The sequence below is a fragment of the Streptopelia decaocto genome, assembly GCF_964273445.1.
Source record: "Streptopelia decaocto genome assembly, chromosome: 1".
Classification (NCBI taxonomy): Eukaryota; Metazoa; Chordata; class Aves; order Columbiformes; family Columbidae; genus Streptopelia; species Streptopelia decaocto.
Genome location: NC_138663.1, coordinates 63,330,103 through 63,432,958, shown reverse-complemented (window position 1 = coordinate 63,432,958; position 102,856 = coordinate 63,330,103). Strand labels below are relative to the sequence as shown.

Below are 102,856 nucleotides of genomic sequence, written 5' to 3'. Positions count from 1 at the left end.
AAAGCTTATAAACATATACACAAGTGGAAAGGGAAGAAAAAGAAAAAAATTAAAGTGATATTTGATAAATGAAAATTCTATCTTTAAGTTAATACAAAGAAGAACAGTAGATAGCAGGAACAAATAAGTTAGGAAAAAAACCCTTTATCTCCATAGATAAGTTTGCTTAATTAAAAATCCTGTTCATCATTCTTATAAAGCTAAGATTAAAAAGGGATAGGAAAGTCCACCATGGGGGTGCAGAGACACTATGGACTTAGACTGTAAAACAAGAATTGTTTTGGTGTGCTTGAGACTTGTACTTCCAATACTTCAGCAAAACAAAAAGTGTAATTATTTAAAAAAAAAATAGAGAAAGATTATAAATTCTAATAATCTGCTAACTACTTTGCACTTGAATCAAGAATAAGAAAACTAAAGTTCCTACTACATGACTTTATCCTTGCTGTGTTCCCTGGTAACATATGGCAGAGACACGATGAACTGACCTAATTTCAGTTACTATCAGAATGTGCAGGAATATAGCAACAGGACAGAGAAACGGAGTTCATCTATCTTCATTTTCAAATCAATGCGAAAAAAAGACTGGAGATGTGGTATCTCTAATCTTGAGTACTTAGGATACTACAATACCTTGACTTATTTCATAATTGTATATTTTATTATTTATTTTTATATCCTGAAATTTGCATAAAATAATTCTATTTGGGGGAAAGTGTTTTGCTATTCAATTTTTTTTGTTTTTATTGGTGGGTGTAAACATTTGCAAGACAGAGACTGAAAAGCTCTTGCACAGTTCTGCAGAATGGGATTCTAATATGCTTGAGCAGAATGAGACGCTTCCAAGTAAACACCTGAATCAGAGTAAAAATACTAACATTTAGCACTTGCTACTGCATGCGAGCTCCATGAAATTCCTTTTGCATGGTCTTTCTTTCTGAGGTCGCATTTCTTGTCCCTCACTGACCTTTCTCTGTTGAGAGTGCAGAGAAGTGAATAGTTAATAGTGCAGACTTCTGGCATTTAATAAAATTGGGGAATACTTACTCTGAGAAGGTATTACACAAATAATTCAGAGGACAGAAATTTTGAAGAAGGAAAGCTAGTTAGAAATGTGATAGTGTTACTGAAAAAATAAATTGGGGAAAGCCATATATAGCTTCTGTCAGAGGTTTTGCTGAAATTTTAATGCCCTTAAATAAATAACAATTTCAGAAATATTAACCAACAGTGACAAATTTGAAGGGCCAAGAACTAGAGGTGTTGAACTCATAATGTCTTTTAGTAACAAATGAGAGCCTAACTCCCCAGGGCTATTTGAATAACGCCAGCTCTTGGCATTTACTGGGCAATTTCATCTCTCTAAATTCAAGTGGCCTTAAATCATTGGCTGTAAGGGGATTCAGGGCTACAGCAACCAGGCTGCCCATTGGGAGCTAACTTGGACATTTGGAATGTAAAATAATGGAAATTGTACTCAAAAGTAACAATTTTCTTTTTACTGTAAAGGTAGTCAAACACCAGAACAAGTAGTCCAGAGAGGCTGTGAAGTCTCCACCCTTGGAGATATTCAAACCCAACTAGACATGCTCCTGAACAATGTGTTGTAGTTGATCCTGCTTTGAGCAAGGAGGTTGGTCCCTTCTCACCTCAACAATTCCATGAGTTCATAACAATAGAACAAAATTAATGAGGTTGGAGAAAATCATAGTAACTAATTAAAGTACATCCTTGAATTTATATTTACCAAAGGAAGTGCAATGGAATTACAGATACTTTAACAATATGTTGATAGGTGGAGAAATCCAAACAGCAGTTTGCTATGTTGCATTCCAAAAATCACCAGTCTCGTCCATTCTAAAAGAACTTTGAAAGTAATAATTAATTTGCATTTCAAGGAGTAACAAATAGAACACATATGTCATCTTATAGTGTCATCAAAGCAATTTAGCTGTATATTTGATTTTATCAGACTTCAGTTATTGTTAATAACATTTGCAATGGGTTGGCCTTAAGTAAATGAAGCATATGACAAAGGACTGAGATGATCTAGTATTCTTATGTCCCATAGTGTCTCTATCACTCTTTCTTACCTATTTAAAACATTTAAGTGTTGATCATTTTGGATCTTGTCTTCCCCAAGTTTATGCTTAATAAAAAAAAAAAAAAATGCTGATTAGCTAAGGCAGCAACTGCCTCTTCATGATATATTTCTTGATAGCTTTACCATAAAAATGGAATCCCACTTACATGTAAGAACAAATAAGTAAAGGACGTGGCAATAGCCTTCTAAATCAAAATGTCCAACTCTTTTTGCTTTCATTGCCAAACTTCACATAAGCATAGACTGGTGGCTATCAATTAAGTGCAATTTGTATATGTTTAATGTTACAGAAAGATTAGAGGTGGCTAGAATGCATCTAGATTTCTGTTTGAAGAAGGTTTGTGTTAGAGCTATGTAAATCCCATGAGTCATGTGTATTAAATGTAGATGTTTTATGTCAACATAAAGATTTAAAGGGTCCAATCGTATTTCTGGTATCCCTAGCAAAATGAAAGACAATTATAAAGAAGAAAATTAAAATTATTGAAATAACTGAGAATCATCAAAATTGTAAAAAGAAAATTCTATTGCTTCCAAGAAGATTTTTCATATTTGATCAACACACACATTCCCACAATGGATGAGCTTCCCCCAATATTATTTAACATCTTCCTTGACCTACATTTGAAACTGCTATTGTTATAATCATATTTCTGTGTTTGCAAATTAATAAATTCTCCTAGAAGTTTCTAGTCCAATGTCCTTGAAAGCACTTTGGTGATGAAGAAAGCAGTAACCAGCTGCTGCTTCACAGATGCTAAAAAGCGTAGAACAAATGATACTGATTGTAATGATATGTTGCAAAAGCAATAGCACTGGAGCACTTCTGTTGAAGGCAGCCTTCCTGTTAAACAGAAGACCAAGCACAGACTCTTCCTCTTGTTTTGCTACGGATTGCAAATCTCTTAAAATGCCAGTAGGGTTTATGACTAAAATTGAAAAGAAATTAGAAGAAACCCAGCAAAGGGACAAACAATATGAGCTAAGACTCCTGCGATAGTGGAAATTACATAAAGCCTTCAGTTAGCTAGTAGGACATAGGAATTGCAATCAGACAACATCCAAGTACAGATTTCTTGAATTTAAGTTAATTTACTGAAGTTATTTTATTTTCCTTAACTTCTGCTGCTTGAAATTAACTTCCACTGACAGCTACAGATCTTACTTTTAAATAAAGCTAACTTCCTCAGCTCAAAAAGACTATCAATTTTTCTTTAAACATGCAAGTATATTTGATTGAAAACTGGAGATTTCCTGCTTCATGGAAAATGTCAATACCAAAAAAAAAAAAAAAAAAAGGAAAAACAAATCCAGGCAAAAACAAACTAAATACCAGTCAAGAATTAATCAATATTTCATTTTTCCACTAGAGAAAAAGTATTCATATACAAGTGCTTGTTGATATAGATTAGAAACATAATTTGACATGGTGCAGAATGAACTCATACTAATCTAGGAGGAAATACAGGCTGTTGAGACATCTTAGGAGAAATAAGTAATTGAATGTCAGAACCAAATATTCTACATATGGAAATACTGACATTGATAGTAACACTTAATAAAAAAATTAATTATACTGAACTAAACTTTTGTGGAGTCTCTTGAAATGTATCACATTTGTACAATGAAGAGAAATGTGCAGACCACAGCTGATTTCTGTGACAGTTCTCTGAGTAAATCTATAACTTACAAACTGGGAACATAGATCTTACATTCTAAACATAGATCTTACATTCTGTACAAAGAAAAAAAGCTTTCAGAAGTGAGTCACTGGGTAGGTGCTGTGGATGAGTAACAGTAGGTAAACAGTTTTATAGAAAAGAAGTTCTCATTTGTTGGTGCGAGAGGACTACATAGTTTGGATCTCCTCTATTTGAATAGTCAAGGACTATTTACTAAACTAGAGAGAAATAGATTTCATAACAAAAAGGGAGGGTAAAATGTGGGAATAAATGAACACTTGCTTAAGACAAACTCAAATCACCAAGAACAAGTTCATGTCACCAAAAGACATGTAAAGAATTCATCTGCCTATCACCTGGGCTCTTAGAACTCTGATATAATCTACAGTCAGAATTTTTCACTTCTGAATATATATTTAGCCTAGTTGATATTACTCAAAACTGATAGGATGATCTGCATGACTGAGCAATATCATCACTGAGTCTAACCTTTCTAAGGTGAATCAAGCAGTTAAAAACCAGGAACACCCTCTGTTAAAAAAAAAATAATAATAATAATAATAATAATAATAATTAAAAGAAGGTAGTTTTGAAATTACTGACAAAAGTGAAAACAGATAGTCTTTAAAGCTTATTAAAGTCCAAGATGCAAGTCTTGTTAGTAGAGTTTCAGATGAAGAAAAGGAGCTTTCAGCTTTGTTGTCACTGAACGATCCCACTGCAGCAGCAATTTCAATCCCTTAACACTTAATTCACTGACTCTGACAACAGGTAAAGGTGTCAGAGACCCTCTGGGCTGAAATGAGATGCAACGACTGTACTGCTTAACTCTGAGACAAACATCACTTCTCTAGGTTCCCTGTGCCTGGTTTTGGATAGGTGATATTATATGAGCCTCCAAAATAATATAAGTTTTGTTGGGTCTGCAGGTATCTTTCTGTGATCACCAAGACCAAAGGTGCCGCCAGACTTTATACAAATCTTGATAGATGCGAGAAGCAGCTAAACCTTGATTTAAGGTCTTACAGCTTCCTTCCACTTCTTAATTGTAAGGACTGTACTTGGCCATCATATTGCACTCGATACTCTTTGATAGGGTTCACTTGACCTTATGTTCCTGTTTTCCTGACAATCTTTTTTTCCCATATGCTGATAGTATAAGAGATGCAATAAAACTTCAGTGACCTTAAGTAACTTTGTTTCACTCAGGAAAATTCCACCTTGGCATGTAAACGCACCACCAGCTGAAGGATTTCAAAGCACAAGTTCCATCTTGCTGACTTCTCTTTTCACAGGTGGGCTACATTCTGAAATCTAAAAGTAAAATAGCTGATTAAAAAAATGAACCCTGATTTTTTATACCCTTTACATGCTTTCTGTCATTTAATTAGCTTTACCATGGGATACTTTCTCAAACATAGTATGAGTGCAGAGCCTGCCTTCTACCTGGGGACCCAAGTCCTCATGCTGCCAGACAAAACCAGATCATGCAGCAGAAGTTAAATGAATCTCAGCTGCAATAAAGAAATGAACTACCTAGCATCCTGACAAAGTTCTACATGGTAATTCTAGAAGAAAAACTGTCAAAGAGAGCTTTTCCCCTATGATGGCCTATTTTAAAATATTTCTTCCTACCACAAGTTTCTTACTACATTTTCATAAAAGTCGAGATTTCAATCAAACAACGTTTTATCTTTTTATATATACACATAATTCATTCTTACCATGTCTGGAATTGTTTACTGCTTTAGTTGATTCTCACACTTTCAGTGATTAGGAAAGTTGCTTAGTAAAGCTTATTATGTGCAGACAAGAGAGAACAGACCTCTAATGTAAGTGTTCTAAGATTAAAGAAAAAATAGCATAAGTCAGAATGATTAAATAATGTAAGAAAATAAATCTAGTAGTTGGTTGCACATTCTAACAAAAGGGTTGTTTTTTTAATTCACAAAATATGACTAAATATATTATTTATTAATGAATTGCCCTAACTATGCATTCATCCAGATAAGAAATAGCAACATCTCTAGCACAAAACAATTCAAAAAATAAGACACTAATGGGATCAGACATTTATTACATTAAAGCAAAGACAAGCAAAAATAAAAGGCACTAAAGGGTATAACCATGACAGACTTAGAGATTGCTAGAGATGCTGTATCGATGACCTTCCCCTACAATCTTTTTCAGTATTTTTTGCATCACACTGGAATCCACATTATTCTGTTATTCTACTAATTACAAAATATCCAGACAGGGCAAATGCTCTTCTGACTAGCTCTTTGGTGTTAAACAGAAATTACCAAATAAAAAACATACCCCTCATTTTTGTTGCCATCAAAATGCTAACACCATAAAAAGTAAAAGAATACATTTCAGTAAGAAAATTAGTTTCGTCACCTAGATCAACTAGACCCACAGACGTAAGTCTTACATAGAACTTTCAAAAAAGAGCTGGTGTGGATTTTCCATTTTGGCAGCTGATATTACCCAGAAAAACTCAGCTGTAGTTTAAGTACTCCTTTTTCCTGCTCAGACTTGTAGTAGCTTTCTAGATTTCTGACAGTCATCCAGATTTGCTAGTAAATAGCAAGCAACAACAGAAAAGTTAATATGCTTTCTTGTAAAGGCAATGTGTTTAAAAATCATAGTAGTTTCAGTAGGAGTAAGTATTTCTGCTTCCAAGTTTCTAGAAGTTTTATGTAATAATAATTGGTAGAAAAATGTGATGCTCTTAATGCTCCCACAAAAAGAAAGGCTGTAGTCTCAACTATAAACAAAAATGGAAAAGTTTTCATAGAACAATGTTTCTCTTTTTTGCTGTGTAGTCTACAGTATTGAAGAGTCTTCATGATACTACTGTTAAAATACAAAGTAGGAACCAGTACCTCATTCTGTTCCAAACTGCTCAGTTAAAGTTTTACAAGTTCTGCCTTTTAAAGGATATGTACTTTCCCAGCATTACAGTATTTTTCATCAAAACAATATAAGATCAGGTTTTAAACTGGAGGTCCCACTACTATCCTGTATCTGAATGCTAGAAGTTTCTGTGTTCTCCAGCCACCTGCATTTTCCATTAAAAAAAATAAAGAAACAAAGCTATCCAATGAACACTCCCCCTCCATTAAATGCTTATGATAGTGAGTGTGTTTATGAAAAATTAATCATGAATCATTAGTAAAAAATTGTTGTAAAATATTATATCATTATAAGCAGTATCACTGTATATCATTATTATTGAATACAAAAGCATCAACAAATATGTAGATTCAATGCTGGTGACACTACTGAATCTGCAAAGTCAATGCTAGACTTGAACAATGTTCAGTTTAATATATGAGACCTCCTAGCAGCAGAGGTTTATAGCAGCAGCCTTTCCTATTACTTTGCAGTCTGGCAAGCCTATGCTAGAAAGGATACTATTCCTTCTTTTCATGCTCCATATGGCTATAAACACAAGAAATCTCCAGGAAAAGAGAACTAACCAGGACAGTGCTGTGAACACTGGGAAGGAAAAGAGTTCATGCAGTTTGAAGTAGAAACAACTGAAAGGTTAAAATTGACATGGAGAATCCCCCACCTTGTTTTCCACAAGAAGTGAATAATAAATAAATTCATATGCAATCACCCTCACTAAACAAAAATCTAGATGTCACTTTATCGAGATTAAAGGTCCCAAATCATCTGCTGCTAAAACTTGTTCACATCTATTTATTCTGAAAATTCCTCATGTAAATAAAAAACTACTGCTCAGAACTGTTGTATCAATTTTAGTGTAGGACAGTGAAAGCCTATTATTCTGTCAAAATAATTTGTTTTATTCATATTTGGCTAAAATATTGTAATTAAGTCAATTAAGAAATTCCATGGGATACATGCTAAACCAACTATTTGCTCCCCATAAATTAAACCACAGTCTCTTCCACTTCTTCAGTTCCAAATTACTGCTTGCTTTCTTCTTTTCAAACATTCTTCTATGGAAAGCTACATACACAGTTAATTCTGAAGGATCTGTGTATATCAGAAAGCACTGGAGCTTTCATTTCTTATATCCCTAGTTAAGGCTGCCTAAAAAGCAAACTCAAATTGACAAGTAAGTTGATAAGTCAGTCAGAACTTGAGATAAGCCCAGTCTCCCTAAAGTGTTACCTTGCCTCATAAAGGAACTAAGGGTTAAATGACAACTAACTTTTTTGATCACCTGCTAATATTGCCCATGAGAGCAACAGGCAAGGGAAAAGTGTGTTCTGCAGCAGCAGTAAAGGCACCAAACAGCAATTTTCTGCTCTGTTGACAATGGGAACACACAACAATTTCAACATGCAACCCAGAAGCTTGCCATCGCTGTTCCAAAGTCATATTGAAGGCACATAGTTGAATGGTGTAGGGAAGATCACAATTCTGCTGCATGTGTTACATCTGTTCACAGACACAAATTGCTGCTGCCTGTGCTGTATCTGTTCAAGGACACACAGGAATTGTTTCAAAACTCTGAGTTTAGTACTTTTACCAGTACTAAATTCATATTTTGAAGAATGAGATATAAAAAAGCAATTAAAATCTCTGATCATAATATATTAAATCAGATGCAGTACTCTGGGCAAATTATATTTTTTTTTCCTTCAGGCTGCAATTCTTTATGTCACTAAGCTTCTGGTGACTCACACCATATTGCACCAACAATGCTCTCAAAATGCAAATTGCCAATGACTTCTTTTAGCCCAATATAAATCTGGGAAATAAGTGTAATTCAATGCAGTATTTCCAAGAGTACCATAAACATCTTTCCACATAAGCCTAAAATAATGGCAAACAAAGTTCACTTTTATGCCCAAAGCTATTGTCATGTTGAATAGATATGATGTAATATTTGGAAAACAGAGGCATTCTTGCATATGGCACACTACTTCAGAAAGCTAACATACTTTTTATGTATTTGAATGGGTATCAACAGAACACAAAGAGTTGAAGTTTTTAATGTAGTTGGAACGCTCAACCATATTCATTCCCTAGAGCTGAAGAAAGCATGAACTGAGACAGAAGCTTGCCTTTCAGTTGGGAAACTTAATGGGTCTCTCCTCTAGTTTACTGACACTTATAGGAAGTTATCTGCAAGACCCCTACTTTTCTTCCACAGCCCAAACAAATTTGTTTGAAATTGGCAGAGATGCAGAAGCTGAGAACACACTCTTAGAAAATCCAGATACTCAGTGTGACTGCCTAAGTCTCATTTCCTTAAGGAGTCAGGGTAAAAAACATCAGGTATATGTCGGAAATTTCAAAATTCCTTTTTGGGGTAAAGAACATTTAATTTCTTCTGGAACATGCTTCTTGTTCTCAATCAAACCGAAGTTTTTTGGTGTTTTCTTTTGTTCATCTCACTATTATATACAATAATCTTAAGGGGAGCATAGGAAATGATGTTCAAAGGAGCTGTGGTCAGCTGTACTATTTTCACCCAGGGAAAACAAAAAGATGTTCCATTGAAAACAAATAGCATACAAATTGCCTGACTTTTGCATCATGGGGTAGAAGGAGAAAAGCATCACAACAATCTTGTGAATTTTGACCCCTATTTGCAGATCAGATAAGGTTAGGTAATAAATTCAGCTTCTATTTAGATACTATGTTAAGCCACAAGTATGTTTCTCAGTGAATAATCTACAGGTGAATAAATTACCTGGGTCTGGTGAGGCACATCTAAAATATGCAGTGCAAATGCTCTTACTTACTATCAGTTTCTGGAGCCAGCCAGATATAAAACTAAGAACTGAGTAAGATGTGTCTATCAGAGAGAAGTACTTGATCCCCAGTATTCTGTTAAAGAATAGGGTTTTTTTCCAAATCAACATAGAGTTGTAATACAGTTGAATTACACTAATGTAGTGTTCTCATTAGAGGGTAAAATTAAATGCCAGTGACAACAATTAATACTCCCCATCATCACACTAAATTTCCCTGATTACACATGAAATCACCAAACTAGAACTGGGAAAGAGATGTTGTATTACTGGCAATACTACTGTAGCACATTACCTGCCCCATTTATGCATCAGCAGTTGACCAACAGATACACAATGATGTTAAAAACATTTTAATGACCTTGATGGCAACAGAACAGTATAAATCATTGTAACACAGAGCCAGTGCTACAAAATGCAAGAGCTGCTTGAGTTAATAACTTCGTATACTGTTGTCAAGTTTAAGTTAGAAATGGGCTTAAGTGCTTTGTTGATATCAATCCACTTTTTATTCTCTAAACAGGATGAAGCAAATGTGATTATTTACCGAGTCTCAGTTGCTGCAGTTGTTTGTCACCCCTTCCATGAACAGTATTCCTGCTACCAGTAGTTTCTCACTTTTGGAAGCACTTAGCACAAATATAGGATAACAGTATAAATTCTTAACAAAAGCTATTTTTATGGCTGCATATATATGTATTTTACAGGACAGGTCACACTTCAACAAGTTTTCTAGTTAAAATGTGATAACTGTATACCTGTGAATGCTTCAGACAGGCCTTATTTTTACTTTCTTATTAAATGCTTAAATAACACATTTCACTTCTGGAAGTGACAAATGAACCCCATGAATAAGTTACACAAAATCTAGTTACAGTTACATTATTTACCACACCCCAGTCCCAAATCACCACACACATCAGGAAAGTGTCGATTAAAAGTATGAAGGTACAGGATTTAGCTCAAAGCTTGTCTTATTAGCTAACTATAGATCCAGCTCCTCTTTTAAACTTCCGTATTTACAGCTTAAACTCCTACAGTTGGATTACTACTCATTGCTTTATTATTTTAGAAAACCAAATTCTCCATACTGTTGCAAACTCAAAATATTTTCAAGAACTACAAACACATCATGTGGTAAACAAATGAAGTAACAAAGAATAAATGTGTTCTATAATTTCCTAATTTACCCTCCCAAATTCCTTTTATTTTCTTTTAATTTATGTTTCAAAAATTAATGTTTGCAACCTCTAGTCCTTATAACCTAAAACCAAATACAGCATACATAGGCAACTATAAAAAACCCCGTTTCTCTACCAGCCTATAGCTAAAACAATCTAATCCATATTTTGAGATTTTTGAAAGTGAATTTGAAATATGCTAGCTAAATGGTAAGCTACTAGAGCAGACACAGAAATCACTTAGAGAATTCTACAAGGTTTATTACACACAAAATACCTGACAGAAATTATCAGGAAACCTTCAAACTACAATGCTTCTCATGAAAAATGCAAGGATCTTATATTGGAGAGAGCATACCCATTTTGGATATAAATTAAACATGTTACACTAATGGAGAAATGATAACACATATAAAGGGAAATTAAGCTGTAAAAGCTAATGAATGGTTCAAAACATTTGAAAGAATACTTTTGCATGTTGCATACTGGTAAAATATATACAAAATCAAATATAAAACCTCTTGCATACCTACCTACAGCAGATGGATAACATTAAAAGTAGAATTCTAGTTGTTACTGTTACAATTAAAAAATATAGCTTCTATTCTCTTCACTACAAAGATGTTTTTGTTTATATCGAAGATCACATTCTGGGCCCCAGTCACACTCTCAGATACGGGTGCATGAATCTAATCAGCTATGCAGTTATTTCTTTTGTTACCAGGACACATTTCTTCAATGGCTGAATATATAGTCAGTTATGCTTAAACATGATTCTTAGGCAACTACTGTGCAGTTGCAGTTTCTTGCTCTTAGTATCGCCTTTTGAAGAGTTCACAGGAGATTGTAAAGACTGAAGAGGGATGATCTCTCATTAGTTTTACGACTATGAAGCACCATATGAAAAACTGCATATAACATGTTTCATGATGACCCAAGCTTTATAGAGCAAAACACAGAAAAAAAAAATCTATTCTGCATAGATTTCCTTTTTGTTTTTGGCATTACAGTTGATTCACTATCTACTGATTAAATCTCCTTCCTATTTCGAAAACTTAAAGGAACAGAAAGTCCATAATTTACCATAGGTGTCTATATGAACCTCTGATTAAACTGATACTTAAATACTAAAGAAAGAACTGATATCTCACTTATTCCCAAAAGCACAGAGCCACCTTCTGCGAACTACCAGAGTTATCTTCCATTTTCAACTCAATATAGATTCAAAAACTGCATTCCTTTCATAGGTTCTACAGACAGAATATCATTAAACAAGATACAGTTCTATTGATGCTGGAGCTAATAAACATGCTTGGGTTTAATTTACAGACTATGCATCTTAGGAAAGAACACACAATTAAAAAACAAGCTATGTTTTAAGAAACAATTACAGGAAAATGAATGAGGATGATAATTTTTGTGAAGGTGAAGAAAAGAGGAGCGATGATCCTCTTCTCAGTTGAAAAAGTGATGTTGGACATGCAGGTAAAATACACGATCGGTAAGTAGGGAGAGTTTCTGGCACAAATGAACACAAATATTTAGCAGTAATGAAGGGAACCACTCTTACTCAAACAAGCAAAACAAATGAGCACCCTTCTCCAAACACGACACAGCATATGATCAGACTGAAAGGGAAAAGGTACATTTAGTTCACAGCACTCTCTTTTGCTATCAACAGGACCTACAAACATCTTTAAATCAAGGACCAATCTTACAGTCTGTTGACTTGATGCTTTCCATCTTCACCAGCTGGCAGTACTGATCGTCTAGACTTTCCCTTTGGAAGCATTCAAGGACATATGTTCTTCTGCCCAGAGTAGTGACCAAATCCCTTTTCTCTTGGAAATGAGAGTGCTCATAGTTAGAATTAATATTGACGTACATAGCTGACTTTCTCACCCTTCTTTTATAAAGGCAGACAGCTGTCCCTGAGATCTGGTATTGTTAGACATTTAAAGGTGATGTAATATTGCAAAATTTATTATTATTGAACTTTGACTGCACTACCTACCTTTTGTCACCCTTTGCCAAGACTAAAATGCCTAGCATTTGTGGATTCCGGCAAGCTGGTAACTAATAGTAGTAACTGCTGTTACTAGTATTACAAATAAGTTGGCAGAGAAATATTTACACTTCTCCCTGTGAATTTTTCCTCATATACTCCAGCTCTATATGACTCCAGTCATATGTCAGCAACACTTTAATTTAAGCTTGTGACATTTTAACATGTAAGATCATATATTTCATGGTCTGGCTAAGCTGGAAATGTCAAGTCAATGCAAGGATCTCAATGAGACTCACTTCCCAGTCCCAGAATACTCAAAGGTAACGAACTTTACTATGTTTCTGTCTATGTATACATTCATACAGATATTTTTACTTTAATGAATAGCTATTGCTAGTCAATACCAGAAGTGTTTTGCACTTATATTCATTCTGTTCTACCTGTGAGCTCTTTTGGACTACTAGTAACTAAATATTCTGGCTGGTTTTGACCAAGGAATGCCACAAAATTCCATTCAGACTTTTTAATTCTAAAAACAATTGTTCTATAGCAGATTGTATATACAGAATGTATTCAATGACACTTTATAATATACATGTCATGGATTTCATATATATGAGAGCATAAGACCTCAACGTCCCACAAATGAAATTCCTGTGTGACAAAGACCCACTGTGTTTTGAAACTATTGTAATCATAGGCACATACACACAGGTAACAAAACACTACATTTTCATTTGCAGGCTTAGTTCAACATATATCATGCTTTTCAAAAAAACCCCTAATGGAATACATCATTAACATCAATTTCTTACCTTTATATTTAAAACTATCATCAACAATTATTTCTGATATAAAAACGACCTGCTTTGTATTTCACCATATGGTCTCTATTCAAGCTGATGACCAAATTCTGCTGTTTCCTACAACATGTATATGTCTAAAATTTAACTTCAGTGATCAACTTGGGTTGATAAAATGCTTACTGATTTAACAAGCTTCATCTCTAAATGATGTTACAAGAAGTAACAATTTCGTGTTTAAAGTGGGAAGAAAATGTTACATAAGCTTCACTTGATAATAAAGACCAATATTTCATTCAGCAACTCAGCTCTCACCAAAATATGTCAACTTAATGGCAATACCTAGCAAAATGTAGAGCTTGTCTATTTCTAATGAAAAAGCAGTTAAAGGACTGCAATTAAGTACGTCATCGGAAGCACGATTTTGCACAATCATCATGTGGGAAATATTGCAGTGACAATCTTATTCAATATAATCAATGTCATGTAACTGTTTAGCTTTTGCACCCATTTTAGTATGCTGATGATAAACAATTTCCTTACCATTCTAGAAATGTTTGCCTGTTTATGAAAGCAAATTCCACAACAGGAAAAAATACAGATGATTGCAATTGACACATTTTTTTAACATCAAAACACTGTTGGCTTTTAAGATTATCTATGACTTCATCTACAAAAATATTCAAGAGATTATTTAATCAGAAATGATGATGTAAGGAGAGTACTAAATAAGGACCCGTACATAAGTGCTCTTAAGTACCAGTTTACTATAAAAATATCATAATAATGGTAAGATACATTATTTTTTGTTTCAACTTACATATCTGAGGAGAAGGCAAATGAACCAGCTTGGCATCTACTCTGGACATCTTCATGTCTTACCACACAGTTCTTCATATATTACTCCATGACTTTGATAACATATACATACAGTTTAGGGCAAATATTATATATTATACATAAATCAGAAAGTCAGATTCTGAAGTCAAGTAGGTCATGTTCTTTGTACAGAACTGTCAAGAGGTGTGGAACTATACCATATGAGTTGACCTCTCTGTATTGTCTCCAACAGCTGTTTCTATTAATGCTTAAAAAACCTATGGAATGTAATAAATACATGCTTGTTGTCCATTTATTAAATATGAAGAGAAAAATGACTCTCCACTACTTTCCACTAATGACTATACAGCTCTCCATCATTTGCCACCAACAAATATAATGTCACCATATTTAAAAGTCTTGTATTACATTTTACAAATTCTTCCTTTATAGATAGAGCAGTAGAACTCATTTTTGTCCTTCACACCCCTCACCAGATTTAATTCCATCTGATCTTTGTTTTTTCTAAGGTAATCCCACACAATCAGCAAGTGTGTGTCTATAGTCTCGCAGGTTACCTGTCCCGGATTCCACATCCCTTGTGAATGTGTTTGAGTTTTGTCAGGAGCTTCTTGTTGATCAACACAGGCCTCCTGTCACCTTGCCTTGAGTTTCAGATGGACAAATCTTGAGTTTAGAGGAGGTGACCCTGCAATCCTGGACCCTTCATTCTCTCTGGGCCTTCATTCCATGGGTTTGGCCCAAGTAGAACTCTAAACAGAGCAAAGTTTGTTCTTCTGAAATTCAAAGCTGTGATGTTATTTGCTCTATTCTCTTCTCTCAGAATCCTGAACTCCACCATTTCACAGTCACTGCAGCCACAGCCTGGTCACTTTTCACATCCATTTACCAGTTATTGATATCAGGTCCAGAGTGCTTCTCTCCCCTCATCAGCTTTTAAGTCATCATCAGTGAATTCCAGATGTGTCCTGGACTGTTTGTGACCTGCTGTGTTGCCCTTCTAGCAGGCAGAAATGTATAGATTTTTTTTTAATGTTAAAATCCAATCTTAAAACCTGATCGTTCCTTGCCAGGAATTACCTAGCATGCTTACTTAAAATTAATTATTGTAATTATAGATGGCACCTCTGAATCAACAGGTAGGTAACAAATTACAGCTAACAGCCAATTTAATTTCATTTAACAGCAATTTTTAAGCATGAAATCTGTGAAATAATTAGTAGCTTAAGTTTCCAAAAAATTTGGAATTAGTCTTGGGTAAGCAATGGGTAAATGCGATCTCTGTCTTCCATTTTGCTCAAGAAAAACATATGTCAAAAACACAGAAGAGATTTAAAGATCCCTATATAATAATAAAGACAGTGCTGGAGATTTTTATAATTTTGTAAAGGTTTGTTTTTCTTCCAATAGACCATTATTTTGAATGGCAAGCTGGTGCGAACTGTGATACTGTAAACAAGAGTGAGGAACAAAAATCAATCTCTGAGTTCAGATCCTAAGTAGAACAACACTGGCAAATCACTGTATAGCCAAAAAGAATCACTACCCATGCAAAGTATCAATGACTCATCCAGCTGAAGCTGTAATCTATATTGGTTCTATTTGTGTATATGTACCACTTCCATTTAAAAAAAAAATAATAATAATAATAATAATCTCTTATATAAATATCATGTGTACTCAGCTGCCTCATACTCATGCGTATAGCATAAAGGGCAAGGAACCCTTGCTCCTTTAAAAGTCACATACAAATCTATGTCCATAGCAGCCAGGGTCAGCAGAAATGGAAACAGATTATGTTATGGGACGCATGCTGAAAACATCTCAGAGAATCAGACATAATGTCAGCAAGTAATTATTCTTTGAATGTGAAACAATTTGGATATAACTATGAATGGCAGAGAGCAGCCCCCAAAATGGTGAGACAGAGCAATTTCAGCTGCAAACAACACTTTCATTCAAAACTTGGTATCTAAATGAATGACAAAGTAGAAGTCCATGTTTGGCAAAAGTCATTGCAGCAGTACATTTCACAGAAAAGATAGCTGATGTTGCTTGCCTTTGGGCAAAATTACACTTAATATCAAAATATGAGAGATGTCAAGCAAGCGCTAAATGCAGGAATATGCTAAGCTATTTTAATTTTTTACTGGGAATTTAACTGTGTCTAACAAAATATAACTCTGGATAAGGCAAATCTTTCATGATTTGATATCAATGCAAATAATTCTTTATATTTCACTGACAACACCACTATCTTCCATGAAAGACGCCCCTGATTAAAACAGCATTAGCTCATAACCAGAATGAGATACTTTAAAAGCAGAAAGTTTTTTCCTTCTAAATAACTAAATTTTTGTGTAATTCTGTATCTTATGGCATTGATCTTTGTAGACCTTGGTGCTCATCTGTCTAGTGGACTGCTGCCACAGTTAGCAACCCTGGCGCCTGTGTTTATAGACTTGTTCAAAGCTTGCTGAAAGCACTGGATAACAACAATCCACCCATCTGGATTGTCAACACTAAAGAAGCAAAGATCTGCCAGAGTAATTTGGCTGACTCCAACAGGCGCTCATCTATGAGAACTATGAGGCATGCTGGCATGAAGGTACATAATCTATCCAGAACCTTATGTGATTTCTTCTGGACAGCTTCCATTGGGATCTCCAGTGTGACTGACATTCTGTACAGCAAGTCTTGAAAACTTTCATAAGTATCTGGCTGTACTTTTGAGTATCAGTGGTAGCACAGTCTCATCTGCAGACAAAGGTAATACAGTGTATAAACCTTATGATTAATGGCCTGCAACTCCCCTTCCTTAGAGCCTGTGAGACAGATGTCTCAAACATATAAAAGTTCACATGCTTGTGATGAAAAAGACCCAACTATAATTGATATAACAGGAGCAGGTACAATTTAGCTAGTTTCCTGGCTTACATAATAGTAAAGAAAAAGCATTGCAAGATTACAATACTCTCAAAATAATAATATCACTCCTAAATCTCGGATAACAATCACAAGCATTGCAATAATATTCTACTGCTGCAATTAAGAGGTCACAAATATTATAAGGTTCTGTAAACCACAGTGCTTATACCATAGGAATGGCAGGAGGAAAGAGTAGAATAGTCAGTATCAAGGACTGGTATGGCAAACAAAAGAGAGAATACGAGATGGGTCCTTTCTAGGTTTTAAATTTTACTTCACAATAACAGAATGAAAAGATACCCAATTCCTCTGGCTAGGGCCCGGAGGAGAAACCCAGACCCGCACCTCAGGTATATGGCTCAGCTTACCACATAAAAAGCATACTACGGCATTTCTATGTTCTTTTTAGGCGTCACAGCTTCTTGTAAGCACCTCTGACCTTCGTTTTCATTTCAAGAATTACTTACAAAATAGCATATCTCAAGAATGTACCTCACATCCAAAGCAGTGTAAAAATACTTTGTGGACTCATAATGCAATGTTACTTACTGTTTCACAAGAAACAAGATTCCTAAAAACTGAGGCTTATACTCTCTCACAAGAAAAAAACAATAGTATTCACTGCCCTGTAATAGTACTTGCTTCACTAAGGGTTAGTGGATTATTTCTGTGCTCTTTTAAGATTCACTAAATGATTTGTTAAGGTTGCTTAAATAGTTTCTTGCATTGTGAAGCTTTTCAATGTTGATAATATTGAAAAAAAACAAGTTTGACTTTTATGTAACATAGAGCTGGTTTATTTACTGTTCAGTCAATGCTAGGCATTAGGCTCAAACACTTGTATGTGACAATTACAGTAGTTACACCACCAAATAAAGTTATTATAGTTGTTTCATAACTCATGCCTAGAATTCAAAATAACTATGAGAAAAATTCCAGGCACATTATCACCTAGATTTTGTTTACTCACATATACCACATCAGATTTCAGATGTTAGGAGTTCATATTTCATTGTAACAAGACGCAACATAGAAGCAAAAAGTTTCTCAAAATAGTTTTTATTGCTCTGTAAGAAGCAGTAGGTTATTAATTACTATAAAAATAAAAAGCCAATTTGATAAACTATAAAATGTAGAAGCTAGTATATGAAAACATTTTACATTTTTACTAAAATTTAAAGTTTCAAGATGAAAAGGAAAAAATGTAAACATCAGAGTGGCAGGATTCTCAAAGGCATTATGAAGAGACTTACACAGTGCATTGCAAATCTGCAGGTCTACAACTGCTGTATACTGCTCTGAACAGGCAGAAAATTCACTGAATTTGTAGACATACGCTATTGATTTCTTAACAGTGTAATTAGGAGGTTCTTCTAATTATCAGATCTTTAACAATCCTTAAAAATCAACAGCCAGTTCGAGAAACACTAGAGGATACTGGGAGAGTACCATAAGTTTGCCCTGAACTTACTTTCTTCTGTAAACATCAGCTTGTAGACACAGTAGAAAACTAAAGAGACACTGTGGATGGAATTTCCAGTTGATCCAGGTCAGTTCTTATTTTAACTGTGCTTTGTATAAATGAAAGATAACATTTGAAAGCAAGCCATGTGTGATACAGGCTGCACACCTGTGGGTACTATAGCTCCAGATAAACAGAAACTCCTGCCACATACACAATTATTTGGTGGATAGCTTGTTCCCCAACTCTTAATGCATATACCAACATATAAAGAGAAAACTCCAAAACACTCCTCCTGTTCTGCCTAGGCTGAGCTAAATGAAGAGTACCATTACGGATCATACATGACCTTTGCTTTATTAATTGAACAAAACTGTTCAAATACTGAATGCAAGGGAAGAATACAAATTAGTAAATAGAGGTTGGATGAGAAGTGCAAAACCATATACAACTGACTTTCAAATTTGTCTTCTCTGTAGCCAGGCAACCAAAATCAAAGTAAACAAACCACTTCAATTGCCCAGAGGCAAGTACAATCTCCAAAGCAAGGAAATGTAAAGAATGAGAAGCGATAATTCAATTTGTCAGAGATGGTCTATGAGGAAAGCATTAAATGCACTTTCCTTATTTGGGGAAAAGTTGGTATATCCAAAATGTCTTTTAATCGAGATATGCTTAGTCCTGCAAGAGAGACTCTCCCATGAAACTTCTTATTAAGAAGTTACTTTGGCAAGGTGGTTTACTTTTCTATGAAGTTTAGCAGTGAGCAGCGATTAAAAAACCCACACTGCTGGTCAGCTCTTCTACATAACATCCTCAGTCCATGGATTAGTGTTGTATCACTGCCTGTTTCAGCAGGAATTGTTACTACTCTTCCCGTACTTCCCTAAGACTATGGGACATCTCTCAGCAGCACTCATATTCCTTCCTTTGACTTATTGTAACAGGTTTAAATGTATACAAATGTATACAAATGTATACAAAATGTATACTTGCCACCCATGACTACAATTGATGTATTGTAGACTTGTCTAGACTATTAAATAGGAAACTTACTTTCTCCTTTATAACACATCAGTAAAAGACAAAAAACAAAAACCAAAAAACACCACTGTACAAAAATCACCTTTGCTACTAAAAATCTACACTTTGTTCTTACTCTATAACACTACAGAGAAAAAGCAGAAAAAGCAAAACGGAGAGTGAGGGAGGAAAACAAGGGGGAAGCAGTTCTCTTTCTGCTTAGTCAGGTTCTTTGTCAACTCCCTAGTGGTTTGTCTTGACTAGGAGGATATTTGCCTCCCTGCGCAAGCCTAAACATTAAAAGAAACATAAAATTAAGAGATGGGAACTATCTAAGAGGTACGCAGCCACTGAATGAATGGCTTGAATCACTAACATTAAGAGATTAGCTGAATTTGAGCTGGCCCCATTTGCATTTCATGTAAGGTTAAAAAAAAATGTTATGCAGAAATTCTCACATTTCCTTTCACAGAGTAATAGGTAGACTTCAAAGACTTCAAAATAAATGACTGACTTTAAATTTTCTTTCTACATTCTTAGCACGCATATCCGACTATAATATACTTGTAGCTGGGAAAGGTCCATTTTCACAAAGAAAATGCAGACAATTACTTGGGTAATATAATAATAAAGATTTCTAGATATAAGTTCTGAATAATGTAACCTGCTACAATGGACATCAAAATACAAATGAATAATTTCAGCTGTAAAACAGTAGTAGTCTAAGCTATTGTTAAATTTTACACTTTTCATCTCTTTCGTGAATCAGTTTTGATCAAAACCAGTGATAGATCACGCCTTTACAGCAATCCTACTTGCTTAGATAGATTAGTTCCTTTTCTTTAAATTGCCTTAACGGGAGGTAAGGCTTTATAAACAACACAAATGGACATAACTTCTTCTGGGAACTTTGTTACACTGATCCATCAAAAGGAACTAATCTGTGCTGTTCTAAAAGCATACAAAGAAACAAATTATCCATGCTGAAGAAATGTTTAAGTAGTTCTAAACAACAGATGGGATTAGAAGGATTATACAAAAGATTACTCCTTAATATGAGTCATTTTAAAAGAGTGAACTCAGCCATTGAAGTGGTTTCCATTCAATCTGTAAAATATATAAAGTGGACACAGAAGGAGAACATACTCATTTACAACTGGAAAAGCTTTCTTAACATTTTAAAACTGTTTAACTTCTATGCAAGCATTAAGTAACCAAGAATGTGTATCTCATCATACATGTTAATTCTCTCTCTCTCTCTTTTTTCTCAAGGTTTTCTACTCTCAGTTTCAAAATCTCTGCAAAAGATAGAAGATGAAGATATGTTGCTAACCACATTAAATCTAGGAAAATCTCTTCAAAATAGAGATAGAGCTGCGAACAGAGTTGCTATACCTTTGCTGAAGCATTATATGACTGAAGACAGCAGTGCTTTGGATGAAGAGGATGACAGAAACATGAAGGTTTTGGTGAGTTTTCAGTTTTACATTTTGGCTTGACCGTAAGATGGGCATTCTCTTTATAACCCCTTAGAAAACAAGTACATTAACTTAAAACAATAACCTGCTGAATATACCAAATATCAGTTTAGCACACTATAGTCAAGAACAAATTTTCAGTTGCAATTATCTAATTCCAAGATTTTAAAATGCGTAACTTGAACAGTCGAATAAAAGAAACCTGATCTTTATAGAACAATATGTAGCCAAAACTTGTGGGAGGAAAAGCCTGTATTTGTGTTTGACTCAGCATGTCCCATATTCAGCAACAGGTTTTTAAGCCCACCAAATAGAAGACTCATTATTTTCTCATGTTCTTTAACACAAAACCATTTCAGCCATTAATTTTAAAACAGCATCTTGAAAGATAAAATACTTGCACTGCTAAGTATAAAGTATGAAATGTCAAGTATAAAAAGTGAACATAACTGACTTTAAACTGTTACGCTTATTTCCCCTTAAAACAGGACACAGCTTCGAGACATGATTTCTTAAATCATGTTATGCCAATCAACTTAGGTAGAAAGCAACTACCTTATCTTGCACTGAAGGGAGCCATGGCTCTTCCAGCTGACACTGAAATTCAAAATATTGAATCAATACAGGAAAGAGAAACTGCAGATGAAGAAGATTCAGTTAAATTCCCTATAGGAAGAAGAGATTTTGACAGTAAGTATATTTTCCCTTTTACACAAAAATTATTTAATTCAGGTAAAGAATTGCAATTTCTATATAGCAATTTAATAAAGATTCATATAAAAAAAAAAAAACCCACGTCACGTTTGGGATTTCCTAAGGCTGATGAAATCTTGGATTTCCATTTTACATCTATTATATGCAGTCCACGGTGGAGGAAGCGTTTGTTATATTAATATTTTCATAGGCCATTAAGAATTATAGTTCCCTAATGATTTAACCTTCAGATTTTTTTCCTGTAGCTCTCAGGTGTATGCTGGGAAGAGTCTATCGACCTTGTTGGCAAGTCTGAAAACTACTGATCTACATGACCTTCTTTGAAGATTAAACATTTTATTATGAATTTAATGTAATTTGAAGTTCCTGTGTTTTAGTGTGGCTATATATATGCATCCAAAAATACATTGCCATCACACTGTAGAGGGAAACATAATTCATTACCAAAACAGAACATAGCTGTAATTACTAACATTGTATTGTTATCAAAAAATAAAAGACTTCTGCATAATCCAGACTTGTAAGTATTTGTTTTATTACGCACAAGCTACTTCCACTTATTTGAGTACGAAAGGAAGCAATTTATAAATTGCACCTTTTTCTTGCAAAATTTTACAACTTCTGAAACAGTCAGTGTACCGTGTATGTCAAAATAAAAACTTAGAGATGAAAAAAATCAGTCAATTTTGCCTGACCAGCAATCAATTTATTCTTGCTTGAAGTTTTGCTGCGTTTTCTTTTTTCACTCATTTTGCTGTCCAACTCTTGAGGGTTGTTTGAAGTCTTAGGTCTTTTAGCATTTTTTTTCAAAAATGGTTCATTTTCCTTACCACAGATTACTTTGTCATTATTCAAGTCCATCTGTTCATTCTTGGAATTCTTGTTTCTTGGCTGACAACTCAGCTTCCTCATTTCTGTAAAACTTCTAGTCTGCTGAACATTTTCAGAAATAGTTCCAAACCCTGGTACATCGAGACTTGAATTCATACCTTCTGTCATGTAAGAATATCAAAATTATATGTGAAAAAATAAAAAGTTACCTGGGATTATTCATATTTTTTTTCTATCATAGAACTATCATGTGATTATTTTAGATCAAAACTAGTGCTTTTTCAGTAAAAAAATCCTTTGCTGGTCATTGCAGTTACATTTGCTATGTGTTCGTAAGTGTACTACCAATTTAAAATGACATTGCTTAAAAACATTTAATAGCAACTTAACTTAGAATTGGATTTATAACTTTAAGATACTGGAAAAGATGCTTAAAGGGCCTATAAATTATAGATACGATATGGTTTATAGAGGAGTAAATCAATTTTTTCCTTTCGTTAATGGCAAAACCACAAATTTCACTCAGCTTACTTTTGTAAAATAAGTAACATTATGTAATGTATGTAAAATGTATCTTTTTTACCTCAAGATAACTTCAATATGTATTTTTCAGACTGATACTTTCAAAGCATTAGCATTTCAATTTTAATGCAAATACATTTAACTGATCATAGCATACACAGAGCAATGAGAAGTCTAATTTTTTCTTGAAAACATATTTACATTTGAGTTTTACTAAAGCCTTGTTTGATATATTTGAATAATTAGAAATATTAGTATCCCATTTACTTATTTGAACCTACTACAGCTCACCTGTGAGATATCCAGCTTTTAAATGTCGCTTTGGTGCAGGGTGCATGCAGGTTGGAATTTGGTTACTGCTGAGGAATTGCTGACCATTTCTTTCACTCAACTCATTTTTATATGTGCATGCAAACTGAGATTTGATTGAAGATTGCTTCATCTGTAAACAGCAATCTGGTATTAGCTTGATTTATTTACAAAAGACAATACTTGTAAGACTAATGAAATAATAAGTTTCCCGATTATTCTGTCTTTAAAGTTTTTAGATCATGTAAAATACCAGAAAAAAAATTAGTACGCTCACATAAAAAAAAATATTTATGAAGTATTTATTTACAAAGTGTAAAGGCTTTAAAGAATACTAATAAATGATTCTATTAAAGTCCTAAAGTAATTTTAAAATCATTTTCATTTCATCTTTTCATTTCATTTCTTTTCAGAAAGTCCCCTCTTTTGATAGACTGCAGACTCTACCATTTTGAGTAGCAGTCATAGATACTACAGTGGATTATTATACTTCTACAAGTCATTATCTTTGAGAGGTCAGTTCATAAATGCAAGTACAGGATGAAACTCACCACTTAACCAATTTATACAGAGGACTGCATAATAGCAACATTGAAAAGGAATAGTAGATAATGTAAACTAAGCTTCAATATACCTAAACCTGGAATATAGAACTGATCTTTGGCAAATTTCAGATTTCCCATTTACTCATGAAATAAAGCGATTTTCTCCTTGAATGCCAATGTCTAACTCCACATTTGTCATAGAATCAAAGAATGTCCTGAGTTGGAAGGGACCCAGAAGGATCATCCAGTCCAACTCCTGTCCCTGCACAGGACAACCCCACAGTTCACACCATGTGTCTGAGGGCTTGTCCAGTCTCTTCTTGAACACTGTCAGACGTGGGGCCATGACACCTCCCTGGGGAGCCTGTTCCAGTGCTCCACCACCCTCTGGGGGAAGAACCTTTTCCTAATGTCCAGCCTAAATCCCCCCTGGCACATCTTCCTGACATTCCCTTGGTTCTGTCATTGGTCACCAAAGAGAAGAGATCAGTGCCTGCCCCTCCTCCTCCCCTTGTGAGGAAGCTGTAGCCGCCATGAGGTCTCCCCTCAGTCTCTTCCAGGCTGAACAAACCCAGTGACTTTAGCCACTCGTCATACAGCTTGCCCTTCAAAACCTTCACCAACTTGCTGGCCCTCCTCTGGACACTCTCCAGTAGCTTTACATCTTTTTTATATTGTGGTGCACAGAACTGCACACAGGAGTCCAGATGAGTCTATATCCATATAGCATAAGTTGCCAGAAATCTACAGTTTTGGAGAACACTTTTGTATGTGTTTCTCCATTGCTCATCCCTACCTCCTAGTTTTGGAAGCAGGGAACCTAGTCTCATGCTACAGGTAAATCAATAGATTTGGTTCCACTACAAAAAATAAAATAAAATTTTTCAATATATCTGTATTTAATGGAATCGATGGTTATATGTCAAACTTCCACTGTTTACACTTAAGTTACAGCTTCACATCAGCTTAGACTTTCAGGGTCCAAGCTTAGTACCTTCCAGCCAATTTATCACGAATGCTACAGACTCTGCAAGTCAAATGCTGCCCTCACTTTCACTTGAAAGACTACTGGATTATACAAAATATGTTGAAAGGCATAGTGCAAGCCAAGTAATGATATTAGGAGTTTTAGTTAATAATTCTGTTACAACAGCAGAGATGAAATCCAATAAATTTGGGCTGAACAGGTGCTACACAATACAAATATATCAGGAAAAAGAAAACGCAAGAAACTTGTCACAAAATAAAGGTTGTGATATACACAGATGGCAGGAAATATTTCTCAAATAAGAGGTTCACAGCACTTTTCTGATTAAAAAGTTTGCATTATGTAAGTCTACTTTTCTTCTTAACACAAGCATGTTTAAGTTCACAGTTCGGGCTTCACCCTTATAGATATGCATTTCTTCCAACTCAAAAACTCAGTGAGAGGAATGATGACGAGAGAGAAAGAAAATCTTCCCAGAAATCTCTTTTCACAGGGGCCTTCATCCAGAAAATTCAGTCATGATTTATGCCACTTTCATCTGATACTCTTTTCATCTATATAAGCTAACAAACTCTAGCCTTTCATCATTCAGGTGCAACCTAAGTATCTCTTCACGATATTGCAGCTATCCAGGTGAACACATCTAAAGTCTTTTTGGAAATAAATACATAGGATATTTTTAGAAACTTAGTTCTTCTTTCTGATTTAATATGTCTGTACATATATAGTTTTATTTTAAACTCAGTATTCTCTTCAAAAGTTAAAAAGACCCAATTTTCCCAATTGCGCATCACTCCCAAACTGTAATTTCTCCATGCCGGCTAACAGCCTGAGAAAGAAAGACAGATTTACCAGGGACAACTAACCAGCCTGACTCTCAACAATTCTAATCTTTTTAAAGTGTTAATCTACTCTGGACTTAAAACTTTTACCATGAGGGAAGACTTTATACATACACATTCACAAGGTTTTGTGTGCTTCAAGTTTATGCCTGAGCTCACCGAGTCATTAAGTGCATGTTGTTAACTTTATACTCTTTTCAGAAAGAGTTTTAGAGGATAGAGAAGTTATAATTAGAATAAGCTTTAAAACTTGAAATAATTAACAATGCAACTCAAATCTAGTTTAAATTTAATCAACAACCTATTGTACTGTTACAAGATTCAGAACATAATGGGCTTACACTTTCTTCAAGCTGTTTCTGTAATAGTAATGAAAAATAATTTCCTATATTTCTTGTTTCTTAAATGCTTCCTTTAAATGCTTTAAAATTCCCTCAATTCTTTATTGTTCACCAAATGACACACTTTCAAAATTATGCAACAATAACTTGCACCGAGTTCAGTCATTCATATTGCTAGAGGCAAATAAGCTACAATTTGTGCTGACCTGACGAAGATATAATAAACACAGCACAAAGAACAAAGTTCAGTGAGAAAGCCTGATAACCACCATTCTATAACCAACAATAAATTCAGTTATTTTTTGGGACACCAAGGTTTCTTTTTACCACTCTCATCTGACACTTCACTAATTCAGTTTGCAGAGACTAGAATATGTGGAGTCAAAGGACGGAAGATCAAATACTGAAAAATTTGCAGCACAAACCCATCTGTCTGCTTCAACTTCACTGAAGCTTGAAATATGTCTCAGAACTTTACTCTGTATTGCATCACATACCCTTTAGTCATTTGCAAATAGTATACGAAGCTCTACCAAATATGACTTTTTCAGCTGATGCTAGCACTAATCTAGAGGGTATATACAAATCAAGAGTGCAAGACCACATTTGTTGAAGCAGTCAAACTTCCCAACTGGTCTAGAAATGTATATTCACTAGTAAAAACAACCGTACTACATTGAATGAGGTAGCAATAGGTAAATTTTAATAGCAGAGCAAAAGAGCACAAGACTAGTGTTGAGTTCTAAAGTAACTTAAAACTCAATTGAAGCACACATAATGCAGCCTGTGAAGAGTTTGAAACTGCTCTTCAAAATTAGAGTTATTTCACATTAAATTCCCCAAAATCCACTGTTTTGGGGGCACCGTTCCAATGTCCCACAGCTCAGGGAGAGCAAAAAGACGTTCGGAGCAGAATTTGCTAATCAAGTAGTTGCACGAATGGCATACAAGTAACTCAATCTTAATATCCCCTCTCCTCTTCACAAGCAAGTGGGATGTTGCTGTTATCCCTATACAAAGAAAGAAATTCTGCTGCATTTCAGAAAAAGGAGTCTGCTGTTAGTCCTGTTCAGCTGGAAGAAAGCATGACAGAATTTAGGACAGTATTTCAGCACACATAGGTCAATTACTAGTGGTAATAAGTAGACAAAGCAAAACATTCTCGCACCTTGACTTCTATATCTAGAAAAGTTTTTCAGTTGTTCAAGATGCCAATATAAAATATTCACTTTTATATGAAATATCAATGGTGCATGCTCTATTTATTTCTAAAAGTCTAGTTGATAATCTATTCCAGATCTCCTTCCAGCATCTGCATACAGACAGTACTGCCAATATTTAGTCAGTAAGAATGTTGAGATTTGGTTTTTATACACTGGAATGGCATAATAGAATTTGAAAACCTACATCAGTAACAACAAACACATGTTTTTATTTTCTAGCCAAACAATTAGAGTACTATTTGGAAGAGGAAAAGAGATAAAAAGAGAAAATGTCTTTTCTCTACCTTTATCCTTGCCCTTTTAAAACAACAACAACAACAAAATATTAAAGATTAGCTGAAAGAGAAAGTTGAAAAAGGGAAGGGAGTGCAAAGGGAAGAGTAACAAAACAATAAATGGTTCGGATTATTGCCAAACCAAGGCATCATGTTATTCAAACATGAAAAATGTCCTGAATAGTTCAGGTAATAGAAAGCTTTTATTGTACTGAAATGATCCAGTTTTTTTAGCATGACATTTTACCAGCCTTTTGCTATCCTAAATGAACCTATTACTGTTTTGAGAACATTTAACCTCAAATCACCTCATTATTGGGTTTCAAAAGTACTCAAAACTCATAGCTACAGATCCTAGGAAAGTAGTTTAGGAGTCTTGTAGGAAAAAAAAAATATCTATACAAGTGTGGTTTATCAACTGACACTAATAAAATCTTTCTTCAGATTTTGTGCTGAACATAACCTTCTTCTCCCCTCATGATACTGATTTTTAGCATACTCCATACACACGGAAACTTCCAGTCAGCTTAGTGTTCTCCATAATTATACTCCACGTAAAAACAAATGTTTCTTAAATAGATGGGACTACTACCTGACAAAGATTCTCCTCTTCATTACTATGAATTTTCTGTTCACAATTATCGTGGGCATACAGAAAACTCTTGATAACTTCCTGCTGATAGTTTTCCAAGTCACAGTTTATTTGTAATGGAATCACCAACAGGCAAAACAATTCTCTCAAGTAACAGCATTTAGAGAACTAAGCAATGAAAAATAAAAGCAGTGCATGAAGCTAGATATTAAGTCATTTTATATAGGCACGAACAAGTCACATGAGAAAGGCAGACTGAGATTTTTTTACTTTGTGGAGCTTTTTCCTTGGAAGGATTTCTATACACAGTAAAATTACAATGAACTTCAAGCATGCCAAGATTTGTTAGATTGCTTAAGCCACAAATTCTTTTTAAAACTAGAGCTACAGTTATGTTCCCAATTGGAAGGAAACAGTACCTCATATAGGAAAGGTTGTCTACAGTTACATTACGAAAAAACCACGCCAAACTACTGAAAGTCCTTGCAGCTGTTTCAGGGTAAATGTGTTAACAACACTGTAGGATTTCTAAAACAATGTATCAAAAGGCCAAAGCAATCCTAAATTTACAAAAAAAAACAAAAACTAAAAAAACAAAATGAAACAAAACACACACACCAAAAAAAACAACCAACCAACAAAAAACAACAACAACAACACCACAAAAAAAAACCCAAACCAAAACAAAAAACCAAACATCAACCCCGGTGATCTCTCATATATTGCATGCTCACAGCCTAATAGCTTTTGTTCCTTCTTAAGTCCTAAATTTCCCTAGTTGTACCCAATCCCATTAGTTCATTAGTTCAGGAACAGTATTTTACCAACAATTTGAAATTTGGTGGAGAAGAAAGGTGAAACTCTTACTGTGTAAGATTTTTATTCTCTTAAGTTGCTCTTTAACCTAAAAGAAGCAGGTGACTGTAACAGCCCTTCCATTCCCCTCTCCCACCAATAAGCAGGATTTACAAAACCCCATTGAAATGAAACAATAGGGTATGTACCCATTTTAGATAAATTGAAGTACAGGTTAAAGAAACAGACATAAGGTTAGATGAACCCTTTTTAGATAAAATACCTCTCTCCTGTCCAGTTAAACTTTCTACATATTTTTATAAAGCAGAAAGGAGCGATAAGGACAACTGACAACAAAAGACATAACTCAGTAGGTGTTCTATGGACCTTTCTGAGTTAAAGACTCCTTCCAAAAAACTCCATTCACCAGAAGACACTTAAACAATATATCGCAAAGTTGAAACTCTAAATTGTCTCTCAAAAGAAGACTTTCTTATTATAACTCTTACCTGCTTCTACTAGAAGCAATGAAAAAATGCAACATGCTAGTTCCCCAAACGACTTTCTCCTCAAGGGATAAGAGCAACAGCTTTGCCTCCTAACAAATGCTGTTATAGTTAGGTGATCTTTCTGCATCTCTTCCAGTATTTAATGAGGATTGAAAGACAAAAATATTTCTTTGCCTTGCACTGTTGCCAGGAATTTGTTTTGGCACAATGGAAATACCCACAGATTTATTTGATTTTTAAACACCAATTCTAGTTTGTGGCTACCCTTTTACTTTATCCACTTTCCATATTTTTAGATATTAAGCACATGTGCATCTTGTTGTGCCCTAGGTCTAAACATTATCAATCTCCATTCCTCCACATAATTCTGCAGAATTCTTGTAAGAGATCAGTTCCCCTCTTAAGGAAGGAGAGGGCATAATGATTTGGGGGTTTTTTGTTTGTTTGTTGTTTTAATTTAGAGAATTATTTCTCCTTTCACTTCCTAGACTGTCCTAGAGTTCTTTATTCAATACATGCATCCTAATGGGATTCAGTATACAATCAACCTAATCATCACTACTGTGTTTTTCTTTCCCTCTCAAATGCAGAAAAGATGACTTTTATGGGACAAGTACTAATGAGAGATCACAAATTTGTAATATAGACTAACCATGAAGGGCAGCATGGTAAAAAAAGTCCTTAGGACAATTTTATGGAATGAACTAGTGCTACCATCACACATATTGCACAACAAACTTCTCAGAAGAATCACTGACATTGAGAAGAAACACCATGTTCCTATCGTCTTACTCAAAAAACATATGTATGATATCTCTCCTGAGATAATTGTTAAAATTAGTGCATTTTGCATAACAAAACTTAAAACTGTGACTTTCACAAGCAACCTGTACACATTTCAAGACAGTTGTATGAAATAATAATGAAAACTGGTATTCAGTGTAAGGAGGTGATAAATACTACTACAGCATATGAGATCTATGGTCATGCACAAACAATTCATTGTCCCAGGTGCTCCACAGTAAAGACAGAACAAAATTTATTACTACCAAGAGACATTACAACCCAAGACAATAAATACATGGGTTCATAGAGAATGGAACTGATACTGTCATTGTAATGGACACCCATCTCAACACAAAGCGCTGCTATATTTTCGGGAGATGTTGATTTAAAGGCACAGAAAAAGGTTTTGAAGGAGGATAATGAGTTCTGCAGACACTTAGAGGAAATCTCTTCAGCCATAAGAAACAGTACAAAACAGAGAGCTGAAAGAGCTAGTCTGAAAATTAACAAACCAACAGTGAAGATTGGTAGTGCAGGCTGAATTTAAGCAAGGACAGATGTCTCAAGTTAGCAAATTAGAAATCATCATTGGGTTGGGATAGGTTAAAACAAGCATCTTATATCAACTACAACTTAAAGTGACAGATTGAGATGCAAACAGAAGAATAGCATCTAGCATCTAATCATTTTGATAACAAAATTTTGCGCAGCCTTCTCAGTGAAGAAAGACAAGGCAAAGCTGCAACTATCAAGTCAAAGAAAAATACACAGTAGCACACCAAAAGCTAAAATAAGCATTTAATAAACAATTAATAAATCGCAGTTGAGTGGACATACAAATAGAGAATATATTCCAGACGTGCTATGAGAGAAAAAGTAACAGGATACTGCCTTCAGTGTTGAATATACCAGGAAAGACAGACATACCACCTCAAAATCAACAGCTGGGTATTCACAGGATGGTATAGAAGTAACAAGACATGTCAGTTTTGACACTTAGGTGTCACTAAGGACACTTAAGTCAGATATAGATCTGTGAACTGTTCATGTAACAATAACAGCTGAACTTCTGTTTGTAGAAGTATTCATCCACAAAGAAGGTATGGAAAGAGAAAAAGGAAGACAAGGAAGGAGAAGAAACATGCAAAAGAAACTCTGTAGAAATTGTTAGAGAGGTACAAAGTAAGCCAGAGAAAGACAAAATGAAAAACTAATATTTCAAGAAAGACAGCAGAATTTTATGTGAGAGGATGGCAACCAAAGTTGAACTTAGAGAACTATCTGAGTATTAGTTAGAAAAGTTACTAGTTGCTCAGGTACAACAATTCTAGTTGACTGGAAGGAGAAGCAAGACTAAAGTGAACATAGAAATACCAGAACAACTCCGGACTTCACAGAAACATAGTACAGTTTAGATGGCAATGTTCGGCTGATACACAGAAAAGAGAACTGCAAACATAATGTGAAACACTCAGACATCTTATCTTGCTTAAGAAGACACTATGCTGATACATAATTAAGGAGCATTTACACTCTGAACTGCATGATTTTTATTTTCACTTTTTTAAAATGCAAAACCATCTTGAGATATTTGACCTCAGTTCCATGCTGTACTTTGTTTCTCTGGTACAATAGGAAACACTGGAAGAAAGCTGTAAAGTCTGATTGTCATTACTAGTGGCAGTTTAGCATCCTCAATGTTGGTCTAAGACAAGGGTGTCAAACCACTCCCACATTTATGCAGTCCTAAAGTTACATTCGGCCCTTTGAAGGCAACAACAAAGCTGATGTAGCTCTCAGTGAAAATGAGTTTGGCATCCCTGCTGTATTGTATTAAGAAGGATCATAGGAGTCACAGAACCGTTTTAGATTTATGCACTACAAAAGCAGCAGTATCATGATGAACCTTTGCACGCAATTCCTGCTCCTGAATTAGAACTTGTTCAATTATTCAGAGACCTCTGAAAGAACTACTATTTGCTAATCTGGTATTTTTGGTTAGCAAACAAGTATTTCTGAAAAAGTAAAAATAGTTTCATAATATGAATCGACCTCGAGACTCACATTTTTGATAGTTTGTGTCAAAAACCTTGTAAGTTTCCAGCAAAAGTCCCAAAATATGACAGGCAATTACTTTCAAATAATAATTTTATTTGTTTTGATACTGAACACAGCTGTTCATGACTCCAATTACAAAACCTCCACTTAGATAAGAAAACTGTCTCTTTCAATGTGTTATGCAAGCAGCATATCACATTTTTACTATGTGATGAGTAACACTGCAATTTAAATGAGCTGTTTATTGTAAAATTAATATAATGCAGATTCCTCATCAGCTTCAATCTTTCATAATTCACCTACGAGTTTTAAGATAAATTTCACCATAATTAGTGCATTTATCCAAAACCCCATTCCAAAAAAAACCACTCAGAATGAAGTTGGAGTATATTTAAAACACATACTGGAAATATTGACAGTGCTTTTAATTTTACTCCCTTTTAATGACTTTCTACTTCTCAAACAAGTAATACAATAAAGTTCTCCTCATGTCCAGTGGCAGAAACATATTTTGCATTTTGCTGTTCTAGAACTTATTCTGATGGCTTAAAACACCTCTGTTTTCTTCTTTATTTAATAATTACATTTGTGCTTTTACCTGTTGTCAGGACTAAGCTTGTAAAAAAATATTAAGTCACTATTTTTATTTAGCGCTCTATTGAAATGCTGTGGAAGATAAAAGCTCTGACTCCTTCCATAGTCCTAACATTCAAGTCTGACAATTTTGAGGAAAAAAAACTACATAAAATGCAGTACACTGGAAGACTGCAATTTTCAGAAACAGTTAAGTTGTTCCTTTGAATAGTGCAACTCACAATACCAACATACTCTTGTAATGTTCCATTTCATCTACAAAATCGCAAACATTAGCATCTTTATTTTATTGCTCACAAAGAAATGTTATGGAAATGTCCTCAGAATGTTACAAATAAAAACATTCCCAAAAAAATGCATCAAAAAAGTAATTATTACACTTTTAGAATGCCTATATCAGAACCAAAAATAGGTGCCTGTGTTCAGTTTTATTGTTGTTTTCACATAGCTTCAGTTTTATTTCTATAGTCCTGAAATACACAGATGGTTAAATGAAGCAATATAGATTAACTCAATACATCTCCATTAAGAGATCTTCATTAGGAAGTACTTCTAAGTCTTTCCCACCTGGAGTTTTAGATATTTCCATTCATATTACAACACCGTTCAAGTTGGGCCAGTTACCACTAGTGAATCACAATTCTATTTCTTTAGCTATGTGATACATTTCAGGCAAATATTTGAGAATTTTAACACTGCTGTTTTCATTTTAGCATTATTACTTCAGTACATCTAGGAGTCACATAGCAATTCCTACACAGTACCTCCTTTTTTTTTTCATCCATAGATTTCTGAATACGTTGTCTAAGAGGCTTTGGAGAAGAATCACTGGATTGTGCTGGAGATCTATACTTAAAAGAGATAAGAAGTATTTAGAACGTGTAAAAGCAATTAGTTAAGAAAAATAGCTACCACACCAAGTTCCTCAGAAACAGGAAGATATCTTCACTCTCCAAGCTTTACTTTGTTTTCTCCCGTCTTAAGTAACCACATGTACTGTGACAACTGAAGACAGCATAATGAAAACAAGCCTACAGTTCCAATTTCTAGTAGCATTTTGCAGTATGTTTATGACATGCAGTTCTGCAGCTGGTAATGAGTTACCAAGTCACTATTCTACTCACACCCCTTGAACAGGCATCTGGTTGACATCCAAAATAATTTTCCTCATATTTACAGACTTTTCAATAGAAGCACTCACACACACAAAATGCTTCCACCCTCCTATATTTGAGTATGTGAATAGTTACGTACATGGATGAAAAATGTTGATGCATGTAATGCAAAAAGTTATTGATGCATACAAGAGGGGATTTTCTGGTTTTGAAATAAAAATAAATAATCCATGCATCCGTAAATAGTAACTTCTCCGTTTATGCTCATGTCAGGCAAGTGTGCATATAAGGACAGTTTATCAAAAATAACTCATTTTATTTATTTAGCTCATTCTATTCAATTATTCCATGAATAAAATCTATTTTGTTTAGTTCATTCATCATTTTATTCATTTCTATTTGTCTCTGGTGCAACATTTCTGCAGGACCTTGCAATGTTTTTGCTATTTAAATTGCCAAAATATGTGGCTTCAGCATACTCCTGTCTAGACTGTTGTTCTGCTTCGTGAGTCCTCTTTGTAACCCGCAATGATAAAATTCTCAGCATCCCACTACTCCAACAACTCACGATTCCTCAGGATGAGCAACTTATTAAATCATCACTGCTATTCAGTGCATGGACAGGTTAGTTTCCTTTTCAGTGCCCACAGAAATGGATTTTCAAGAGATTATTTGCTTTGTACACCAGATCAACATGGATGTTCCTTAATAGACAGAAATTTTTAAAGCAAGAGAAGAAATGAGCAAGTAATGACTAGCTTAAACATTACTAGGATGAGAAGATGATGAGAATGATATAAAGAACAGCAGCAAACAAGTTGTCCCAAACACTGAATACCTGTTGAACCTGCAAAACCAGAAAAAGAGATCTTTTATTGCAAAAAGTTATGAAAATACTTAATCCATGGTCAGGCAAAATTTAACTCTAAAACATAAATAATATAATTAATGATATCAGAATTACCTTATTTTGATTTCAATAGCATCACTACATTTTTGTGTTTGCTTAAAAAATTTGAACATACTGTGGAAAAACAGAATACTTCTGCCTTGCATGCAGCTTCAAAATATAAAAAAATAGCAAGAGAAATTGAAATTGTACAATGCAAATCTAAAAAGAATATTTTACAGAAGATTGAAATGAGGTGCTAACAGAAGGAAAATATTTGACAGATAAACTAAAGGACAAATAAAATAAGAAAAACCTCAGCTTGGTTAGGATGTTCTAAAACACTGAGGATGTATTGTCAGTGCTTACATTCAGTTCCCAAAATGCATGTATTTCATAAATTTAAATGAATATATTTTTAATTAAAGAAAGCCAACCAAAAGTTAAACAACACAATTGCTGCTTCTCAGCAGTGGCTTTTTTGCAGGATTTCAGTGCAGAGATTTATCTACCCAAATAATCTAGAAATTTATTGAAAGAACAGTAAAACAAAGCAAGAAGAATTCCTGAAATGCCAAAGTTTTGAATGAGAGGTGCTCTCAATTAGCCTCAGTCTACACCTGAAACATTAACACTGCTTTCTCAAATTGACCTGAACCCAGACAAAACTACTCACGAACTTGAAACATATTGAGATTCATTAGTAATGAAATCTCTAGAAATAACAAAAAGCATTGTGAAAAACTACCATGTAATCAAAAACCACAAACCATTTACTATATGAGGTGACCAACAATATGATGCACAGAATCAGATTCGTAAAAAGAATATGAAAACTGCAGTGATGTTGACTGCCAAAGGTACTGCCATTTATCCTGCAAACTGGTCCAGATTTACTGTTAACAATAGATTGGCAAGAAGACTACAAATTCTGTAGATGAAATATTTGAGACACAAGGACTACCAAAAAAGTGCTGCACCATAAGGTACCTGTACACTGGTACAAATCAGAGTGACACATTAGCTACTACTCTGTGTCTATTAAGGTGTTCAGCATTCATAAAGCAACTGGAGCCTTACAGTAAAGCTGCTTGAGAAATGCAGAACACAAAATCCGATAAAAACTAAGAATCAGCTTTGTTTGCAAGTTTCAGTTCTTGCAAAGTTTTTTATTCCTAAAACAATAACTTAGGATCATAAATTCAATATTTTTAATATTATCTGTGTGCTTCCATTTAAATATTTGATTTAGAATTAACTTATTCATAAAACTATATACCAGAAGATAAAATCTAAAACAAATGGATCACTAAGAATTACTAAGGAAAACACAAGAATTGCCTAGATTATTATATAGATTCCCAGATAGCAGTACCTGTTTACACCTACACTGAGAAGATTTTAAGTCAAACAATGTCTTATCCTTTTGAGGAAAATTCAAGAAAATTAATTCAGCTGAAAAAAGTCAAATGAGGTAAGTGAAACCAAAGCTCTCAGTGGGCACTCTTATTCAGAAGTGTTTTAAAACCCATTTTAAATTAAGGAGTTACTTTAAAGGGAAAAAAATATCAATATCTCTAGCTGTGAATAATAGCAGCATTTAATTCAGAATAATAATTCAGGTGAGCCTTGATTCCATTCACATAGAGGATTAACCTAAATCCTATTAAGCTCCTTTTCATTCTGATAAAAATACAAACACAGTGTGGTTTATTAAATTCACAAAACAATTTAAAAAGTAACATGGATCAATTTTCCTGAATCCGAAGTATCAGAAAAATAAGAGACTGAAATCAGACTTATTTACATCTTGTTATATAATGAAATAGAAATGTATAGCTACAGCTATTCTCAGATACTTGAGGTGAAAGAAAAATCCACAATATATTGTTATACACTGCCTTTTACACTAAAATTTACAGGTTTATTTAAACTTATTACTGAAAGTATTTTTTTAAAGTTTTATTAGAGTGTGCTTGTTCCTTTGGTTTCCTCCAAGACATCAAATGATAAATCTAATAGAACCCTTAAATTCTTCAACTTTCAGGATCCTCCGTGTTCCAATTTAGGACCTATCACTGGTTTGCTCTTTCCTTGCTGTTAACCTCACAGCCTTGCACACTCTGGTAGTGTTATGGTGGGATCATGGGAAATGACTGCCAGCAGCATAAGAAACACCCCTTCTCCTACCCTTTTCATTTTAGCTCCTGTTTTATGTCAGGGAACACAAATATGTGCATGCACTGAGCTTAATAAAAGGCCACACAGCCCCTGCCCTGAGGAACAGACACTCCAATCACTGCTAAAGGCACCAAAAGCAAGGACAGTCAATAAGGGGTTTGAGCAGGTCCTTACAAAGACAATTTTGTTACCCTGAGAAAAGCACTAATGCGGAACCAACCATTGTACTACAGAGGATGCTCGTCTGGGAGCCCTCACTGCTTTACTTCCCTGCTGGCCACCAGGGAGAGATTTTCCTCTCCCTCCTCTTTTGATTTTATTCTTCCCCGAAGCACCTTTCACCATTAGAGTCAACATATGCCATCAGCTACTGACCCTAGTAATAAACCTCCACGTATGCGAATTTGTTTCAAGATACTTTGTGCAGTACTATCCTGATTGGTGGATCATAACAGGAAAAAATATTTAACCATTTAAAACTTCTTCAAAATAATTATTATGTAGGAAGAAAATGGGATATAATCCAAAAATCTCTTGTGTTGTAGCTAGACAAAGAAGGCATCTTCAAAATTAATAGTAATCTAATTAGCTACTGAACAGACAGTATTTGAACCTAGGAGTTAAAATTCAACTTAAGAGGTGAATACTTGGAAGGCTCGTTGCAAAGGATATTTCCTCATGGGTTTTGTTCAGCCTAGAAATGTAGTAGCTCAAAAAGTTCATATTATAAAAGTATCTTGAAGATAAAGCAAATGTGAATGAGGATGCAGAATACTTTTGAGACTACTTTAAAAATGCTTTCCCTTTACACCCAACCTCACAACAGATCACACTTTGTTCATTTGCTTTGTGTAAGTACTATTAATGCTTTTTTTGCCACTCAGTATAAGATTTCCTAAAAAAAACAACCAAACGAAAAAAAAACACAACACCACCACACAATAAACAAATACAAAACAAACACAAAAACCTTCTAGAACTCACCTGAAGAGTGTCAAAACAGAGGTGATTCCAAACAAATTTAAGTTTTCATCGTCATATAAGAGTTCTGCTTTGTTCTGCGTAGGAGGATTGACAGCTTCTTCATCCAGAAGAACTAATAAGACCTTTACAGTATCTCTGCCACAATATGCAGTGCCATGATTTATGGAATGCAATTTTGGCTGAAAGTAAATAAAATTAAAAGGAACAGACAACAGGAAATGTCAGCAAGCCAGACCAATAGGTCACCTCCAAAAACAAGCCATATCAGCACAAGGTGTGAGAATCCCTTCCTTCTCCTTCCCAATAAGCATTTACGTGGAACCTGCGCATGGGAAAGTTTCTTCCTCATTCCAAGCAATTAGTAGAGTTTAAATCCCTGCCAGCTAGAGGTATACACTGATGAGTAAGTCACACAGATACACACAAATATCTGTGATGAAACCATGCAGCAGATATTAACGTATTATTTTCTCACAACCAATTTGAGCGCTATGGGATACACAAGCACATTCTGATGAAGTTCAACTCCTCTTACTAACTGAATCTGCTAAAGTAGTTGGTTAAAAGTGAGATTTCCATCAAGATTTGACAATACAGGTATTTGGCACAATCTCCTATTGTTTGGAACAGGATTAATTCCTCACAATTTCCCACAAAAATAAAGAATTCCTTAAAGAAAATAATAATCCACATCTGGAAGTGCTCAATGCTACAGTCAGCAGTATAGATGTATTATAGAACTCCATAGCCACTATGGGACTGCAAGAATTGCAAGTTTGCTACATTTTTTTTAAAAGTACTAGGAGGTCCACAGAGAAAGTTAGGACTTAATACACAGTAGTAGATTTGAAAAACTATGGGCTTTCTTATTTACCAATACAGAGAAACATTGAATAGCCTGACTCCGTTCAGAAAGACAGGAAGAACTGCATTTATCTAATCAGTTAACTGCTTTTAAACACAGTCTTGAAAAGATCAAGTTCTATTTCTCTCTCTATTTGATTACATCAATTAGTGTATGTAGCTTTCAAGAAACCATAGCAACATATGTCAGTCAGTTACTATAAGTTATAATCAATAGCTAGAAATAGCAATTACACAAATGGTTGTTACTTGTCTTTACAGAATTGGCCTATTTCAGTACCATTTAATTTCCTCAAAATTTATTCTGAACTTCTTCAGTCGTTATATCACCACATAGATTTTTATAAAATGTCATGTATGTCACAGTAGATTTGTCTTAATGAGAAAAGTACAAATTTGGTATCATCTTGACTGATTATACACAAAGGAAAAAAATAATTTTTAGAATATAACATAACCTCCTAACTGCCTATTGATGACCTTCAGAAATCCTATGTACTACAACAACAGTGACCTTGTGGACTACCCATGGTCTAAAATCATGTTGTACAAGGCACAATAAGAAATCAGCAAGCTTAAAATCATTACTCAAATTATTTTTTCGATAAAAGAGTTGACCAGTCTTTCAAGGGTAGCGACCATTAGCTACTCCAGACTATTCTGGTTAGTTCCAGAAACATCAGCCAGATTTCATTTATGGTAGTAATTTTCTCAGGAAGAAATTTATCGTAATTCCTATTAGTCACTCATGCAGTCTTCAATACAAAGTAGCACTTCCTGCTACATAAAGTAATAACTTTTCCCAGAGCTCTAGATTCTTATAAAACAGGTGATTTGCAGGAAAACTGAGCAATGACAGAAGATAATGGCCACTGTCAGGAGAAAAGCCAATATTTTTCTAACAAATTAACTCTTTTCAGGCACATTTTGTGAGGAAGCAGTCTTCCCAAAAGCTAGCAGAGGCATTATTTTCAGCTCTATAGTTGAGATAATGTTTTACACCTGCACTCAAAGAAATGAGTCAGCCTCTTACATATGAAAAACATAACATCCTATTAGAATCAGAGTTTCTCTGAATATAGAATTATTTTATTTATTTTTTTTTTTTTAATTATTGCGTCAGACCTTGGAGGTTTCTTTATAAAGTAAAAAACTAATAATAATTTTAAAATAAGATATATGTGAAACTAAGAACAAAGCATTAGTCTTTGCTGTCCCGAGATCTCAGTGGTACAACACAGGTGCTCCAATTTTTTTTATACACCTTAAATGCATTTGGAAAGCTAATGCGATTTTGTTTTGTTTTAACTAGTAATGATAATGAACGCCTCTATATGCTTCATAAAATGTTCTTCTGCATCAAGCTCCACTAAAATATACAATTTGTTCTCAGTCTCTTAAGAGTTGCTAAGCTTCCTTTTCCACCCCTTGACTCTGAATCACATATTGAAGTATTATCATTAAAATGGGCATTCATTACACAGTCTTCTCAAACTTCATTTACATAAAGAAAAAAAATATTACCCACACCAAAATCAAAATAGCAACACCACAACACCAACAAATGTAGACAATTTACACACACTTCACTCCTCATACCTCCACCACAATTACAAAAACTAAAATTCTCCACACTTTTTCCACTCTAGCAATGTTCAGTCCAAATTTCGCCTGTTACTTCTCCCAGTTACCATCCTTGTCTTTAATTCCTCAGGCCCTGCACTAAGCACTAGAAAGGACTGTAGGGGGTTGATGTTGGCTATCCACCAGGTGCCCACCCAGGTGCTCTATCACTTCTCAAAAGGGAGAGGGAAATATGATGAAAAGCTTGTGGAGCCAAGCTGAGGACAGGGAGCTCACTTACCAACTACCATCATTGGCAAGCCAGACTTAAGGAAGCAAATCAATGTAATTCATTGCCAATTAATCAGAAGAGGATCCTTTCCTTTTTCCCAGACTCAACTTCACTCCCAACTCTTCTACCTCCTTCCCCTGAGTGGCACAGAAAGATGAGGAATGATAGTTGTGGTCAGTTCCTAACACGTTGTCTCTGCTGCTCCTTTTTTCTCACACTCTTCCTCTGCAGGTGGATCTCTGCTCCACTGTGGATCTTCATGGGCTGCAGAGGGACAACCAGCATGATGATGATCTTCATCACAGGCTGATGGGGAACCTCTGCTCCATGCCTGGAGCACCTCCTCCCCATCCTTCTTCACTGAGCTTAGTGGCTGCATAGTTGTTTTTCTTATGTACTCCTACTCCTCTCTCCCAACTGCTGTTGCACAGCATTTCTTACTCTCTCTTAAATATATTATCGCAGAGGTGCTACCACCATCACTGACTGGTTCAGCTTTGGCCAGCAGTGGTTCCATCTTGGAGCTATCTAGAACTGGCTCTGTCCAACATGGAGGCAGCTTCTGGTGTCTTTTCACAGAAGCCACCCCTGCAGCCCTTCCCACTACCAAAACCTTCCCACATAAACCCACTATAGCAGTAGATCTGTCAAGCCAAGTGGCACATCAGTCACATCCAGGCCACAGTCATCTCCAATGACTCTCGATTACATGCATACTGTGGTGAGTATGGTGAAAAGGATTAACTTAAAGCCCATCATCCTGTTATGTACTCAAGGTTCCTCACTTAGAACTATAGTAGAACCTGCCCATCCACAAGTAGATGGGATATTCCAGTAATCAATTAACTTATCTCAAGAATAGGCAAAAAATTCAACATAGAGCAATACTCACAGTAACATAATTAAGTTCATAAGCTGCCTTCAGGTACCCATTTTGAGAAAAATATTAACTTCACACTGTTCTCAATGGGCTTAAGTATTTAACCATATTTCCTAACAACACTAGGATACAACGATCCTTGCTACCTTCTTCCTCAACAAGGATACTGGTAAAAAATTTTATAGATAAATTAGACTATTAATACGGCCTATGGAGAACAATAAGAAACACAAACTATTTTGCAAAAGTAATTTTTTTGTGAATGTCCCTGAAGAACAAAGTTTGATTAAAATAGTTTTACCTAGCTTATAACGATCTAAATTTTCAACAACTTTACCAGTAATACGAGTAGCTAAATAAAGACAGAACTGATAACAGTGATCAATTTTTCAGATGGGGAAGAGAAAGAAATAGAAGTATATGAAAGGGAAATGGGGAAATACAGTGATGGAAGATTCAGGGGAAAGAGGAAAATGAGGATGAAATATATACGCCAACTGCTCAGTGGAAACACAGATTTTAACCAGTTTAACTAGCCATTAGGGCCTGGCTCTCATTAAAAAAGGCGTATGGAAGTCTGATTAAAATTTGTTTAATATCTTATATTGCCATGGGGTAATTCCAGTGATTGCACAAAATAAAGGATTCTAATGAAGTGCACACATTCAAAGCATCCATACATTTTTAAAAGTTTCCTAGGCAAAAATATATAACACTAGACATTTTCTATATCGTCAATGTAAAATAAAGTTGTTTCCATCACAAAAAGGATCATAATGTAAGTCTGAGAAGATTCAGAGTACAGAAACCACAAATAGAAAGCCTGTTTTCTGCTCTGCACACCTGACTTAAAGAACTTTAAATAGTCTGATTCCTTCCATGAAACTAAAATAATTACTAATTTCATTAGTGTCTTGAAACACTAAAAGATAAAAACTCACACTTTGATTGTTTGGGGTTTTATTTTTATTCCCCTCCCACTCCACATTTTACCGCATTTTGGACTTCTTTCATATTTACCCTTATTTTGAATGCCTTATCCTTAGAAATACTTGATGCTGAGCTAATTAAAAACCATGTATTTTATTCATAATTACTGATACTTGTTCTCAAATCTTAATTCTACTTTCATAAGTTTGTTTATTTGTAAATTTGTTATAGTTGTACTGCCTTGAAATTAGTGGCAAACCTCACAGTTATAAGTATCTACATCTATAACAACTGCACAAATAAATTAAGTTTTGAAGAGTACTTTATTTATAATTTTGAGGTAAGAAATTTAGTTTAAGTAAATCAACTTTTCAAAATCCACACTGTAATCCTCAACTATAAGTCTTTCAACAAGTTTAAAACAACAGTGTAGAAGTGACACTGCTCTGTATTGTATAGGAAAAGACAATATTCTGTAGAAAATCCTTTAAAAATAAAAAGGAAACAAAATAGACAAAAGACATTTGCTTTCTTGCAAAGTTAAATAGTAAAAAAAAAGAAGTCACTTTACCCGTGCTGGACTGACTCCAGTAGTGCTGGCAGTCATGACTTCATGTTGTGAATCAATAATATTTTTAATCTTCAAATCCAAATCTTCTACAACTTCCTCTACTGCCTGACAGAAAGGATCCCCATTGCTTCGGCCTTTTATCAAATGCATCTTCACTGTTGACAGAATTCGCGCCCCTGAGATTCTGAAAATAAGCACAGGGTCATCTCCGCATTAATCCTGGCAGCACTTTAGTATACTTACAAGTGTTGAGTGTAGCCAGTCTTCACAGCTACTCAAAACTCTTCAGAGAACTGCTTTTATCTTTTAAATCAAACAGCAGTGTAAAAGTATTGTCCAACATAATAGTTTGCTAAAGAAGAGATTATAAAGAAAGGTAATGAATTCAGCATTTAGTAATACTGAGCTGCAACACAAAACTAACTTCTCTATAAAAGCTCAAAGAAAAGTACTTTCTTTAAACCCACAGTTACCCCTTTGCTCATAAGCTGTTAAGTCTAAACAAAATGTTTCACTGAACCACACATTCCAGTTTAACAGCCTATTAGATTTTGAATCTTTTGTGCTTCATGAAAGTGCTTGAAAATATCAATCTGCTTTCAATTTTATTTAAATAGAAAGTAATTAGACTAGATGAACATCATTGTTTGCCATAAAGGCACACACTATTAATCTCTTTTTTCAATCAACAAGAAAAAATGCCTTCTGAAAAAAAAACTCAGCAGTTTAATTAGGAAAAGCCCATGCAGTTTAACAACAAAAACATAAATAATTAGATCTGATAGATACAGGGGATTTATTTCAGCTCTTCTTATAGAAAGATAAGAAGGAATTTGTGAGTCCACCTAAACTATGTTTAGATTGTGAATTTCATTTCGTGATCCTGTACCTTGAACCATGCAAATTGCATGTATGATAGACTACTTAGGAGATCACTTTTGAATTAGAACTACTGGGTCTGTTCCCAGCAAAACTCTTGAATGATTAACAGTTATAGTTGTACAGATGACACTCCAATAGGTAGAGTATTGAGAGAACTAGACCATGTTTTGTTCCCTCAGACTGGCAAGATTCTCATAGTCTATAAAAATAGAAATATAACAGGCTTCCAGGTAGACTGTATTATCCTAAGTGCATAAGAAAAAGAAATAATCAATTACTACAAAATCACAAGAAAACCCAAAGATCTTGTGCCCAAAAAAATGGTTACAGGGCCTGAGGCTCTTGGGACAATGCACCTTGATTTACCCCAGACCTGACGAATGAGAAGCAGCAGTTACAAGTACAAGAATCCCACTGGTCATTTGTCAGTGTAACTTTTCCACTCAGGGGTTGAAAGTGCTGCCCTGAACAATGCTGCCCAAAATGAATAAAATAAAAGAACCTAAAGCTTAGAATTAGAGTGAGCATAGTCCCATCACAAGAGTGGAGAATGCAAGTGTTAGGAGCTAATTACTTATTTTGCAAGTATAGTGTGTGGTGAATAGCTGCAAAAGCATATGGAGGTATGAAAGCAGGAATGAACCAGGTTAAGTAAATTAGCTAGAGGATCGCAGATCTTATCTCAAAGATTATAAACTATATTGAGACAGCAAATGTGTCCCAACTACTTTAACAAAGACTTGGTGAAAGACAGAATAAACTTGAGTTAAAAGCTTAATAATTTTGCTCAGTACCTACATGAACCGTGAAGCACTAGACTGTATGTTTTACCATCGCTTGAGTTTGGGTAAATAAAAAAAGCATTACAAGAACCACTCAGCTCTCCTACATCATAAGATATCTCTTCCAAGAAGCTTTTTGAAGTTGCATGTTGTTTGGAAACCTTATCATTGATTCTCCGATCTTCTCAGAACAGGAACCCATCATTCAGACCAACAAAGTCGATTATAATCAAGATTCCTCTTGCCCCACTGAGCAATCATTTATCTTCTGTTTAACATTACATACATATAGGCACTTCAGTATTTCCCTGGGACATTTTGTCTTCTATTTCATTCTCCTTCTGCTTATTTTCCTCAAGCTTTTCAGAGTGTGGTACTCTATATTTTAAACTCTAATCTATAGAGGGTTTTTTAATTCATTTCTTTCCATTTTACATTTTTACATGCAGACTTATTTTCACCTTTGCATACCAGCTGATAATGCATGTCCCCCCGTGCTCCTGCTTACTGAGCCTAAAAGGATACCTTGCAAATTGAAAGAAAAGTATAGTTTGTACGCATTAAATTCTGAAGATTAATTTTAGAGTTCTAGTTGGAAGAACCTCCATCAAATGAAACTGTGTATTTACATTCATAAAAACTATTAATATAAAACAAGAAGACAGGGCTAGGTAAGAACAGGAATTGAGTCAGAGGAAAACTAGTTAGTCTATATTGTTCCCTGTTAAAACACATAAAGGGAACAGGCCAGAGACCTTGCTGTTTTGGCTTATTCTGGCTGAACAGAAAACCTGAAGTTGAAACTTTTTTTGGTTTTTTTCCAGGTCAAAACCAAGTATTTCCACACAGTTCTCAGCTTCAACTCTTACAGACTAAAGATTGTTTAATTTACAATAGATTTGCAGCCTGGGTTAAACAGAAAAACTTGTGCTTTGCACAATGCATGCACTTAGTAAAAAGAAAAGTCACCCTGTGAAGTCTCTCTATGCACAGGTCACAAATCGGCCAGATCTTAGAAAGGCTAGTTAGAAAAGAAAAAAAAATTAAATAAAATAAAAAAATGTGGTATACCTCTGCTCCAAAAAACACAATTCAGTCTAACCACAAGAGAATGAAAAGTTCAAGGGGAAGAAAGAAAAAATCATCCAGTACAAGTTGTCAAGAGGTAAGAAGAGAGCACTGCTGAAGTTCTGTCTCAGAGATGCGTATAGGAACCGTAGCCAAGTATCCTAATGCTTCTTGCCAATTTGCTTTATTTCCCTCAGCCCTAAACTGACACTTTCCAAAATAATACCCTCAAACGAGAAAAGCACTGTATTAAATGAGTGGTATCTGTTCCATAAATACTGTGCTGATCTTCAAACTCTATGATAAACAAGCAGGTGAAGGGATTGACTGAAGTTGCCTTTGAAAGCCAGGTTCATCAGTCCTTTGTGTCAACAGATTTCTTGAGCTTATCTACATCATTATAATTTCCACACATTTAACATACATATACACATATGTATGCTGGAAGAAAAAGTATTATTATACATTTGGCAATAAGCATCAGTCAATTTTGATATTCATGGTCTTAACTTAAATGCTATGCTACCTTGTAGCTTTTGACTAAGAAAAAGAAAAGTGATAAAAACATTTTCTATGTTTATTTTTTTTGCCTCTACTACCCAATGCCAACTAAGGATATTTGCTATTAGAAGTTCATTTAATCTCTTTTTCTCCCCATATTCCTTTTTCTTTTCCAGGAAAGAGTTCCAATCCACCATCAGATATACACAGTACTAACTGGAGCAAAGAAAAGGAAAAGTTTATTCATGCTTCAACTAGAATTTATATAAACAGGCCAAGACATAGAATGCTGATCTAATGTGTGTGGGTTAGTACTGAAACACTGTGCCACAGCTTATGCCATTTTACATCAGGATATGATATAACAAAATAAGGTATCTTGTGAAGTTTGCTTTATTAGTCTTGAATATATTTATAAAATGTTGAATCCACCCCATTTGTGATTTCATGAATATTTCAAAGCTTACTACAGAAAGTCCTAACTAACCATGTCTAGCAGTTTCAAAAAGTACAGTCAAGCAAGTCTCAATAGGAGAGGCATTCTGTTAATCTCTTTATATGTGCCATCTAGGGCACAGGTGGAGATGGCCAGAGCTCTGTCCATGCTTATAGAGTCCTTTTTGTGGCAAAAAGAGTATCATACTTTTCCCAGAAAAGACAATTCACTAAGTCAAAAACCAACTCAAGAAATAATGATCTTAAACATGAAACTATAAATTAACTCAATAATAAACACACTAGTTCTATTTAAAGCAAGGACTTCATTGTTAGTGAGGTTTAGAAGGATTAATTAAAAGCATGAAGATAAAAAGGAAACGTGGTAAAAATGCAACTTGGGTTTTGCTTTTTTTGTTTTGTTTAGTTTCATTGTTTGAGTTTGGTTTGTTCTTTGTTTGGGTCTTTTGTTTGTTTGTTTTTCCCTTCTTTGATAGCCTGCATTATTCTTGATTTGCTTCAGCAGATGGGAAGAGTCCAACAAACTCTACCATCTTCCATTACTCACTCGCAATTTACTCTCTTATTTCCTATTCACAAAAGCCAGGACTGCCCAGTGGCTGGGTGAGGGGAAAACTGAGTGCACAATTAAAGACTATGTTAAGGGATGCATCTCAGACAAGTGAACTGGCAGCCTCTAAGTGTTTAGTTTTACAGACGATGTTCAGTTACCTTTTTCTTTTTTTAATTAAAACGTTTCCAAACCTTGTAGATGAACTGATGGGATGAGTGGCTCACTACCTCCAGCATGAAATGGCATTACAAGAGCAGTAAACAGTTCAGGTGGGATTCATCTCACCTGTCTTATACCCAGAGAGAAAAAGAGGTATCTACATGAAGATAAAATGAATCACATGCTAACAATGCCTTATTTGCATCAGTGCTTCTAAAGGGAATTTAAAATAAAATAATACAATGTAAAACTTTACCTGTTAACTAAGCGTTGTATAAATCATATCTTCTGTCAATGGCTGCTTCTACTAAAAATATTTTCATATCTTGTGCCTGCTTGAACACTTTTGCCTTACATCATCTGCATCCCAGTCCTATCTATTTCCATCTAATTTTCCTTATCAAACGTTTTTTTCTCATGTTGAGGTAATTAATTTATAGGAAAGTAATTGCATGTCTTGTCTATTTTCTTCCTATTGAGATTATCACACAAACAAGCTCCTCTGCATAACTAAAATTTAAATTACATCACCAAGAGTTGTTTTTACAGAACTGGGGCCTTAGTGTGCAAAGTTAATATGATGCAGAAGCATTTCTATTTATTTTCTGGAGATACATATTTTTTTTGAAAACACTAAAGTAGCACAGAGAAGGAAAAAAATAAAAAAGAGTTGAGGATATGGACAATATTCAAAACCTGATAAAAAACAGAACAGACTCCCGAAGCTTATTCCAAGAATAGAAAACAATGTATCAAAATTCTGTTATACTAAGGTCAACATTTTTATTCATTCATTTCAACTTCTCTAGAGGTTAAACATTGATGACAAATATATATCTATCTAACTTATGTAGTGGGAACAAATGTCTTAAAACAGGCTGTAAACACCTAGTGATGATGGGATGGGAGGGAATCCCAGACTTTTTCTTAGTTATGGATTTTGTAAGGTGTTTTAGAACTTGATAAGAACTGAACATTAATCCAATTTTTGAATTTAGACCTATATGAATAGAGTACCAACCTAATTCTATTTTCAAATGCAAAGAAGCAGGATGTTAACTAGAGCTTTATCTACCTGGGTTGAAAAGCAGGGAAAAAATTCCCTAAGAAACCATATAAAATACAAATGCTCTTAACAGAGCAGTAACTGTACTTTTAAAACAAACCCAATGTTTTTTCTAATTATGTTATATGCATAAATTAAGAAAAGAAAAAAAATCAGTAGTTCACTGTATTTCAAAATTTCAACAATAAAACTGTATCAGTCAACTTACCTAGACTTTAGATGTATCTGTAAAAGAAATAAGTAACTATATCTAAACATCCATAGTACTCAAAAATTTCACTTCAAACAATGGACACACGGATTACTTTTCCAATTTTTTAAACCATACAGAACTAAAAATTAGGTGAAGACCCTACCTTAAGCCCTTCAGAGTTATGCAGTTTATTAGATCCAAAATAAAAGTACAGGGAAAAAAAAAAAAATCCTGTTGCTAAGTATTTTTCTATGTTGTCGCTGCCACTTTTGTTGTATTGCCAAAAAATTTCTACCTTTGGCTTCTTCCACCAAACTAAAAGCGACCCTTGTCAGAAAGCGCCACCATCTAAAAGATCTGGTACCTTACCAAAAACTTACTGCAAAAACCAAAATTGGTGTTGTCAGTGTCTGCTCTCACCAAGGCTAATTTGGGATATTCTTCATAGCAGGCAATGCTCCTCAAGTCCTGTGATGTAGCTACTATAAATTTAAATATGTATTTTCCTCAGAATAAGATTCTTGATCATCAGCCCTGTGCATTCCATGCTACAGTTCCGTTGTTCCGTCATAACATATCCAATGTAACAGTTCCTTCTAGACATAATCACTTTACTGCAATTTACTGAAAGTTATCAGAACTAGAATTATGGGCAGGGAGCTGCCAGACTGCTGCTGCTCAAATCTGGATTAAAGGGAGGCCATGGAAACAGATGAACTAGTAGTTCGATATTTGTATAATGGCATAACATCAAGATTTTTCTGTCCAGCACCAATATCAAGGTGCCATAGAACCACAGCCTCCATGTCTTCTTTTTAATTAAGGGACTATACTTGAATTTCAATATCTAGGACATAATGATCAGTATATTCTTCAGCGCCAGCCTAAGCTAGGAAGGAAATGGATAACAAATTACAAAAGTTACAATTTAATTAAATGCATTATTGTACAATTGGAACACTTAAAATACCACACTTCAACTGTGATATCTTAAGTCAGACACTCTCAAAAGATCAGCTTTTTCAACCATTTTTTTTTTCTTGCAAATCCAATTTAAACCACAACTCAGTCTATTTTAGAATTATTTACTTCTTAATATTTTGAAACATTCTCAACATTAAGTTTAAATGACATCAATCAGACTAAAAAAATCAGTATTTCCATTATAAAGTTAAATGTGTATGTAAAGCAGATAATTCAAAGTTATGCTAAAACATGTTAGTCTTTGAAGTGGCAGGCATTTTCAGGAAAAAAAAAATTAAGACTCTGGTTTAATCCTCATTTTTTGTTCTTAAAAAGTAATTATTTTCTTACACAATCCTTTCTGATATTTTAATATTTCTTCAAAATGCAAGATCATTTTTAAGTAAGTCACAAGCCCAATGTTTGTTAACATGCTAGAATGCTAATACAGTCTTAATTTGGTTCATTCTATATAACCAGTTAATATTTTAAAACCACACATATTTATTCTTCATTTCAACAATGCAATAAGTTGAGAAACTAAGGACAGTTTGGGAATCACAGGTTCATCAGCCTCAGTGTGTTCTCTAATAAAATAATGTAAAAAGTCCTCTGGGAAAACATTTCTGGTATGTGAAGGATTCTGTGGTGGCTGATAACTGTAAGCATGGATTTATCGAATGTAAATTAAGCCTGACCCATCTGTTTGCCTCCTGTAATAAAATGACTGGCTTTGTAGACCAGGGAAGAATGGTGGATGCCATTTACCTTGATTGTAGCAAGGCTTTCAACACTGTCAGAAAATACTCTAAACATACAAATTTGGATGTTACAGAATGAATGGATAACTAGAGTTCAAAACAGGTTGGATGGTCAGGCTCAGAAGGTAGTAAACATGTAACAAATGGAGTACGAAAGGGGTCTATCCTGGAACCTGTTTTTTTCTTTTAAATATTTTTGGCAGTGACACTGTGATAAAACTACATGTTTATCAAGTTTGCAGATGACACCAAATTGGATGGAATTGTCAATATACTTGAGGGCAGAGCTGCCATGCAGAGATACCTAAACAGACAAAAGGAATGGGCTGACAGGAACCATATGAAATTCAACAGGACATACAAAGTCTTAGAAAGATATAAACCTTTGCAATGATACAAGCAGCTCTGTGTAAAAGAACCCGGGACTCTTGGTGCATGTTCAGCAAGCTAACTGTGAGCCAGGAGTGTGCTTTGGCAGCAAAGAAGGCCAACAGTATCCTTGGCTGCATCAACAGTAGTGTAGCCAGTAGTCTGAGGAATGTGATTATTCCTCTCTAATCAGCACTAGTTGGATCAAGTTTAGAATACTACATCCAGTTTTGGGCCCCCCAGTCCAGGAAATACGCTGATAAACTGGAGCAAGTCCAGCAGAGGGCTGCCAAGATGGTCAGGGAGATATGCCCTGTGAGAAGCAGCTAAGAGAACAAGTTGTTCAATCTGGAGAAGAGAAGGCTTCAGAGGGATCTACTAACAGCTTTCCAATACCTACAAGAAGGTATCTAAGAAGATGGAAGCCAGACTTCTCATGTTGACAGTTAGTGGAAGGAAAAGAGACAACAGGCATAAATTGAAACAAGAGAGGTCCCAGATTGATATAAGAAAAAAAAAACTTCACCATGAGGAAACTCAAGCAGTGGAGCAGGTTGCCAACAGGGAGACTCTGCAGTCTCCATCCTCAGAGTTTTCAGAGCTTCATTGGATAAAGCCCCAATTAACCTAGGCTGACCCCATAACTGACCCTGCTTTGAGCAGGGTGTTGAACCAAAAACTTCCCAATGTTCTTTCCAATTTTAATTATTCTATAATCCTAAATTTAAGGAGTCCAGTAGACAATGTTTTGCACACGCTTGCACAACTTTCCAGCAATTTGAAAACACAAATCTCCAGGGCTGTGTGAAAGCTATCCAATTAACTCAAACATTCAGCACAAGACCAGAAAAAGTCTTACATGCCTTTTCTCCCAAAATATTACTGCATCTCCAGATGTAATCACAACTTCACAAAAGCAATACATAAGAAATAGCATTTTCCCTGTCAAGGGAAAGATCAATGCACTAATCATAGAAGTATTTTGATTGGAAAAGACCTTTAAGATCATCAAGTTCAACCATTAACCTAACACTGCCAAGTTCACCTTTAAACCATGTCCTTAAGAACCTTATCCATGCATCTTTTAAACACCTTCAGGGATGGTGACTCAACCCCTTCCTCTGGGCAGCCTGTTCCAGTGCCTGACAACCCTTTCCATGAAGAATTTTTTTCCTAATATTCAATCCAAACCTCCCATGGTGCAACTTGGGGCCATTTCATCTCGTCCTATCACTTGCTACTGGGGAGAAGAGATTAACACCCTCCATGCTGCAGCTTCCTTTCAGGGAGTTGTAGGCAGCGATTATGTCTCCCCTCAGCCTCCTTTTCTCCTGGCTAAAAAGCCCCAGCTCCCTCAATCACTCCTCAGACTTGTGCTCCAGACCCCTCACCACCTTTGTTGCCCTCCTCTGAGCTCTCTCCAGCACCTCAATGTCTTTCCTGTAGTGAGGGGCGCAAAACTGAACACAGGATTTGAGGTGCAGCCTGACCAGTGCTGAGTACAGTGGAACTGTGACGCAAGTGCAAGACCAAGCACTTGATCTTGTTGAACGTCATACAAGTGGCCTCAGCCCATCAATCTAGCAGGTCCAGATCCCTCGGTATGGCCTTCCTAATCTCCAACAGATCAACACTCCCACCCAATTTGGTGTCATCTGCAAACTTAGTGAGGGTGTACTCAATCCCCTCATCCAGAGAACTGATAAGGATATTAAACAGAACTGGCCCAAATACCAAGCCCTGTGGAACACTACTTGTGTCCAGCTGCAAACTGGATTTGAGTCCATTCAGTAGAATTCTTTGAGCCCAGCCATACAGCCAGGGTTTTAATCAGCAAAAAGTACACATGCCCAAGACACAAGCAGGCAGTTTCCCCAAAAGAATGCTGTGGGGAACAGTATCAAAGACTTTACTGAAGTCTAGGTAGACAATGTCCACAGCCTTTCCCTCATCCACTAATAGGGTCACCTTATTATAGAAGGAAGCAGGTTAATCAAGCAGGATCTGCCTTTCATAATGTCCAAGTGCATGATCAAGTCAAGCAGTATGATTTCTACAACTGACTGTAGAAACTGCTCATGGGCCTGAAATGAAGACCCCCTCTTAACCATCACACTCGCTCAAGTGTGTTGAATGGAACAGTACAGCTAACTTTAAGCAGCTAGTAATGTGAGCTGTGCAATAGTGTCACCTAGTGGTCAGTGCATACAGCAAAGTCAAGGCCCAATTAAAGAAGAAATTTTACTGCCCATCTACCAACCTCGCTACTCTAAAAATCTGTGGGGACTTTTAAATATACATATGTATATATACACACACACATCTCTATGACCCAAAAAGTGCAGTAACCAACAACACAAATGCCTTTCTGTCATTCAATTTTAAGTCACGCACATATTTACAAGCTTGAAAAAAGTCATTCCAGAAATAGAATAAGTTGTTTCCAGATGTAAGAAGCATCATTGTCTGGTTTTACAGCATCCCCAAATTTTAAGGAATTTTCATGCAACTGATTCTTGAAAGATCAGCGATTTCTTCTAATTTTAGACATCTGAAGAATGAGGAGAGGCAAACTTGAACTATTTCAAAATTTCAGAGATTTGTAAGAATGTAAGAATGTTCATTCTGCTCAGTGAATAAGTTTGAAACTACCAAAGTTCCTTATATCTTTCCATTTCTCCTGCTATCAGGTCTGCTTACACTTTGTGCCATACTTGAATCAAATCATCGTAGCATCATCAAATTTCCACTGTTTGACAGCTTCATCTCATCTATTCTTAGCTGAATTACTTGGTGATGAGAAATACATTTTTGTTATTCTCTATAGGTTAGCAGATATTCAGTTGCACCATATCTCCTACTATGTTCAAAATACTCTTAAGTACATCCCACCAATGTCCAACATCTTCAAATTGGTTTCAAGGTCTCCAAAGCAAAGGAACTTGACTCAGGCAGATGAAGAAAGCCTCTTTCCAACATGTGCTCCACAATGACCCAGCATTTAATTGGCTACTTTTTATTTTATCCAAGTTCAAGTTTCATAAGATCTACATTCTAACAAGATCAGACTGAAATAACAGACTTGTAATCATCAAGTACACAACCAAAAATACTGCATTTTTCTTGTGGCATAGCAAATTCTGAGACCTAGTTTTTGCAGCTTCGCTAATCTCTACATCAAAGTAACAGCAACACTGCAGGTAGGTTGTTCGGTTGTCTGGTAAAAATTTAATACAAAGAATAAGCTCAAAAAAAATCTATAAGCTTACCCCAATTGCTTTTCAAATATTTATATTTTCTCATAAAGTTTAAGTTGTAAACATTTACTCTGAAATATTAAATAAGTACATTATTATATTTTATTTCATGCCCCCATGCAAGACACATGCACAAAGAAAAAAAAAAAGGTGTATAATAAGACAAAAATATGACAGAAATTCTATTACCTTGGATTTAAGATTTCACCAACAATTTCTTGCAGCTTGTCAATAAAATTAACAAAGTTTGAAAGGCCTTTTACATGGGCTTTTAAAGGATCAAATAACGAAGATGAACAGCCTCTTCCTCCAAGTTCTATGGTTCGGATAAAAGATGTTGCCATCTATTAAGAGAAATATTCAGAAATATGAAACTGTAGTCATATGTGAAATGCAGATGTTGAAGAGAGCCTCTCCTATAGTTTTGCAAAATAGTGGATGAAAGCAAAAATGATCTAACTGAAATCACTAAAATGCCTCTTAATAGCAAGCTTTGTACATCTCACCATATATAATTGCAAGATCAATACTAAAATAGTGCAGCAGTATTTAAAAAAAAGCCAAAGCAAAAATGACCCAGCCAGTTTGATATTTACATTGGCCTTTTAACAGCTTAGAAAAACATTTATTAACACAGCATATAGATTTTGTTGTTGCTGCTGCTGTTGTTTAAATGCTCATGTTTACCTCACAAAAACTACTCTTATATTCAGAGGGCTTTCTATGACTCAGGAACAAATTTAACGAAAGCACATAAAATCAAACTTCAGTAGCATATTTATTTTCAGAGGTGCAAATTAAAATAATGTATACTTAAAACTTCTGAAAAATTATGGCAGTTAAGGCTTCTATCATCACAGGTACTCAATTCTGAAAGTTTTTGTATATTTCAGATGTTACAAAGACATTGAAAACAAGAGACGTCCCAAAAGCAGTACACTTTAAAGGACAATCCCTCAAATTTTAAGGCAACACTCAGAATAAAAAGCTTAGGACTTCTACAGAAAGGTCAAAGTAAAGATAACAATCCAACACACTTGACACGGGTGCAGCAAGATTAATTCTACAATACATTTTAATTTCAGGCTATACAGTTAAATCATAAAAGCTCCTAGGGTTCGAAAGAATAAAACTGGAATTACTCTAGCAAAGAAAGTAAACCTGCCTTCAGCAAAGAAAGTATTCCTGCCTTTGTGCTAAAGATTTCCTGTGGTTCAAGTACAGTTGATATGACCTTGCCTTCCCAATGGAAAAATATTCTGGCTTTGCAGGACTTCTACAAGATACAAATGCCAGAAAAGAGGACTTCTTTACATGGCAGAGAAGTTTCTCCTCTGGCAACTGTGAGGAAGAGGTAATAAATCCAGTCCAGACATACAATTTTTTTTTTTATACAACGCTAACAGAGCGTTAGAAGCTAAAATAATTAATCCAGGAACTGAGATTTCACAAATTTTCCATATTTATTCGACCATAAAAATCTGAGAATGCAGCTGCTTCAGTGACTGTTACATACCTCTACTGTTTTCCCTTGGTCTGCTGTTGTCTGCACTGAGGCCACCACACATGCAAAATTTGATTATTTTGAATATAAGGGACTACAGTGGTTCTTTGGAGAAAGAAATCCTACTCAACTATTTTTGAGATGACTCTGTGCTGACTAGTGTAAGTACAAATGCACCTCACATACCAAACTAGATTCTTCAGCAGCAAGCCTATGGGAGCACTGCATATTGATGACATAGCTTTTTATATTCCTATATAAGGGTATTGAGGAAAGACTATACTGTCTTAAGTTTTTTTCCAGCTCTGTGCCTTTGAGAATAAAATGAGCAGGAATGTCCCATACCAGTCACATCCTGAAGAGTATTTCAAGACCAATCAAGCTGCAAATCACTGGAAAGCATTAACTTCCCCAAATTCCAAGTCAAAACTGAAAAAATATAACCAAAACCCCTTCAATACCCTCATTTTGAATTTTGGCCTCTGTATTAGTGCACATGTCAAAGGCAGGGTTTTGTCACCAGGTTGCTCTGAGAGAAACAATTTGTACACCGTTTGGGTTCCAGATGTCTCAAGTTTAACAAATGCTCTGAAAAATTCTGGTTTACTGTTTAAACAAAATACTTACTTACAGCACTTTGGAACACTGTAATGGATTGCTACAGGCTTGGTTTTGTTAATGTTAATACTGCTTTCTGAAATTTATTTAACCCAACCTCATTGCTTTTAGAGGTGTTTGGTAAGTAGCAACATAAAGTCTAATGCCATTTTTTCTTTGTCTTTTCTTTGATAGGAATACTCATTGACTCATTTCACAATATTTATCAAGATGACAAAATTTTAAAAGCAATAATAAAAAGCGTATCTTATACCACGTTTAAGACAGTAAACTTTTTTGGAATTTCAGCCACTGTCTGGGATGAACAGTCTCAATGCCAGTTTTAACCATTTTACCTTTTAGAGCTCTAAATGCACACACACACACCACTATTTTTCCATGTGTCTTTAGATCTCATGACCAAAGAAGCACCCATTTCTTCACATAAAACCTCTGTTGTGAATTTAACTTAGAAATCACTTTTATGGTGGTATTTGATGTGGCTTGCAAATGTCAGTCTTGCATACGAGATTAAAGCAACACTTTATGTTTATAGATCTATTTCATTGTTTCTGATCTACAGTGAGTCTCAACTGACACACATACCAGGAAAATGGACATTTTTCTCTTCTGTGAGGCATGTTTTAGGGTAGTGAAGGCTTCTCTACCAAGTCCTCTGTCAGGAACATTTAGAACATGAGCCAATGCCAGATCATCCTTAGAATTCACCAACAGGCTTAAATACGAACATACACACTTCTTTGCCAGGATTGCCACCTGTATAAGAAAACATTACACAAATTGATCATCCTGCTACTAAATTATGTTCCTTTGTTTTTGACAATGCTAACTAAACCTGTACTGATATGATTTTTGTATCTCTAGCTATTAAATTGGCTACCAATTTGTACTTAGAAACCTCTTCACAGATGTTATTTTTCTAGCAAAGGCAAAATACTAGCATCATTAAATCACGTAAGGATTTGACATTAACTTCAAATAGGCTAAGATTTTAAACAACTCACTATCTCCATGCCAGATTCAATAATGCCTTGGCTCCCAGGGGATTTCAATCATAGAAATACCACTGATTGACTTTAGACATAAATTGTGACCCAGCTCAACCCTCACGATACATTACAATTGCTTATATTGCAGCACTGTTCTGGACCCTGTAAGAACAATCCCTGAACTTAATAATTTACAGCTTTGTCACAAGAAAAAACAAAAAAACAAAGATGAAAACAAAGGCCATTAATGAAAGGAAAGGTAACAAGAAAACCTATATTTGCTATGGAATTTCATCTTATTCGATGGGATGTATAGAACAGAAAAGTAGGCAGTAAAAAACAAAAAAACACACAAACAAGCATGTATGTATGACAGTCTGAAAAGATAGATTCAAGAGAAGGAAAAAAGAAAAAAGCATATTTTTGCTACACAGGTCATAGCGGCAAGACAGCCATTATGTTAGTGATAGAAGTGCTGTCTAGGGTAGAACCTTAGTTCAGAATATATTTTTCTTCTTCAGAAATACTTTAATTTGTACCCCAATATTAAATTGAAATTGCCACTTATCATGAGAAAAGCAGGTCTGGAGATGACTAAAGCTCCAGCATTTCAAGCATTGTTATATAGTATTCTGAGATTCTTGTTTTGGGGACCGAAAGAGTAAAATGAAAGAATCCAGTATTCCCAGAAAGTCCTCAAGTCCTCTACTGGAACAAACTTTGTTTACTTTGCTACAGCTACCGCTAAAGTGGCTATTCAGATCTTTACTGTATGTAAGGGAGTAGGAGCTAACAAAATGAAATTGAAGAAGTTTACTTCACCTACCTCTTCACCTTGCAGCACTGGGCAAAACGTTTAACTCTTAGTCAAGACAATGTTTAAGTGATGGTGTACTTGTAGAAAAATTTATTCCCTGGTGTTTCAACGCAGATTAAGTTTACATCAAGTGCCTGCCATAAAAGGAGTGCCTTCCAGAATATGAATTTCTGCACTTAGCCCCTTACACACACTTACAATATACTCAAGCAATACAGAGGTGGAATACACATCTTGTTTTTTTAAACCAGTAATATTTGAATACCAATAATTGGAAAAGGGAACTATGTTATCTTTCATGTTAAGTTTTCAATATATCCAGAACATTACAAAAGAGACAGAAATAATTTTTACCTTCACATTCTCCTGGCCCTGTTGGTTGACTGATGTAGGAGTAGAAAGAACAGAACCATTATTTTCTTGTATATTCATTATGCCAGAAATAAATTTTAACAGCTGAACCTTTAATAAAAAGATTAGATAGAATAAACTTGAATATGAAAAGGACTAAAAAGCAAAAGTACTATTAAAACCTGGTGAAACTATGTCTCTACCAGTTTGCTAAGGTTTTGAACTTAGAGTAGCCCTTACAACCTACTTTTCATTTTAGTCTTTAAAACTATGACTGTTTAGTAGAGAAGTGGGGTGTAAGATTCGAGTTAACTTAGCAAATTATTAAAAACAGTTACATAATACACTTGCACTAAAAGCAGCTGCTGATGTTTTGGAGAACATTTCATATGTTATACTATGTTTAGGAAAAGCTCATTTAGGTTAAAAGGGACCTATAGAGATCATCTAGTACAAACCCATGCTTGAAGCAGGACCAGTTTGACCACGTTGCTCAGTGATATGCTGAGCCAAGTTTTTAATATCTCCAAATAAGAGATTCCACATCCTCTCTGGGTAACTCAATTTTACTAGGGCTGGAAGGTAAACAGTTTTAATCATGCTGTAACTAGTAATTCATGGCATGTTCACAATGTACCTCAGTTCAATTAATGTTAACTGAGTAGCTGAACTGGAACCTCTTCTGGTTTCTGGAAAAATCTAACATGGAACTACATGTAGGATAGGGATGGTTTTGCTTTTTAGCGTGTAGTATGATAATAATAAAAAATATTTTGACTGCATATCAACATACAACCCAAACTCCATGACACATGTTAAACACTAAGCTTTGTTCTGCCTTATCAAATCTCTACGGTTCATTTTTCAGTTCCACTTCTGGCAAAGATTGATATTCTCATTGAAGAGATATGCGACCCACCCATCCAGCAAAACAACAGAAAGAAATAATTTTTGAGTTAATTTAAGATCTCTTTAAAAGATTTACTAATTTAAACTCATCTACTTCCCCAATGGAAAAGCAAAGCAATTTGTGAATAATTCAGAGCTCCTGTGCATATTTAAATGTGCCATAAATCCTTAACTGGAACCAAAAATATGTCAAAGCAATATCAGAGATCAAATAAATAAAATACTTACCGGGGCTATGCTTTCATCTTCCGATATAAGTCCAAGACCAGAGCACTTCTGACATATGTCTATTAGATCTAACATATTGCTTCTTGCTAAGAAGGCATCATAGGCCTTTTTTAGGTCACAGTAATTTTCAGGTTCTTTCATGTTTTCATATGATAATCCCAGTTTGTCATGTAATAAATATTTCCAAGTTTCCAATACATCACTAAGTGAAACTGTGAAATCTCCATAGTGCTAATAGAAGAGAAAACAGCAAAAATATTATGTTTTGTATTGAGCATAGGTTTAAAAATAAATTTAAAACAAGCCGCATGTATTAAAAAAAAAACCAAACCAACCTGCAACAACAAACAAACACAACTACTATAAAGTAAAAATTTAAGTTTATAATAAACAAAGTCTTGATTATGGTTGAAGTTCTTCCAGTGGTTTGTATTTTGAGTTCAGTTTTGTTACCTACAGTGTTTGATCCTGATCAAAATACCAGGTATGTATATTGAACTTCACTCGTAAGAAAATACATGTTGACTTTTGCAGCACTACTGCTTACATAAAGTTATTTACTTGCAGAAATAGTTTTCAGCATGGCAGGCATCTACATCACAAAGGCAGTGAGTTTAGCTCTGTTACCTTGCTTTAGGCAGTAACCTGGGAAGACACATGCCATGTCCAAAAAAAGGAGCTCTTTTTCCTGCCTCTGATAACTTAAGTTGTTTCAGTCCAAAAGATCCCTCCTTAGGGTTCTAGCATACTTAGCACAACTTTCTCAAGAGGCCTGATAAAGATATGATTCCAAAGTCCTGAAAGTCAATTATTTTGATATTGCTTAGACAAAGAACTGGGAGTGAAAATGAAAGTGTACTCATGCATATTACTGTCAGAGCAATTTTTTTGCCTTCTAATTTGTGCATGGGTTACAATAACCCAGCACTATGAACTTGCATGCTATCCCACACATCACCAGAATATTGAAATGGCATATATGTTTTCTGGAAAGGACTTGTTTTTCATTTCAGCCCCTCAAAAAATTAAATATGTAATCACTGTATAATGCAATTTACACAGAACAAAAAGCAGTAGGTTGCAGGAAAAAAAAAAATATTGTTTTTTCACTTTGTTTTGAAACAAAATCCCCCAGGACTACAAAAAAAAAATACAACTTCAGTACGGTACTTAAATCAAACCCCTTCCTCACCAGACCAAGGATCTGCAGAAATTAGCAAAGTTCATATTAGTACTCCAAAAATATTGTAAATCCAAACAAAATTGCACTCCAGATATTCACCTTCATGATCAGGTGCTCACTGTGGCAGTGTATTCTATTACTTATAGAGTCAATCTGTCAAGAGTCTCTGGTTTTAAAATTAATTAAAACAAACAATGTGGTGTTCACAGTATCACAGTATGTTTGGGATTGGAAGGGACCTCAAAAGATCATCTAGTCCAATCCCCCTGCTGGAGTAGGAACGCCTAGGTGAGGTCGCACAGGAACATGTCCAGGCGGGTTTTGAATGTCTCCAGAGAAGGAGACTCCACAAATGTATTCAAATGTATTAGCCTTGCTAGGAGATGGGATTACGTAGCTAAGGACAATGCCATATTAATACAGTCATACTGGCAGCTCATAATACCATTACTGTAGCTGTTTCAAACCCATGTGTTTAGTTATTTGTAACTGGAAGTAAAGGAGAAACATGGTTAAATATGTTGAAACACATTGGTTCACGTTTTGTAGTACAGGAGTTTTTCCTTGACAAAAGGTCCCCATCCTCCTCTTCTAGTAGTGCACATGAATCTGTAAAACTGCTATTCTTATTCACAGAATCACAGAATGTTAGGGATTGGAAGAGACCTCGAAAGGTCATCCAGTCTGATCCCCCTGCCAGAGCAGGAACACCTAGATGAGGTTACACAGGAATGCATCTAGGCGGGTTTTGAATGTCTCCAGAGTAGAAGACTCCACAACCTCCCTGGGCAGCCTGTTCCAGTGCTCTGTTACCCTCACTGAGAAGAAGTTTCTTCTCAAATTTAAGTGGAACCTCTTGTGTTCCAGCTTGATCCCATTACCCCTTGTCCTATCATTGTTTGCCACCAAGAAGAGCCTGGCTCCATCCTCATGGCACTCACCCTTTATATATTTATAAACATTAATAAGGTCCCCCCTTAGTCTCCTCCAAACTAAAGAGACCCAGCTCCCTCAGCCTTTCTTCATAAGGGAGGTGCTCCACTCCCTTAATCATCTTTGTTGCCCTACGCTGGACCCTCTCCAGCAGTTCCCTGTCCTTCTTGAACTGAGGGGCCCAGAATTGGACACAATATTCCAGATGTGGTCTCACCAGGGCGGAGTAGAGGGGAAGGAGGACCTCTCTCGATCTACTAACCACCCCCCTTCTAATACACCCCAGGATGCCATTGGCCTTCCTGGCCACAAGGGCACAGTGCTGGCTCATGGTCATCCTGTTGTCCACTAGGACCCCCAGGTCCCTTTCCGCTACACCGCTCTCTAATATGTAATCTCCCAACCTATACTGGAACCTGGGGTTGTTCCTGCCCAGGTGCAGGACTCTACACTTGCCCTTGTTAAATTTCATTAGGTTATTCCCCGCCCAACTCTCCAGCCTGTCCAGGTCCCGCTGGATGGCAGCACAGCCTTCTGGCGTGTCAGCCACTCCTCCCAGCTTAGTGTCATCAGCAAACTTGCTGATAGTACACTCAATTCCCTCGTCCAAATCGTTAATGAATATACTGAATAATATTGGCCCCAGCACTGACCCCTGAGGCACTCCACTAGATACTGGCCTCCAGCTAGACTCCGCACCATTGACTACCACTCTCTGGCTTCTCTCCCTAAGCCAGTTTGCAACCCACCTCACTACTCTATTGTCTAGACCACACCTCCTCAACTTAGCTGTGAGGATGCTGTGGGAGACTGTGTCAAAGGCTTTACTGAAGTCAAGGTAGACCACGTCCACCGCTCTGCCATCATCCATCCACCTTGTTACGTTCTCATAAAAGGCTATGAGGTTGGTCAAGCATGACCTACCCTTGGTAAAGCCATGCTGACTGCCCCTAATAACCCTCTTATCCTTGATATGCCTTGAGATGGCACCAAGAACAAGCTGTTCCATTACTTTCCCAGGGACAGAGGTGAGGCTGACCAGTCTATAATTACCCGGGTCCTCCTTCTTGCCCTTTTTGAAGACTGGAGTGACATTTGCTTTCCTCCAATCCTCGGGCACCTCTCCCGTTTCCCAAGACTTGGCAAAGATGATGGAGAGCGGTCCAGCAACGACTTCAGCCAGCTCCCTCAGCACCCACGGATGCATCCCATCTGGACGCATGGATTTATGAATGTCCAGACTATTTAATTGCTCCCTAACCCAGTCCTCATCGACTAAAGCAAACTCCTCCATTGACCTGGCTTCATCTGGGGTCTCAGGGGTACGGGGCTCCCCAGGACAGCCTCCAGCAGAGTAGACAGAGACAAAGAAGGCATTCAGTAATTCTGCCTTCTCTGTATCTTCTGCCACCAGGGCACCCACCCCATTCATCAGTGGGCCTACATTGCCTCTGGTATTAGTTTTATCTGCTATGTATTTGAAAAAGTTCTTTTTGCTGTCCGTGACCCCTCTCGCCAGCTGTAATTCTAAGGAGGCCTTGGCTACCCTAGCTGCCTTCCTACATCCTCTAACAGCAGCCTTATATTCCTCCCAAGTGGCCAGCCCCTGCTTCCATGACCTGTAAACTCTCCTCTTCTGCTTGAGCAGGCATAGAAACCATACAGTATTATAAAGTGTCTTCACTTCTCAGTGGCACTGTATGTTGTGTCCAGGGACTCTCTATTTTAGAATGTCTGAAATCCAGTAGCCACATTTTATGTCTAAAGAGACAGTTTTTTTAGTATTTGTAGGTATTGTAAGCTTTCTAGGGTTAACTGTATAGCAAAGCAGCTTTTATTTTGACAGTGACAGAACAGCAATTGCATCTTTTCTCCTGCCTTCCCCAAACAAACAGTCACTGACCATTTTAAAAATATGTGCTCAAGACTGCTGTGCTTAACCACCACACTGTTGTTGTCTCCACTTCTGTTGTTTTCAGGCATAGTCCTAAACTCCATATTGTTGTCTGGCATTGCCCTCAAGTTTTGTGATTTGCAATTTTGTCACCTCTGGTCCTACTGAGTCTTTGTTGCTTGCATATGCTCTCGTACAAGAGATAAGTTCCCAAAGAGTGGTACATAAAGCATATTAAAGTAGAATAAAGCAGCATTTTGAATAAGTTTCCCATTCCAGTGAATGCTGATAGTGCTGTGCACAGGTTTAGAAACTGGTTCATGTAAACACAAGTATGTAGACATAAGCATCTGATGGTTGTTATATTGCTATCTGTCAGAAGCAAAGTCAGTGAACTTACAGGCCAATACCCCAAGCTTAAAGAAATGGGTGGTGGGGAAGGGGAACTGCAGGGGGGTGCGGGTGTCAAGCTGGAAAAAAAGCAGAAGCATGCTCCATTTAAGGAGGACTGGAGAGCTACAGTACATATGGGTCAGTAGGTCAGTAGCAAAGTTATTAGTTGCAAAAACAGGATTCTGAAATGGACAAAGAAAAATTGTACTCATCCAAGCAACAAACTGCTACTTTCTAAAGTTGACACTCTCAACTATAGTGGTAACAAAACCAAAAATTTAGCACACTCATGGTTTAAAAAAAGGAAATTAAAAAAAACCCCAACACATCCCACATTCTTTTTTCTCCTTCCACCCCTCAAAAGAGAAAGATTTAATAGTATAGAGAAGGTGGTGGGAAGAAGAAGAGAAAGTCCTATTGATAAGCTAGGGGAGATGCCTCAAGATTTAAGTAGCAAGAGTTTTAACAGTCAAAACAACTCCACCTGTTAAGCAACACAAAAAAAATTAAAAAAAAAAAAAAGAATAATTTAACTACTTATGATTTGGTTACACACAGTAGGGATGTATCATTTACTTTTTAAAAAAATCCAACTAAATATTGACTACTTCAATCTTTTTTCTGCAAAACTTCAACCCTTGTTCTAAAAAAGAGGCTGTCCCTTGTATAGAAGACTACTCGGCACTGGTGAGACCACATCTGAGTACCGTGGCCAGTTCTGGGCTCCTCTGTACGAGACACACTGAAGAAAATCCAACCAAGTCCAGTGAATCATCCACAAAGATGAATAAGGGACAGGAACATCTCATGAGGAAAGGCTGAGAGAATTGGCACTGTTCAAGCCAGGGACTCCGACAACACTTTTTTACTGTGAGGGTGACTCAGCACTGGCCCAGGTTGCTCAGGGAGGTTGTGGCACGTCCATTCTTGGAAACATTTGAAAGCCATCTGGACATGGTCCTGGGTAACTCATGGTGGCACAGAGTAGAACTAAACCACACACCAGAATTGATTTCATCCAGAATCAGAAAGAGACAAGCACAAATTTTAAAGGGAAAAATATATTTCTAAAATCAACAATGAAGCGCTTTTTCCTCCAGTCTCACAATTCTAGTGCTAGAAGAGAGATTTACAAAATGTTTAAGACAAGCCTGAGAATTTAAATTCACAGACTTAGGAAAAACAGTTGTTTTACATAATGTCTCAGTTTCCCCCCCACTACCAGCTAAAACAGCCGTGTCCTGAAAATGATAAGTGATTACTTATACTAATAACTAATCTTCTGCCCCTCCTCATCCACAAGTGCAAACAGAGTCAGTCTAAAGCAACTACCCTCAACTGAACTTGGAAACTGTTATTTCTATTATAATAAATACTTCTATTATAATATTTCTATTTCAAACCTTAAGAAAGGTTCTTCTTGGAAGTTTTCCTAGATTTTAGGTCTATGCTACTCCATCTATGTAAAAGGTATTAACTTTCACCACAGAACATATGCCACTTGTCTTTATGCCATATAGCTACAATTATGTTACAACACAAAGTATTTTCAGAGGAATTCAAAGCATGGAATTTTTCTTGTTGTTATTCCTTTCGTCCCCGCTATTTGATCAATGTTTATCACACTGTTTGCTGCTCTTATTCTTGGTGAAATCTAATGCTAATCAGTTATGAGACCTTTAAACTTTTCTGGAGTTCTCCAAAAAGCTTTATTATTTTTCATTTCTACTGCGTATACAAATCACAGAATCACAGTATGGTTGTGGTTGGAAAGGACCTCTGGAGATCATCCAGTCCTGCTAAAGCAGGTTCACCTAGAACACATTACACAGGAACACATCCAGGAAAGTTTTGAGCATATCCAGAGAAGGAGACTCCACAACCTCTCTGGGCAGCCTGTTCCAGTGCTCTGGCACCATCAAAGTAAAGAAGTTTCTCCTCATATTCAGATGGAACTTCCCATGTTTCAGTTTGTGCCCATTCCCTCTTAGCCTGCTGCTGGGCACCACTGAAGAGAGTCTGGCCCCATCTTCCTCACACCACTCCTTAAAATATTTACAAGCATGGGTAACATCCCCTTTCAGCCTTCTCTTCTCCAGGCCAAATTGTCCCAGATCTCTCAGCCTTTCCTTTTAAGAAAGATGTTGAAGTCCCCTAATCATCTTTGTAGATAACAGGTAATACACTTAATCCATTAAAATTGTCCAGGCTCCAAAAGAAAGAGATTAGGTTTTGCTGTTTGTGGTAAGTTTGTTATTGTTGTTGGGTGTTTTGAGGGTTTTTTGGTTGGTTGGTTGTTTTTTGGTTTTTGCTTTGTTGTTGTTTTTTTTTTTTTTCCCTGCCCAGCCAGTCATAGCCTGTTAATACAGTTATTTTTCTTGCAGTAATTTACTTTATCATAAAAGACTTATATTCTACAGGTATTACATTAACAATACAAAATTACTGCACTTAAATTGGAGACCTAACAAGGGTCATGCCTACAGCTGTAATACTCTGCATCCTAGCTAGAAGCAATATTTTACTCTAATACTATAAACATCAAAATAGACATGCAAGAGAAGAAACCGAACTTCAGAGGCAGCACATGAAAATGCTAAAATAGTTTCAATCCACATATGCAAGACAAGGTTCATAACTACTGGCAATTTATCTTCTTAGACCAACTAGTATAATAATAATAAAAAAAAAAAAGGTTTTGAGCACCTGGTCTTTCTTCAGATTTGAAGTAAAAGCAGGTTATTTCAAAATCAAATGAGTTCAAAACAATTGCTTTAATTTTTGTTAGATCATCTCTAGAAAAAAAAAAAAAAGATACTTGGAATGAATCTTTGCCGGAAGAGAAAAGGAGAAAGTGGAATAAATTAGTTATCTCTAGCAGAAGAAAACAGCTCCTCCTTATAGTGAGCTGTTAAGAGAGACGTAGTAATGAACCATAAAAATATCATCTTTATCATGTCTGTAATTTTTTGCATCTAACAAGAATAACACATTTCACTTCCCAGAGTTGGCTTTGGAAAAATGTTTGTAGTTCTCCCTTGAGAATCACAACAAACATGACAAACAGCAATTGCCTCCACAGGCAGTTTTGCATTATTGTCCTTTATCAGTTCTCTGAGAGTTCATTTTGATACACAAGCATTTTCTAGTTTTTCCCATGTGGGACAGTGGGATCCTGGCTGGAATATGTCACATTCTGTGAAGTACAAATGTAGAATCTTGGGATTCTAATATTTCTGCTGCAATGTTTATTACAGCGGGGATGAATTAACTGGTTTTATGTTTAATGTTTAGACATATATTTTAGTGCCTTACTGCATCTGACCCTCAGTTAAAACTACAACAAAGTGACAAAAGTGCGATTTCAAGGAGATGCTTAAGCAAAAAGTCCAGTAAGTGAACCAAGTTTGAGATGTTCTAAATACAAAGTGCATATTGAAAGAATGCTAACCTGTTTATTGACTTCAGCCATTGACAGTTGTAACGCCATTAACATGCAGTCTGCTCCACATACAGTAGTCCTGTCAGAGTTTGAAAATAAAGGCCACTGTCTTCTGAAACACTTGATCAAGTTTAGAATTTTTTGCTGAAAAGCAATCATTGTCTAGAATAGAAAACAGAAATAATTAAGAGAAACAGAAGTGAATATAACTAAGCAAGATCCTACACACATCTTTACCTTCCAATAAACTGTACAAATCCTCTTGTATCTTCTTGCAGATCAAGTTCCCAGAATAAACTCTTCCCACTAAACTGAAAGGCTGTTGTGACTCACCTCACTGTGACAGAGCCACTGTGAAGAAAAGGGGCTAGAAGTGCTTACATACGATGTGTCCTCACAATGCCCTTACATTATATCAACATAAAAGATTAAGTGTTATCACAAATATCACAGTCTCTGAGAACAGCCAGTCTGAATACCCCAAAGAGTGTCTTCCGTACTACCTATATTTCCTATATATTCGGACCAGCGTCTATCAGAATGTTTTAAACCTGGCAACAAGGAACTTCCTATCTATCTAGGTCGGGGTATTTTTGTCTTTGTTTGTTTTCCATTACATAAGTCACTATCTTCCCTATTTCCTTTGGCAACGAGTTTCAGTATCAGTTTTGAATTTGACTGCTTCATGCTCTAGTGTTTTTCACCTTCTTGCATTTGTCAAGACACAGGTATACAGCATGGTAGAGATGAGGGGAAAAGAGGAGACACCAGGTAACAAACAAGACTGTAACTGTGACTGCAATTACTTACTCCCCAAAACGTTTGAAGGGGACAACCTATTTTATTATTTTACATTGACTTGAACTAAACACGAGGGCCATAGAGGATGAAACAGGTGGGGCAGCTGCAAGTCAGTGTGGGGTAGCCAAAAATCCCTCCGGAGGAGTTTCTGTGTCTCCCCCGACTCTGAGAGGTTTCCAAGGGACAAGACCAGACACCCGGGGCGAGCGCCTAGCGTAACAGCCCGAACGAGCCAAAAAACTTGAGAAAGGATCTCCAAATCCTAAACCCGACACCACCACCCCTGCCCCGCTCCCCCAGCTAAGAACCCCGGCTGTGGCCGCCTCGGGGTGCCCCCTCCCTACCGCCCAGCCTTGCGCAGCTCCCCCCAGCCCCTTAGGTACAAGGCGAGGCCACCGCCTCTCCCGGAGGAGGACCGGAGCCTCGACACCCACCGGGTCCTGCTCCCCCAGCAGGGATACCTGCGTGCTCAGGAAGGCACAACTGCCCGCACCGCGAGTTGGTTGGAACTTGGCGCTGCCCTCACCGGCGGTTTAAATTTAAATCCCCCGCAGCGGCCCAATGAGAGCGGGGGAGCTGCTGCCCCGGAAGCACAGGGTTGCTGCTCCCGGGGTGGGAGGTGCCGCTGCTGCTCACGCTCGCTGTTGGCGGGAGAGGTGCCGGTGGGTGATTTGGGGCCGCTGAAGTGGTTGTATAGTGGGGGTCTAGCGGGGGAGGGATGTCCCGGGGTGGGGAACTCGGAGGTTCGACTGGTCAGACCCAGGAGCCGGGGCGGCTCAGCCGCTGTGTGGACGACCCCGGGCCCTCGCCTTTTCCCAAGGCCTGTAGCGCTGTGGGACATGCGGGGCCTCCGGCAGCCGCGCTCGGGAGCTCAAGCCAGGCCCTGAAGGGAAAAGGAGGGAGTACGAGGTCGGGGGGGGAGAGGGAAGAAGGGAGGTCGCGGACACGCACAGGGCTCAGCTGCCCGAATTGTGTTTCCTAAAGGAAAAGGAAACTGATGGCATTCTTGGTGGTGTCACTTAAGGCTAACCTGATCTAGGTGTTCCTGCTCCGGCAGGGGGATTGGACTAGATGATCTTTCGAGGTCCCTTCCAATCCCTAACATTCTGTGATTCTGTGGTGGCCTGGGTTTGTGAGAAGCCTACAAGGAAGTAAACTACGGATAGGGTTAAAATTTATATTTGTCCTTAGGAGCCTAGCCATACAAGTTGTATGGCTAAAGTATTTATGTTAATGTGATGGCTTGTAGTATTAACTAATAAATAAATTCTGCAAATACAGAGAGCCTCTTTGGGTCTCAGTGATACCTGTGCCAAACCTGGGTGGCTCCCAAGTGAAATATGCAGTCTTGAGTGCTGAGACATTTAGATTGTTGGCACAGCAAAATCTGTCAGCAGTCTGAAATTTAAAGCTGTTCCTTTTTTCCATTTGGTGTGTAATCAAAGGTCTAAATTCACAAAAAAAGGCTTAAACTAGTGGCAAATCTGTCCTGGCACTAAAAGGAGCGATTCTGAAATCAGTTATGGATCTTGGCCTATTGTGCTGATGCACGGTTGAATACAATAAAGTGCAAGTTCTTTGGTACACAGAGGTATAGGTGCTCTGTCTACAGTTGGGGTGGCTTAAGTTATGAAACCATCTTTAAATATTATGTGTGACAGTATTCTCATTTAGAGTTTTGAAGGCTTGATTAATTGTGCTTTTTGTTAGACACAAACAGTCTTTAAAAAGTACAGAAGAAAAGCGAATTTGAAGGTAGTAAAGTATCGTTTCTTGTCATTTGGTTGAAAATTTAAAGATTCTGTATGTGACTTTTGGTATTTACAATTACTTAATTTATTGTCTTGGTGTTGGGTTGCCAACTGTAGCACAGAATCTGCAGTTATTGCTGAAGCATGTGGAGACAGTTTTGAATGTATGTTAATTAAATTAGTTAATCTTTTGATTGGTGAAGCTACATGCTACATCTAAAAATAATGAACTTAAGTGCAGCTTTTGTGTTCTTAAATGTGATGTTACAGGAAGTTTTGATTTGTTGTACTGCAAATACGTTTTACATTTTTTCCTCATGCAAATGAGTAATGCATGCTTTTTAAAACTTTCTGTGTAGGAATGTAGATTTTAATCCTGGAGAAGACATCGCTTCTATGATACCTTGACTTAGTCCACTGAAAATGAAACAAGATTCTACTAGAAACACTGCTTACACTGTGGATTGTGAAGATTATGTGCATGTGGTAAAATTCAATCCGTTTGATAGTGGAGATGCATGTTCCCTCATTGCATATGGTGGCAATAATTATGTAGTTGTTGGGACGTGCAAATTTCAGGTTAGTTTGTGTTATTGTTGATTTTAGTAGTTTTCCTGAAACTTACTTTTCCAGCACCTCTACTGAACAAAGACTGTGGTCTCTTTCCTGTTTCCTCCCCTCCTCACCTAAGCAGGGGAGGGCTTTGCTTGTTTATTACATTAACAAGTCTGGGATATTTGTTCTTAAAGAAAATACATATATAAGTGTATATATGTAAAATACACATTGATATAAATTACTGTCCTGCTGGTATAAAGTTCCTTTTTAATAGAATCATAGAATAGTTTGGGTTGGAAAGGACCTTAGAGATCATCTGGTTCCGACATCTCTGCCATGGGCAGAGACACCTTCCACTAGACCAGGTTGCTCAAAGCGCCATTCCACCTGACTTGGGAACACTTCCAGGGATGGGGCATTCACAGCTTCTCCAGGCAGCCTGTTCCAGTGCCTCAACACCCTCACAGTAAAGAATTTCTCCCTAATATCTAATTAAAACCTACAGTCTTTTAGTTCAAAACTGTTACTGTTTTAGTTCAAAACTCTGTTGTCACTGTAATCCCTGAATAGAATGCAAACAAAACAGGAGTGCTCTGCCAGAAAAGTATCCTGTTTTAGTATCTTTTGCTAATGTTGGTGACTGCTATCTGAGAACTCCAGTGCACAACTTTGGAAATATATGACTTAATATTTACTGTACATTGTTCTTTATCGTCACAGGGTAATTGGCTCTTTTTTTGCTCGGTTATATTTTGTTCATATTTTGTACATTTGTTATCTAGATTAAATTATCTTCTAAAGCTTTTGGCTAGCCTGCAAAACAACAAAGATTACAACTGCTTTCAGCTTTACAGCTAAACTACCTGTGTTAATTTCATAGATATTTATTTTAAGGAAGGACTGTATAAATAATGACGTAACTTTTTTTTTTTTTTGCTTTCCCAATCATTTTATGGGATCTCTCTCATAGACTGTTAGAAACAGTAAAATATGTTTTCTTACCTTGAAATATTGTAGACTAATTCTATTATGAAAGTTTTTAAAATGTAAAATACTGTCTACTCTATATTTTTATACTGTAAACAATTTTTTTATTAGCTTTTTTTTGCTTAGATGCTTAAAAATCAATAGACGACAACTGTTATCTTTCCAATCTATTTTCAGGTTTTTTTCTTAACTCACTTGTCTATGATACAGTATTATTTTTGTACTTTATCTAATATGAATAGCAGCATAACTGGTCTTATCATTCCCCAGGGTATTCTTGTTGGAAATTTTCTGAAAAGCACCTAGCACTAACCATAAAAACCATTGTCATTTCTGTTGCCCTCTATCTTGTTTCTGGTGTAGGCCTTGAAATGAAACTAATGAAAATTCTAACAACCACTGCTACAAGGTAGTTTTTCTATAGTTTTCATATCCTGCCTTCTACATGTGGAGTCATTGAGTATTTCAGAGTAGGGGAAGAAACTGCTAATCTTACTCCTTGCTTACAGAAGCATTAAAAAACTAATTTCTTCCTAGCCTCTACATTATGCAAAGGCCATACATAAAGGTTCTTCACCTTAAAACAGAACCGTGACATAAAGAAAATTTTGTAGCAATATCCTTTGATGTGCTCCATTAAATGTGTTGAAAACTTTTAGATAGAGGTCAAGAAATTGACTAAGACCAAAACCCCAGCTCTTGTTTCATTTTTCCCACCATCCAGTGTGCTCAGCAGTGGGAAGAATAGACCAGCTAGTAATTTTGGTCGTATTTAGAGGATGGAGGATACCTCTCTAGCTCCTGCTGATTGAAGAATGTTGTTCTGGAAGTGCTAGCATTTTTCCATAGTGTAAAAACGACTTGGAGAAAAGATAGCTTAACTGACGTGCCTGCTTTTGTTCCTATTGTTTCCTGAGATTGCAGTGTGTACTTACTTACCATGCTGTTGTAAGTGGGTTTAGTTATATCTGTGAATATATTACTTGTACGAAGAATGGGCTTAGCATCTTTGTATCTCGGTTCTGATTTCTGTGCTCTGCATTGGCCTCTGGCTTGAAACTGCAATCATTTCATGTATTTTTAAGTACTTATATATTTTAAGTTAATACTTTTTTTGTGTTCCAGGTTTTCACTTTGAGGGTGTTACAATCTAAAAAGATCCCACATACGTGTAATTTTGAAAGCTTTTCGATTTCTTATAAATCAGAATTGTTAGAAGTCATCAAGGTAATGTTCTGGATTAGCTAACTACAGTATTTCTACAGGAGGAGGATGCAGAAGTGGAAGGTATACAGTATAAGACACTAAGAACATTTCACCATGGAATCAGAGTTGATGCCATAGCATGGAGTCCAGAAACTAGACTTGATGCTTTACCTCCCCAGATAAGGTATTTATAATAAATTAGTACAATGGATCCTTGTAGTTTATCTGTATCCCCTAATTCCTTAATACTGGACTAAGTTTAAAGCTTATGGATAGAGTCTAACTCTTTAGAAATCACATTTCAGTAGTACAACTTTTCATTCTTAGAGTATATTTCTGGTCGTTCTGCTTGTGGCCCTTGCCCCTCCCACCAGTGAACTAGCAGTAAATATTTTTTTTTCCTTATTCATTATTTTAATGGACCTAAAATGTAGTTAATTCTTTCTGTGTACATCTGTGAAGAACTTTATTAAGAATAAGACTGTTGTAATGTCCTGCTTTATAAAGCCACCTGTAATGGTCTGCATAGTATGGGCTGTGTTTAGGAGTAGGTCAGATGATATTTGTGCAACTCATTGAGGTTTAAATCTAGAAAAATAGTTACCTATAAAATATGCACGTAAGAATTAAAATGTTCTCAATAGCTTGTAAGCCTCTTCAAAATTATGATGGATACTCAGTGCTGCATTTTTATACAGTCTTTTGTTTAGTATATATTAGAAATTGCTTTATGAATTTATGTTTCCGTATTTTAGAACACTAATAATGAGGGTTCTTTTTTGTGGTCTACCACTTGAATTCTTCCAAGGAAAGTTTCAATGGCATGTTTGAGAGATATTTCAGGTAATTGAGAGGTGTTTCAGATTTAGCTTTGTAAAATATCTTGTGTTTCTTTCCATGAAAAAGTGTTCTCAGCAGTTAAAACACTATTTTATAGATAAGTTCCAATTATAATTGTGCTTGTTGCCAAAGGAGAAAAGTTGAGACAGAAGCTTTTGATTTATTTTATTTTTTTTTTCAAAATACGAATTTTCCTTCGCATGTCACTTTGCAGGTTTAAGCTGAAGGGAAACTGTTAAAAAGTCAAATATTGCAGTATTAATCAAAAGGCTTTTCTTTGGGTGCAGGTTTTGCACTGCGGCTTCTGATAGGAAGATAAGGCTCTTTACTTCAGACCTGCAGGACAAGAATGAATTTAAGGTAAGGGTAACTAAGTTGGTTTTTTTTTTAAAATTATTTAGTCTTTAGTGAAGTCTTATCTTTAACTGCCCTTCTATATAATTTTGCTTAGTGTGCTGTGAGACAGAACAGTAAACTGTGACAGATCCTAAATCCATTGCCATTGTATTCTTTATACCTTTCTGTCTTTCAAGTGGGACTAACACTAATTATCTGCTACGTGATCTTTTGATTTAAAAGTATTTATGTAACAATCTAACCAAATTGAAGAAAAGCAAGTAGAGGCTTATGCATCATCTAAAATGTACTCATAAATGGAATGTTCTACAGGTGAATTTCAACTACCATGTTGGATATGTTCCTTTGTATAGAGACCTGTAAAATTTTATATGGTGTTGGTTATTGGACTCCTCTATAAGAAAAGCACATTTAATAGTTTCTTTTTCATGGAGAACCGGAAGGTGCAATTCAACTCTTTCAAACAGTAGAAAATTTCAAGAAAGAATACTGAATTTAGTACATAACTGCAGACAGGTACACTAAATATGCCCATAGGCTGTCACTTGTTTATTTCTAAGATAGAAACCTAGGAAATGTTTACTTCAAAGCAAATGTCTACTTCAAGTACAATTTCACTTCCCCTTCTTCCAGTAAAGATGGTAGTGTTCTTGTTCAGTGATATAAAAGAAGCCAGGTATAAATACTTTCATTACTTTATAAGCTGAATGTTGGTTTTCTGGAGATTGCTTTTGTTTGCAAGACATGTCAACTCCTATGTCACTTGGATGTGTACATACATTTCAAAATTCTTCCTTTGAAACAGTGTCCTAGTCCAAATAGTAATATTAATTAGATATTTGTGCTAACCAGTTTGAATCTGTTTTGTTGAAGTCCTCATCCAAGAATAAGCAAGGCTAATTAATACTAAAAAATCAGAGGAGGAAGTCCCTTCTTTTTTAGGGCTTTGAAATATGATAATGCCTCTTTTGGTTAGTGTTGTGTATTGAGCATAAAGGAGAAAATAATGGACTTTCATTTGTGGTTTGGTAATTTGTGTTAGTAAGACAACTATATTTGTCACAAAGAAATTAAGTGAATTGCAGATGTCACTTATGTGGCCATACTGATAATGGAATAGATAAAGGCATGGCATAAGAAGATGGCTATTACTTAAAAAAGGAATGTCTTTTCTTTAAAGAAAATAATTTTGTGTTACTTCATACATGCATACACCCTAAATTTCCTTCTTTCATGTTTGGTCATCTCAAATGGCTTTGTCATCCAGGCAGTGGGATAACTGACAGTTAAAATCAACTTGGGTGGCGCTTCTGACACAGTATTTCTAAAAGTTCTTAATTCTGTTTGCTTGTGAGTTGATGTCTGTCATTCCGTATTAAAGGTATCTATTTATATGATATCTGACAGTTTTATGATATTGAAGACAACAGGCTTTAATGTTAAGTTGTGAAATAAATATTCTAATTTTTAGCAGAACATAAAATTACTTATTAATTATGAATGTCTACTGCAATTAGAGAAATTTATAGAACTGTTTTAAGCTTGCAGAAGAAAGGGAATGGATGAAACCATAATAAGTGTAGATGACAAAGGGTTAATAAGTGGAAATAATTAAACACATGGATGAACCTGGTACTACAGGCTCTATTCAGCTAAATTAATCATCTACGTTCTATTTTTTTATTTATTTTGGGTTAACAAGGGACCTGATGGACTGTCTGCTAAAATCAGTAAGTCCCTTGGCTTCAGTGAACACTGGTTGAAGCCATAGATGAGTGTTTTTCTACCATGTTTAAAAAATATGTAAGCTGTTGATTATGTTTAGTGGAGGTTAATTGATGGTCAACAATTTTATGTGTTTTTGCCAAAAAAATGAATGTGGCAGCTGAGGTAGTTCATAACTTTCATACCTCCTCCCATCCCTACATCATCTGGTCCTTAGCAAAAGGGCCTTCTAAACCTTCCAGAGTTGACTTCATGTCTGCAGCAGGTTTCAGACTCTCCACATTGGTGTGGGATGATGTGGGATACAGCCCAGGAATTATCAATGGGATCTGCCACTTTGCTCCTTAGGAACTAATTGCTTCCAGAGAAATAATCAGTCTTATAACCTCACACAAACACACCTTGGATAATTCATGAGCTTAAACTTTTAACATACAAGTTCAAATAAGCAAGTTTATTCTAATGAAAGGATTCTAGTAAGCTGTTTATTACTGAATTAGAACGAGATAATAACACACTTTTAAAATAACAATAATTTTGAATATACCAGATAAGATTGTTCTTTTCTAGCTTATTATCAATGCATGATCTATGTTACAACCAGAGAAGCAAAGGGGGCAACTCAGTAGCACGATCTGCTAAATGATGTTTTTTCAGAACATAGTTTCTCTGATGGGTTATTATTTTCCCAGTTCTGACAAGATTTTTTTTTCTGGTATCTGACCAACACCAATGAGACTTTAAAACATGCACTTCTAATTCAGGGGAATTTGTTACACAGTAGCTTTGACTGGATGCCTAGAAAGAAATTTGAAATGCCAAATTTACATTTCCATTAAGATAGCAATTATTTTTCATACAAAAAGTTCACTGGAGAACTGATTCATCTGCCCTTAGGACTTCTTTCTACACAGAATGCTCTGACTTGAAGTTATAAACTTCTGCTGCAAAAGCGTGTTCATAGCATAACATCAGAATAATTTTTTTATGATAGGTAGTGAGTATTAGAGACCACAGAGCAGTAATACAACACATGTTGCACATTAGAATGTGATATTTAGGCTGAACAGCCACAGCTGTAAGTACTAGAAGTATAGAAGGGATTTTGCCCCAGAAGGAAACGAGCAATTACCATATCTGAAATATTCAATGTCAGTTGATATGAATAAGCTCCTCCAGTGTCTAATGAAGACAGAAAGATCACAGAATTTGATTTTTTGTCAGCTGAAGAAATCGTGGATGCTTCTTCATTTTTGGCACTACAGAAGACTAAAGATTGTTTGGTGCTTATGTAATGCAAACAAGAAGTGTTGGCTTGAATTTACCAGTTTCTTATACCTGGATGATCATTATACTGTATACTTCTTTTAAAGAAAAAAAAAAAAAATCTGATTTAAAGTATTTGCAAAATCTCAAATGTTCACAAGTACTTGGAAGGCTATGCTGAGCTGGCTTTCAATAAAGTTTGATACAGTAATTTCTTAGTAACAGTCAATTGATACCTCAGAAAAGCTATTTCATAAACCTGAGGTTGAACTCACAAAGAACACATGGAAGACTTCAATCCATTGTACGGCTCGCACTTCACACATGAGATTTGCAGGAGAGGTACAAAATGTGCAAACAGAGCTGAAGGAAGTATGTGATTACCGTTAAAATGTAATCTCTGAACATTTTGTCTTTTATAGTAAACAATTAGGATGTGTTACTTCTGGAGGGGTAGAGAGAGTAACTTACTCCGTTTTCCCAGTGGAAAAACTGTCTTGATGTAATTATTAACAAGGAACTTGAAGCATACTGAGTTTTCCATTCCTTTGTCAACACAACTAATCCAAAATTTATGGGTTGAATCAAATCCAGAACACCAAACAAAAGGTAAAATATGACTGATGGTTCTTCATGAAATATTTTTCTTCTTTGGAGCTTTTCATTTGGAAACGAATTGTGGTTTCCTTCTCCTGCTTCAAATTTTGTTTAATAAAAAGCATATTTCATCAGAACTGTGGAAGTAAAATGAGGCAGGATATTTGAATTCAGAATGCTGAAAATTTTCAAAAGGCTTGGCATTCCTGTCTAAATAGTTTACCATCATCTTAGGATATCCACTAGGTTTCAATAAAATTATGAGCTATTGGAAAAAAATAAGTTGGCTGCTGAAAATGTTTCTGTATTGAATTGATGAGGCATTCGTAAAAGTTTTAAGAGAGGGGGAGAGGGGATTTAGTTATTGTGCATGCTTGAGAGTTGGGTTGTTGTTTTTCTTTTTTAAATCAGCTCTGCATTTGTTCCTCGGAATAACTGCACTTAGAGAAGAGAGAGTGTGTTTTCCTTTCAGAAAAAATGGAACTGGTTGTTTTCATTCAACCTTGTTTTCCTCTGCAATCTCTTCATGTCATGCTGTTATACAAAGGAGATTTTTATCTCCTTTTATGATACCTTGCTGGGCAAAGCAAGAGCAGCTGTGCCTTGAAACTTTATCAGTGGGACTGAAGGGGATGGAAGAGTAACAGATACATCATCTACACAAGGACATTTACCTGACTTAAAATTTTAAGGGAGATTTCTGTCAAAAAGAACATAGATATAGTTAATGAGAGAAAATACATTTAAATCCTCAGATGGAACAAACTGATATAACAAGCTACAGATTTTCTAGTGAGATCACAAATGACTTATTCATACCTAGCCCCCATGTAAATGCATTTGAATGTACTTTAAACTTTGACTGGACCCTAAAGGAGATGATTTCTACATACTTGCTTAATACTAAATGTGTTTTAAGTTCTTTCGCTTAAGTTTTCAAGGCTACTTTAAACCTCAAAAGATTACTAGTGTCTGTAGATAAATGCAAAACACGTAATAGAATTGAGGAAGAAAAAAAGTGTCTTGATATTATGGCCAAAATAGCTGAAAAGCCTTTGAAATAATATTTAACTTTTTAATTTTTACTAAAACTGGGATTTTGTTTTTATTCAGAAAAGCTATGCTGAGTTGGTTTGTGCTATAAATTATTCCCAATACTTTGAAATAAAAAGGTCATGATTGAGAAGCTTCAGGTGAGAACAATTACACAGTAACAAGGTTCCATTTGAAATGACATCATGCTTTCTGAAACAACTATGTTTGCTTTTGAGTGACAGTTCACATGTACATTCATCTCATGAATGCTCATATCCTATTATTAGAGAATGGACGATCTATTAATTCATAGTAAAAGAAGAGCATGCACTGTAACCCATTTTATATGCTGTTGTGCTGAAGAGGAAAGAAAGCAGAAAGCACAAAGCACTTTCTCTGTTCTTTTGAAATAGTTAATAGAAATTGTGCTTAATTACTAAGACATCGTATGGCTTGCCTGGTTTTGCTGTGCTGCTGTTCCTCATTTTTGGTTTTCTTAAAGTCTCCAGTGTGCATTGTCTTCTGTTTCATCTCCTTTCACTGAGTTTTTTCACTTTTTTTTTTTTCTGAAGGTAGCCTTTTGGTAGGCCATCTTCAGTGGATGTTTCCACTTGGGCAGTTTGTGTGCTGACTGCTTGGAAAATGGACATAAACTGGACATGTGGCTGGTTTATTGTTCCTTCAGTAAACAAAACTCTCTTGCTGCTTGCAGGAACCCCTAGTAAAAACTACTGTTCAGAGAAAAGATTTACAAATAGCAATCTGAGTTCTTTAAGATATGTAGATCATGCATACATTCACTTGCTGCTCATTCTCCTTTTTCTTTCTGGGATTTATTATTTTCTACCTTCAAAATTCAGTGATTAAAAGGAAGATAAAAAGTTCTGGTGCAGTTCACTGATCTCTGTCAAGCAAGGGCATCAAGTTGACCTCTGTGGTAACTACAAGGCATAACGGGGGTCTTTTCTCCTATGCTATGAATCTACACAGGAATTATTAATAGATATTTTAAAGAACTCCAGTTACTAATAAATATTCTTTTTACCTTCCATGTAAAGTGAGAGCTTTATCTTAACACTCACACATCTTCCTTTTAGTGGGTTTATTAAATCAATGAACTGATGGAACGATCTGAACTGAACTGATGAAACAAACAGCTCTAAAGTAAAAGTATTTTTTTTTTCTCGTTGACAGACATTTGACGGCCACTCAGATTATATTAATGATCTGGTGTTTGCTCCCAAAGATGGTCAGGAAGTTGCAAGTGTTAGTGATGATCACACCTGCAGGTATGCATTTTGTTCAAAACATTATTGAAATAGTAATGTTTGGCTTTTTCTGTGTAGGTATTCTTTATATGCTTGCATTTAGTAGTTTCTTTTTTCTGGACTTTCATAACCCACTAACAAGACTAGTCCACCAACATGGCAAGAAGTGGGCTTGTCTTGTTAACTGGGTTGTGGACTGACTTTTTGTTGTGACTTGTGGGTTATTTTTTTTTTTTGTTTTTCAAATAAACATTTTGAACTAAGTAGATACAATGTGAAGAAAGCTGTTCTGTCTTGGAATTACGTACACTATAATTTCCCCTGCTGGGACAGGAATAAAAGACATGAGAACAGGAGAGAGAAGATATGCATAGCTCAACACTGAACTGTACATACCCTCCATCCACTCTGTCATCAGATGAGTCAGGTTTAAAACCAGTATATAAATGCGAATTTATCTACTTATTCAAATGTATTAGCCTTGCTAGGAGGTGGGATTACGTAGCCTAAGGACAATGCCATATTAATACAGTCATACTGGCAGCTCATAATACCATTACTGTAGCTGTTTCAAACCCATGTGTTTAGTTATTTGTAACTGGAAGTAAAGGAGAAACATGGTTAAATATGTTGAAACACATTGGTTCACGTTTTGTAGTACAGGAGTTTTTCCTTGACAAAAGGTCCCCATCCTCCTCTTCTAGTAGTGCACATGAATCTGTAAAACTGCTATTCTTATTCACAGAATCACAGAATGTTAGGGATTGGAAGAGACCTCGAAAGGTCATCCAGTCTGATCCCCCTGCCGGAGCAGGAACACCTAGATGAGGTTACACAGGAATGCATCTAGGCGGGTTTTGAATGTCTCCAGAGTAGAAGACTCCACAACCTCCCTGGGCAGCCTGTTCCAGTGCTCTGTTACCCTCACTGAGAAGAAGTTTCTTCTCAAATTTAAGTGGAACCTCTTGTGTTCCAGTTTGAACCCATTACCCCTTGTCCTATCATTGGTTGTCACCTAGAAGAGCCTGGCTCCATCCTCATGACACTCGCCCTTTATATATTTGTAAACATTAATGAGGTCACCTCTCAGTCTCCTCTTCTCCAAGCTAAAGAGACCCAGCTCCCTCAGCCTTTTCTTATAAGGGAGGTGCTCCACTCCCTTCATCATCTTTGTTGCCCTATTATTCCTCCAATGCAGCTCACAGTTGGAGAGATCAGGAGGGCAGCTATGTAGGCTTTGCAGGTTATTAAAGTAGCAGCAAGAGACTTGGGAAAGTCTCTTAGTCATAGCTGTGGTAACTCCAAACTTGTCTCAGTTAAGGAACTGTTTGTGTTTTTTTCTCTGATTACATAAATTATATATTTGCTCTTTGACGTTACCACCATAACAATTCTTATATGAATGAGGAGGTAGTAATCAGGATTAAAAAAACAAAAAACAACAACAACTTATTTTTCACTTAAGGCATCTTCTACCTGCTAAGAGAGAAGGGTATAGCTCTTAGAATTATTACTCTGTGTATGAGATTTTTGTAAAGGTTAGGTCATCAGTTGGTACAAATCAGAGTCGAGTAGCTTTAGTTGGTCTACTCTGTCATACATAAATGGAAAATCTAAGAGGCCTATGATTTTAATACCCCTGGAGAATTCAGAAATACTCCTTTGACGAGTAGGCAGATTTTTCATAGACACCCTATCCATATTCCCAATAAAATCATTAGGAATGAATAGTGGAAATATATGACTTATTCATAGCTTGTTTTGATTTATTTCCTATCCTTGATTTCTTCATTAAATCTAAACTAATATTGGACTTACTCAGCAAAGAACTGTTTGAATGTGTGACCTTTTTTGTTTATTTTATGAAATGCTCAGTGTTTCTGGGATGGAAGAGAATTCTTTTAAAATTAGTAGTCTAACTGATACTAAATTAAATGAAATAAAAATGATATAATTAAGGTATACTATCAGGATTTCAACTTAGTAACTCTGAAAGATATTTTATGCAGTAAACCATAAAGTCTTTGGTTAAAAGCCATGGGAAATAAGTAGGATTTTTTTTGGCTACTCGATTTCTTATTTTTTCCATTCATGCATGTGGAGCATGAAGACTTTTTTTATTGAATTTAAAGGTTACCCTTTCAAAACTAATGGAAAATGCATTCCCCGGGACTTACTAAAATCATTCCTTACTTACTCTGTAATTTGTTTCAGCAGTAATGTAAGAAGGGGAATAATTTTTCTGTCTGTACTGCGTTTCTATCCTGAAATTGTTCTCAGGATACATCATCTGTTAATACCTTTAGAATAAAGTTCTAGAACAATTAGTACAAGAACATGAAGTTTTGAGTATTTGGGTGTTTTGTTAGAGTTGCACTTCTAAATCTCAATAATGTTTTAATACAAGGCCTCAGTGGGTACAGAATATATACAAACAGATGTACTAAGTTTAGCAGACATCTCTAATGCACCCAAATTCTCAGGTTTCATGCAAGAAGCTGCTGAAAAAGTGGTATCTCAGAGCTGAGTTCAGTCATTGTGGTTGGAAGACAGAGAATGTATGTCAGATACTGGTTGAAGAGGCTGTGGTGGTATATTCAGTGTTCTTACCTTTGAATTCTTGTTTCTTGCAGTCTTTGTTGGCCTTGTTCTCAAACACAAGACTTTTTCAAAGCTGTGAAGGAGAATTAAATTAAAAATACTCTTGCATAAAAGTTATTGCAGTAGCCATCTATGTTATGTAGTTGTGAATGTGTTGGGTGCATTCATAGACAAGGGAAGAGGTGTTGGCATGTAAATATGCTGTACACTTTAATACTCTTGTGTTTCTCTGCACTGAGAATGTCAAAACTACTATAACCTTAAAAAGAATGGCTTTTCTGAAAGAAGACACCTTGGGAAGAGTCTTAAAACCCAACATGTTGCAGTTATTTGCAACTGTATTTATATTAAAGATCAAAATTCATGTAACTAAAATTGCATTTGCAAAGTTGATTAGAAAATTCAAATCCTGGTTCCTAAGTATTGTATATTACTTCCTTCATTTTGTCCTAAGGATGGCTATGTTATAAGATGGATGAAGCTGTTCATAAGCATATAGGTAATTTGTATCTTTGGCTGGATATTGTAGTTTTCAAATTGTACTTATTTTGTGTGATAATTTATAGTAAATAATATTGATGAACTTGCAGGATAGTTTCCTGTGTTTAACTTTTTAACGCATTTCATCATTGCTTTACTCTTTCATAAAAAAATAGAAAATAAAATTATTTTTAAAGTTTGATTGCAAAATTTAAAGGAAGTGGTAAAAGAGTGGTGGAGAAAACAGCTAAAATTTGAATCAGTTTTTTTTATTTATAAGTCATATGTGTTAACATATGGAGTAAAATTGAAGTAAAAATAAATTAAAGTAAATGTGTGTGTGTGTGTGTGTGTGTGTGTGTGTGTGTTAAAAATAATAAAATTTAGGGTATTTATACATTTCTGCTAAAAGCCGAACTTGGTCATGGCAGAAAAGTAAATTACTTCTTGGATTTAATCGAACTGTTTTACTTCAAATCTATTTTTTTCTTCAGGATCTACCTTCCGTATGTCAGTGTCAAAATTTTGTGTAATGTCTAGGTGTAATTAACATAGTTTGCTTATCCGTTTCTTGGTGGCCTAAGAGCCTGTTTAAGAAATAAAAAAAAATTATGAGAGCTTTAAGTAATATTTAATTCTCTAACATTATAAGCATTATACACTACTTTGAACATTTGCATTATGCGTAGGAACACGTGTGTCCCATTTTGCTCATGAGAACTGAGTAACTCCCTCTGCACCACTCTTAAGAAAAAAAAAAATATATATACATATATATATATATTGCTGGCTTTTCACTATGATTTGGAAACACCATACACGGGGCTGGAGGGTTTCAGATGTACAAATCATTTTGGTTTGATAATTAATGAAGCCTCTGCAAGAACACAGGAAATGTTTGAAAAACAGCATGAGCTTAACAGACACCCCTCCACTGTTGGTAGTTTTTGACACTATCTGATGTTTCTTGAAGTATTTCATGCAAAATACCATCCTGGTAAAAACCACTAGTGTCATACGCATGCTAAAAATTAACCTGTGACTGTTAAAAGGTTAATTCAGTCGGGCTGATGACCACCTGATACTCCATCCTCATATTCAACTGAAATATCACTGACAGTGTGAGGCCCTTAATCATGGCAGTTTGGCAATTTCACCAGGTGCTGGATTATCTTGTACTTTAAAAAGCTGCAAATGACTCATCCATCTCTCTCCCTCCCGCTCTCTTTTTCATTACACCTTAAACTATATCATCTTCCTCTGGTTTGAGTGTATAATAGAAAAGAACGTACAGTTGACTTATCTTTTACTTGATCTGTGAATGTACTTGCTATTTGATTCCTTTCTGAGTTTTATTTGGTTACTTATGCTATGGCTCCTGTTGCTTCATAGAGAAGGACTTTGTGAATTTATCAGTCACTTGTCAAGTTCAGCCTTCTCTATTGCACATATCACAAATGCCAGTCCATCAGAAGGTTTGTTTTTCTCCCTGGACATTCGATATCACTGGAAACTAAATTAACTAGAGTCTCAAAATGTATTGTAGTGTTTAGTCTGGTTTTAGTGGTTTTTAATCTGTAGTGTATTTGTTTACATGGTACTATTATGTCTTGTGTAGGTTGTTTGCTAGACAATATGAAAGAAAGCCAATGGTAACACTTGTTTGTTTGTTTGTTCGGGTTTTTTTTGTCTTATGTTCTTTAATGTCTTGCCAGCGCTCCTTGCACTTGAGTCTTACCTTGTTAATTCAGTAAATATTTCAGTTTTAGCTATATTGAAAATATGCTATTATCACTATTTCCTGCCTCCAAAACTATGTTTTATTTGTGTCTTCCCATTTACAGTGCACTCAATTATGGATATTTGCCATTTTTTAAAAAAAAAGGTATCTTATTTCATGTTGTTCTATCTCCATCTGTTCATTGTAATAAAATTCCCCCATGCTGCTTCATATAGGAAATGTCATACCAAAATATTTGAAATTTCTGAGGTATGCTGATTACAGTTATAACTCTAGTTACGCATTATAATTGATGAGAATAAAGGACACTCTAGGATTATTTTTGACAGTCTAGTCTTTGACTTTGCACACTTTTTGTAGGCATCCCTCTATGTCCTCCTAAATGTAGTCTTACACAATTTCTGTCATACTTTACAGCTGCAATGTAAGTATTAACCAACAATTTTTGCTGCATTTCATAATCACTATGCGAGTATTAACCAGGCTCCTGTTACAGGATCCAGTGAGCTTAAAAAAAAAATTCTGAATCAAATGTTTGGAACATTATTTCAGTGTAGTCTTAAGTGTGGATGAATAGGCCTTTAGTTAGGAATTCTTCAAAATATGCGGATGAAATGGTAGCTATTTCCCGTGTGACGCATTATGACTTACGGTAAGGGTCACACAGTCCTACAACACATTCTAGTCTATAAATTCTTCTAAATACAAATCATTGCATTAGATTTGTTTAGCAATTACATTTTATTTTAGAAACTCACTGGCAGGATTGTAGTTGAGTTTCTCAGTAACAGTCATCCCATTGAAACATTTCATTTTATGTCTCCATTGAAAACAATAAGCTGATAACTCTAACAGCTCATTTTTCTTTGGTTGAAAGAATATGACTGAAGCTTCACATTTTTGCAAAAATACTGCTCAGTCTCTGGCTTTGTTTTAGATAACTTTGAGTAGCTGAGTAGTAGTAGTAGCATGTATTTCTTGGACTTACTTCTGAGTGAACATGTTCTGTAGTGCATGGTGGCAAAGAACGGTCAGTTGAGACACAGTGTCACAGTATGTTAGGGATTGGAAGGGACCTCAAAAGATCATCTAGTCCAGTCCCCCTGCTGGAGCAGGAACACCTAGATGAGGTTACACAGGGATGTGTCCAGGCGGGTTTTGAATGTCTCCAGAGAAGGAGACTCCACAACCCCCCTGGGCAGCCTGTTCCAGTGCTCTGGCACCCTAACTGTGAAGAAGTTTCTTCTCATATTTAAGTGGAACCTCCTGTGGTCCAGTTTGTACCCATTGCCCTTTGTCCTATCATTGTTTGTCACTGAGAAGAGCCTGGCTCTATCCTCGTGACACCCTTGAGACAGTACATGTGCAGCTTCTCTCCTACCTCTACCAACATTGCAGGGGATAATCAGAATTACATCCCACATTTACCAATGAAAAACAGATCAGTGCCTGCATATCCAAGTAGATATTACAAGAAGCTACTGGTCACATGGACTGTAGTGCCAAAATCCAAAATATTCTAATTACTAATTCTTTAATAACATTGACATTTCCTTTGACCACCAAAAGAAACTGTTGGACATGGGTGAGCTTTCTGAAAGAGTATTTACATGTTTACTCTATGAAAAAGGCTTTTATTTCATGGATCAAAATAACTGAAGTAAATGCTGTATAAGCACAAGTTTAGGAAGCTGTATGCACAGTCAGGAGATAGTGTAAGATGGCTGTGCCTGGTGGACTGGTGCTGGGCAGCACTGATGAATTTTCACTTTCTCCCCATGCAACCATTTCTGTGGCTTTTTTGGCACAGTGTGCTGAGCAGGGAGTTCTGCTACCTCATTCTGCTACAGCCTCTGCAGCAGTGAACTGTTAGTTGATCACTGCATTACCTGATTTATAAAAACTTAAATTCTTTATTTTGTCAGTAAAATAAATTACTAGAAATTAATATTACACCTTTTCTTCTGAACAGCTAGAAGGGATTTCTACATTTCCACTTCAGCCTTCTGTTCTTTCCTGTCCTACCTAGTATCCTCTTCAGATCTTTCATAACACACCTCCCTATGGAGCTGGCAGAAGACCTGAGACAAGGCCAGTGTTGGTTGTGGTCTCCACAGTGTTAACTAAGCTTTGCACTTCCATTTTCCTTTTCTCACATCTTGCTCCCCCAACTCCTTGTGCTCAGTGAGGAACTTCACTCTTCACCTTTGTTGTGTGATTTCTGTAACAGGAATCTCTCCTTTCTCCATAGCCCTCTAGGCTTTTCAGGGGTGACAGGATTTTCCTCACATGTAGAAGGGGTATTTAAGTTAGATAATATTTAAAACAAAACAAAATAACCCACACATATTGGGCATTTTTAAGAGTAGGTCAGACACTAATCGATGAGTACAAGTATAGTTGATCATGCTTTGTAGTTGGGAATGGTATCAGATGTCAAGGTTCATTCCAGCCCCCACCCCATTCACTAGAATTGTTGGAAAACTTACGGTGAAAGAATTCCCTTTTTTACTTCCATCTTCAGGGGATTGGAGAAATACCTGAAGGTTGCAATATGGGTTTGCACTTTTACTATTACAAATGATAAGTTTTATTCAGTTAGTATTTGGTTTTGCTCTCTAGTTAGAATTATTTAGAATTCAGAAAGTTAGAATATAGACTAAGAATCATCTCCATTGCAACAACACAGCTTTTCAGACATTCTAATGAATACTTGGCCAATTTTAATAAAAGTCCATTGTGTGATAAAATTACTGCACATATACAGTATGTCATTATCCATATTCATGTATGCAACATGAAGTTCTTCCAATGTAGTTTGAGTATCTTCATGCTTTGTGATAACTGTAGTTGTTTGTTTTGTTTGTTTAATCATAGGATGTGAGTGTCAAGAGAAATGTACAAATATCTCAACAATTTTCTTTAATGGCATTTGCAACTATGTATTTTGTGTTAGTTTAAATTTTGTGAGCACAGCAGTATATAGTTTTTCTGCCCTTAGTTACTTAAAAAACAATGAATTTACTGAGCAGATTACAGATTATTTTGAGGCTTTGCATTATTCAAACTTTGGCCCTTATACCAACTGTAGTTATTCAAACTTTTCTCCTTTAAATTTGTTGTGAAAGCTTTTTAAATATTGAGAAAAAAATACCCCAAGCACCATAACAAGTCTCTACAACAATGGTTGATAGGGTTAGGAGGAGAAGTAAAAGGGTGACACATTGCAGGTTACAAAAATAAGGCTGTATGGACATAAGTAGACACTAGTTTGCATTGGTAGTAAATCACGGTCATGTTAGTAAAGATTCAAGGGCTTTGAATGGGAGACAAAATGCTCAGTCTTTTTGGATGGATTTATGTGATAGGAATGTGGACAAAACTAGAGGGTTTTATTAGCATCTGTAGCTGATTTGGTCATGATTACTGAGTAATTGAGTAACTGAAATTCAGTTTGGCTAAATTTTTGGTATTTGCACATTTTTTTAGTCACAAAGAAATATTGAAAAGAGTTAATTGAACACATATGTAATTGTAAATTTCCATACCAGCATGGACTTGATGTGTTCAGACAAGGATCTATTTTGATATATACTGCCTGTTTTTTTCTTTTCAATACTATTATACGATCTTTGTTATCAATAAAGAAGAAACTATAAGAGAGCATTTATCCTTTTTTTCCTTGCTCCTGTATGGTTTGTTACTAACAATCTTACCATTCTTACAAAGTAAGAGATACAGTTTTGGCATTTTATAAATAACAAGAAAGCATAAATTTCTGTCTCCACACCTAGCAACTTCACTCACTTCAGGGAAGGAAACATGATGGCGTGCTCCTTTGGCCAAAATGATTCACTGTCTTCTGTTATATCATAATTTTCTCCCTGCACAGTAAATACACATGGAAAGTGTTGATTTGACTTGGACAAATCTACAAGGCAAAATTTTTGGCAGTAGAAGAAAGTATTGTATGTTTCTAAATTACCTAATCAAGTAGATATTTCATTTTTTAAGCAGTTGTCAGGTTTTTGTTTTGACTTTTTTTAATAAGGACACTGATCCTTCAAGATTAGAGACCCTGTGTTTTCCACAGAGAAAACAAATATTTGATCTGTTGTGGTTTGGCATAAGAAAACAACGTTGTTCATGAAATATATTTACTTTATTCCCATATATTTTGTCTAGACTTATGATGTATTATTTAAGAGTTTTTTGAAATCTCTTAAATATAAGGCTCTAAGCACCCTGGTGAGGTATAAACTGAAAAAGTCTGGAGGAAGTCAGCAAAAATCCTGTAGAATAAACAATAATAGTATGTAGCCACTCAACTAACTCAAAAGACCGGGCAGAACACTACTTAAAAAATTGGCTGTTTCTAAGGTTTTGCTTGTAGGGAGGAAAGATATATGTGTATGTGTATTTTTGGTATGAAAATGCATATAAATGCCATGCAGCCTTGTGGTTCAGATTGATGTTCACAACCGTGATGTCTTTGTCCTACAACTGAGCTACTGATTTTGTAGGAAAAGAGGCAGTTGAACAGTGGCCATGAGGTGAAATAGTCTCAGGTTTGGTTTTGTTGCATTTTATAAATGAAGTAGCTTCATGGCTCGTTAACACTCGAATCAAATGCATCCAAAGAAAACTTGCTCATCACCTAACCTAGTTTTGGTGTCTCAGCATACGCTTCTCTGTCAATCCATATTGACCAAATATTGATTTTTTTTATTTTCTTTTTTTTAAAATGCTTGATATCTACTGTATGTGCTTCTAAAGGAAAATATTAAAGTGGCACATAGAATTTATTATTTGAAAGCTTGCCAAGACCCTCTGTGGGTTAGTGTTATCTCTTCCGTAGATCCTTTTGTTTGCCTTAGCTTCATTTTTAGTTTCTTTTATTTCCATTAGTCAGTCTTGTTGTACAAGGAAAAATATTGAAATGTATATATTAGACAAACAAAATACGTTAGTATGTGGTCTTGCCCTTTACATGGTAATGTGCATGATTTACGTTGCTGGTATCAGCTGACCTTCCTGCTTTGTATCGTCCCACTGTTACTTATGGTATAGTACAAACGCTGTAGTGTCTTCTTATGAATAAAGTGGGAATGTATCATTTCAATTTCACATCTAAACAACTACATGTGTCAAATTATTTGGATATTGCTGTTTTAAACAGAGGCTCTGCCTAGTTTGTCAATGTAAAAATACATTATCTTCAACGCTGACCTCTTTTACTGACATCTTGAAGTGATAAAGCACAAACATTTAATTTGGTCACTTCCTTTATGAATGTATTGAGGCACTGAAAGTTAATGCATTTCCAGTCAAAGGGTCATAAATAGTTAAATACTTTGCCTTTTTTGTTTGTTTGTTTAGGGTCTGGGATTTGGAAGGAAATGAGAAGGCCCATTTTGTTTTGCGTTCTCCCGGAATGAGTGTTTGCTGGCATCCTGAGGAGGCTTTTAAGGTTGTGTTTTCCAGCTCTTTACCGTCACCACCTTTAAAATAACAGGAGGGTGGACTTATCTAATCTATGAATCTTTGATGCTGTGGAAAGATTGAAGTTTGGGGAGCTAGTGTACATTGTAACTGGATATTGGTTGGATCTGCTAATGTGAAGTCACTGTAAATGAATTCTCATTCTCGTAATTTTACCCTCAGTCACTCACTCCTCCCATCAGAAATATTCCTTCTTGATGACATGCATCAGCTGTTGCTGATAACTGTTCTGCTTATTCCATATTAACTTATAGTTACCAGAGAAAAGTTCAAGGTTTTCTCAGTTGTGGTAACACGGTTCACCAATAACATAGACTCTTATAAAGCATGCCAAGTTTTTAAAAGGATCCGTTTGAAGTTAGCAAGGGATTTTCTTGGTTTTGTTCTTGCTTCGAATATATGAAATCTGTGCTGAAAAATGAAAACAAATCAATAAACTGTGATTTTATACTTATCTGTTTATTGTACTGGGGAGGATTAACCAGCTGATATATACCAAAATATTCAGCTTCATTAATGGTCTAGTGCTTGCAGTTTTGGATTTATTATTTGGATTTATTATTCCAGTCAATAACTGCCTTAAGTAGCTACAAATAGTTGTTCAGATTACCACAAAAACACACACTTAAAACAGAGAAAAGCAGTCAAATAAGGTACCAAAATATTTACACAGCAATAGGGAAAAAGGATCTCTATTCTCACCAGACTTTCCACCAATATTGATATCCAGTCCTTACTAAGAAAACTAGGAAAACTGTTGATGCAGATGGTATCACAATTGAATGTGTTTGCTACTCTTTGCTATTGGGCAACTTAGTTAGCAACAAAATTACTATATTAACCTCAAAATATCGCAGTATTACACCAGTCTCACACATTAGTTTGTCTTTCCTTTTACCCTTATCAAAGAGCATGCACAGTTTGGGGTTGGTTTTTATTGTAAAGAAAAACCCCTTCAAAAAGCCAGTAACACCTGACAGACTGGTGGTTGCTGAACAGCTTATTGCATGTCAAAATGCTTACTGCATCATGTCTTTTAGTTTGCAGAAGAGCATGTTTTGTTGACAGCTCTTTTTCCAAACAAACTTTGATGTCATTGGAGTATTGTTTTTAATGCTTCTTTGCCTTCCTTATTTAATGTTTGTTACAATATGAGAACCATCATCTCCTCATGGAGAAATGCTCTTTCATCATTTAATCAGAAGGCTCTTTCTACAATACCTAATAAAGAACTGCTTGAATATATTACTTCAATAGAAAAAGTTTAGATAAAATGTGTTGCAAACTGTTACCGGATGAAGCAAGAAATGGTATATAAATTCAGTGTGTGTGAATCGGAATTCTATAATTACACTGATCAATACTGTTGTTTCCTTGTACAGCACTATGTCTGTCAGCCGGTTCTTTGTAGTCAGAATAGGCACTTTTTAATTTTGAAAGAATAACTTTCTGCTTTACAATTCTAAAAGCGCACTTGTGGTTAAGAATTGGTGCTTCTAAGTGTCAAAATTATATACAAAGATATCTAAAGATGTATATAGATAAAATGATGTAACCACTATGTATAAAAATATGACAGTAGTATAGATTAAAGTGCTTTTCATGTATTGGTGGAAGAGTGTTCAGGATGTTTTCTGGTACAAAATGGAAAATTGTACCTATTTTTATGTTAGTAATATTTGCTTGAAAATATGCTGGGTTTGCTATAGAGTAGAATCACAGAGTCATAGAATAATTTGGTTTGGAAGGGACCTTTAAAGGTCATCTAGTCCAGCCACCTGCAGTGAGCCCCCTTTAAGCACTGAAAGGCTGCAATAAGGTCTCCCCAGAGCCTTCTCTTCTCCAGGCTGAACAACCCCAACTCTCTCAGCCTGTCCTCCCAGCAGAGCTGTTCCAGCCCTCTGATCATTTCTGTGGCTCCTCTGGCCCCTCTCCAACAGGTCCATGTCTTTCCTGTGCTGAGGCCTCCAGAGCTGGACACAGGACTCCAGGTGGGGTCTCACCAGAGTGGAGCAGAGGGGCAGAATCACCTCCCTCGACCTGCTGGTCATCTTCCTTTTGATGCAGCCCTGGCTTCTGGGCTGCAAGTGCACATTGCCAGCTCATGTCCAGTCTTTTCACCCACCACTACCCCAAGGTCCTTCTTGTCACGGCTGCTCTCAATCCCTTCATCCCCCAGCCTGTATTGATACCGGGTGTTGCCCCAACCCAGGTGCAGGAGTTTGCACTTGGCCTTGTTGAACCTTATGAAGTTCACATGGGCCCACTTCTGGAGCTTGTCCAGGTCCTTCTGGATGGCATCCTGGCCCTCAGGCATGTCAGCCATAGCTTGATGTCATCTGTAGATTTGCTAAATGTGCACTTGATCCCACTGTATGTCATTAATGAAGATATCAAACAGCTCTGATAAAAATACTAAGATTCATTACATGCTAAGTTTCCAACATTGTATTAATTTATCTTAACAGCTGATGGTAGCGGAGAAGAATGGAACAATACGATTCTATGATTTAATTACACAGCAGGCCATTCTCTCCCTAGAGAGTGAACAAACACCGTTGATGTCAGCAGACTGGTGTTTAAGAAATACTCTTAAAATTGGAGCAGTTGCCGGAAGTGATTGGCTAATCTGGGATATCACTCGCTCCAGGTATTTTTATATACAAGATAGGTTTCTTTATTCTCTTTTTAAGCTGTAGGTAAAGAGATGTGGCTACTTTGCTAATATAGCACTTAAATAAGATCATTCCCTGGCATTCTTTGTTTCATCTTTATATATCAATATTTATCTGTTACAAGTCACATTGTCTTTTTGTCCATTTGAGACAGCACCTCACTACTGTCACTCCCTAAGTTATGTATTTGTTAACATTTCATTCTTAATCATAAATACATAATTATTGAGCCATAATAAACTGGATAACTATTTCACTTTTACTACTCCGAATTGAGATGTAAGCTGCAGGAATGCTCTGTTTTTCCCTCGGCTTCTTCAGAGGGAGTACACAATTTGTCCCCTTCATTGTTTAAATGATAGATGCTTTTGGTACTTAGAGTTTGAGCTCTAGTTGTTTGCACAGTGTTTTTTTACCCTGAATGTCTGTTTTAGTTATCCGCAGGAGAAGAGACCTGTCCATGTTGATCGAGCCAGATTATTCAGGTATAAGTGTTGTCTGTATTCTGTGATTTTTGTCTATATAAATCTGTGTATGTGTAAGCAGTTGTGAGTTTAGGGACCTGGTACTCTGGTGTCTCACTTAAATAATTTTTAGGGGGACCTGGTCTATAAACTTTGTGAATGACCTGCTTGTAGTAAATACATGTAACATTCCCATAATTTTTTTCTGTTTTACAATTACACGCATGCGGGCTGTGGGTGGTAAATTGTTTACAAGCCATTTCTCTGAATGTCTTTCTCTGGTGTTAGTGGAATATCTGAGAGCTTCACACAGTTAACCACAAGGGAGAGAACTCCACTTTGTGTGCACTTCTGATAGTCCAATGAGGATATTTGAAAAGTACATAAATTTTATTCTTAGGTGGTCCCGAGTGAATGAAAATCTGTTTGCAACCACTGGATATCCAGGGAAGACAACTACTCAACTTCTTGTTCATCATTTAGGACATCCACAGGTAAGCTTAAGTGAGCTTATGACTGGAATTGCATCTGTTGTCTTCAAATACACTTAACCTGCTGGTTTAAAAGCTGCTTGATCTATATGCTTTATTTTAGTTTGCCTTATCAGTGCTAAGGGAAAAAAAAACTTATTATTTAATAAATTTTTCAGTTTTTCTAATTCAAAAGAGTCTAAAAACGGCTGGTTGTGTATTTTACAGGCTTCAACTAGTTATATTTTAAATCATCAGTGAAAGTATATCCAGAAGCAATGAACCCCAAGCATAGGAAATATTTTGGTTTTGTTGGAGTTAGTATACATTTGTAATGCTTACAGTAAAAATACTACCTCCAAACATACTAGTTGTGAGTATGTTTAAATAACAGGAAGTAATTTCATTAAAAAAGGTTTCTAAGTTTGAAAGTATGCCTTTAAAATAATAATAATGAAAATAGTTGTAACAGTTATCATGGAATATTTTGCTGTCTCTTACTTAAGTGTAGTAAGTAGCTAGTGGAACTAAGTAGCAGATAATCATTTTTTTCAGTTAGATTTCTGTTGTATTCTAACTGTACTAAAGGAGTACTAAATCCATAGTGTTTATTTGACTATGCATATTGGTATATGTGGTATAGAAATCATTTATATAGTAAGTTGTATTGATATTTCTGGTTTTTTTTTTTAAGCCCATTCTTACTGGCACTGCAGCTGTAGGATCTGGTTTGACGTGGCACAGAACTCTTCCATTATGTGCAGTCGGAGGAGATCATAAAATTTTCTTCTGGGTAACCGAAATGTAAAACAAGCATTTGCCTTTAATATGAAACTTTACAGTATAATGTCTCCTTTCTGGTTAAAGCGAAGGAACTTACTCTTTGTACTGGTATTTATTCACTTGGAGAACATACGAAAGGAACAAGTAAAATACAAAACTTTTGTGTTTGATTTTTTACCTTGCGAATACAAGAGCTTTTGTAAAATTGATTATCATACATCTGAATCTTGGTTACTTCCCTTAAAATAAAATGTACACTTTTTTAATATGGTATTTGGTGTGAAATGAATTTTTTTAAGGTGTGTGGTTTTTTTCTTTTATGAGATTTTGTGTCCAGCAATCTCAGTCTGGCAATCTTGCTCAGTTAACACAGCTCAAATACTTTGAAATTGTCCTGAGTACCTGTAGAAAGAACACCTGTCTCTGTATTAACTTTCCCAGCCATCACTATAAGAAAAAGATGCAATAATTTGCTGTCATAAAATGTTATCTGTGAATCTATTTGCTGAATAAACCATTAGCAGTGAAGAAGCTAATGGTATAATCAGACTGATAATTTTAAGATTGTCTCTTAAGATGACTGAATGATTTACTTCAAGTATGCCAAATATTCTGTTGTTTTTTCTCTGTTTTCAGCCTTTTACTTGCAGCCTTTTATGGGAAAATCAAAGACATTCTCTTTCTAGAAGCATATTTTTCTTGCCCTTCTCATACAAGAGTGCAAGTGAAGTGATATCAAGATGTTCAACACCTTACAGCATTGTAGCCATCCTTATTAGCAGTAGTTAGATTTTAAAATATTCTTTTGTTTGTCGCTATTTATGCTGGACACATACAACCGATTCAGAACTAGGACAGCAAAAACTGAGATTACAGTCAGCTTATAAATATATGACCATATTTTAATTCTCATCATTTCTTATCCTTGAGAAATTTTGCTTTCCAATTGCCACCAAAATTTACCTAAAATATGAATATAAGTCTCCTCATAGATTGATCTGTTTTCAGTATTGTCTGTTGAAGGGGAGACCATATCGCTGTCTACAACTACCTGAAAGGAGGTTTTAGCATGGAGGGTGTTGGTCTCTTCTCCCAAGTAGCAAGTGATAGGACAAGAGGAAATGGCCTCAAGTTGTGCCAGGAGAGCTTTAGATTGGATATTAGGAAAAATTTCTTCATGGAAAGGGTTGTCAGGTACTGGAACAGGCTGCCCAGGGAAGTGGTTGAGTCACCATCCCTGGAGGTGTTTAAAAGGTGTATAGATGAGGTTCTTAAGGACATGGTTTAGTGCTAGAATTAGGTTATGGTTGGACTCTCTAACCTTGAGGGTCTCTTCCAACCAAAATAATTCTATGATCCTATGATTCTAATATCATCCTTTGTAAGAGACAGGACTTAATTTCCTCAAGATTTAAAGTTCTGCTTCATTTAGTCCCAAAGGTATTCTACTGACTGCCCACTTTAAAAAGTCAAAGCAGTTCCCTAAGGCTTTTTTTTTTCTGGAGAAGTTACATTCCTTTTTTTCTCTGAAGCACTAGTCTACTTTTAAAGCATGTTCTTCTAGTTGCAGTGCATGTTAACGTTTTTAAGTAACCCTGGGCGGTGGACTAATTAAAAAAAAAAAAAAATAAAGTCATTCTAATGCGAATAAAAACTTAATACCTGCCGGTAAGCAAATGAACTCTTGCTGTGTGCATTTGTAGGTTTACGTGAGTTACCAACAAACTAAAAGCTGCTTACCATCTGTTCCAAGATATTATAATCATTGGATTGTATTTATCAATGTAAAATACTCTTAGAAAAATGTGTATCATAATTAAATTGATACTGTTATAACCCTAGAAGTTCTTTTTAACCTCTTAGGATTGTTATGTGTACTTTAAATTTAGTTTGTTTGCCCTCTTCTAAACAAGAAATACTGTTTGTGTGTGTCACGGTCCACTCGGTGATGGGCTCTTGATGGTTCATTTACTTTGATCTCAGAGCGCAAAATTCAGGCAACCAAAAAGCCAAGGGGTTATGATTCAGTCCAACAGTGTTACTTTATTAATTTGCCCATAAAGCAGTATGCGATAGAGAGAGTAAGAAAAAGGGAAAAGAAAAAAATAAACAGGGAAAGAAAAAAGGAAAATAAAGTGGGAATGAGGATGCATTTACCACCAGTCGAGCTTCAGAGGCATCCCTCTGGTCTCCGGTCCCATAGAGTCCTGCTGGTCCTTCATCATGGGTCGGGATCCTCTGGTAGGAAGATCTTGACAGTGTCCATTTGGGAGTTATCTCTTATGCTTCTTCACCCCCCCTCGCTCCCATTGTTTGAGGCCAGTCTCCGCCTTGATTTCGCAACCCGGGCTTGTACTGCGCAGGCTCGAAAGATGCACGCTTTCTTTTGCCAGCGCTTACGTGTCCAGCATTCAGGGGTCTTTCTCTGGTCCACTGGGTGACCTCAGGACCCTTGGCAAGCTTCTGGGCATGCTCTTTTTTGTTGGCCATTGTTTGAGGGAGCAAGTGGGGGACAGGTATGACTGAGGCTGCAGGTAAGAACACGGCAGCTATTGTCCCTGGGTCGAAGAGACCCTCATAACAATAACTTTCAGGAGGCGGGGGCTGGTTTGGCTGAAGCAGCAGGCGAAGTCCATACAGCAGCCATTGTAAGCAGCAGCCCCCCCGTTATTGGAGAAACCAGTGCAACACAGTGCTTCTCCTCAGGCCTCTCTCCAAGTCATTGTCCATGCGTTCTTTCTGTCAGGGCCTCAGTTCTCTCAGTTCCTGATGGCGATGGTCAGGCACATCTCCAGACCAACTCTTAGAGTATGTTATCACCATTTTCTTCCATGTTAACATTCTCATTATTCTTCGTTAATATTACCACAAAACAGACAAACAAAAAAAGCAGTAATTATCATAGATCATGAGTTGTCATTTGTGTAGCTGGTAATATCCTAGGCTCCATAAACTGGGATATAATTGGACAATTTCAAACTGCAGCTTGATCTACAATTATCCTTACTAGGGAAGCAAAACCTGAAATTATCACAGAATTTATTTCTGCTAATTTTGAAGGAAAGCAATTCCAAATCCCAAATTAAAACAACTTTTATAGATAGGAAAGGGAGGAGTCCAAAATATTGAAATCTAAAAGACCGCCCACTTTTCTAGGCTTTCAATGAAAGAGGTAATTATTAAAGTGATATTTGAGATCCTTGTACAGAAAGCTAGGAAATTATTAAATACAACAGCTGGGTGCTACAAAGAGAGTAAGTAGTGTTGGTGTAAGGGTATTCAACAGACTTAAATGAGGATAAATATTCTGGTATTACAGTGGTCTCCAGTTGCAATCAATTGCACGCAACCTTTTGACCCCCTTTTTTTTTTCCAAATCATTCACCCACCCACATATAATGATTTAATACTAAAAAGAAGATACCCAAAAGAGTTTTATGATAGCCAGCTGGCTATAAGAAAACATCAAAGGTGCAGAACAAGCAGAAGACCACAGAAAAGTTGATAGAAGTGCAAATGGGTCTAAAAAGTTAGTAACTATTTAGCCTGCAACCAAGAACTGAATAGCAGCGTTATCACTGTCTTTGCTGTCGTGTTGTCTGTGGACAGTTTGGTCATACAGGATGGGAGTGAGTGGTTTGCATTTGACTTTGCCACTTCCCTGAGAATCTCATTGATTTTCTTAATGTTGGGGTTGTCCAGTGCCTCTTGGCTTTATCCTGTAGTAGTTTGTAGGGAGCTGTACTTAACAAGCAGTGGTCTTGGAGCAAGAGCTAGGAGCTGCATCTTCCCAAATAGCATCGTTGTGCCTTTGGTGTCATCATCTTCTCGATTCACCTTCGATCATGTTCCAACATCTCATTCTCTGTCCAGTTAGTCATTAATTTTGAGCCAAAATACCACACTGCAGTTCACCTGAGCTTTTCCCTTTCCTGTGTATGTCTTTTCCCTGAGACTCCTGAGGACATGTCTTCCTCCCTCAGAATGCCTTGGTCTGATATCTGATGAAAACTTCAGACTTCTTCTTCCTATTATCCTGATGGAATTTCCACTACATTCAGCTTTCAGTTAACAAATGTGAATTAACCAGGTCCCATCTGGGGCCTTTCATGGGAGGCCTCCAGCTGCTCACTGCTCCTTGAACTTGCCCTGTGTTCTGTGGAAATCTTCATTACAGGTGAGTGTAATGAATACAGACAGATCTTTCCAGATGAAATGTATTATTTGTGCTTGAAATTACTATTTCCATCCAGAAGGCTGGCTATTTGGTGCACTACCGAGTGATGTAGGGACCTTCACCGCTCTTCCCTTGCGATGCAGCAAGTGGACTTACTATGTCTAATACACTCCTTGTGCTGAGCAGGGGTCCAACTTGTCCCCTCTCTGCCACCATCCTGGGGACCTTCTCCAGGGTGGTGCAAATAACTGGTGTTACTATAAGACTCAGGTCCGTGGAGTCCATATAATGTAGAATTTGTGTGTGTTCTGTTTGCCAGAAACAAAGTGTTTGCCGTTTGGACTTGAATAACTAAGAGCTGTAAAATAAGTTTTCCCTTTTTTGGCTTGGGTGCTAGAGGGTTAAAAGCAACTGGCTGAGTTATATGCAACCAAAAGGAAATCCCAGTGTGTAGGAAACCAGAAAATGCTGTGCTAGAACTTCTACAACTTGTCAACTTTAAGATGGGTTTGGAAGACACTCCAGTCTCGACTGGTGTGTGCTTACACTGCAAAATAAGCAGACTAGAAAATGTTTCAAGATACAGCACTTTATCTCATATCCATATTTTGACCAGAGAGTACAGGCTTAACAGGAGGTTTAATTGGCTTGTAGACAGAGCTAGAAATCTTCGTGGGTATGAGAAGGCTTGGACTGGGGTACTGCTGTCCTTCTGTCCTTCTGGATGTGCAGTGAAACTGAGACAGAATCACACAGAACCACAGAATCACAGAATGTCAGGGATTGGAAGGGACCTCAAAAGATCATCTTGTCCAATCCCCCTGCCGGAGCAGGAACACCGAGATGAGGTTACACAGGAATGTGTCCAGGTGGGTTCTGAATGTCTCCAGAGAAGGAGACTCCACAACCCCCCTGGGCAGCCTGTTCCAGTGTTCTGTCACCCTCACTGTAAAGAAGTTTCTTCTCAAATTTAAGTGGAACCTCTTGTGTTCCAGTTTGTATCCATTACCTCTTGTCTTACCATTGTTTGTCACCAAGAAGACCCTGGCTCCATCCACGTGACACTCACCCTTTATATATACATATAAACAGGTTGGTGTTTTTTCTGCCCACTCTCAGAGCAGAGCTTTATGTAGCACCTAGTTGTGCAGAATGTCATACACTATATTCAGTACCCATGACGTGGGTATGTGCAGGTGCATTTTTAAATTTTATTTTATTTTTTTTTAGAAAACCCAAGTGGGGAGAGAGCAGAAATTATTTTGTTCTGTAGTTAATTCAAAAGCCAGGATGCTTGTTTTTAATACTCTGTTTTTAAGGTCTACTTAAAACTGTTTACCAAGGATTGGAATAATCTTGCCAAGTGCAAGGCTCTTCATATTACTTCTTTCCAGTATAAAATGGGTATTTAGGAAAAAAGAAAAGGAGCAGTTAATGTTTTTAGCATGTTCCCCATGTTCTTCCATACAGAACAAAATAATTAGTTATGTTGCCTTAGCACAAGTAGTTGGAAAAGTGAAATTTGAAGAGCCATTTTCAGAGAACTGCAAACCATTTATCATTTAATTTCCGTTTTTTTTTTTTTTTAATGAACCTACGTAACACCTGACGTTTGTATTTCTCAGTCTATTTAACTGTCAAGGGTTGATAATTCTCTGAACCTTCTATTTGCTAAATTTGTACATATTCTGACATACCTAAATTATTGAGATAGACTTTTTTTTCTTAATTCAGTTGAGGGAAAAAGCGTTGAGGCAATATCAGTTTCATGTAGAAAGCTTTGCCAGAGTACCCTTCGCAAGTGTGGATTTAGACGACACCATGGGAAATCAAAAGTATGTTAATCCACACTCTGACCTTTTCAGCTGTTCATTGGACCACCTTAGTGAAAATAACTATTGCCTCTATGGAGGATCAGGTGACACCATGTCTGAATTGTTTTTGGATCAGCTTTTTGTTTCTGTTTAACTTGCCTCTCAATTGTATAGCTATTTCAGTTCTGTGCTGATTCTAACAGGATATTGTGTCTTGGGACCTGTAACAGTATTTAAGCATAGAAAATGCATACCAACATTTTAAGTTACAGTAGCACTTGCCAGTTTTTCCAGCTTGTGCAGTTTTGTTTTGCAGTTGACAAGAGGCTCTGATTTTGTGCAGTATAAAAATGTCTGTAGCAGATCAGTTTCAGTTGCTTTGAAGCCCATGCTGTTGCCTCTACTCTTTAGCCTCTGCTAATCGCAAGACAAAATACGTTTTGCTAATGATGAAGAAAAAGCTTTGACCAGCTTTCTGTACACACAGCTTTTGCACTCCAAGTTGGCCTTAGCATCTCTAAGGTTAACACCTTCAAAATACTAATGTTCAACTGACCTGCATTTCAGTACCTGTTAAACAGTCTTAGATCTTCCCTTCACTGAAAGGTGGAGCTACGTGACTGTGTCTTTAAATGCCTGCACATACATGTACACCTGCATAGGGTATAAACTGCCAGCAGTGAGGGACTGTATGGTGTTTATTCCTTAATTTGATGTTTATCATCCAGTATGGGTGCTGCTACAAAGTACATTTTCAAACTGAACACACTGTAAATCTGGATATTATCACTCAAATTTTTTTTTTTATAAATCCTTCCATTGGGGGTTCAGTCATTAATAGTTCCAGTTCAACAAACCTATTGAATTAAAACATTTTTTTAAGAGGTTTTGGAAAAATTTGGATCATTTTCCTCTACTCTCTGTTTTTCACTTTTCATACCCCACATTTCCTAATTCCAGCTGGGAGAAAAAGTGCTGTGTTGCAGCTTTCTATGTAGTATTTTTGGCCAAATTAAAAGCAGGAAGTACCAGAAAGTTCATAGAAGGGCATATTGTGAGATTTCTTGTCCAGCTTTACAGACCAAGAGATTCAGATAAGATTTGACAAAGCATTTGCATTATTCAATTTCTGTGGCATTGCCTGGAAAACTTATATTATGGACATTTTCTGGTAAATTAGATTAATTCTTCTTGAATATAGTTTAGGAGGCGTTTTTGAGGTAATAAGGTGGCAAGATGATTTAGGTAATGTAAACAAACAGCACCTTTGCCCAACAAAAATGTGCACATTTGCTATAAACTAGATTAAACCTATTGAACTCTGTAGGCTAATCCCCTGTCCTTCCTTTGGGAGATATGAGAAATTGCCAACTACAGTCATTGCTCCAAAACATAGCACGAAACACAGGTTGTTGAATAATTCGAACAAATTTACTGGACAAAATTACTTTGCAATGCTATTTTAGTAAGAGAGTAAGAATTATGTGCATATTACAGCAGGTTATTAATAAATATATAATGAAAGTAAGAAGTGCAAAATGAAAATCTGCTTCAGTATGTAGGTGAGAATTTTATGTAAACTTGAGTAGCAGATCTAAGTGCTCTGTGCAGAGCTGCCATGGTTCCATATATGGGTTTGTAAAATGCTTAGCAAAATGAAATAATTTGGAAGTAAATTCAGAATTTTGAAATTTTAAACCAAAATTAGCATAGCACATTTGGGTTCTAATCTTCAAGGTATTAAAGTAATTAGCACGTTTTTATTCATCTCATCACATGAGAAGCTTCCTACTGATAGCCTCAGACTATGGTCTAACAGATTCTTAACTGCTCTAAATTTAAGATCCTTTTTTAAATTAAATGTAGCAGTATTTAGATGTAGCCATGAAGAATTTTCACCAAATATTTTTCCACTACACTGTATTTGTATTCACTGCCATAAACAAGGACCTCATATCACCCTGATTTGTCTTCCCTTCCAGTACTACACAACCTTATAATTTAAATGAAGTAAAGTTTTACTTAACAGGTTGAGCTGTTGGTA

At 36.1% G+C, this 102,856-nt stretch overlaps 3 protein-coding genes across 8 annotated transcripts; 2 read left to right on the top strand and 1 right to left on the bottom strand.

Annotated features, from left to right (window-relative positions):
* Nucleotides 1-18,074: 18,074 nt before the first annotated feature.
* On the top strand, nucleotides 18,075-22,147 carry PMCH (pro-melanin concentrating hormone). The gene is made up of 2 exons (XM_082063936.1): nucleotides 18,075-21,241; nucleotides 21,739-22,147. The coding sequence occupies exons 1-2, from the start codon at nucleotides 20,993-20,995 to the stop codon at nucleotides 22,141-22,143; spliced, it is 654 nt and encodes a 217-aa protein (XP_081920062.1). The 5' UTR covers nucleotides 18,075-20,992; the 3' UTR covers nucleotides 22,144-22,147.
* A 464-nt stretch (nucleotides 22,148-22,611) lies between these two features.
* PARPBP (PARP1 binding protein) lies at nucleotides 22,612-69,048 on the bottom strand. 6 transcript variants are annotated; one of them, XM_082063883.1, is made up of 11 exons: nucleotides 68,977-69,048; nucleotides 67,724-67,876; nucleotides 59,870-60,100; nucleotides 58,736-58,843; nucleotides 57,161-57,331; nucleotides 54,643-54,797; nucleotides 43,444-43,627; nucleotides 38,344-38,522; nucleotides 33,932-34,025; nucleotides 23,609-23,753; nucleotides 22,612-22,956 (listed from the first exon to the last, which is right to left on the bottom strand). In XM_082063883.1, exons 2-11 carry the CDS (start codon nucleotides 67,871-67,873, stop codon nucleotides 22,625-22,627), a joined length of 1,749 nt encoding a protein of 582 aa, XP_081920009.1. In that variant the 5' UTR covers nucleotides 67,874-67,876; nucleotides 68,977-69,048; the 3' UTR covers nucleotides 22,612-22,624. The 6 variants fall into 6 exon arrangements, with proteins under 6 accessions (XP_081920009.1, XP_081920010.1, XP_081920011.1 ...); XM_082063884.1 differs by having other exon boundaries at nucleotides 22,612-22,953; XM_082063885.1 differs by having other exon boundaries at nucleotides 23,609-23,759; nucleotides 33,939-34,020.
* A 43-nt stretch (nucleotides 69,049-69,091) lies between these two features.
* NUP37 (nucleoporin 37) lies at nucleotides 69,092-95,094 on the top strand. Its single transcript, XM_082056900.1, has 10 exons — nucleotides 69,092-69,177; nucleotides 70,626-70,845; nucleotides 73,077-73,201; nucleotides 74,145-74,217; nucleotides 80,032-80,126; nucleotides 90,307-90,397; nucleotides 92,898-93,079; nucleotides 93,539-93,589; nucleotides 93,969-94,062; nucleotides 94,733-95,094. The coding sequence occupies exons 2-10, from the start codon at nucleotides 70,690-70,692 to the stop codon at nucleotides 94,844-94,846; spliced, it is 981 nt and encodes a 326-aa protein (XP_081913026.1). The 5' UTR covers nucleotides 69,092-69,177; nucleotides 70,626-70,689; the 3' UTR covers nucleotides 94,847-95,094.
* Nucleotides 95,095-102,856: the final 7,762 nt, after the last annotated feature.

Coding starts and splice junctions, on each gene's coding strand:
- PMCH (XM_082063936.1), top strand. CDS start 20,993: ATGTGTATCTCATCATACATGTTAATTCTCTCTCTCTCTCTTTTTTCT. Junction 21,242..21,738: donor ACAGAAACATGAAGGTTTTG/GTGAGTTTTCAG, acceptor CCCTTAAAACAG/GACACAGCTTCGAGACATGA.
- PARPBP (XM_082063883.1), bottom strand. CDS start 67,873: ATGATTGCTTTTCAGCAAAAAATTCTAAACTTGATCAAGTGTTTCAGA. Junction 57,332..58,735: donor AGGGCCAGGAGAATGTGAAG/GTAAAAATTATT, acceptor TTTCTTATACAG/GTGGCAATCCTGGCAAAGAA. Junction 43,628..54,642: donor GGTGAAATCTTAAATCCAAG/GTAATAGAATTT, acceptor GCTTATTTTCAG/AATCTCAGGGGCGCGAATTC.
- NUP37 (XM_082056900.1), top strand. CDS start 70,690: ATGAAACAAGATTCTACTAGAAACACTGCTTACACTGTGGATTGTGAA. Junction 70,846..73,076: donor TTGGGACGTGCAAATTTCAG/GTTAGTTTGTGT, acceptor GTATTTCTACAG/GAGGAGGATGCAGAAGTGGA. Junction 93,590..93,968: donor GATCGAGCCAGATTATTCAG/GTATAAGTGTTG, acceptor TTTTATTCTTAG/GTGGTCCCGAGTGAATGAAA.